Source organism: Rattus norvegicus, chromosome 15, assembly GCF_021556685.1.
Source record: "Rattus norvegicus strain SHRSP/BbbUtx chromosome 15, alternate assembly SHRSP_T2T, whole genome shotgun sequence".
In the NCBI taxonomy this organism is placed as follows: domain Eukaryota; kingdom Metazoa; phylum Chordata; class Mammalia; order Rodentia; family Muridae; genus Rattus; species Rattus norvegicus.
The window spans coordinates 35,797,984-35,930,159 of NC_141548.1; the positions used below are offsets into that span (position 1 = coordinate 35,797,984).

The following is a 132,176-nucleotide window of genomic DNA, read 5'->3' on the forward strand; positions in this document are numbered from 1 at the left end:
GCTCTCATAGAAGCAGGGGGAGGGGGAATGGAATAGCAGCTTTCTGGAGGGGAAACCGGGAAAGGGGATAACATTTAAAATGTAAGTAAAAAATAATATCCAATAAAAGAAAAAAAAAAGAATCTGGGGTTTCTGATTATTTGGGGCTGTTAGAGATCAGCACCACTGAGGTATAATCTGGGAAGTGTTTGCTCAGGGTCAGCACACAAAAGCTGTGGTCCAGACAGGGATTAAAGCTGCATCTCAAGCTTGGAGCACGATTCCAGTCTTCCACACAGCACGCTGGTTTTGTAGCCTGAGAGCTGCAGGACAGAGGTGTCTTTGAAGAGGCTTGGCATTGTGAGAGGCCTGGGAGCCATCATGTCTTCTCAGGTGCGTGGTTCCACGTATACAACTTCAAAGACTCATCTGTCCACAACTTTTGTATTTTGCAGCATGTGCATGACCCATTCTTGCTGCTTTCTAACCTAACTCTGAGCAGGATCACTTTGCATCACTTTTGTCTGGTTTTCTATTGTCTTTTCTTGTACTTTTGGCATTGTATCTAAGAAACCAGGAATTGTTTCTGTCGAGAAGCCTTCTGTTTTCTTCCATTGAGTGCATTGATGCACTTGGAGTGGACCTTTTTGTATATGGTAAAAGGTAAGGATTCAACCTCACTCTTTCCTGAGGATATCTAGTTTTCCTAGCACAATTTGTTGAAAAGACCCAAACAAACAGTCGTTTCTTAAGTTAATATTCTCGGTAGCCTTGTTGAAAATTATCTGACCATGTCTGTGAGGGGTCCCTACTGTAGGCTACTGGCCTTGCAGCTGTGTCCAACCTTTTGGTACTGAGATACCTCTCTGTCATGTCTTTCGTCCCAGTACTTGGGAGACAGAGGCGGGTGGGTCTCTGTGAATTCAATGGAGATGCTGAATTACATACTGAAGTCTAGGCCAGGCAGAGGAACATCGTTAACATCCTGTCTCAAGACAACCTAAGACCCAAACTACAACAAGACCAAAATGTCACAATGCTTTATGATTTCTGGACTGTTGTGACACTGTGTCCATGAAGACATGGACAAATGACTCAGCAGATAAAGGGCAGGGTCCTGGAGAGATGGCACAGGACCTGGGTTTGGTCCCAGCACCTACATACACTGTGTCTCACCGTCCACGGGTACACACAAGGCACACACATATGTGTAGGTAAGACACCTAGACACATCAAGTAAAATAAGTAAATCTGAAAAAAAAGACTGGATGACAGACCAGAGGAGTACCACCGCCCGAGTCTAGTTTGGTGAATCAATGGGTTTATTGGATGACTGCAGAAACATGGGGGTTATTTACAGGAACAGGGGCTTCCACACATACGTGTGCCCACCTGTATACAGAAACATATACATACTTTTCCACATAACATTATTTCAAATTTATTTTATTGCAAACAACTTTATAGTGCCATACTGAATGTTTCCCACAACCCAAGACACCTTACCTTATGAAACCTTGATATTATGATCAGTGTGTGTGTATCTGTGTGCACGAGTGGCTGGAGATTGAACTGTCTGCTGCTTGTTAGCAAAGTATGGTACATAGCTATGTCCTATGCTGGTTGAGCCCCCACACCTATGTATCTGGGAGAGGACACTATACTTATATTTCAAAAGCATGGAAATTTATAAAAGAAATAATTCTTTTTGTATCAATGTAAACACTTTATCCTGCTTCCAGACAGGACACTGTCACTTACATGTTATTTTCAAGGTAGAAACACCGAAGCAAGTGTTAACTTCAACTACTCCCTAGGCCACCATGGCTTCTGGGATCGATACCTGTCTTGGGAACGATGTCCCTTCCCTGGTGGACTTGTTTAGCCCTCCAGAAAGCACACTGCATTCTCATGTCCAAAGCACGCAGTGCCAGCCTTGGCCTTCGGCTTCCTAAAGCATCCCTTTGCATTCGGGCCTTTAACAGAGCAGTGCATGTTTTCATAGAAGAATACTTTGTCAATGAAAATTCACCAAGACATTACCGAGTCAGCGCTGGTGAGATGGCTTATCAGGTGAAGGCACTTGCCACCAAAGCTCATAACCTGAGTTCAATCTCTGGACTCCCATGGAGAACCGGCTCCCACAGGTTGGCCTCTGACTTCCTACTGTGGCACACAATTATTCACCTCCCCTCATCCCTCCAAAACCCCCAAGTCAGAAAATGAGTACATGGCGTCTTTATCCGCACGGCAACTCAATGAAGACTTATGGAAAACCAGCCAGTTCTTTGAGAACTATCCCGGCCCCGTGAGCTGTTACGTCTTTCAGAAAGGGCCCTTCCCGGCCTGTTTCCAGGCCTCCTTCACTCCCTTAATGCTTTCCTTCTTCACGCACTTCCAGTATTCTTGCACACTCTGCTGCTGCGACACCTGCCATCCGGAGAGAAAGATGAGCAGTCACTGCCGAGGCATGGCTGCATGTCCTGACAGTACTGTTTACTGCCTCCCCACACTTCTCTAAAGAAAGCTCAAGTCCTTTACACGCATAGGCCACATGCATGCCATGGAAGCCATAGTTATTAACTTCCCCCAGATACAGGTGCTGTGGGAATTCTTGTAGATGAGTGTTTCTAAGTTGTTATGAACACAAGCATCGATTACTCCTCTTTCCTGTCTCTCACCCAGCTCCCTACGACCTGTGTAGATGCCAATGCATCAACGTTCTGGGCTTGGCTTGTCCTCAGTCAGAGCCCAGCACATGACTATGAGCAGCCATGATGGGCGCTGAGAGTTCTGCGTGCTTTCTATTTAGTTCCCAATGTAGCTGTTGTTGGCAGAATCAATTAGTTTTCTTAGTTATATAGAGGCGGTATCTGAGGCACAGAAAAACAAAGAGGCCTTTCAAGATTCATTAGTTAATACATGGCAGAGCAGGATTTGAACCTGGAGATGGGTATTGAGTCCAAGGTCAGATCCAAAGTTAGACCCTAGGCTGATTTCTCAATTTAAGTTCAGATTTTTCTGTGTATATGGGTGCACATGAATATACAAGTTTGTGCATATGCATGTATGTCTAAAGTGTACATGCATGCATGTGTACAGTGACAAAGGTCAGAGGACAGCCTTGGGTGTCATTCACTGGCCAGCTGGTAACCCCACAGCCCCACTGTCTCTATCTGCCCAGAACTGAGAATCTAAGCACTTGCCACCAAGCACATGGCACCTTGCCTAGCATATCCATGGGATCTGGAGGTTGAACCCAGGGCCTTACTAACTGACGTAGCAAAGAAAACACTAACTACCATTCTTTGTACAAGAAAGTTCAGTGTTTTGGTTGTAGTTTATAATCTCTGTATTAACTTCCACTTAACATTTTACATTTCCTCTAATTCTAGGTTTAATATTCTTGTCATTAACATGTTAAAAAAATAGCTTAAAAGACAAAACAAAACTCAAGGTGTTTTACCCATAAACCTCGATGCATCCTGTTTTTCAGTACTCCAAGAAACTCCCCGTGGCTGAGGCATTCGTCCCCGTCCAGGTCAAAGATCTTGAAGACAGTGTCCAGAAGATTGTTGGAAAGCTCTTGTCCAGTCGCCACTTTCACAGCTCTCTTGAACTCCGCTAAAAAGCAAAACAAGAAACTGCCAATTAACCAGGTGACTTAGTTCAAGTGGATCTAATCCACACTTCCATTATTTGAGAAGTAAACACAAAAATACCCACATGAGTATACTCGAATCCTGAATTCGGCTAAGACACATCATGGAAGCAAAGAGAGTCATTTTACTTTACTCATGGTTGCCAGTAACATTGTCAACCCTACTCCCTTCGCCCCCTTGAGAATAAGAAAATAAAAGTAAATAAAGTAACTTTGGAGAAGTGAACTGAGAACCACCAAGAGGCATTCACTACCTTACTGCTACCACCACCTCACCACCACCATCCACCGAAGAGTGAACTATGACACACAACATAGATTAAACGATTCGTGTCTTACCCAGCCTCACAGGGCGATGAGCTAAACTGAACATCTGCATGGCGATAGCGAAGTCTTCCAAATGTGTTGTAAAATGGCAGAAGGACTTGAACTCATCCAAACTAATGCTCTAATAAAAATAAAAGGATTTGAAATGACAATTTTGCATATACATCATAACTGCATAACTGCATCATAACTGTCTTCTATCCTAAAGCTTGGCTGGTTGATAAATACTGAAGACACAGAATAAGAACTAGATTCTAGAGCTGAGGCAGGCCCATGTGCCTTCGTGGACCAGTCCAGTTCCCTTCCTCATTCTCATTTTGAAGATGAGAATCTTCTAGTCCCCTTGTAAGGAGGCTGAGGAGTAAAGTGAGGTCATGGCTGATGTCTAAGGGAGTCTACATTAGTGTTCATAGGTGTTCTGTGGACACGTGCACACACCCACAGAGCAGCAGTCACACAAGGACATAGGACACTGTGCGTAAGCTGAGAGGCATTTCACCAAAACCAATCTAACCCAGTCTTCCAGCACTTAGCAGAGGGAAGGCAGGTCTCTGTGCTTTGTGACTGTGGCCTGTTCAGCGGGCTACTCCTACTTACTCAGTGTGCAGCACTGACCAAGAGGGGCCTATGCTGAAACTTCAGCTCTGCCACCTACGAGGTGTGTGATCTGACCCTAACTCTCAGATAGGCAACTCTTAGGGTCCTTGTCCAAGGTCTATGGAGTAGAACAACTCCGATGTGAACCTTGGTTTATCTGATTTTATTATTTATGTACTTAAAACCAAACAAACCCAAGTTAAAAAGCTATTTTTTCCAGTAAAAAGAAATCAGAGAGAAAAATTTCCTCCAAGTGATGTTGCCCAGACTGATTTCAAACTCATCATCCCTCCCGCCTCAATCTCAGCAGAAGCTGGGTTACAGGTACACACCAGCCACACTGACAGTTCTTATCTGAAGGTAAATTCTTCTGAGTTTTGTCTCTGCAGCCTTAGCCTCTCCTCTGTGTCCACTCAGGCTGGCCTGCTCTCAGCCTCTGTGGGTCTTTGTGGAATAATCACAGATTTATTTGTAAACTGTAACAAATTAGAAAATATTCTTTTAAAAAAGATTATATATATCCCAGAAGAGGGCATCAGATCCCATTACAGATGGTTGTGAGCCACCACGTGGTTGCTGGGATTTGAACTCAGGACCTCTGGAAGGGCAGTCAGTGCTCTTAACCGCTGAGCCATCTCTCCAGCTCTAGTAATCTTTTTCATATGTGGGCGGTGTTGTCTGTGCACCACTTGCATGCCTGGTGTCCACAGAGACCAGAAGGCATCAGATGCTCTGGATGGTGTCCTAGACAGTTAGGAGCTAACCATGTGGGTGCAGGAGTCAAGCTGGTCCTCTGCATGAGCAGCCAGTGCTCTTAACCACTGAGCCATCTCTGCAGTCCCAACGAAAAACTGTACAGAATATGTATGTTCCAGGTAAAGACTGCCAGTGGTAGGAAGGGTAAGGAGCCTTCCTTCCTCCTCTGAGCCCTCTTCTAATCTCACTGCACAGGCACTGACAGTGTCTGTGTGGGTCCAGAAACATGGCTCCTACAAAAGCGGCTGTGCCCCACACCACACAAACTGCCCATCTCAACTCGGGAACAGCCTCGCCACACATTTCTTCACTTTGCTTCTTTTTCCCACAGTGAGTTTGTCAGCCTAGTTGGGAAACAAGGTGCGTTTGTTTGTGTATCATATCATGAGCTCAAAACAGGCATGGGGTACAACTCTTCTGATGTCCGCTTCTCTCTTTTCATCATGCTGAGGCTGAACTCAAGACCTTGTGGATGCTGGCCTCTTCTGTTAGGTAAAAATAGCATCCTGTTACCATTGACCTTGTACAACCTCAGAATGAGGTTTTACACTGTAATATGTGATTTCTCTCCTTGTGACTTTATATCCTGTCCTGGCAAGGGCTATCACTGCTGTGTTATAACACCACAACCAAAGCAACTTGGAGGGGAAAGGGCCTACACTTTCACGTCACTGCTCATCATAGAAGGAAGTAAGGACAGGAACTCCAGCAGGACAGGAACCTGGAGGCAGGAATGATGCAGAGGCCGTGGAGTGGTGCTGCTTACAGGCTTGCTCAGCCTGCCTTCTTTCTTATAGAACCCAGGACCACCAGCCCAGGGATGGCATTACTCAGAACGGGCTGGGTCCTTCTCCAGCAATCATTAATTAAGTAAGTGCCTACAGCCTGATCTTATGGAGACATTCTCTTATTTGAGGCTCCCTCCTCTCAGATGACTTTAGCTGTGTCAAGCTGATATAAAATCACCCAGCACAGGTCCTTTGCCCACAAATCTGGTGGGCTTGCTGTGGGAGACGACACTTCTTAAATATCTTGTCAACGGAGGCACAATTGCCTTTTTCATTTTTTGGTTCCTGAACATCTTTCCAAGGATGTATGTATCACGGGCAGCCTTGAATACAGTGTTTTCCCCAGACAGAGGACAATGCTTCCTGTTACAAACTGAACACAGTGCTTCCTTCTGCAGCAAAGGTCAGGATATCTTGCTTCCCAACTCTTCTGAAAGACTAATTGGTTGGGCTGTGTATGATCACACAGAAGCTTTCCTCTGGGACTCTCGGAGCTGCTATTATGGGCAAGAGGAAACTAAGCCCAAACAGGATGCTCCTGCTACTGCTGTACTCTGAGTATTAGGTTTTTGTTGTTGGTTTTTGGCTCTGATCCAATAACCTTGTATCTTCTGTAAGCATGCATTAAACTGTGCAGGGTAATTTGGAAACAGAAAAGGTTCCAGAGACTTTATAGTGATCCACACAATGGTTTGTAAAGCTCTCAGATACAGAATGGGAAGTCTGGATCCTCTGGGTTACATCCTAATTTGCCCCAGCTGTCAACCTGACACAGCCCAGAAGAAACATTTGTGTATGTGACATCTGAGTTCCTATTCTCCAATACTGGGAACAGCTCTAGGATTATCTTTTTATCTAAGCAAGGTTGTAAATTTTCCTTTTGAAATTTTTGTTTTTGAGACATTGTTTCTCTGTGTAACCCTGGCTGTTCTAGAATTTGCTCTGTAGACCAGACTGGCATTGAATTCAAGATCTATCTGCCTCTGGAGTTCTGGGATTAAAGAAATGCACCATCATTGTAAACACTTTTTAATCTTAAAATTAAATTCATTTGCAATTATGTATTTCTATTGCAATTATCAATGGTACTGCCTTTCTGGGAGTGGTGGAATATTGGAGGCTGAGGCAGGAGAATCAGGAATTCAAGGCCTGAGTGGACTACATCGTGAGACCTTGTCTCCAGAGGAGAAAAAGATCACTCATACTTTATTTTTTCCTTTTGTTAGAAATAGCTTTGAAAGGCTAGAGTTGGCCTAGTAGTTACTAATATTGGATTCCCAACACCTACATAGAACGGGTTGCATCCTCCTAAAACTGCACTCCCAAGGGATCTGACACCCTCCTCTGGCCTCTGTGAGCATTTGCACACATGTGATTCATACATATACGCACTCAGCACACATATGGACATATACATAAATAAATCAAAAACAAAGACAAAGAAAGGGGTTCGTAATTGAAAAAAAATAGAAAGTTTTTAAGACCTTATATAAACATACTTGTTCACACCAAAACCATTTTGCTTACATAAAATTACAAAGGGGGAAAAAGAAGGCAGTGTGGCAACATATGCCAGAGGTCCCAGCTACTTTGGGAAGCTGACTATGGTAGTATCTAATAAATATTTAAACAGATCCCGGGGGCATTCCTTGCTATCCACCCTGTTCTGGGTTCTTGAATGAAAGACACATACAGAGCCTTTATATTTTGATATGTCTAAAACAGCTCAATGGCTGGGTCATTTCCTAACCTCCATATGCTAATCCACCTCCTTCTGATAATCTCAAGTTATTATTTATTATTACTTTTTTTTTTTTGGTTCTTTTTTTCGGAGCTGGGGACCGAACCCAGGGCCTTGCGCTTCCTAGGTAAGCGCTCTACCACTGAGCTAAATCCCCAGCCCCTCAAGTTATTATTTATTAATTCCTATATTTCATCTTTTCTACTCTGGGCCCAGTTGGACAGCAGCTCCCTCCCTGACCCCATATGGGCTACTGCCTCTGTCTGCCTTGCCCAGCCACTGGCTGCCAGCATCTTTATTTAGCAGTCAGAATCAACTGGGGGCAGGATCCCTCAATGTCTTATGTATGTGTGCAGATTCCCATGCAAACAATTTTGGGAGCCAAATTAACCTAAGACTAGAAATAGCTACAGCTAAGGTCACTTGAGCTCCCAAGTATAAGATCAGTCCAAGCAATATGGCAAGGCACTTATTCAAAACAAACAAAAACAAAACAAACAAACACCACTTAAAATCCACACACAGTTTCTGGAACTGTTTGAGAAGGCTGAGGAGGTGTGGCTTACTGGAGGAGAGGTATTCTACACTTTGAGGTTTCAAAAGGCTGCCATTTCCAGTGTGTTCCGTTCCTCTGCTTCGCCTGCGGGTTAAGGCATGAGCTCTCAGCTGTTCCTGCCCTCATGCCTTTGCTTTGCTTTGCTGTCAGGAGCCATTATGCCTGCTTCTATGAAAGCCTGACTGTCAGGCAGAGTCAAGTCAGGCCAAAGTCTACTGGCAGATTTCCTGGACTGCTGAACAATGGAACAATAAGAGGGGACACACTTGAAGCTCAAGGCAAGCGGCTGAGTGTTCTGTTAATCTTGGAGGAAGGAACAGGGAGGAACAGGGAGGCCTCTGGATGGGTACAGATATCAATGTGTGTCAGCCATTGTCTCTGCTGGCTTATGACTTTGCGTCCCACGATACTGTAGTCTGTAAAGCCTAAGACAATTAGACTCCAGGCTGCCGCAGTATTGACTGGCAGCCCTCCCGATTTCTAACCTTTGTCTCTGAGTCTTCTTGTGTGTCTTTCCTATAATCCTCACCTGCCAGAGGACTGCCTGGCTTCGTACTAGCCAGACTTGTACACTTTGTCACCATGGACTCTAAGTCTCTGAAACCATAGGGCCAAGCTAAATGCTTTCCTTTATAAGTTGCCTTAGGCATGGTGTTTTATCACAGCAACAGAAATCAACAGAAATGTAAATAAGACACGTACAAAACCCAGGATTGCTAGCTGGCCATTATCATTTTGTATGATACACAAACACACACAGACACACAGACACACACACACACACGCCCTTCACTTAAAATGTATACACAGGATAGTCTGAGTTACTTTAGAAGTTAATTTACTTGGTTATATGAAATTTTTAGTTTGTTTCATTTCTATCGCATGTGTAAGAAAAAGCATACCAACCTCTCCTACTGACAACTTTTCTCTCACATTTTTCCAGTAAATGTCTTTATTTTCAGAGTTAGTGAAGAAAAGTAGCCACTCTGCAAAGTCTTCTTTTCTCATGAAATTCAAACCTTTAGAAAACTGAAGGAATTCCATTTCTTGAACTTCTGTTTGTAAATTTTCCATAAATCTAAATATTAAAATAAGAAATCGGTATAAGCAGCTAGTGGCATCCCATCCTGACATTATAAGTGGGTCTGCAAGCCTGCTCCTTCTTCTGCACCAAGTGGCTGGCCTCTGGCAGGCAGCAGAAGGAAGCATCAGGGCTGTGGGAGAGAGAAGCTGGCCAAGAACAGCTCCTGTCCATCTGTCCAGCGAGTTTGTGCAGACCACATCTGGCAACCAAAGCTGTAATCAGTGTAAGTAAATCATGCAAAATGTTGCTTTAGTAGAATCACAGAGAATAACATCTTGTGGAAAGCCTTTTTTCCAACGTAGCAATATTATCAGTAACTGGGAAAATTAAAATTCAGGAGCGGATACTACCTTTAGAATCTTACTAATTAATGGTTCCTACTGTTCTACAGACACCAATGTAGAAACAATGACTTTGAACCGCAAGCTTAGATCTACACATCATCTGTCTGTAGTCTCTGGGGCAACAGTGTGAATCTAGAGACTCAACATCCCCTCTGCTTTTTAAAAACAGAGACTCTAGTCCTCTGATCAAAGGCACAGCAATAGCTCTTGGGCAGGTCCAAGTTGAGCAGACATAGAGCTGACTTTGACTTTCTTGAACAAGAATCTACAAAGGTCACACCAGGGTTTATTACGCGAGTCATGTGGAAGCATTATGAGAATTCTAAGTTTTCATGTGCAACAATCTCCTTTAATTATATACATATATATTTAATTTTATTTTTGTGTGTTATATCACAATTTAAAATGGGTGGAATATATTCATGGATTTTCTCTAGTAGGAGAAAACCACAATTGTTACTAGCTTGCTTTAGGGTCTGTACTTTACCCATAAACTTCAGAAGTGCGGAGCGGGGAGTGGGCGGAAGCGTCCGTCTCTGTGAAGAGCCTGTTACCCACAACATTGACTGAGGGTACTGAGGCACAGATTTTTCTGATGCTGTTTCTTTCTGGTCAAAGCAGAATTTTGTCTAAAACTTGATGTATTTTGGGTTGAATTAATAATGGATAAAGATATTTTACTGATATTTTGCCTTTTGTTTGACTGTTTTATCATATTGTGTATTATGGTAATAGCAATTTTTTTAGGTATGGTGTATGTGCATGTGTGTTAGTCTGTGTTCCTGTGCATATATATATATGTGTGCATGTGTGTTAGTATATGAGTATGGGTGGGTTAGTATGTGTGTATGGGTGCATGTGTGTTAGTGTGTATGTATGCGGTGCATGTGTATTAGTTCATGTGTGGGGTGTGTGTGTTAGTGTGCATGTATGGGTACATGTCTCTCTGTGTATGGGTACATGTTGGTATGTATATAGGTACATGTGTGTTGGGGTGTGTATGGGAGTATGTGTGTGTCTGAAGGCTTGTGAAGGGTATAGGTTGAAGCTTGTTGTCTACCTCCATCACTTTTCTACCTCATTTTTGAGATAGCGTCTGTCTCTGCTGATCTGTGGGCTTGGTTGGCAGTAGGCTCCAGGATCCCTCTGTGTCTGCCTCCCCAGCACTGGAGTGACAGGATGTGCCGCCAGGTTTGCTTTTGCACATTGCAGGTGCTGGCGAGCAAACTCAGGCCCTCATGTTTATAGAGCAAAACACTTAGCCGACTGACCATCACCTCGGCCTGTCAACTGATTCATACTGGGATTATCAAGAGAATGCTTCATGTGTAAACGAGTATGTAGCAAATGAAGAGACCCTGCACAACAAGAAGCTGTGCTGTCCTTCCGAGACAGGAAAAAGGTGAGAAGTTGGTAGGCTGGCTGAGGAGTGGAGCAGGAGTAAAGAACTGTGCTGGGCGGCTAAAATGCTGGAGGAGAATTGGAAGAACCAGAGATCAGCTGAAGGGAATTGGTAGTATTTGGTGACCACCCGGACAGAGAATGAGATAAAAAAATCAGAGCCAATGCCTTATTCTGAATGGCACTGACTACAGCATGCTTCTGCTTACTGGGGCCAGTTCTCAGAGGGAAGACTACATCTATCTCCTCACACCCGACCTTCCTTGTGGTCAAGGCCTTTTTAAAGAAAACCACCTGGAGAACGCACGCAAACCTGAACACCTTCATGGGCTACAGGCCTCAGCTGCGCCGTTCTCTATCTACACGCCGCTTCTCCTCACGTGGGGTAAAACCAGCACGTACTCGCCTCCTCCCTGACAGAAGTGCTCAGTGCAATGCAGCTGGATGGGTACATGTACCACACAGCTTGCAAAAGGGACCACACTTTGCATTTGAGACACAGCCTGTCATACAACAGCACATATGTATATGTATTAGCAAATCTTAGCAAAGATGTAGTGAGCTGGGGGAGGCTCTGCCCAGAGGCCCGCTCTGCAGCCCACAGCACACTGGTCTGGAGTCTAATGCCTTTCAAGTCCATATTTTCTTGCTGTTCTGATCTTCTTCTTAGTAGCTGTTTTAAGACTGTGTTAAGAGAGTGCTGCAGGGAGGCCCTCTCGTGTGAAAGCTTTACCTGAGACATGGAGCTGTCTGCTTTCCAGGGAACTGCTCTGGTGCTTTCCCAGTATGGCTGATGGTATGTTTGCATTTACTGCTGGGTCTCTGCACACCACAGCTGAGTCCCCACATCTCAGATCAGTTTCAATGCAGAGTAAATCCAGCTGAGATCAGCCAGTGCTGGCCCCAGCAGAGCTGTACTCAGGGACACAGTGCATGGCCCTTGTTGGGCTGGTTTGTTCGGTATTAAGAACAAAGTGGCAGGGTGGTGGTGGTGGTGACACACACCTTTAATCGCAACACTCAGGCAGGAGGCAGAGGCAGGTTTCTGTGAGTTCAAGGCTAGCCTGGTCTACAGAAGGAGTTCTAGGACCGTCAGGGTACACAAAGAAACCCTGTCTCACCCCCCCCCCAAAAAAAAACCAAAGAAAAAAACAACAACAACCAATACACCAACCAACCAACACCAAAGTGAAACTGGGGCATGTCTCTTAGTTGCTAGTATCAAATTACCAAAAGGAATCATTACATTTTATAAATCAGACATTATATTTTAAAATAGGCTAGAATATTTTGATATTTTGATAATTTTTTGATATTTTATGTTTTATAGGTCAAGTTCTAAATGATAAATGGCTTAAAGTTCCCATAAATATTATCCAGGTTTACAGCACTGGTCCTCAAGCTTCCTGATGCTGTGCCCCCTTACTACAGTTCCTTGTGTTGTGGTGACCCCCAACCATAGAATTACTTTTGCTGATACTTCCTAACGCCGTTTCGCCACTGTTGTGAATGCAATGGAACTAGTCTTGGAGCTAGGCTGCAAAGGCTGTTGCAGGTTGAGGACGGCTGGATTGCAGGCTGCAGGTCTGGGGAGTAAGCACAGTTAGTTCCTTCCTTCCTTATGTAACAATTTCCCAAATAAACGTCTCCATGCTTACCTTCGAAATTCTTTATAATGAAGCTTTTTTTCTCCTCTTTTCCCAAAGAAACGCACTTGAAGGGTTGTGTTAAGGCCAGGCTCGTTCACTGTTGGTTCCTATAAAGAAAACAGACAAAAAGGAACCTGTGGGCGGGGCCTTGGGGAAAGAGTCACAAGTGTGTCCTATAGGACAAGATGGGAAAGAGGGCGGTCACTCTTTTTGCTTATTGCTTTTGTCTAACAGGACACCTTGCCTCTCTCCCCCTTCCACTTAATATCCTTTGTCATTAGGCCCCAGAAGGTACAGGCCTAACAGAAAAAACCCATAGCAAACATACTAAATGGGTAAAAAAAGAAAAAGTCTAGAAAGAGTCAAAGGCCCAACCCCTTTTCCTCATCCCCAACAGCTTGGATTACCGGTGTGCCTCACCTCATCTGGCTCTATGGAGTAAAGCCCCTTCTATGCGCCGTTAGTGCTGTTGACACAGATGCCCAGAGGCCTGCTCTGCAGCCCACAGCCCACTGGTCTGGAGTCTAATGTCTAGTGCTCCTTCCCTCTCTAACCTGGGCCTCCTGGCGTCTCTGCTGCCTTTCAGATGGGTTAGTACTGAGCTCTGTCAGGACCTCAGAAGACTTTTCTCCAGAACTTAGGCAAATGAAAGCCTGCAGGGAGCCCTCCAGGACCTCTTAGCAAAGGTCTGCATGTGCCCCGTGTCCACACAGATTCCAGCATCTGTGAAAGTGTCTTTATTCTCTCTTCTACTCAGTTTAAGTTTTAGACTCAAATTTCCAGCATGCTAAGGTTCTACAGATCTAGTGAAGCTAAGGGTGTCCGCCTCAGGATTACAGAGGCAACCAACTACATAGTGAAACAGTGAGAGGCCACATCAACCAAACAGCCAAATGTCCTCGAATTTACACTAAGGAAGGAACTGTTCTGTTCCCAGATCAGACAGGATCTACTGATGAGCTATTCAGTAGTAGCTACTATGCTTGTCCCAGCAATCTGAAATGCAACTCAACTTTATAAAAATATGATCATTACTAATTTTGAAGTCCTAAGCTGTCTATGTATTTAGACAGAATGTTATACTTTGATATTTCCTTCAGGATAATTTCTATTTTTGACATTTACCAAATATCAGACCAAATGCCAACGCATAAATAAGTTTATGGTAGCTAAAATACTTTTTATCAATTCTTGGAGAATTATTTTTCTTTTCTTCCCTACTCTCTAAGACAAGGTTTGTCTGTGTAACAGGCCAGGCTGGCCTCGAACTCTGTGACCCAGCTGTTTCAGCCTCCTCCTGAGGGCTGGGACTAAGGTGTCTGCTATCACCCTGGCTTCAGAATCTCACACCACGTATTTGATCCTGTTTGCCAACTCCTCTCCTCGACACCCTGGCCATTTTTTTCTAATTAGATTTAGATTTGTCGGTTTGGCTCCACGTCTGCGTAGAGTCCCTGGTTTCCGTTTACAAGTCTATTTCAGCGTTTGTTCTTTTTAGAGGAGGTCTCCTGTAGTGCGGTGGCCTCCTCGACGTGGGAGAGTACACTATGCCTGCTTTCTGTGGGGCTGCAGGCTGTTCTGGGAATGCTCTGGGAGTCCCACCACTGAGCTGCATTTTCAGTCTCCTTGCTCATTTTCCTTGTTTAAAGACCTGTTTATGTATATGGGTGTTCTGAATACATGTATGTCTGCACACCACAAGAGCACATTGACTCTCATAGGCCTATAGTTACAGTTGTGAGCCATCATGTGGGTGCTGGGAACTGAACTCAGGACTCTGGAAGAGCAGACAGTGCTTTTAACTACTGAGCTATCTCTCAAGTCCCTACTCCCACCCCTCCACCCCATCCCCCTGGAGGTTAAGGATCTCACCATAGCCCAAACTGGCCTTGAACTCACAAATCTACCTCAGAGTCCCGAGTTCTGAGATTTCTGGAGTACAAACAGGTATTTCTAAGTTTTTACGTCTTTTTCAAGGAATTTCTTATTCATGTATCAATGTATATGTGTCTTTGCGTATGTGTGGTGTCTGCATGTTTATACGTACATTTACATGTGCGGACGCAGATGTATTTGCCGTGCATGTGTGGAAGCCCAAGGCTGATGCAGGAAGGAAGTCCTTTTTCATTACTCTCCACTGTACTGAGGCAGGGTCTCTAACTGGGTCCTGAGCTGTCAGAACCCTTGTATCTGCAAAGCTTTGATCACTGAGGCCCCTCCAGGTACCCAGCATTTACATATGTTCAGTTCTCAGGTTTGCACACAAGTGCTTTAGGCACTGAGCCATTTCCCCAGCTCTTAATTATTGTTATTTTAACAGTGTGTGTGTGTGTGTGTGTGTGTAAGAACCCCAAGGATACTCCCATCTGCCTTCCTTGCTGGGATTACCAGCATGGTCTGCCGATTCTAGCCTCTATACGGGTTCTGGGGACCGAGTTCATGCCTTGGGCTTCCAATGCAAAGCTTTACCAAATGAGCAGTATCCCAGCCTGAACTAACTTAATTAAAATAAAAGCAACTTTGATATCAGGGATTAAATCCTCTTCCATGGACTGGAGAGATGGCTCAGAGGTTAAGAGCACTGGCAGCTCTTCCAGAGGTCCTGAGTTCAATTCCCAGCAACCATATGGTGGCTCACAACCACTATACTGGGATCTGATTCTCGATTCTGGCATGCAGGCAGAACCTGTATAGATAATAAATGATAAAAAACCCTCTTCCACTGTGCTGGGTAGTCACACAATGCTTCACATGCTGACTCAGGAGGGAGGTTGTTTTGGTTTTGCGCGGATCGCATTATCTAACCCTGGCTTGCCTAGAACTTGCTTTGTAGACCAGGCTGGCCTCAAACTCAGAGATCCACCTGCCTTTGCCTCCTCCTGAGTGCTCCTGACAGAGGCTGTGAGTTTTAGTAATGTACACAGTTTGATAGATAAGTTCTAAAGATGGAGTGATTCAGAAGTTTAAGAAAGACTCAAGATGGAGCTACAATTACTAGAATGCTGTCAGTTGAAATCTATTGGTATACACCACTGGTAGGACTAAAAATTCATTTGTGTCTCATAGAACATTCATTAATATTTGTCACAGTCTGATAACCTTGAATTTCTGGTATGTCATCCCTAAAATATAGTCATATGTAAATAAAACAGTGTAATCTTAGTATTATTCCTTGCAGCTTTATGAACTATGAAAAGGCAAATATATGTTAAATATTTCCCAAACAATGAATGACAGCATACATATTGTAGTCATATAACATGTACTCTGAAGCCATAATGAGAACGAGGTACTGGCTTAGTGTGTTAAGCACCTGCCACACAAGTGTGAGGATGTGAGTCTGGATCCCCAGAACCTACAGTCAGGAGCAGCAGCCCCTGTTTGTAATGTCAGTGACCAGTGTGGAGGTGGAAGTTGGAGACAGGAGATCCTAACCAAGGCCGGCAAGGATAGACGCCTGAAGTTGTATCTGACCTCTTCACGGTGCTGTGTGTGACATACCCTCCCCCCCAACTCCTGCTGCACAAAATAAGACTGTGGTCTTTAGATACACTGGGAAAATGAAAAATGGGGAACAACATATAGTATATTGTTGCTATATCAGAACAAAAATCAAACTGGGTGTGTGGCCGTGACACAGTTGTAACCCTTGCACTAGAGAGGCTGACAGGACTACTACAAGTTTAAGGCTGGCCTGAGCTAGAGTGAGGTCTTGTCTCAAAGAAAAACAAAGAAAGCAGACCTCCACATATCTATAGGAACAGCCCAGCATTCACAGCCCAGGGGCTGCGATGGGGTGGGGCACTGGCAGGGCAGCCCTGCACATCTGCATATGCCTGTGTAGCTTAGTAGGCATGTGCGAGGCACCAAGTTCTTCATAAGTCCCATCACGACCTGGACAGATGACAGCTAGTACCATCACTGTGTATTTGGAACTGTTTATTTCATACCTGGTATTCTATCTCATTAGTCTTCACTGTCTTGAAGCCATCTTGCTTACTTATGATCTTCTGCAGCTGAAAAGATTACAAACACAACTTTACAAGTCTGTTTAATGGAGTTTTCAAAATAACCCGAGAGCAGACGCTAGGCTGTAATTACAGGACATCTGCTAGTTGTCTGTGGGCTGACTGACCATGTAAGACTGTAGGAGGAAGAGATGGAAAGGCTACTATGGGCGGGGTCTGCTCAGCAGCAGCTCTTCCAACAGACGGGCTCTCAAGTCTGCGAGGCTTTGTGCCTCGTCTTCTTCTCAGTGGTTTTTACTCAGGCTCGTTCCTGACACCACTGCACACAAGGCTTTTCCACACATACCCTTCCTTTTAGTTGTAACACCTTGAAAGACACATTTTTGTTAATTATAAAACATATAACACTTTCTTAAAACTGAGTATGTTAAATAACCTACCTACCTTCCAGAGACATTTGTACCAGTCTTCAGATGGAAAGCAAATTAGAAGAAAAGGATTTAAAAAAAAAAATGAGATGTGCACAAAATCTCAAACTAAGCTTAAATCAATTAGGAAACAAAGTATCAGGACTTTCCCCCCATGATTTGTTAGTAATTTACAAACTGCTGACATTAAATCACAAAACATCAATCTATACTTGGTGCCTCCTCCTATGTATGTTCGGGCATGGCTCATGGTGGGTTCTCTGAATCTATCCCTTCAAGGTCAACATCCCTCCAGACTTAAGGAAAACAACTGAACCCTCTACATTGGTTTGGGGTCTACCATTAAAAACCCAATGGTAGTGCCGGGCTCAACACTCACATTGTCTATTCCTCCCTTGGCTCAACGCCTTCAATTCTTTCATGCAAGACTGAGCAAAACTGCACTAAGGGTTCTACCACAGACTGCCCAGGAAGCAGCCCGGGCCTCAGGCAGGAGCAGCACACACTAATGTGCTTAGCTTATCTACGCTTCACCGGGGTTTCCGGCTTGGCTACTCTTTACAGGGTGTCAGAAAAAAAATGCACACATTAAAATGCAGATCCTGGCCTCGACCACTTGATAACAGTTCTCTCAGTACTCAATCTGGTCTTCCTGAATGTCCCTGGAAGGAGTTCTAGTTTTTCCTCTAAATTAAGCCCACCTAGTGTTCAAGTGGAACTAGACAGTGCATATTGTTTTGTGTGTGCCTTTTTTCTTTCAGCAAGTTGTCTGGAGTCACCCCTGTGGCTTGTTTCTCTTCAGTGGTGAGTTGTGTCATGCTGTCTGACTACACTATTCAACTTTTTTTTTTTGGTTCTTTTTTTTGGAGCTGGGGACCGAACCCAGGGCCTTGCACTTCCTAGGTAAGCGCTCTACCACTGAGCTAAATACCCAGCCCCACTATTCAACTCTTTATCTGCCTGGTGGCCCTTGTCTGCTCTTTTGGCTACTATGAATCAAGCTGTCATGATCTCTTTTTGTATAGCCTAATTTAATGGACACTGGTTTAATTTTCCCTTGACTAGATATGCAGCAGGGTGATTAGACTGTTGAAATTTATTTAAAAACAAAACCAAAATGGTCAAAGTTTACTTTTCCAAAGTGAACTGAAGCCCTAGCTACCCTGGAACTTGCTCTGTAGACCAGGCTTGAATTCACAGAGATCCACCTGCCTCTGCTTCCCAACTGTGAGATTAAAGGCTTGCATGCTTGGCCCTCTGGAGCATTTGCTGTCATGGACCTCTTTAATAGCTGCTCTTCTCTTGGGAGTGTGGTATGATCACTTGGCTTTTGAACTTGCACTTCCTTAATGTAAGGGATACCTTTTCCCATGCTTACCACTCATTTATGTACTTTTATTCTTGTAAAATGTCAACTACAGTCTTACCATAAAAAAGTTACTAACCTGTAAAACTTCCTTATATATTTTACATATAGTTCCTTTGTTAGACAAGTGTCTGGAAATATTCTATTCCCAATTTCTTCCCTGTCTATTTATTTTCTCACCATGTATCTTGGGCTGGCCTTGGACCTGAGATCCTCTTGCCTCAGCCCCTGAAGCCTCAGTATAGAGATCTGTGTCCATATGCCTGGCTACAATCCCCATGGCGTTTGCTCTTTAGCACCGGTTTTTCATTGTGGTGAAGACAGATCATCGTGGCTCCTTTTGTGGGTACTGCCTAAACTGACCTAAAAGACTGCCTTGGGCTGGGGCTGAAATTCAGTGGTAGAGCATTTACCTATCATGGAGGAGACCTTGGGGTTGGCCAAACTGTGAGCAAAAACACAAGAATCACATCATACCACACCAAACCAATGACTCTGCCTCCTCTATATTCTGAAGGTATCATAATATTTTCAACCTGGAAGTTTAACTGTTTTTGTGTCTCGCTAATTTTTTATTCACATCAGTTAGTTGTTCTAGCACAATTTGTTAATTTAAAGTCTCTTGATTTGGAGCTTTAATGAAAATAAGTGAATGCAAAGAATGCACTCTTGTTATTTTCCACTGACTGACCTCCACACTAGTACCACAGAGCCACAGTGCACTGAGTCCTGACAGCAGCCACTTCCTCAACCAGCTCTGCTTCTGTTTCTCAAACTCATATGTTCCAGCTCTCTACTTTGACATATACGCTTAATTATTTTTTAATGTTTAAAATTAAGCCTTTTGGGGGGGGGGCTGTACTGGGGATCAGAACTCAAAGCTTTGTGGATGCTAGGTAATCTACACATATATTTCAAAGCCATTTTGTCAGTTTTTATAAAAACATCTGCTTGTCATTTGCAACTTGGTTTGTCTTGACACATCCAAACTCATCAACACTCTGTATCTCTACTTATTTATACCTTCTCCTGTTTTTATCAGCAACTCAGCAACACTTTCTTTGCTTTTTAGAGGTTTATTAACGAGTGTTTTGCCTATATGTTTGTATGTGTACCACAGGGCCACTTGGTGCCAACAGAGGTGAGAAGGGGCTGGATCCCCTGGAACTGGAGTCATGGATGGTGGTGAGCCATCGTGTGGTTGCTGGAACTGAACCCTAGTCCCCTGTAAGAGCAACGTGTGTTCTCAGTGCTTAATCAGCTTTCCAGAGCCTATGACAGCATTTGGAGTTTCGGGGCAAGGTTTCTGTTAAACTTATTAGTTCAACTATGTCTACTACAGGAAGGAATCGACAAGTTCTGCATACTAACCTAGTTTGGGCTCACTTTAACTGCACTTGTTTGAATGGGCTGTGCTTTTGTTGATGGTTCCTTTTCCTGTGGAGTTGTGTCAGCTGGAGATAAAAGCCAGATTTGACTTCTTCCGTTCTAACCTTTTCAAGTATGTTTTTACTTATTTTTCCCTTTTTGAATGGCTGCTATCACTGGAATTTCCAGCAAGATGCTGAACACAGAGTTAAAAACATACCTTTTTGCCTTGCTCTTGACTCTGTGAGGAAGGCCCTCAGGATGCCTCACCTCTCAAGCCAGACGCTCCTCAGTTTGCTTTTCAGTTCTTAGTGCTGCAGACTGAACTCAGAGTCTGATGCAGTTCAGCATGAGAGCTCCTGGGCTATCCCCCAGCCTCTCTGACTTTTGTAAATGCTCTTTACCAGAATGAAGACATCATTTTCCTACGTCTCTGACTTTTAGCGTGATTCATTTGGTTAAGCGCCTTGTGTATACTGACATGATTAGCTGGGCACGGTGGTGTATGCATTTGGATCTGGGGTATTTGGAGACGAAGGCAGAAGGACGGAGTTCATAGTCAGGCTGGGTGTTACATAAGAGCTGTCTCAAAAGCCAAAGGTCACCACAGAAAACAGACAGCACATGTACACATGCCCTCGTCTGCTCTGCCACCACAGCATATGCTGGACTCCATGAACCGATTTCTTACCTGCGGAACTCACTGGTATTTTCATCTCGACCTCATTCTGCACTTCACATAGGGGCTGGTTTGCCTTTTCTGGTGAAGTGCTTCTACATTTTGGCTCATGAGAATAGGACTAGAATTTACTTCTTGGCATGTCCTTCGCAGGTTTTAGTTACCAGAAGCCCCTGGGGCTTGCTGTCTTTTGTCTCGTGTTTCTGACGGTTTGCAGAAGTTTGGCACTACTTCCTTTTTAATCCCAGTGAATCCATGTGCCCTTGAATGTCTCTGTGGGAAGACTCTGGGAGAGTGATTTCTGGGCTTCTGATAGAGACTGTCCATAGTCAGACGCCAGGTCTCGTTAGTTTGTTTAAGAAATGAGTGCATTTCGTCTGAACACCCATGCTGCTGTCAGAGCACTCCACGCCCGCACCTCGATAGCTGCAGCACCCGTGGTACAAAGCATTGCTAATGTACCTTCCTCCACGTCCACATTACTTAGGAATACTGGTGGGAGTTTATCACGAGCTAAAGCACTTGCTCTCTTGTAGAGTCTACAGAGCAGTGGCTCTCAGCTTTCCTAATACTTCCTAATGCCGTGACCTTTAATACAATTCCTGAGGTTGTGGTTACCTCCAAGCATAAAATTATTTCCTTGCTACTTCATCACTAACAGTAGTGATTTTGCTACTGTTATGAATCATAATGTAAACATCTACTATGCAGGATATCTGATATGCAACCCCCAGGTTGAGAACCACTGTGAGAATTTAGAGTTGGTTTGAGGGTCCAAGTGGTTCTAAGGGATATGAACTCTCTTCTGGCCTTCATGGGTAGTTATACATGTGCCACACAGAAAATAAAAATAAACAATTCTCTCAGAAGTTACTGTGTAAGTAAGTAATTTTTTAAAAAAGATTTATTTATTTATTTTATGTATATGAGTACACTGTAGCTGTCTTCAGACACACCAGAAGAGGGCATCAGATCCCATTACAGATGGTTATGAGCTACCATGTAGTTGTTGGGATTGAACTCAGGACTCTGGAAGAACAGCCAGTGCTCTTAACCGCTGAGCCATCTTTCCAGCCCCAATAAGTAATTTTTAAAACACCATACAAAGGGTGTTTTGCCTGAGTGTATGAGTGTGCACTACTGTAGTCCTGCTGCTTATAGAGATACGAAGAAGGTGCTGGAGGTCTTGGAACTGTAGTTGTAGACTATTGTGAGCTGCTATGTGGGTGCTGGGTATTGGACCTGGGTCCAGTGTGAGACACACACACAGACACACACACACACACACACACACACACACACACACACACACACAGACACACACACACACACATACACACAGACACACGTGCACACAGACACACACACAAATGTGACTTTAAAGTGCTTATGTTCATCTTTGTTTTGGCATTTTCATTTGAGAATATGAACTTGAACACTCAGTCCAACTCAGATCCTCAGGCCAGAGGATCTTTCTTTCCCCCTGACTCTCTAACACAGCAGCACAGGACCTGGCTCATGATAACAAGCTGTATGTGCCTGCTTTATGAGAACAGCACTGCTGGACGTGCTGTAGAGCAGCAGTGAGGGACAGACAGCTCCCTGGCCATCACTGAACTTCCGCTCTAACAGGCGGAAGAGAGTAAACAAGTAGAGTAAAGGCAGGTACTGAGCTAACCATTGGAGCAGACGCAGGTGGCGTTGGGAGGCTTCCTCCGGGTAGCCCTCCTTGATGACACTCTTGTCTGAAGGAGCGGGGTAAGGACATCCAAGCTCACGGAAGAGCAAGGATTTGGGCACTGGGATGCTATGCCATCAAACAGATGGGTAACGCTAAAGTGAATAATCTGTCAAAGACCCATCAGCGCTCATTCACTGGGTACACATTCTGAAAGACCAAGGCTGTATTGTAGAATCAATGGTCTGAATCTCTGTTCATCCACACTTTCAATTTCAGCCTGGAAATGAGTTACCCAGAGTCATGTTTGCTTCTCTTTGCTTCCAGGACAGTTTACATTCGGGAATGGGAGAATCACTGAAAACCAAGGAGAATAAGCTCTCCCCAAGGCTTTCCCACTTAGTTAGCGGCAACTCTAGCAGGTGTATGTAGCTGGACAAACTCCTAAACTCCTATTTTAAGAGCTCAGCGGTTTCCAGCAGTGTGAAGACAGTTCGGGATGAAAGGACCACCTAGGAGCAGGTTCCCCCGTGAACAGACAGCTCATTAATCGACTGTCTAGAGGACTAGCCTTAAAACCCTGGCACTCAGCCTACAAGCAGATGCACCATCTATCAAGGTGAAGATTACACGGATTAACTATTACTGGCTTTGATCACTGTCCACACTGTTTATCACACCTGACAGAGAGCAATTCATGTGGATGGTGACTCTCACCAGCTCTCAGGCACTTCCTAACACAGTATTTTCATCTAGAGTTAATAAAACACAAACGTTTACAAATATCAAAGTCACAAACTGAGGCAATGTGAATTTTAGGACACTTTCAAAAGATATTACAGAAATGTATCTTATCACTGCACCATCACTCTTGGCTCTTTCAAGAATATATATGTATATATAATATCTATATATATGATACTATATACTTAGGTTTATTAATTCAAGGATCATGGAAGTAAAACAGATAAAATAATTAATATAAACAATAATTAATATAAATTTCTTCCTTGAAATATTTTCTTCAAAAATTGACATATATAGAAGTCTCCTTGTTATCAAGTTCCAATTCTGTGGCCAGCACCAAGAACCCTTTATAGATCTCTCTCTCTCTCTCTCTCTCTCTCTCTCTCTCTCTCTCTCTCTCTCTCTCCGCACGTGATGTCACAGACCAACCTTAGGTATTCTGCCAATAAATAGTCTTCACCGTCTTGAAGGCATCTTGAGCATCTATGATCTTCTGTAGCTGAAAAGATTCTATAGCTTTGTGCCTTTGTCTCAAGTTACCCCAAACATTACTGAAATGCAACTAACTCTTGAGTTTTGCAAGCCCGCTGGTGATACCTGCAGGGCTCTTGTTCAGTCTGTCTTAAAGAATTCTCCTTTAACTCCACTATAAAGCACAAAGTTTATCCAGGGCTTGGAGAATTGCACAAGTGTAAATTCTAACAGCTTGAAACCTGACAGGATAATGTTATACCTCACAGCCTCTCTACCTGAATGACTGTCCTAAGTCCATGTGGTGTTTCCTGGCTCTAAGGTAGATGAGGTAGCCAGACAGCAATGGTATCTTGTAAACTATAGCACTGACCCTCAGGTTCTCTGTGTGCAACTCTGTTTCCTACCTTAGGGTTAGTTCCTTCTTTAATTATCACATATCTCAGAAGGGTGCTTGTGAGATTGCTTGAAATACCAAAAGCAAGCTTGACAACTGCAGTTTGAACTACGGGATCCATACAGTGGAAGGAGAGAACGGACTCTGACACATGCTCCACGGGATGATATGCTCCATGTATACACATGCATGTACATATATGTACATACACACAAAAATAAAAACAATCTCAAAATAATTTCTTAAATTTATTGACAGTACTTTTACAATTCCTATTTATTCTCCAGTCTCCATTTCTCTTTAAAAATATTTAAAATAATTTTCTTACATATATGTATGAATGTTTTGTCTACAGGTATACATGTGAGCCATGTGTGTGCCTGTTGCCTGTGAAGGTCAGAAGTGGGTACAGCATTCCTTGGAACTGGAGTTACAAATGGTTGAGAGCTACCATTAGCTGGGTAGCTGAGCCTGGGTCCATCTGCTAAGCCATCTACCAGTGCACTTGCTTCTCCTTTGAAATGTCTCTGTAATTCCTACTGACTTCCACAACTTCAGATGTCTCCAGTCAGTCCCTATCTACTCAGTCGCTCTGTACAGTCTGCTGGTGAACATTCCCACTGTCCCTCCTTTCCTTCCCAGGTTTGCTTGCCTCTTTGGGGGGCTTTTTGGGGGCCTCTTTGGGGGGTCTTTGGGGGGCTTTTGGCTCTGGGACTCTGCTTATTGCTCTTGGCAAAAGAACTACTTCCATCCCTGGAAATGAGAACGAGGAAAACTTTCTCAAGGCTCTGAGCTATGAAAGCAGCTGCTGCTGATACATTGGCGCCTCGTTACTCAGGGTAGAACTGTACAGCTGGAAGTGAATCGTGAATCATAGTCTACGAGGATTCTACATCAAGGCTGCTTTCCAAGTATCTTTGTTGCCCTTTATTGTAAGACATCTGTTTTGGACAGGGTCTTGCCATTTAGCCCAGGCTACTGTGAACCCTGTGATCCTTCTGCCTTAGCCTCCTGACCGCAGTTTGCTAAACTTCAAAGAAAATGATACTGGGACCTGCAGAGGATACATACACTACATACATACTAAGGCAAGACAAGTAACAAGGAATTTCAATTAGTCTATCCAACTAAAAGCCTTCACTCTAGATCAAACATTTATACAGGTATTTTTGTTTACTGTCTGGGGTGTGTGTGTGTGTGTGTGTGTGTGTGTGTGTGTGTGTGTGTGTGTGTGTCTGTCTGTGTTCATGCAGAGGTGTCCTTTTCTATCACTCTCCCTGGTTTTTGTTAACCTGTCTGGCCAGCAAGCTCCTGAGATCCCTCCACACTGGTGTTAGACACACATGGCCACAGTGGGTGCTGGTGATCTGCACCCAGGGCCTCATGCGTAGGTAGCAAGTGCTCTGAGCCATCTCCCCAGCCTAGTGTCTTAATTTCTAAAAGTGATCCCCCCACTTACGCTTTGAAAATGAACAGATTCATCACTCATGGTGACTGCAGGTAAAAGAGTCTGTGTACCTGAGCCCCAAGCACCCATCCGCCACTCGACAGCCCACTCAGGTGTCACATCATCTACCCTGTCTCCTCATCGTCTGTTCTGGATCACAAGCCTACTTTTTGAGGGGTTCAATTGTTTTATAATTCATTCTCTATTTAGATCTTTTCTGCTCTTCCTCTGTTCCAAGGCTTTGCGGTAGTTTCTTGTATAAAACAAACCATTTTCAAAGCTATGGCATTGAACGATGTCAAAAAGATTTACTGGGTGAATTTTTATAGAGAACAACATACACCTTACACAGCCACATAACCACGGTGTATTCTGAAATATTTTCAGTCTTTCTTCTCTCTCCCTCCCTTTCCTCATGTAGGCAAACAACCCCTTATTCCTCTCAGGCTCCAGACAACCAATGGTCTGCTTTGTTTTAGTGTCAACATGGAGAACTGTATATACACAGAATCACACAGTTTATACTTTTTTTCATTTGGATCCATTCTTACTGTCATTGCTTATGTCATTGCTTAATTCTTTGTCCCTTTTTGTTGCTGAGTAAAATTATACTGTATACCTAACTTTTTTTTTTGTTTTTAAGATTTATTTTGGGGCTGGGGATTTAGCTCAGTGGTAGAGCGCTTACCTAGGAAGCGCAAGGCCCTGGGTTCGGTCCCCAGCTCCGAAAAAAAAAAAGAACCAAAGATTTATTTTATTCATAGATGGTTGTGAACCACCATGTGGTTGCTGGGAATTGAACTCAGGACCTCTGGAAGAGCAGTCAGTGCTCTTAACCATTGAGCCATCTCTCCAGCCCCCGCTATTTTTTTTTTTTAAAGATTTATTTATTTATTCCATGTATGTGAGTACACTGTCACCATCTTTGGACAGACCAGAAGAGGGCATCGGATCCCATTACAGATGGTTGTGAGCCACCATGTGGTTGCTGGGAATTGAACTCAGGTCTTTTGGAAGAACAGTCAGTGCTCTTAACCACTGAGCCATCTGTCCAGCCAACATTTTTTTTACCTGATTAGTTTTGGCAAACACTTTGGCTGCTCCCAGACTGGAGCTACCATGGACGAAGCTGCGATGCATAGTCATCTCCAGGTGCTGGCATACGTTTCTGTCTTCAAGTTATGTGCTGGAGGCTCTCACTACGGAGCCTTCACTGGGCAGGCGCTTGGTGTACAAACCAGGCTGACCTTCAGCTTACAGAGAGTCACTTGCCGGCTACTTTGAGACAGGGTCTCTTTGTGGCCCAGGCTGGCTGAGAGCTCACTCTGTAGCCTTGGCTGGTCTAGAACTCATGGTCCTCCTCCAACATTATCCAAGTGTTGGGATTACAAGCTTGAGCCAGCACACCCACCTATAGATCCTCTTTTCTTTGACTACAAATCTTGGAATAAAATCCCCCAGTCATATGCAATATGCAAGGCATGTATTTAACTTTGAAAGCAGATAAAAATTTGTTTTTCAACTCAGCATCCTCTTATTTCTTTTTCTTTTTCTTTTTTTTTTTTTGGAGCTGGGGACCGAACCCAGGGCCTTGCGCTTGCTAGGCAAGTGCTCTACCGCTGAGCTAAATCCCCAACTCCCTCTTATTTCTTAACACACACACACACACACACACACACACACACACACACACACACACACACTTTAAAGAGAGTGTTATTTGTTTCATATCTCAAGACTTTAAAAAAATTAGTCACAGCACTGGGAAGAGAAAGGCAGGTAGATCTCTGAGTTTGAGGCCAACCTGGTCTGCCTAGTGACTTCAGGACAGCAAGAGCTACATAAGGTCACCCTCTCTTGGAAAACAAAAACCAAAAGTCCACCAAAACCTAAACCCCCAAAACCTAACCAACCAACCAACCAAACAAACAAAATGCTACAAATCAGTCATCTGTGTCCACATTTCCCCATTAGTTTGCTAATGGTACCACCATCAACTAAGTTACGTGCTGCGTATCCACATACCCCTCTGCACTTGACTACAGAGCATACCCAACAGTTTACACTGAGGTATTTCTTTCATATCATTACTTACTTTTAAGGAACAGAATGGATTTCCTTGTTTGCAGATTTAGAAAATATATTACTAAACACTTCAGCTGTATTTACATCTTTTCAAATATTCACTGTATCCAGTTCCTAAAAAATTTGCACTAATTCATACTTTTTGGCTTTATTACTCTTCATGGAGGCTTACGTTTTTATTATTCTTTTTTGATATAAGACTAATTTAAAACATATGGTTAACATGCATTCTTTAAAGCATATGGTCTATGAATCCCTTTTTACTTTATAATTATACATTGAAGTCAAGAAAGCAAAATCATGAAAATGTAAATGCGCCACTCATTTCTCTTTTTAGAATCTTATGTTTTAGTCACTTGTTAATGTCCCCAAGACTGTATTTCAGAAAGTATTTTAAAAATGTATGCGTTTTACCTTATATACATGAGTGTTTTGCACGAGTGCAGGTTTGTGCACCGAGTGGGTCTGGTGCTGCTGTGGTCAAAAGCTGGAGTTACAGAGAGGTGTAAGCTGTTACAGGGATGCAGGAACTAAAGCCATGTCCTCTGGGAGAACTACAAGTGCTCTCAACTGCGGAGCCATTAGAACACAGTTCTGAAGTCCAAGCGCTTTGCTGTCGCATATGTAACAGTGAAGACGGTTTAGGTTGTGAAGGACGTGGACTATTACTACTCAAGCGCCAGGTGCTTCTTTTTTTTTTTTGGTTCTTTTTTTCGGAGCTGGGGACCGAACCCAGGGCCTTGCGCTTCCTAGGTAAGCGCTCTACCGCTGAGCTAAATCCCCAGCCCCACGCCAGGTGCTTCTTAACAATCCAACAAGCACGTGCTCACCTTAACAAACTCCTTTCTCTCAATCATCTCATTACCATCTGCATCCAGCATTTTAAAAGCAACATGGAACCCAGAGTGAGGCTCTGCAAGGAATGAACAAGGAACAACTATTAGTCATTGGGGAAAAGCTAAGTATTTGTAGCCAGAAAAACCTCCAAATTTAAAATAAATGACCAGAAACTATGTAAGCAAGAGCTGGACTGAGAAAAGAGGATCTGTTTTCGTTTTCTTTCTTTTCTTTTGTTTTTGAGATACAGTATGCACCACCACAGTGCAGCCACGAAGAAGGTCGTCTTTCAAACTGTACTTGATGTTGAAGCTCATGTGTCTTGGCATCTCCCATGAGTTGTGGCTGTGCTGCTTGCCCTTAACAACTAAGTGCTCTGAGAACTCGCTTCTTCGCCTCCACCTCCAGCTTCCTTCTGCTTTCACAGCACTCCTGCTATTTTCATAAATCATCATCATTGTTATTGTTGTTGTTGTTATTACTATTACTATTATTATTATTATTATTATTATTATTTTCATTACTTTCTTAGTTTTTTTAACTTTTAATTTTGCCATTTTTGGACATATTATAATAATGTATAGTGGCAGGCCCATATACCTTTAATAGAATATGTAAAATTTTACACATCTACAGAACACTTAGCAAGACTAAGATAAACACTGGCACAGAATTATGAACCATGAACAACAGACTGTATAATTTTCACTAATGCTGTGTTTTGTTTTAGAATGCAGCAAGGTATGCTGTGTTAAGTCACCAAGTCTACTTAGTATCATCCACATCTGGGAGTCCCTTGGTCTTTTCCTAGTTTTTACCACTAGAATACTTTTGAAGGACAGGAATATTGTCCAACTTCAAATAAAGTTGTTTTTGAAAAAATCCCTGAGAGGCCAAACATCCTTTAATCCCAGAGACAGAGGTACGTAGATCTTTGTGAACTCAAGAGAGTTCTAAGGCAGTCTGGGTCACTGTGAGACTTTCTCTCAACTAAACAACCCTCCCCCCCACCAAATAAAACAACAAAATATTCATTCATTCTCCTTCCCCCCTCTCTCTGAGAAGGCTTTCTCAGAGATCATTAACCATGATTTTTTTTTCTTTCCCATTTTATCAGATAATACTAGCCATGATCTCTCTCTGAGAAAACTAACCATGATTTCTCTCACCCTATCTGTCTCTGACACAAAGTTTCTGGGTATGGGAGAGAGGAGATCTCAGAACACAATCTAATTTAACATTATTTTGTTAAGGTTCCTGTGTGTGTGTGTGTGTGTGTGTGTGTGTGTGTGTGTGTGTGTGTATGTGTGTGAGCGCGTGTGTACGCACACGAGTGTCTCTGGTGTGTGCATTTGAGTCTGTCTGTGCGTGCACACATGGAAGCCAGTACTTTGGATGGCTTCCGTTACTGTGCTCCACCTTAGTGCCCACCCTCATAGACTCTGGAGCTTTTCCCACTCAGACTGCCTTCACCCCTCAGGCTTTTCCTGAGGAATTCATGCTCTCATGCTTGTATAGTAAGCACCTTACTTTAACCACTGAGCAACCTCACCAGCCCTATGACCAATGTTCTTAGTCATAAGGAGACAAATACCAAATTTCAAAAGTCCTGCTTGTTAAGGATCTGAATTTGGGGCTGGAGAGATGGCTCAGAGGTTAAGAGCACTGATTGCTCTTCCAGAGGTCCTGAGTTCAGTTCCCAGCAACCACATGGTGGCTCACAACCATCTGTAATGGGATCTGATGCCCTCTTCTGGTGGTCTGCAGGCAGCTACAGTGCGCTCACATACATAGATGCATCTTTTTTTACAAAGAGGATCGAATGCCATATCCCAGCTGTAAGTAGAAGTGTGTGATGTACTTACTTGTGAGGATCGTAAGCAAGAAAAGATACTCAGTATATGAAATTACCCCTGGAGGAAAGAACAGAACAAGTCAGGAGATGAATAGTACTGAAACATCACCTCTGTAAAAACAGATGTTTCTACTCTACATCTCTTTGGTGGAAACCATTGAATAACAAAATTGAAACACAGCCAGGGTTTAAAAAGAGGGAACCATACTTCATCATCAACTTTTAGGAGGTCACAACAGTGAATCTTCTGTGCCAGTCTGCCTGGGCCAAGGAGTGCACACTGTTTATGGGTGTGCCTAGGAGGGTTCTCCAGTTGAAATCAGCCTGTGAATGGGTATACAGCAGTATAGCAGACTGATCTCTCACACATGAGCATCAACTGGTCTGTCTAGCAAGATGCTGAGGAAAGTGGAGTTCTCCCTTCTCCCTTTCCTTACCTGCTAGGCATCTCACTCCGTCCTCTATCCTCTACCCTGACACTGGCCTTCCATTCCTGGCTCAATCAAGACTCCCTCTTCCCGAATGACTCTAGCTTGTGCCAAGTTGACAAAACACTATCCAGCACAGATGGGTAAGTGGCTTGAGCGCAAGCTGGTGAATAGGCTCTAGGGGTGTGGCTCCAGGCACTGGTTCAGGGACAAGTCATGGTTGAAGCTGGGCTACTATGAATAGTGCTGCATGATTTCTACTGAGAATGCTGGGTCACTGACTCTTTTGTGGGGAGGCTGTGTGTGGACTTGATGACTGGACAGTTATACTTAGAAATATGAGGCCATGGGCAAAGTGACTGGCGTTGACACAAGGCAGTATTCAGAGCCTGAGAGCCCATATTTAACTGCGGGGCTTGAAAAATGGGTACGGGGTATGTCTTAGCTCCAAACCAAGCTGGCTTTGGAACGAGCTCTATACTTGGTCCCTTAATAAACTTTCTTGACAGATAAAACCACACAGAATAATGACACTTACTTATATATTATTATGTTAGATAATGAAACTTAAGTTCATTGTCAACTCATCAGTCTTGTTTTGTCTTTCGGTCCCCACCTCTCACTGTGTATTTTGAAACAGAGCCTTCCTATCACAGCACTTCAAAGCCTCAGGAGTAGGTGCTCCACATGCTGGGTACGGACTTCCTGTCAATCACCAGCTCTTTATTTCCCTGCTTTTAGAGCAGGTTTTAGCGCTTTCTCAGAGAGAGGACCGTAGTAAGTCTTCAGACACTCTCTGAAGACTATTCAGCGTTTACATGAGGGGAGAATAAGTTCTATGTCTTTGTCATGTCTGGTTCCTGGCAGAAGTGCTCTAATGTTAGTTTGAGGATCAAAGCATTTCATCCCTTGGCAGGCTGAAAAAAAGTGGAAAATAGTGTTTTTCTATATTTCAAAGGAATAGAGCAAAGAAAGAAAAAAATGAAAGAAAAAAATCCCAACTTGTAGACTGTACTGGGCTTGGTGCCAAAGGAGATCTCTGTTCTTTAAACACAGGTAAATGTCCTCTAAGCATAGACAATTTCTGAAAAGAAAAATTCTAGTGTCTTCTTTTCAAACACGGACTTAAAAGTAAAAGATTTAAATAAACACTGTGGAGAAGGTATAACCATGAGCTTGTGCTCACGGTGCATTACAAGCACCAGAGAGCCAGCAGGGGCCAGCCTCTGCCTCAGAAAGCAGCTCTAAGAGCTCGCACCTGAGGGCGCTCAGGAAGGCTGTGCAGTACCCGTTTGTTACCCTGAATGGTAAACTGAATGCTGCTAAGTGGCAGTTTCAAAGCAGAATAAACATGGAATGATCCTCTCATTATTTGTCTATTTAATGTATGGGTGGTTTGCTTGCCTATGTCTTTGCACCATATGCATGAGTTACAGACAGGTGCGAACTGCCATGTGGGCACTGGGAATTGAACCTGGGTCCTCTGAAAGAACAGTTAGTGCTCTCAACTACCACACCATCTCCCCAGCCCAAGTTGGGAAATGTGTTTTTTTTTTTTTTCCCAAAAACATAGTGTTAAAATTTTAATAAAGACTCTGAAGAGGGCACTAGGAGAGATAAGGAACAGTTCTTACACTCCAGAAACATTCTGAAGTTGGAACCACACTCAGACACGAATATGTTCAGTTAACAGCATTTGAGGACCTTGTTTCCCAAGAAGGCTGGATTACCCCTCTCCATGGGGATTTATTCATATCTTACAACAACGTGTCTTCAATTCAGTGGTCAGAACATCCTTGAGGAAAGTGTGCTATGACAATCTAGCTGTTTAAAAATGCAGAATAATCATAACTCATAGTTTACTTTTCTTTGATATGCAGAGTGAATTATTTTTATCTCAAGAACATTTTACCTTTTGCTAGTTATGTTATAAATTCTGATAAAACTTACATGGGGTGAAATGGAGCAATGTAAATTGTTATTAACACTGACAATTTTATTAACATTGAGGTACAGGTGACTAAAACTGCTGTTGACTCTTCTTCCTTGGAAATTTATATTTTAATGGAAAACTAAAATCAACAAGCAAACAAAAATTCCTGTTAAATCCTTCCTCAAAGTTTTTCTGTTTGTTAAGCTCCATTATTAATTAGCTCGACTGACTTTGGAATCCCTGCTAAGGTACCGCTGTGGTACTGAGGGCTTTCGCAGAGAGGTGGATCTGAGAGGGATGGCCCTGTCCAAAGGCTGGGGGGTCCTGGACTGACAATGGAGAAAGCATGGATGCCAGAATTGATCTTTCTCTGCCTCCTCCTTGTCATAAATACAGGGAAATGTTGAGTCTGTCAACTTCAGAATACATACATTCCTGAAATCCCCAATATGAAACTGTAGACCATCATCTCTTAAAGCGCAAAGGCTTAGTCTGCTGTCTTGGTTTGGAGCAATTCAACAGAGCAGAGGTTCTCAACCTTTCATACAGTCCCTCATGGTGTGGTGACCTCCAACCACAGAATTATTTTGTTGTTACTGCATAACTGTAATTTGCTATTGTTATGAATCGTAACATAAATGTCTAACGTGCAGGATAGCTGCTATGGGACTCTTTTTTGTGAGGCACAGGTTGAGAAACCCTGTTATAGGGGTTACTGCAGTGTACAGACCATTGGGCCATTCAGTATATGTAATATCGTGAAATTCTGTGCTCTCTACTATATATTAACATACTGAGGGCGAACAGAAATCCACAAACCAGCTATTGATTCATATTACTAATACACAGAATTAGGTGTACACACACACACACACATGTATGTATGTATGTATGTATGTATGTATGTATGTATGTATGTATTCATTTGGAATAGACCCTGGAGATCAAACTCAGGACCTTCCCTGTTAGCCAGGGGCTCTATACCACTGAGCCATTCCCTAACCATTGATCCATCCCCTAGAGCTATTTTGAAGTTTCCTAAATGCTTATTTTTCAAACCAACCACTCTTTCCCCACCATGTTTGCTTTCCAATGTCACTGGCAGCTTTCTCTTGACTTCCTGTTTCTTTTTCATCTTTCTTCCTATCTGACTTCCTTCTCTACTGTCCTGTTTAGGATCCATAAATAATTAGTCAACCTTTTTCTAAGTAGTTAGTATTCTTAATGGCTTCCTCCAGGACTGTCCTCTACTTGCCAAACATACCGTTAGCTTCATTCACCTGCAGCCCTTTACTGCTCCAGGTGAGATGCAGGGGGTAATCAATGTTGCCCAGTGACTCTCTGCTTCATGGACTATGTCTCTACTTAAGGCTTCTCCAAATTCTTCTTCCAACCTCCTCTCTCTAGACATAAGCCCTTCTACTCTGCTTCGTCTAGGCGGTTCCCCAATACTCACTACTAATTTTGCAAACACAGTATGTCAGACGAGCATTACCTATCTGTTCTTCCCTCCTGGCATATCAGAAAACCTAGCAGTCGGTGGTGCGGCAGTCCTTTTAGCTTTCTAGAATCTCTTTCCATACTTTCCGGGACTTTGTCCTGCTTAAACCCCCAACCCCTTCCCTCTCCTCAATAAGAAATATGCTCACATCTCACCCTCAACTATCTGTCTTCACCTCGGCTTGCTCCTAACTCCTCCGCCTGTGTGCTGGCCGCTCAGCCAGGTTTCAAATACGTTCTCATGATGGCACCCATTTCTCAAAAATTTGCAACATGGCCACAGATCTCACTGCATACTAACCTATATCCCTGTAAGCATCAAGTACTCAGGACAAATGGGAGGCTAGTAGCTGCTTCACATGAGGGACAGAGAAGAGCCAGGATCAAATGCAGAAGACTGGGTTCCAGAGGGAGAAAGGGACCAGCATTAGACATCACAAAGGAGTGACAAGAGAGTTTGGAGAAGCCCGCTGTTCTGGTGGTGCAGCTCGAGTGTGTGGGGGTGGGGAGTACGAGCCTTTCTAAAAGGGAGCACAGGTGGCCACGGTGAGGAGCAACCCGCTCAGCACACAAGCTCACAGTCATAGGAAACCCCAATCCCATTTGGTTTGGGTTTTGGTGAGAAAGCACGGTCCTCAGTGCTGAGAAGTTCCATACTGTCATTCCTCATGACTTGGTGGACTGTAGCTGGGTGCCATCTTGACAGGGAACCTACTATTTAAAACTGATACCTCGGGGACTTGAGAATAAATCAAGGACTCTAAAATCAACTGACCACAGAGCCAGGGTGAGGTAGCCGTGAAGAATTTGCAGGTGTCTGGGAGCTGGGGTCAGGCACTGAGGATTATAGGAGGAAGACACGCTGCTCTTGGTGGCTAGGGCAGATCTCTTCCACTGAGAGTAACACGGAGTCTGATAGCCCTAAAGCTAGTGGGTAGGTCACCCTTCAGAGGGATGCATTTGCTAGAAGATCCTGTTGTAAAGACTCAGAATTCTGAAGCTATCGGGAACTATCTCTCACAGCTGCAGCCCTCCAGCAGGGTCACTTAGTGGGTTTGAAAGTAAAGGGACAAGCCTGTCCGTAAGGATCTCTGTGCTGTGTTTTTCTTCCCTTACTCCCTGCACATTTGGGAGATGCACTCAGGAATGAGGCTCTTGTAGATAACAACTCCTAAGTCTCCGGAGGATGGGAAAACCTGTCAGGCCCACAGTCTGCAAAGCTAACTGTGGCCAACAGAGGGCTCCTACACTCAAGTGAAGACTGCTCTGGCTGACTTCTGACCTGTGTCCAGTGCAGGCTCACAGCAGCGTGAACCATAGCAGGACACAAGTCTGCAAGTCCAACTGACAGTGCCCCTAATGTACCCCTGCAGGATCTAACCTAGAGTACTCAGAGACAGTGCCCCTAATGTACCCCTGCAGGATCTAACCTAGAGTACTCAGAGACAGTGCCCCTAATGTACCCCTGCAGGGCCTAACCCTAGAGTACAGAGAGACAGTGCTCCTAATGTACCCCTGCAGGACCTAACCCTAGAGTACTCAGAGACAGCGCTCCTAATGTACCCCTGCAGGACCTAACCCAGAGTACAGAGAGAGCTGCTCCTAATGTACCCCTGCAGGACCTAACCCTAGAGTACTCAGAGACAGTGCTCCCAATGTACCCCTGCAGGACCTAACCCTAGAGTACTCAGAGACAGTGCTCCTAATGTACCCCTGCAGGACCTAACCCTAGAGTACTCAGAGACAGTGCTCCCAATGTACCCCTGCAGGACCTAACCCTAGAGTACTCAGAGACAGCGCTCCCAATGTACCCCTGCAGGACCTAACCCTAGAGTACTCAGAGACAGTGCTCCTAATGTACCCCTGCAGGACCTAACCCTAGAGTACTCAGAGACAGTGCTCCCAATGTACCCCTGCAGGACCTAACCCTAGAGTACAGAGAGATCTGCTCCATTACTGTCATCTCGCCTTTCTTCATTTATACTATTTTTATTATTATTTTGCCTTTATCCCAGTATTTTTAAATTTTTTATGTGAATGAGTATTTTGTCTGCATATCTGAATACATGTGTACCACTTGCATGGCTGGGGCCCTCAGAGTCAGAAAAGAGTACTGGATCCCCTGGAACTGGAGTTATGGATAGGTGCTGGTTATCTCCAAAAGCAAATTAATTCTGAAGATTCTTTAATGGAGTTCAACCATCACAGATCAAATGAACTCAATAAGACAGTTACAGAGTACTCTATCCAACATTCTTTTGAGTTCTTCTCTAAAACAGATCATAATATAGGCCCAAAAGCAAGTCTTTTTTTTTTTTTTTCTTTTTGTTTTTTTCAGAGCTGGGGACCGAACCCAGGGCCTTGCGTTTGCAAAAGCAAGTCTTAATAAATATAGAAAGTGAAATAATTCCTGTATCTCCTCAGATCATAGTCAATAAAAGCAGTAATCAAGTTAAAGAACCCATTGAAACCAAACATGTATTTCTATATTGTACACTGCTGTCTTCTATTGTGTAATGCAGTTTTAGGTAACAAATCACTGGGTCACTGTAGAAACTGACAACTTCCACAAATCAAACAAAAGTAGAAGCACAACTTATCAGAGCCTTTGGGATACAAGTAAGATGTCTGTTGAGTTTATAGCTATGACTGCCGTGTTAAAAAACTACAGAGGGGCTGGCGTTGGAGAACCCTGTTATTGAGGTTGTAGTCCACCATGTGCGGAGAGCTCTCTGAGCTTTTAGCAAAATGTAGGACTCCCTTTCTCAGTGGGGCTTCCCTTTCTCTGCCTAACCTTCCTTGGAGAGAATATCTCTGAGCACAGTGACCTTATCTGAAGCATGACTCAGCACACGAGTCACAGTCTAGCTTTCTAGCCTTGTGATCATCATTAACTATGTTATGACCAATCATCCCTTCCCACACTTGCCCCTAAGAGCCCTTATACACCCTAACCCTGGAACAATAGACAGAGCTTTCTCAGGAAGCTGTCTCCGACTGTCATCATACTCACTCACCTGAACCCTGCTTGCTCCTTCTCCCTCTGACCTGGTGAGCCAGTGGCCACCAGGAGAAGGGAGACCCATAGGCTGGGGATGCCTCAGTTAGTAAAGTGCGTTCTTTGCAAGCACAAGGACTGGAGTTCATACACTATCGACCTCATAAAAATCCAGGCTGTAGGTGCATGCTGTAACTGCAGCACTGGGGTTTGGTGAAGAGGACCACAGGATACACAGACTAGTCTAGACTAATTGGTAAGATCCAGGCCAATGAGAAATCCTGTCTGAAAGGGGGTGGACAGTGTTCTTGAGGATGGCACTATGGGTTGTTTTCAGGCCTTCACATGGAACTGCACATATCAGCATATGCACATATACTGAAAAACAGTGATCTCATATTTGAGTAGCTTAAAGGCACATCTAAGTGTTAGAAAATCAAGAACAAGGCAAACCTCAAAGGAGAAGACAGAAAGAAAAATGAGGGCAGAAATTATGAATTAATGAATTAATGAATTGAACATTAAAAGAACAATACAAAGACTTAATGAAATAAAGACAGTAAGCTTTTAGAAAATGAACAAGACAGAAAAACTGTTAGTCAAATGAAAAGAGAGGGAGGATGCAATCAATCAAATGAGAGGCAAAAGTGGTGACATCGTAGCAGACCCCACTGGGGTGCAGAGGGTCATTTGAAGGACTACCTTGAACATGTATATTCAACCCCCCCAGAAAATCCCACAGAGGAGGACTCACAGACACAGGTACCCTACCAAAGTTAAATCAAGAGGGTATAATTATTTTAGACATGTCTACAATGAGCAATTAAAGTAGTAAGGGTCTCACACTAACACCATCAAGACCAGATTCCTTTTTTCATTCCACTAAACCTACTCAGGAAGAGGCAATGTTAATGTTCTTCAAACTGCTGCATAAAATAAAAAGGTAAGGAAACTACAAACTCATTGTAAGAAACTGGGATCAACCCTGATACCAAAACCACGTAAGAATACAGCAGCAACAGCAAACTGCAGACTGATTTTCCTGATAAACAGACACAAAAGTGCTCAGTAATTAGCAAATTAAATTTAGGAATGAACTAAGAAGCACAAGTAGTGTGGCCATGTTGGTTATGTTCCAGGATGCAAGGACGGTTTAGACATAATACGTAATACTGACGTAGGGACTGACGTCACACCACCGTTTCAGTCTGTACAGGAAAGGTGCATAGGCATTGCAAAGGCAAGGACTGCAGGGTTGGCCTGCGTGCCCGTCCTCTCTTCTTTAGCATTTCCTTCAGCCTCTGTGAAGCATTCCTTCATGGTTTCCCTCTGCTTTTCTGGCTGTTCTGCCTGGCCTCCTAATGGGCCTTCATCTTGTCTACTTCTTGGCATGGTGGTTATCACCTCAGGGTTTTCTGACCCTGGCTTACTCCTCACTTCACACACTTCCTCATTCCTTCTCTAGGACTTTACCACTGACGTTCTAGTAATTTATCTTTAATTGCTTAAAAAACTTATGAAAGTTATCTCTTACACCATGAATCATTTATTATGCCACGAAACACCTATTAAGTCATACGGCATAAATATCTTAGTTTAATCATTAACACTGCTTAGTTAAAGTATGTACACACACACACACACACACACACACACACACACACACAAAAAAAAATTTAACAATGACTGAAATTACCTTTATCGCCTAGGTCTCTAAAAAACGTTGATCCACAACGTGCTGTTTGGATTCCTGACAGTACATCCTCGATATCCTTTGAATACACAAATTAAAATCTTTCAATTTAAGTACACAAGACCATATTCCATGTCACCCCAAACAGACAAATAAAAGCCCCTGTAGGAGGAGGTGCTGACACTAAAGTCTGGTTCCCTAATTGGTTCTTTATTTGGTCAATAAAGGCGGCTGGGGATCAATTGCTGGGCGGAAGGGATAGGTGGGGCTTCTGGGTTCCAGGAGGAAAAGAGTGTAGGGTGTGGGGGTGTGTGTGGGGTGTGGGTGTGGGTGGGGGTGTTTCACTAGGTCTTGGAAGGAGAAGCTTGCAGCTATCATGTAAGATCTGGGGGAAGCTAGAACCAGTGGATAGCCAAGGAGGTGGGTGGAGGCTGGCTGGTGCAGGATAGCGGGTAAGTTTAGGGAAGGAGATTCTGTGCCTAGCAATTTTCCTAGTAGGCAAATTCCAAAGTAATAAAACTGGGTGTTTTCATACATGGAGCAAAGGTGGGTAGAGAGAGAGAAGCTGGGCTGGTGATGGTGACTTGGCGAAGAAGTTAAGTCAGAGGAACAAAAGAGAAACTGGGAGTGGGGCTGGCAGGAGCCCATCTCTGAGCTAAGCCAGCAGGGGTCACAGTGCAGGCCGCAGTCACACAAAGGGACACAAGTCCCCATGCTGCTTACCTTTTTTGCCAGCTTCTTGACTAGTGTTTTACCTGCAACAAAGGAGAGCCATGACTTAGTATTCACATTTCCCCCCAAAACTCAGGCTGCACTAAGGAAGAAAAACCCTTTCTAAAACAAACAGCTCAATTTAGGCTAGAAATAAAGTTGGCAGTTTTAGTCAACATCTTTAATGTAAAACCTGGAGACAAAGAGTTCTGAATCTGAGCACAAAGATACTATAGTTTCTACAAGATCAATTTCAGTCATACACTCTTGAATTCTTACAGTCTTTCTGCTTGTTTGTGGGCACTGGACATTGGTTTGTGCCGCATTAATTCCTGTCTTGTTTGTTAAAATCAGTTTTGGTTTTAATGATTCAAAGAAGTCCCATCCATGTTTTGGAGAACTATTCTGAACCTAAACACCCTCTCAGCTTACCATCTGTCAGCCTGGATTGAGAGGTGACCAAGACTGTTCATTCTGAGGGGACACTGCTCTTTATAATGTCTCATTAGATAGTAGAGATAGGAAGTTCTTTCAAGTTTTCAGACCCTTTCTCTCAGAACCTTTTTATCACCCCCCCTTCACCACCACCTTCACCACCATCATCATCTGTGTGTGTGCAGGCCTCTGCAGGCCACAGCGCCTGTAGGACAATGGACTTCTCCTTCCACCGTTTAGGAGGCAGGTCTCCCATGCTTCTGCTGAGACCAGCTGGCCTGCAAGTGTCTGGGCAGTTCCCCTGCCTCTGCCTCTCATGTGAATGTGGAAGTGCTGGGAGTGCAGATGTGCACCACTGCATCTGGCTCCTTACATGGGTTCCAGGGACTGAACTCACATCCTGAGGCTTGTGCAAAAGTGTTTTTACCTCCCAAGCCATCTTGCTGGCCCCTTAGCCTACTTTATCACTCACATGATTTCTTACTGTTCACTATAATCCGACAGCAATAATATTGCTTCTTTTTTTTTTTTTTTCGGAGCTGGGGACCGAGCCCAGGGCCTTGCGCTTGCTAGGCAAGTGCTCTACCACTGAGCCAAATCCCCAACCCCAATATTGCTTCTTTTGTTGGAATTTATTCTGATAAAAACTTCAAGCTACATCACAGACAGAATAATACTAAACAGTTATTTTTTCTCTTCAATCAATCATGAGCAGCAAATCATCTCATGAACTAAACTCCTTGTACAATCACATGCATGGACTGTGAAAATCCTAGTGTCACACTGAACAGGTGAGTGCTTTCAGATACACCGTTTTGCACTCTGTGGCTCTTAAGTCAGGCTATAAGCTGACCAGACGCAAATTCTATTACTTGCTCATGAAATGTCAAGATTAAAAAGTATTAATGAAAAGTTAATTGTGATTAATGATTTCTTAATTGCTTTGAGGAGATTTTTGTGATCTTTATTTTATAGCTGCAGTTCTCAACACTGACAGTACTTCAAAAGTCTTTGCTTGAATCCCATTCTAGAGATTCCCTATGGGGTTGGGGATTTAGCTCAGTGGTAGAGCGCTTGCCTAGCAAGCGCAAGGCCCTGGGTTCGGTCCCCAGCTCCGAAAACAAAAAAACAAAAAAACAAAAAAACAAAAAGAGATTCCCTATAATTGTCTGAAAGTAGGCTTTACATGGAACTTTTTAAAAGCACCGATTCTCTGCCTCTACCCTGTACTGTGCAGAAAGGGTTGAGAACCACAAAATTAGGATCACTAATTGGAGCTGAAGCAATGCTTGTTAATTAGTTTTTTCAAATTTTGTTATATTATTGGCTTTGTCATAACAAAGTTATTGTGTTACTATTACTACTGTTTAAAAAAGGAGGGCAATTTTTGAGTTGAACACAGAATTTTTGGTAGGCAGTATGCTTGGGTTATGCATCAATCACTAATTATTTTTGTATTGCATGTTGGCTTTGAGCCAAATAATTTATTCCTAGTTGTATATTTTTAACATTAACCCCCAAATTTGAAAAAGATAATAAATGTCAATGAGAGGAGAAAAACTAGAAATAGTAAGTGGTATGTACCTCACAATCAGTGGTGAATGTCACCGTGCAGTTGTAGAGAGTGCTGTGCTCAGTCCTGGGGGTTACAATGCTGCCATCCTGATCTTTCACTGGGTGTTGTGTGCCTGTGTGAAAGCCCTTGATGACTGGTGCCGTCCCAGGTGATATCAGCTAGGTAGGTGACTGTATGATTTAGAGCCGTATGTGTCTGTGAAGTGTGTAAACCATAGGAATCTAATGCTGACTACTTGCTCTAGGAAACGGTGTAACACACATATCTGTCTCCACTCCGGCTGTTTTGAGGCAGGTCATGTTATGTGGTCCTGGAGCTTGATCTGCAGTACAGGCGCACCTGAGACCAGCCACTCATCTGCCTTATTTCATGAGTTTGTGTGGCAACATGCCCAGGAGTATTTTAACTCTTTAATCTATCAGTTTAATTATGCATATAATTGTAGAGGCAGTTTATCACTTTTAATTAAAATTCAAAATATTAGGTTAAATGTTGATCATAATATACATTTGTCATAATGCTTTTCTTTTTTGTTTCTTGAGGGTAGTCTTGCTATGCATCTCAGGCTGGCCTCTTCCCTTGGCGTGTGCCGTCACACTTGGTCTCTCCTAATGGCTCTCCAAAGTTTATGCCACAGACTTCATTGCCATGCGTAGTTCCACTTTTAGACATCAAGGCTAGCCCTACCAGTTTCTGAAAGACATTGCACTCTATCAGAAGGCACGTGAGGTAGCAATGACTGAGAGTGTCAAGGTAGAAGAGGATCAAGAAGCTGAGGTGGCCTCTTATTGTGTCATGGTGACATCCTGTGTTTGGACTTTAAAAAAAAAATCATGTGCTTTAAAAAAATTAAGGCAATGTCAGCTTGCTTGCAGCTGAAAGTCGGGCTGCCTACAAGCTACCCCAGAAACATCCAATACCGGAGAAATGGCAGTGAACAACACCACAGGAGAGCGTGTCCACAAATGTGAGCACCGTGCTGCCAGAACTGCCGGCAGGCAGGCGGTGCAGCCCTCCTGCGGAAGGGTGAGTGCCTCAGTGAACTGCATAGGCCAGTGCTCTGCACGGGAGTGCGGAATTAGTAACTGAGTACAAAGTCAGAGGCCAGAGTGCTTTTTCCCAGACCCTGGACTTTTAGATACAGTATTATTCTCATTTTACATACAAAGCTAACAAGCAAGAGGACTTAGGCCATAATACTGGCACTGAAAAAATTATATTCTCAGTCAGGTTTTTCAAAACTCAGGTACTGAACAACTTGGTAGGGAGCCAAGTGAACAGAGTAGTGGGAACTGTGGACTCCTCCCAGAACTGATTCATCATGTAGCCTAAGTCTGTGAAGACAGTTTTGTTGTGAATAAAAGTTAAAATAGAAACCCTGTTTATTCCATATTAATTACAAAGTCTGTCAATTTGTAAAATAGGGATCTGATCATGAAGCCGGAGTGGGTGTTGTCTGTCAGACTGATCGGGTGGTTTATATGTCGGGAAGGAGCCGGTGTCTACCACATCACTCCGCATGGAGGTGGGACCTGGTTCCAGGCTCAGCTTTAGACACATGACAGAATTAACGTGGGAACTGAATGAAACGCTTAACTGTCAAAGAGGGGAGGCATGTTCTGAGCACTAAGTCAGTCTTGTGGGCTAATGCTCTTGCTGTCATCTTCCAAAACAGCACAAGCTGATGCTGAGAAGTGAGCTTTAAAAATGAACAATTAAAATGCCTTTCGGTTTCTCATTAAAATAAACACAAAAGTGAAACAGAAATCGTGTGTGTGGGTGTGTGTGTGTGTGTGTCTGTGACTCTCTCTGTGTGTGTGTCTCTCTCTGTGTGTCTGTGTGTCTGTGTGATTGTGTGTGTGTCTGTGTGTGTGTGTGTGTGTGTGTGTGTGTGTGTGATCACTGATTTTTGGTTCAGGTGGAGGTCAGCTCGGAGTCTTCACGGCTGATGTTTTTGAACAGTGACTTTAGCATCCTCCTGTGCTTTGACAACTTTCAAATTCCCATGTTCAACTGCGTTACAGTACAGAATCACCACGGCTGTCCAGACCAGAACAAAGGGACAGGAAACGTGCTCTGCACACACGATGTCATTTCATTCGGCCACAGAGAAGCTGTATGATTTGCAGGGAAATGGAAGGAACTAGACATCATATTAGGTCAATAGAGCAGTTTCAGAAAAACAAACACATTTTCTCTCACATGTAGAACCTTAATGAAGAGACCTAAAAGAAAGGGAGAGGAGACCATGTGGGAAGCTGAGAGGAGGATGGGGGCGAGCATGCTCCAGCCCCATGTCAGGCCGATATGGAAATGCATGCTGTCACTCACTACCCCGCACACCAAATACACTATGCTACACAGAAAGGGGACGATCATGTTCTTGGCACATCTTTATACCTCGAGCGTAAAATTTTGCTCTTAAAATCTAAAAATAGTGATTCCTGATAAATGTAATGAAATAAAACAATTTATTATTGAAAAGTTTATGAGAAAATTTCCAGTTAGCCAGGAAATAGAAATTAGATCTCTCGTTTTAACAGACAATTTGATAATAGTCTTAAGAAGTCTTTGTATTTATGTCTCATGATTACAAGTTCCGAAAATTACCTTAGAGTCAGTTAAGCAAAGACTTATATAAACTATACTCACTATGAAATTATTCATATTAGTAAAATAACTGTAGAAAAATTTAAATGCTCTAATTTAGGGAATCCATTAAATGATAGCATAATAATGAGACAATCAAAATATTTTCAGACAACATCAGTAAAAGGAAACTACTCACTAAGCATTGAACAGAGAATGTTAGGTTATAAAGTGCACAGTAGACAATGTGTGATACAGAATGTCTTACATCTGTAAGTAAAAGGGTGTGTTTTAAAGGGCAAACATATGGCATAAGAATTATATCTCTGTAAAGCACTTACAGGTTAAAAAGAAAAAAAAAGTGGTGTGCTAAAAGTGCCGTGACTAGTAGGCGGCAGTCATCAGTCTCCCCGACGGCATCCTCTGCTGTACAGACTGTAATGCTCTAGTTGTGGAAACGCACAGACTTCTTTTCATGCTTCCTAACTTCATCACCCCCACAACACTATTTTCTAATGATCTAGAAACAGTCAGGAGAGGCTTTGGCACTAACCAGCGACACAATGGGATTGACTCTTGTTACAGGATATATGATTATGGTTCACAGAAAACCCAACTATTAGCAAAAGGTAAGAACTTAAATAGGTACTTCGTGTGTCAGATGCAGTCAGCTGTGTCCTGTAGAGAAGTGGCTTGGGTGTGGCGCTAAAGCCTCCACAGATGAGACGCTGAGGGACGGAAGTCTTGCCTAGTCCAAGGCAAGCTGCTTGGGAGAGCTCCTGTGCTCTTTGCTCTATGACCCAAGGCACAGTCAGTTGGATGGCTCTGAGCTGCCTAACAGTAAAGTTAAAATGGTTCGGGTCTACTAGCTTGGCTTGTTGCTCCCTACCACGGTGACGAGGTTCAGGCTGCCTAGGATGTAGCGGAGGACCTAGAGACCTCTTTTATAGAAAGGGACCTTTGAGGTCTCTCAATTTTTTTTTTTTTTTTTTTTTTTTTGGTCACTCTCTTTGGGCCCTCTCTCTCTTGGCTTGGAAGAGCTTCACAGAGGAGCTCTGGGTATGAGAGAGGGATTTTTCTCTCTGGGCTTGCAGGAATTACGGAGAAGCAGCTGGCAGGACACAGGTAAAACAGTGTCCTAGAAAGGAGAGCAAAGGAGTGAGTGCTCTTGGGTTTGGAGGAGCTTCAAGAGAAAGGTAGACTAGCTCAGCAGAATACACAGATAGGAAGGGATTTCTACAGAGCTAGCAGCTTACTTGTTGAATCAGGCTTGCGATTCGATATTTTGCATATAGTTAAGGAAATAAATTTACCTTGCTGAGCTTCCAGGTTTTTACCACAGTGCCCTCCTCACATGTCATTATTGGTGTGAATATTAGATAAATTAAAAGGACAAGTATTATAGACTCCAGGTCTCTGTGACTCCCATGTACTACTCTTTGCCCTAGCAAAATGACACATGCCGTGGTAAGTCACCTCACACATGTTCAAATACTTCTCAAACTTAGCTAATCTTGATAAAAATACAGGAGCAGAAAGACTGGTACCCAGAGGGAAGGGAGTGATGGCCACTTCTGTGCCTCTAGCCCAGTCTCTTGAGTAATGGATACCTGGAGCTCCAAGGGCCTCACAAGAGGTGGAACACATTTTTGGTGGGTGGGAGTGGCATCATTTTCATTTTCTTTGAGATCCATCCACAATGACTGAAGTTCAGTTGCATTCACAGAGCTACAGACACCTGCTCGCTCTGCTGCAGAAAAGTTAGGGCAGAACACTCCACCATGGTGGTTTTCTAAACCAGCTTTGAGTAATCTGTTTTTCAGTTTGAACCCCTGATACAGGTTGAGCTGATCTTAGAAATGCTTCTTGTGTGTATCCTCCCTCGTCGTAAGATCTTTTAAAACCATAGAAAACAGTGAAAAACTCCTCTAAAGTCACTACTACAAAGAAACAAACAACAACAAGAGCCCTGGGCGGTTCAAATGTAACAAGTGTCAATATTTTTGCATTCCCCCTAACAGGAGCGAATGTAGGCAGAAGTTGCTACTCTTCTGAGTCTCCCACATGTTGGGCTCTCCATGCCCCACGTGTATATGACTGACTCTTTACTACTAGTATTCTCAACCTATCGAGGTGGGAACAGAGGCCCATGGGCTAGTGGTGGAGCCAATATTCAAAGTCAGGCATTGACGTACTCCTCCAGCATCCTGTGTGGGCTGCCTTTGGTTCTGGTGAGCCCTACAATCAGACTTCCCATCATTCCTCATTTGTACATGTATGACTTCCCTATCAATCATCCACCATCAATCATCAGAGCCTGTCTGTCTGTCATATACAGCAGCCCCCTCTTCTTTCACTTTAGCACAGGCTCTTGGTGATCCCAGCCCTGATTAGATCTGATTCTACCTAATCTACACCAGAACATGTATGTAGGGTTCAGTAGAGAAAAGTAGTCATAATCTTTCTGCAAGATTCATTTCAAATCCATTGTTAATACCCACAGGAATAACTTTGTTCTTAGTTTTTAAAAAGCACATTTTACTTCTATGTTTTACATGTATGAACACATGCAGGAAGGCTGGAGGACAGACAGCACTGAGGTCAGTTCTCTCCGCATAGCATGCAGGCTCAGGGGATCCAATGCAGGCAGTCAGGCTTGGTGGTTGGCACCTTTACCTGCTGAGCTATGTCACTGCCTCTACACGGAACTCTGTAAGGTCACTGGCAATCACAGCCTTTCTTATTCCATTATCTCTTACTATTGGGGCTACTTCTGTAAGCCCCCAACACTCCCCCCTTTCTTCCAACTTGTAACTGCTTTCTCACTCATGGAGAACAGAGAGAGATGGCGACGATCCTTTTCTGCTGTTATGGAGGGTCTTTCCAAGAGTCTGGTAGATTCCAGATCCCAATGTGCTCTTTCACCTGTGTTCCCTCAGGACCTCTGTTCTAGAAGAATCCTTCACTCTATCTCTCTGTGCCTCAATTGTCCCCGCAGCCCCAGGTTAAAGCTCTCCTCTGGGGTACACTTCCACCCCATCTCTCATATCACTTTTCTCCTTCTCTTTAGGCAATGACCTCAGTGCTCACTTCTCCTTTCTGTATCCCCACCTATGGACTTAGACTCCTGTGTTGACACCACTGCACTGAAGCGGTTCTTAGAAAAGCCACCAACACCCCTATGCTGCCAGCCAGTGATGAACTAACTCTTGGTTCTCATCTCACTTGCTTCTCAATGTACTTTTTGTGACCATTCCTTCTTCCTCAAAACCCTCATTTGAACTCACTCCTTTATCTACTAGTTCTGAGCTGCTGCTCTCTCTGCTCTGGGTTCCCACCTCTCCACCTCTAAACATTGAAGTAGCTTGGAGTTCAGTTCTCTGACTTGTCTTTTTATACATTTGAGATCTTCCAATAATCCCACACACTCTTATGTTGGTATCACTAATGTCCAAGTGTCATGGTGAACATGAGACTATCTGAAGGTTTTAAAAAGGGGACCTCAGAGATCAAGAACAATAGAGCACAAAAGGTGGGTGGAACCAGCTAAAGAGAGACGAGACGCATCCGTCCTGGCGCACAGGAGGAGGAGGGAAGAGCATCTAGCTAGGGCAGCATCAGAGGAATCTAAAGGATTCTTTGACCATCAGCCTTCATTCGATCAGTTAAAAATGGGTACAGTCTTATCATCAGGGAGAAGGAGGGGTGACAAGGGAGAGCTGAGAAGGTGAGGGCTTTGGGCAGGTGAAGGAAGCTGCAGAAGTGAACTGAGAGGTGACAGGTACGACCTGGAGGATCAGGCAAGCTAGCCTGTACAGTGTGTGCTTCCCAGCAGTTCAGGGAGACACAAAAGGGATAGTCACAAGCCCTAAGGCTACAGGGGAAAAGAAAAAGGGGACCTGGGATGACAGGACAGTGGACACTATACATTTTTATGAGGTTTCAGAATAAACATACTGGGTGGCAGGTAAAGTGGAGGATAATGAATTGTTGTCACAGATGCAGTTCTGAAATCTGAGACTGTGAAATTGGAACAATTCCAGGAAGTGGTGTGGGGTGTGAATGGTGAGGTTAACATCACTGAAAGGAGTGCAGCAGGAGATAATCCAGAAAGGGGAGATGGTGCCCAGGCTGGACCACTGTGCTGCAAGGAAGTGCACAGCGAGACCCAAGCTAGATACTGGGAACCAGATTTAGGGCGCTGCCAGGGTCTATTGGATCCCATGCAGAGATGGTTACATAAGTCCCATCAATTGCTATTAATACAATGTACTATTTACCAAAAGGCCAAAAGATAATGCCAGGTAAATGAGTTTAAAATCTAATAAATCTTAGATTGCTTCTTATCATTTCATTTATGCAGAGGGCATGGGTCAGTGGTTTGGCTTAGTTTTTCTTTGTTTTGCTGTTCATCATGATCTGTAGGAATGTAACCAAGATGATCTTATCCACGATGCAAAATGAGGATGAAGGACATCATATGCATAAAGGATGTATTATCTAGTCTGCAAAATTACTGAACTCTTGATTTGGCTCAGTGCCTTCCTATCATTTAACTGCATTCCGATGAATAATAAAAGTGGAAATGTCAGTCTTTAATTATAGTTTACTGTAGTTCTTTGAACATATTTTAGGAGCTATTTTGATGTCTTTTTCTGTTAAATCTGTTATCTGGTTGCAATTCACAAGCAATTTCTGTTGCTGATTTTGTCCAGTGATGCTCTCTGTTCTCGGCTCTCTGCAGTCCTTGCCTTTTGCTGTTCGGCTCTGGATATTTAGATAATGGATTGCAGAGAGCTAGGTACTAGCTCCTGCCCCACGGTGTTACTTCAGAGGATGTACTGTAGAGAATCGGGGTACTAGCTCCCTTTGTCACTCACTGCTTGTGAACATGCTTAGTGTCTGGCTGGAGTTCTTAGTAAGACCATGCCTCACCCTGCACTATAACACTAGCACTGGAGGTGATTCCTCAGCGAGGCCTGCTGCAAGCACAGTCACAGGGACCAGGTGGGTTTTGGAGTTCTGGAGTTCCTTTCTGACCCTGAAAGGTGCTGAGTGTAGACACTCTCACCTGATGACTGACGAGAACCCTGGACACACTGCTCTACAAAGTCACCTTTCCAATTTAGGCTCCCATGAAGGAGCAATTCCCATGAAGGTGATTAATATGTTAGGATGCATGGGGGCACTCCATTTTCCTCTTTCCTATGTAGCGAGCACACATAGGTTAGTCTGTTTTCTTCACTGACCCTATCTCTAACTCCCTTTTACCACAACCTAGACCTATTTATTTATTTATTTATTTGTTTATTTATTCATTTATTTTTGGAGACAGGATCTTGCTTGCTATGGAGTTCATCTGATCTCACACTAGCAATCCTCCAGCTCCTTCCTTCAGAGTGTTGGGATTACAAGCCTGTGCTAGTGCCTAGCTTACCGGCACCCGTTTCTGACGGTGCTTGACAGTCTCTACTTCATGTTCATGTTACAGTGACGGTCCTACCCCTGCAGACACCAGAAGCTACTTTTTTTTTTTTTAATTAACTTGAGTATTCCTTATATACATTTCGAGTGTTATTCCCTTTCCCGGTTTCCGGGCGAACATCCCCCTAACCCCTTCCCCTCCCCTTCCTTATGGTTGTTCCCCTCCCCATCCTCCCCCCATTGCCGCCCTCCCCCCATAGTCTAGTTCACTGGGGGTTCAGTCTTAGCAGGACCCAGGGCTTCCCCTTCCACTGGTGCTCTTACTAGGATATTCATTGCTACCTATGGGGTCAGAGTCCAGGGTCAGTCCATGTATAGTCTTTAGGTAGTGGCTTAGTCCCTGGAAGCTCTGGTTGCTTGGCATTGTTGTACTTTTGGGGTCTCGAGCCCCTTCAAGCTCTTCCAGTTCTTTCTCTGATTCCTTCAATAGGGGACCTATTCTCAGTTCAGTGGTTTGCTGCTGGCATTCGCCTCTGTATTTGTTGTATTCTGGCTGTGTCTCTCAGGAGCGATCTACATCCGGCTCCTGTCGGTATGCACTTCTTTGCTTCATCCATATTGTCTAATTGGGTGGCTGTATATGTATGGGCCACATGTGGGGCAGGCTCTGAATGGGTGTTCCTTCTGTCTCTGTTTTAATCTTTGCCTCTCTATTCCCTGCCACGGGTATTCTTATTCCCCTTTTAAAGAAGGAGTGAAGCATTCATATTTTGATCATCCGTCTTGAGTTTCATTTGTTCTAGGCATCTAGGGTAATTCAAGCATTTGGGCTAATAGCCACTTATCAATGAGTGCATACCATGTGTGTTTTTCTGTGATTGGGTTACCTCACTTAGGATGATATTTTCCAATTCCAACCATTTGCCTACGAATTTCATAAAGTCATTGTTTTTGATAGCTGAGTAATATTCCATTGGGTAGATGTACCACATTTTCTGTGTCCATTCCTCTGTTGAAGGGCATCTGGGTTCTTTCCAGCTTCTGGCTATTATAAATAAGGCTGCGATGAACATAGTGGAGCACGTGTCTTTTTTATATGTTGGGGCATCTTGTGGGTATATGCCCAAGAGAGCTATAGCTGGATCCTCAGGTAGTTCAATGTCCAATTTTCTGAGGAACTTCCAGACTGATTTCCAGAATGGTTGTACCAGTCTGCAATCCCACCAACAATGGAGGAGTGTTCCTCTTTCTCCACATCCTCGCCAGCATCTGCTGTCATCTGAGTTTTTGATCTTAGCCAATCGCACTGGTGTGAGGTGAAATCTCAGGGTTGTTTTGATTTGCATTTCCCTTATGACTAAAGATGTTGAACATTTCTTTAGGTGTTTCTCAGCCATTCGGCATTCCTCAGCTGTGAATTGTTTGTTTAGCTCTGAACCCCATTTTTTAATAGGATTATTTGTCTCCCTGCGGTCTAACTTCTTGAGTTCTTTGTATATTTTGGATATAAGGCCTCTATCTGTTGTAGGATTGGTAAAGATCTTTTCCCAATCTGTTGGTTGCCGTTTTGTCCTAACCACAGTGCCCTTTGCCTTACAGAAGCTTTGCAGTTTTATGAGATCCCATTTTTCGATTCTTGATCTTAGAGCATAAGCCATTGGTGTTTTGTTCAGGAAATTTTTTCCAGTGCCCATGTGTTCCAGATGCTTCCCTAGTTTTTCTTCTATTAGTTTGAGTGTATCAGGTTTGATGTGGAGGTCCTTGATCCACTTGGACTTAAGTTTTGTACAGGGTGATAAGCGTGGATCGATCTGCATTCTTCTACATGTTGACCTCCAGTTGAACCAGCACCATTTGCTGAAAATGCTATCTTTTTTCCATTGGATGGTTTTGGCTCCTTTGTCAAAAATCAAGTGCCCATAGGTGTGTGGGTTCATTTCTGGGTCTTCAATTCTGTTTCATTGGTCTATCTGTCTCTGTACCAATACCACGCAGTTTTTATCACTATTGCTCTGTAATACTGCTTGAGTTCAGGGATAGTGATTCCCCCTGACGTCCTTTTATTGTTGAGGATAGTTTTAGCTATCCTGGGTTTTTTGTTATTCCAGATGAATTTGCAAATTGTTCTGTCTAGCTCTTTGAAGAATTGGATTGGTATTTTGATGGGGATTGCATTGAATCTATAGATCGCTTTTGGTAAAATGGCCATTTTTACTATATTAATCCTGCCAATCCATGAGCATGGGAGATCTTTCCATCTTCTGAGGTCTTCTTCAATTTCTTTCTTCAGAGTCTTGAAGTTCTTATTGTACAAATCTTTTACTTGCTTGGTTAAAGTCACACCGAGGTACTTTATATTATTTGGGTCTATTATGAAGGGTGTCGTTTCCCTAATTTCTTTCTTGGCTTGTTTCTTTTTTGTGTAGAGGAAAGCTACTGATTTATTTGAGTTAATTTTATACCCAGCCACTTTGCTGAAGTTGTTTATCAGCTTTAGTAGTTCTCTGGTGGAACTTTTGGGATCACTTAAATATACTATCATATCATCTGCAAATAGTGATATTTTGACTTCTTCTTTTCCGATCTGTATCCCCTTGTTTTATCCATTCTCTCCAGTAGACATGTGGGCGATTTCCAGCTTTTCTGCTAACCTAACACTGCTGCTATAAACACTCTTTTGCATATATCCTATGGCATACCAGTAAGTGTTCCTATCAGGTATATATACCTAGGAATATAAAATTTGGTAAAAAATGTTGTTTAATTTTCCAAGGCAGTTAAAAGTTGTTTTCCAAAGTAGTTAGAATTTTCCATTTCGGGGCTGGAGAGATGGCTCAGTGGTTAAGAGCACCGACTGCTCTTCCAGAGGCCATGAGTTCAAATCCCAGCAACCACATGGTGGCTCACAACCATCTGTAATGGGATCCAATGCCCTTTTCTAGTGTGTCAGCAATAGGATGCTCATATACATTAAATAAATAAATATTAAAAAAAAAGAATTTTCCATTTCCAATTCCCACCAAGAATGTGTAAATATAAAAGTCCTGGATCCCTTCACCTCTGATCTGCAGTCTCCTCAACCTCTGGGTGGGACTGGCCAATGCACAAGTGTGAACTTTTCTCTCACCACAGTTACAAACAAGGGAAGTATTTATTTCCATTTGCTTTCTTTTTCTTCTGTGACTATCTATCCCTCCATTTTTAGTAGCTGTACAGAGGGAGATAGGGAGGAGGAGATGAAGAGGAAAGCTCTCTTCCCTGCTAGTCTTCTTGTGGCAGTTCTAGGGATGGAAGCTGGGGCCTCACGCCACCTAGGGAAGTCCCCTGCCACCCTTAGCCCTTTGCAGGCTCTTGGCTGGGTCTAATGAGTGTTAAAGAGAGGCTGTTTTATTAAACCGACGTGTGTGGAGAACCTCACCAGAAACTGAAGCCAGAAGAACAACCAGAGCCAGCTGCTTTGATATTTAGACAACAATCAATTTGTGAAGACAGACAGGACAAATGGATCTCCGGACGAAGGTAAATTCTAGGGACATCATTAAGAGATATTTGGGGATGGCGAATGGGGGAGCGGGGCCGGGTGGAGAGGGGAGAGAAGCTAATGGAAACTAAAGGTTACTTCAAAGAACTTGTTAATTGGGGCTGTGATGAATTACTGCCATCACCAGTCTGGTGATCAAGGCTGTCTTTCTGGCTTTGCTTTGTGAAGGATGTCCCTCTCAAAAGGATCTTTATGACTTGCTGCATGCAGGAAGACAGGCCAAATGGCCCTTTCTGAAGTGACAGTTTCTCCAGTGATGTCACTTTGCAGTAATTACCATGTCACTGGTATACCTGGAGATGACCCAGCCCTCACTCTCCCATGTTCACTACCCTCCTTTAAAACTGTGGCCTCCCTGTAAATATTAACTCTTGTCCAGCTTATGTGTTATAAATTCTGCCAGCTTTTTACCTTGTCAATACATTTCTTTAAGGCAAGGTTTGAGAATAAAGTTCTGTTTTAATATGGCTGAATCTCATTCGTTTAGAACTTATCTTGTTTAAGACATGTGTCTCTATCTCAGGGAAACACACTGACACACACACTGCCCTAAGGAGGAATGCTGTACATGTGCATCTCTGGAGACTCGGATGCCCTGGCATCAGCTACTGAGGGTGCATCAAGTAGGGTGCAGCTGAGCAGAACAGTACCCTCAGCAAGGTCTATCAACTAACTCTCATAAGAAATTAATCTTTTCTGAGAGGTAGGATTTTTTTTTAAAAAGATGTATTATTTTATGTTATGTGTGAGTATCCTGTCTGCATGTATATGTATGTACCACATGTGTGCTTGGTGCCTGTGGAAGTCAGAAGAGGGCACTGGATCCCTGGAATTACAGGGATTACAGAGAGTTGGTGAGCTGCCATGTGGGTGCTGGGACTTGAACCTGGGTCTTCTAAAAGCACATCAAATGCCCTTAACTGCTGAGCTATTTCTTCAACTGAGTTCAGTTCCCAGCACCAGTGCTGGGCAGCTCACAGCCACAGGGAATCTGCACTCAGGTGCACATACCCACACAGACATGTACACATAATTAACAATAAATATTTATGGTTTGTGTGTGCCCACTCATGCCTCGGCACGCATTTGGGAGAGGGGATAACCTCCCATGCCTTCATGGAATTGAATACCTGAGCACTCTTGCCTTCTGAGCCATGCTACCCCCCTCTTACGATGGTTTAAACTTAGGTTCTGATAGCTAACCAATTATTCTGTAAATATTCCTGACACAAGATCCTGGTAGATGCTGGGTGACTTCTGAGCTAATCAAGTCCTGACTGACCCACTGCCTCTACTTGCCTCCAGCTTTTAGATAAAGGTGATCCATGACCCCAGTACTGTTGTGACCTTGATGGACCTGAACTGCTGATTTTATACTTTTCACCATTTTTTCTTTTTCCTTTTTCTACTGTGAGGACAGGAGTGAGAATGTCCAAGTTGTGTTCATGTCAGAGGTTAAACTACTCTATTTTGGGTTTTTGAGGCTGGGTTTGAACTATATAACCCTATTTCCTGGAACTATGTAGATCACAAAGATCCCCCTGCCTCGCCTCCTGAGTATAGGGATTAAAGTATGGGATGCCACCACATCCTGCCCAAACTAAACTCCTGTACCAATGTAAGTCAACATTTTTGGAGTTTTGCCACATATTGCTAAATTTAACCTCCATTGAGCTAGATTAAAGTAATCTAAACATGTTATTACTTTATTTTCTAATTCTCAAATCTTCATTGTTCCCTGAAGATGAAGTCCACACAGCTCTGCCAAGCAGACATTCCTTGGGTGAGTGAGCCAGTCACTAAGATCTTTCGCACCACCCAGCCCTTGTTTGTTCTTCGGTGTGACCTCCGAGACTGTCCCAAGCTCTCTGTCTCCAGTGTCCCTGGGACACTCCATCATGTTCACACTGCTTTTGCCCTGCTCAGCTATTCCCTGTGCCCCCAATCCTGCTCTGACCACTTGCCTTGCCCTCATCAGCCTTCTGCGGTACTTAAATTACTTACAGTGTACCCAGCATTCCGTAGTGTCTGCATGACAGGCCTTATGGCACTGTGGTGCATACACATCTGTTGTACAGTGAGAAGGGCTGGTTCAGGTGATAAACCTGGGGGTTCCTGCCATCATGGGATAATTGTGTGTTTGCCATTTATAAAGTAATTATAATTTTTGGTTACATTGTTTCCTTTGGGATTTTTCTACTTATAGCAAAATAACACAGTAACATTATGGCTCTGATAAATGTTTCTCTTTAATAATTAATCTATTTTTCTTCTTAATTTAAAACCTCAATTCCACGAAAAACTAATATCTAATCAAAAAAAATTTTTAGGTATCTTAAAAACTCACTTTTTTTTTTCTCATTTAGAAAAATCCAGGGGGCTGGAGAGATGGGTCAGTGGTTAAGAGCACTGACTGCTCTTCCAGAGGTCCTGAGTTCAAATCCCAACAACCACATGGTGGCTCACAACCATCTGTAATGAGATCTAATGCTTTCTTCTGGTGTGTCTGAGGACAGCAACAGTGTACTCACATACATAAAATAAATAAATCTAAAAAAAAAATCCATACAAAATAACTACTTTTAAGCAGATACGCATGAAAGTTTTTGACTTTCACATCATAACAAGAAAATGCCCGATACAAGGAATAATGATAATTCATATGCAAAAAAGCTGTCGTGTTACAAGGAATAATGATAATTCATATGCAAAAAAGCTGTCGTGAATTTTGAAAAGTTTTCCACCCCATGTTTAAGCTTTAAAAGACAAAACAAAACAACATAAACAACATAACACTCACGATCCATTCGCTCAAACATCACTGAGAAGAGGAAGTCTCGGGGCGTCATGTAATACTCTCCGTCATGCTCCAGTGAGGAAAACTGCATGAACCGCTGTTTGCGGAGAGAAAGTTTCTCTATTGGTCCCAAGTCATTTTTCTAAAAGAAAAAGAAATAACAATTTAGGATTTTTTCAGCATATTTCCAAACCAAAGTACCACGAGAATTATCTTTAAAGAGTAAGTTAGAGCTGACAAGCGCCAAAGTTTACATTATTCATGGAACAAATATCAGCTACGTCCCTACGTTTTTAGGCACCAATTATGACTACTTGGAGCAAAGTTACTCTCGAGTGGGAGAATGACATTCACAAATACGTGAAGTCATGGAGACAGAGGGAACTGACACAGAGCACTGATGGGAGAAGGTGGTGGCAGGTCTCCTAACTAAGACAGGACCATCTTTTGAAGGGATGACACTCATAGAGGCCATGTAAGGGTTTAGTAAGTTGTGCTCTCCTAAGCAAGGTAGGAACAAGGAGGAGCAGAAAACCACTGCCACCACAGGGATAGCAGGAAGTAGCAGATGACCACAGCAGACAGATGTGGGAACTCGGGCATGCACAGCTGTGCTCTAACAATGGGCTCTGCTCATATAACTAAGAAAGGATGTGAACGGGTCAAACACTGCTGCTGCTGGGGTTTCCCAGGTTTTAGGACCAAGCTTTCCCAACAGCTGGACGACAGTGCTGACCTCTCTAACTAAGCTTTCTGCTCCACTAAAGGCATTCTCTACACAAGAATGGGCCTGTGGCTGCAGATTGTTGTTATGACAGTAGACGACAACACTGAAGCCGAGGTGGAGCTCTTCCACACGCCTCTATGAACCTCTAACTCACACAGAGCCGCGCTTCTGAAGAGACAGCTCTTAAGGAGGTGCCACTCTATAAAGCTGGATGGTTGATTGTGTTGTTTGCATCCATTTACATTTTGGCAAAATATCTTACTGTCTAGTGAACAACAACAAAAAGACAGAGGAAATAAGGATTCTTTTTACTAGTAATTTTGAGCTTGAAGCTTGCATAGAATTGTAGGTCACTTGCACACAGACAATTCTCTCCACCAGCAGATGGTTCGAAACTCTTCAATATCCTCTACCAATACCCTTCCAATTGAATTTGCTATGATAGCTTTCTGAATTTCTCTTACTCCCCAGAACAAACAAATCCGCTCTAGAGCAGAGCCTTTCAGTTTCCATCATCAGCACCAACACTCTCTATCCTCCGCAGTGGAGCTCTCTCTCCACTGCCTCTCCCTGAGGCCGAGTTCTTCACTATCTCTCGTCAACAGCACTTTTCCAGCTCCTTTATGAAGCGGCAGCTCCCACCTCACACCTTACTACCAACCCTCCCTTTCTTTATCGCTACTTTACCTTCTCTGAACTAAACTTAATTGAGCATGTGCCAATTTCAGAAAAACACTAGGAAGAGTGGGAATGCACATGACTGTGCAGGACTGTGTAGCAGAGAAAACCCGCAGCAATGAAGTCAGTCAGCGCATGGCACGGATACGTCAGGCTGTGAGCAGAAGTACCATCTCTAGTCCTTGGACTGCCCAGTCACAACCTATTTCAAAAAAGAAGGACTATAGGCCTGTGAAGGTCAACAAGCTTGTCTAGATTAATGCAGTAGGTACTGACGGCACAGGCCACATGCCACTAACCTCTCAGTGTCCAACAAGTTCCCATACTAGCTCCTAGGAGGAAAAGGAGTGCGATAGGAGGTCACGAGAGAGGGTAAATGCTAGATTCTAGAGACTCACAAAGAAAAGGATTGAATTAGCCATTCTCCAAGCCCCAGGCTGAATGCTGCCCATTTCCTAACTAGCATGTATTACTTTCCTGGTTGTACCAGAGTTGAGTAGAATGATCTGTAGAGATCGGTTTGCTGTTACACATTTAAGCAGAGGGGAAAGGACTTTGAAATGATCACTTTCCAAGTTAATGTACCAATACAGTTTTGTTTTGGATATTTTTGTATCAAACAGAGGCAGCCAGTGTGCACTGCACGTTTACGGCTGTTTTACATAAGCTGGACTGATGGCCAAGGTCACAGTTAGTACTTTAGTCCCTCACTTGCTAGGCTTTCCTTGCCTTACCTTACGTTCGTAACTATTTTGATCAGATCTCAGACCTACTACAAGGTGAAGTTCAATGGTCAAGAAAGCAACCCTCAGCCATTACTAAGAGAACAACGCTTCACTGTGTGATTTTTCTAAGGGTGTACTATTCCAACTCCCACGCTCTTTCTGCCTAGCTTTCAAGTGGACCACTGGGCCTGAAGTGACACTTTGGCCTGTCTCACTCTGACACATAGCAGATTAGCTGTGTATACAGGAGTACAGTTCTGTACAACCCAGAATGTCTTTATAAATTTATTAAACTTGTCCTTTAATAGTTTCATAAATGTGCAGTAAATAATGGTTACTCTCACCCCATTCTTTTTCTCATTGCCTTTTTTTTTTTTTTTTTTTGGGTACTTACTGAGTTTAACCAGTTTTATCTGTGTGACTAAGGGTTTCAAATTACCCAAATGAGCCTATGGGCTCACCTTTGGGCACATAATTGAAGACAATGACTGCTCCTCTCTAGAATTTACTAGTAGCCAAAAGTTCAGCTAGGTGGGGTTTGCCTGCATGAACCCTCTCTATCCATGACTGATGACAGGCTCGGTCTTGTACAGGCCAATAACAGCTAGCCTCTGCTGTCATGGAATCATATTTGCAATGGCTGTGTCATGCCCAAAAGACAGCATTTTGCAGCCTTTCCTGTTTTCTGACACTTCTTTCTTGTTCTCTGAGCCATGGGAGGGTGGTATAGATGCTCCATCAAAGACTGAGTGCTGAGTCATCCCTTATTCTATGGACCCCGTGCAGTCTCTGTACTCACCACAGTTCTTTCTCAAGAGAAGCCTCGCTGACTGGGTGTAGTATTTGTCTATCCATATAAATAAAACACTTAGAAGGCAGTTTGATGCCATGCTAATCTATGTAAGTAGCTGTAGTGAGTTCTCTAGGAACTTGTAGCCACGGGGTGTCTGTGACTATGTTCACAGTGCCAGGCATGAGTCCCCTCTTGTGGAGCGGGCCTCAAATCCAGTCAGAGGGCAAATGATTACCACCACAGTGGTTTGTGTAATTGTTACACCCGTGCGCATGTCTTGCCTGGCAAATTGGTATTGCAGCTTCCAGGGCTCACAGCATTGGTGCCTTCTCTCCTCCAGTGTGCATAGCTCCCTCAGGCACTGTGAAGGTTTCTGGCTCAGTTTCAGTTAATTTCACATTTTGCAACAAAGGTGTGTGATCTCCAGCAACAGAATGACCCAGGGATTTAAGACTTAAACGGGACCTAGAGAGCACCTAGCGCCAGCTTTGTGCAAATGCCAACATCGCAGCTTTTGCACTGCAGATCGTGTTTGGTTATACAGTGTACGGCACAGGACAAGTTGCCAAGTCATGCTCTAGTGCCTTGAACAAATCTGCAACAGGCTTTGGTGGGAATCCAAACTCTTCCCTTCCTGGTTCTTTCGTTTCTTCATTTTCTGTTTTTACAGGCTGGTCCCACATGCCCATGGTCTCTTTACCTAGTTTCTTTGTTTCTCTTCCTTCAAAGCATGAAGTGGCTGGCTGGCTGGCTGGCTGGCTGGCTGGCTGGCTGGCTGGCTGGCTGGCTGGCTGGCTGGCTGGCTTCCTTCCTTCCTTCCTTCCTTCCTTCCTTCCTTCCTTCCTTCCTTCCTTCCTTCCTTCCTTCCTTCCTTTTTTGTTATCATTGTTGATTTCAATACCATAAACTAATCTGCTTTGGGCACTGATTTCCTTTCTCTAGTTTCTGTCTTCTCTCCAATTGGTGTGCATTTGCGGCATACCAGACTTCATAAAGGAACTGGCTTACAGACTCAGAAAGTACAGTCAGAGCACCAGTCTGGACAGAAGAAGAGGTATATAACAAAGGTCAAAACGTCAAAATTGTAGCTGAGAAAACCAGATGCCTAGTGTAGTACTGTTATATAACAGTCGTAAATGTTCACAAATCCATGCTCAGGTATTTCAGAGCCTGCTGAATGGTGGTGTTCTGAGGCACATGACCAAAAGATACAGGAAGAAAAGGCACCATGTTGTAAAGATGAGACTTTCCCCTCTGTGTATATGTATATAAGCATGATTGTACATGCTTGCCAGAAAACCTCAGGAATTGTTCTTTAGGAGCTGTCTATCTTGGTCTTTGAGATAGGGTGCCTTATTGGTATGGGGATCACCAATTTGGCTGGGTAGAATGCTCAGTAAGCCTTAGGGATCACCTGTCTCTCCAGTGCTAGGATTTTAAGTTCATGCTATCACGCCCAGCTTCTAAAATGTGGGTTCTGGAACCTGAACTCAAGTCAAATCTTATACAGCATGCACTTTATCACCTGAGCTATCTTTAATAGCCACCATATATAAAAATACTAGGGCTTTTAAAGAAATGCAGAAGTAGGATGTCTCATACCAAAGTCTAGCACTTACACTTAATCCTCATATCTAATGAACTTGGTTGGTTATTTAGTTCTAAAAACAATAAATGCTTGTTTTATACTAAGCTTCAACAAACATGAACATCCACAGACTCATACTCATAGGAAGAGAAATGTGCCATGATGCACAAACCAAGTCTGTGTTCTAGCAAGTTCATCACTAATAAAAAGAGAAAAGTTATAAAAGCATTAAAGATAAAATTCTATTTTCTCGGGATATAAGAGAAGCAATATTAGTATTTTCTTATTTTATTTTTGTGATAATATAATTACATTTCTCCCTTCCCTTTCCTACCACCTGAACCCTCCCCATAGACCTCACTCCCTGGGTTCTCTGAAAGAAAGGGAAGACAGGACAAATGTCTTAGGTGCCCTGTCAGTGACCCTCAGGGCCAGAGTCTCAGAAGAAGTTCATCCTCAAGACACAAAAGTTAGCTGCAAAACCAAGAGCAAACAAAAACCAAGAACCACCTTATGAGCGGTTCCTCACTTCTTCATCGGTTGAAGTCTGCTTCTGCTGATGAAAAGGTCTGTCTTAAGCAAGGCCAGCATGGTGACATATGCCTGTGACCCAAGCTCTAGAAAGGCTGACACAAGACTATGAGCCTGTCTGAGGAACCATGGACAGGAAGCCAAGCAAGAAAGTGAATGCTCACAGTTGTTCATATACAAAGACAGGAATAGTACATTCAATTACAGACAGACAGACAGACACACACACACACACACACACACACACAGAGAGAGAGAGAGAGAGAGAGAGAGAGAGAGAGAGAGAGAGAGATATTGATTGATTCTCGAACCACATGGGGTAGTAAGTCCAGAGTTTCCTAGCCACACAAAGCTTACCATAATGGCTTTGATTTTCCAAAGTGGTAGGCAAGATTAGTGATAAACAGTTGGCACTCTATCTGCCTGTTTACTCTGGGTAGTTACCTGAGTCAGGCAGTGTGTGTGTGTGTGTGTGTGTGTGTGTGTGTGTGTGTGTGTGCACGCGCGCGCATGCACTCTCATGTGCAGTGATAAAAAGTAAATTCTTAGTATTAAGTCTGTAGTGATTATAACTGTCCCAGATTTCTAGTTTTGTGCTATTTTGAATTCAGGTAGTTATTCTGCATAAATTTCCAGCAAATATTCGATCTTCAAGAAGTTCCCGTAAGTGGGGACCTGGGAAGATGGGGGACAGAGCGATGCTGAGACACAGTGAGTTTTACAAGAAGGCAGACAAAGTCAGGGTGATGGCACATCCCATCTGTGGTTGGTAAGGAACCAGTGGAAAAATTTAATTGTTCAGACTTTATACAAAGTCTAACTCCATACTTTTTATTTTGATAAGGGTATGCCATGGTTGTAAATCCTTTTAAACTTCTAAATTCAATTAAAGGTGTGGAATACTAAAAAATTCTTACACACTAAGTTTGAACCATCTGTGAAGTATTTCTACTAATGTCATCTACCATGTACTCTATTTCAAGCTTCTGTAAATTTTTATCGGCATGATGCAGTTCATGTTGACTAAGCACAATGCATCTTTGAATGGATCATTCCACATGCTTTCTCGTTTGTTTGTTCTAATACACTGTGTATTTTACACTCAACAGCTATCTTCATACATCCATACATGAATTAACTTTCAGAAGCCACTTACATAGAAAATGCTGCTCAAAATGTAGGCAGATGATGTATCGCTTAAAAGCATTTAATGTAAATCTTTTATGAGAAAACTACCTTCTGACAAATGCAACCTGAAGATTCACTACAGGTCAGACCTCACACTTCACTGTGCTGTGTAAGTCAGCATTACAGTTTGACTCACTACACATCCAAAGTACTCTGTAGACTGTACGCTACGGACACCACCAGGGCTTTGTTTATATGACCTGCGAATGGTTAGAGCTAAGAGTGAAAACAGAGTGTCTTCTGGAGAGTACAAGCAGACAGAGCTCGACATTGCCATGAACACTGTTACACGTCAAATAAAACTACACCCAAGTTCACATGCCTTCATCTTCCCGATAATGTCAACACACACATCTTAAGAGCTCACTATTAGTTCATTCTTTGTCAGAATGAGGCACAAGGAAAAGAATCTATGTGAGCAAAAATTCAGTGTGCTGACACACCGATTTGGGATTTAAGAAATGGAGAAAAATGTGACCGAAATCATATTCCAAGATTAAATCAATTGCTTACAAAAATGGTAAGTATCACAGGGCAGACTCTTGTACCTTGCATGTAAATTGTGCTATTAAGGTTGCTGCCCATGCCTAAAGTCTCTGTAAGCACCAGGGCTGCTTCAGTACTGATGGCCCTGAGCAGCAAACGAAGGAAGCTGGAAGCTCCAGGTGTACTGGCCCCACTTCCTATCCACTTTGGCTTTTGTGTTTTCCTCTCACTTTACAGAAGAATACAGGAAATAAAATCTGAGGCCACTGGATCTAAACACTAGTTTTCAGGCTGGAGAGATGACTCAGCAGTTAAAAGCAAGGACTGCTCTTCCAGAGGTCCTGAGTTCAATTCCCAGCAACCACATGGTGGTTCACAACCATCTGTAATGGGATCCGATCGATGCCCTCCTCTGGTCTGTCTGAAGATAGCTACAGTACTCACAAACATAAAACAAACAAGCAAACAAACAAAAATCCCACTAGTTTTTTTTTCTTTTTTTTCTTTTTTTTGGAGCTGGGAACCGAACCCAGGGCCTTGCAGCTTGCTAGGCAAGCGCTCTACCACTGAGCCAAATCCCCAGCCCCCACTAGTTTTTTTCAACCCAAACAAAACAAAAAACAGTACAATGCACCTTCCTGAAGACTTTTACTTAGAGTAAAAAAATCATTTAAAAAATTTACTAATTCATGAGATCAGTAAGCAAAAGTTCTTAATCATTTCTTACTTACCAAAAAACCGAAAACCCCAAAGTTAAACAGCCATGCTAAAATTTAAGGTTTAAAATTTGCCTTAAAGGACTTTCTGGACAGTAAAGTCGTGTCTGAAACTGCAGGATGGACAACCCAGGCAGAACCAGCCTCTTCTTGCAGGGAGAACAGTGTGCCAGGCACAGGCTACTAACCGCAGGACTCTGAGGGACAGACGAAGGGGTGTCTGCTTCTGGTTGGTACTTCCCATTCCTACCTCATGTCCCCATCACTGTGCCCACCAAAGGTGCAAAGTCAGCCTTTTCCTCCCATGTCCTGTCCAGGGAAGGGCCAGCATCATCGTGGCCAGAATAACTGTGACCTAGGAACTATGAAGCTAAACTGGCAGGTACCCCGAAATGAGAGAACAAATGAAACAAAGGTACTCCCCACTGGATATAACCCCAACTCGAGCACAGGGAGAACTTCCAAGCACTTTAGGCCATAGGATCTGCCCCAGCTCAGTCAGCCACCTTCTAACCCTGCTACTGCTCATCACTACATGGCGGGTGGCGCTAGCACTGCTGAGCTCCTCACCTGATATGACGCAGACAGGTACTTAGATCAAGATGGACAGCATCAGGGAACAGTCACATCAGCTTTCAGCAAATAACAGAACTAGCTAGAATGTCTCTTTAAAATCTAAGATAAAGCCGAAACAAAATTCTGAGGGGGAAAGAATAAGGTAAAGGCAGCAAGAAACAGTGAAAACAACATTCCAAAAGAAACAGGAGATTCTGAAGTCAGTGAGGCAATGGATGTTAAGAGAGCACAGTTAAGATGCAGTCATACTGGAAAATGGATCTGGTCAAGCTAAGACAGAGAAAAAGACCACCATAAACAAACAGGAAAACATTTTTTTCTCACTGCCTTGTATGTGTGCATTCATGTTTCAATAAGTTTACATCTCATGGGAGACTGATCAATTTTAGTCTTTTTTTTTCTTTTTTTTTCGGAGCTGGGGACTGAACCCAGGGCCTTGCGCTTGCTAGGTAAGCGCTCTACCACTGAGCTAAATCCCCAGCCCCCAATTTTAGTCTTTTAAAATAGGCTTTCAAATGTGATATCCTTATTGCTAGACTCAGCCTTTTAAAGCTTGTTTAAACACACACACATGTATGCACATGTACGCACATGTACATACCCCTCAAAGAGCTATGGTACAGGCTTAGATAGAACTAGCTCTAAGATGATTCTTAAAATGGCCAGCAAGATGGTTGTGTAGGCAGAAATGCTTGCTGCCAACTCTTATGACCTGATTAGATCTGCAGAGCCTACACTGCAGAGGGAAAATGCTGTCTCCTACTAGCTGTCCTCTGGCCTCCATGAGTATGTCCCTCTCAAGTCCTATAAAACAAAATGTCACAAACAAACAAACAAACAAACAAACAAACAAACAAACAAACAAGTCAGAGCCATATTGTTCTTGCACTGTAATGTGGAGCACTGGTGGCGGCAGCAGCAGGTGTGGGCTGTGTCTGCACACCCAACCCGTCATGTATCAGCACTAAACTTATTTAACCTGGGAGACTGGAATTTTTTGTCTTCTTACTTAACCTGTTTGTTACAAACAGAACTATTCCAAAAGGAACGGATAAACACTAAACTTACCCTTTATCTGAACAAGATTTCATAAGGTGCTTCTACAAATCGACTCTGTTGGCCAGTGTATACAGTTACATATAAATAAGGGACTCCTGCAAGGCAGCTGCCTGGGGAGCCAGCTCCTAGGGAAGGAAGAGGGAGAAGAATGCAGGCTGAGATCAAAGGGCCGCTCAGGGCCTGCTGGAGGCTGTTACCCTAAACCTAGGGAGAATGTTCAGACTTTCTAGATGGAAGCTGGTGAGTGGGGGAGAAATTCTTCCCATTTACCCCCATGACTGCTCTGCAAACCTGCATCTAAGACTAAATATGTGGGAAAGAAGGAACAAAAGAGAGAGAGAGAGAGAGAGAGAGAGAGAGAGAGAGAGAGAGAGAGAGAGAGAAGAAGCTGGGATTTGGGGCTAAACTGCACATGTGAGAACCGTCCACATGGTTCTAGTTATATATAAAATGCTCCATGGATTTCAAGGATTACTTGTAATGCAGTAAAAAATGTGACAAAGGTATTAGGAGCAGTGAGTGATGGGAAATGGATAAAAGAGATCTTTGAAAGCTGAGGACTTCTGTTAAAACATTTCACTCATTTATTGCCTTTAAAGCAACAGGTGCTTCACCCTTCTGTCTCTACTTTTTATCCATGAAGTGACAAATTACAAAAAGTAAGTTCTCTGCTCTTTGTTGAACATTCTTTAGTCTTTGCTTTTCTCAAGAATAAAGTGGGAACAGAAAGGGCCTTTCTTAGTGTTACAGCTTTCAGAATGTCACACACACACACACACACACACACACACACACACACACATACACACACACACACACACACACACACACACAGAATTAGACAAAATACAGTAAGTAAGACCTATATTTGGGGCCTTTATTTTGGAATTGGCAATAATCTGGATGGGATAAGATTGCTCTGCCTCTGAACATTCTGTGCTGTGACCAAATGTCTTCTCTTAAAGAAAACTTTACGACTAGAAATTTTCACTCATTACACATTTTCTACTTTGTTCCGGATGAAGGAGATTTTATTGTATATGAAACAAAATACTCCAGACTAAATTAGAAATCTTCCCTGCATGAGTTATGTCTCATGGTGAACTCTACAGTGACAGAGCCTTGGCCAAGGAGACGGGGCTATTCTCAGAACCCTGGGCACTGGGAACGCCTCGCTGGTGCTTTGCTGCTGACTGTCTTCCAGCCTTCTCTTGAAGCAGAAGAGTGAGGATGGCTTTTCGTTGATAAGCACAGCAAGAAGAAATGGCGCCTGTGTGTATTATATGCTGTTATATTTTATTCCTATTGGTGTAACACACACATTCTCACGTACTTCATCCCCAACCCTGCAGAATGGACTTGTGTCGAGGGAAGAAGGGCGCTGATAAAAAACAGCCCAGCTTCTCTTTTACTGTTCTTTCCCCTATAAAACAGACTACTTAGCATAATATTCATTTTTCTATACTGCCTTCTAAGAGCCACATTGTAACTTCTGTGATCTAAACAAAAAGTTTAACTTAGAACTCAAGTGAACACACACACACACACACACACACACACACACACACACACACACACTACTTAAGTTAAAATCTCAACATGACTCTAAAATATTACCAGTGTCACTCACTCCAATTTAATTAAGTAACATTTTCCTTAAGAAATAGTTGAGTTACTTTGGTTCCTTCCCTAAATAGTAGAAGGTAAACACTCACGTGTGAACTCTTCCTACAATCTCTAACAGCAACCTTATTTAACAAGCACATCTGTGACAAAGCATCAAGCAGACACAAGGTTCTCTGCTTCCTGGTGAGTGAGTGCTGCTGAACAGAGGAAAGCAGCAGCAGCAGCAGCAGCAGTTACCCAGTGTGTGTACCAGAAGAGTAACAGTTATGCTCCAATCACTATTTTTGCAGGTAATTAATCATGGTATTTTGGTTTTGTTTTTTATAATAAGATATGCACTGGATTAGTGTATTTAAAGATTTTTGCAATTAGATTTACGCATAAAGCTAGTTGGTATCAGGCATCTGTCTGAGGTGTGAGCCCTTCTCCCTAGGCAGCTAAGGAGCCGCTGAGCGGTTAAGAAGGAACTTTTGTGAGAGAGATTTTGATCTAATGGACAAACCACAGGCATCATGCAAAAGCTCTTGGAAAGTAAAGCTTTAGGGGAGCTGGGAATGCTGTGGGGGCTGAGTCAGGAACAGAAGCTGCAGGCAGGGACCACAGCACTCAGCATAATGTGTCCCGCAGTATGCGACACAGTTCAGAGCCAGAAGAGCTGGATTAAAGGATTCCCTCGCTCCTCCCACCCCTTCCTGGAACAGCTGCAGTCTGTGGCCATGGCTCGTCCTGAGATTATTTGCCACGTGTTCCCCATGCTCCCACATTCTCAGTACTCCTTCATACCCCTCATCCTGACCCTTGGCAAATGGCTGTTGGCTTCATTTTCTCCCTCAGCTTAGAGGAAAACACAGTGAGGTGGCTTTTTAGAGTTCACTGCTGATTAGTGACAGCGATCTCTCAGTCCCCATACCTAACTCCATAAAAACCTAAAATTATTAAAACAACAACAAACCTGGCAGTATGCTGACTGCATATAAATGAGAATGTATTCAAAACAAAATAAGAGTAGAAGTTCTAAAGCACTTTCAGGTAAATGGCAAGATTATGAAAGCTTAAATGTATTCAGTCGTAAGTTTCACTAAAGAAGTACACACATGAAGAAAAAGAAAGAAAACAAAGGGACGGATTTGTAATTTAATCAAAGACAAAACCCACGTTCTCACTGATCGTGTGCCCCTTAATGAGCTGACTTCTGTGAGAAGCAAACCTGTAACCCACACTGTTGGTCGCAGTTCTGGCTGCTGCGATCAGGACTGTCTGATAACTGATCTGGATCGCTGGCTGGCGTGTCCTTGGCTAATACCTATTCTGCTGCCTTTGATCGACTTCAGTGATCCTTTCTAGAAGACACACCAACCATTTATTTGTTTTTGACTGTAATGAAACAAGCGACAAAGCTAGGCATACAATTCAGTCTGTGGTTCCTTGTCCTTCCCCGCACTGGGTAACTTCCTTGTTTGAATTTACCTCCTCCAAGAGTCCCTCCTGGGTAAGCACCGGGGATGGGTGTCCTCCTTGTGAGGGCATTTTTTATCAGTGCTCCAGTGCTCAGTGTTGGAACTGTCTGCCTTCACTGGATTCTCCCAGAACAGGAAATGCCTGGTTTCTCCTGTCCCCCACTACCCAGTACACAGTTAACACTGTTTATGCTTTGAAGATCCATACCACGAACCAGTGGATCTTTGTGAACTGTAACCAGTTCAATTGAAGGTGTGCTATTAACAATAACTAAGAAAAAGTTTAGTCTTAGAACCAATATACTAAAGTCTGTTTTATGTATATATCTCAACATTAATAATGTACTAAAAGTTTTAGACACCTTGTGCACTCTGCCACGTGGAATTTTACTAAATAACTACACTACACACATGAAGAGAAATAAAGACCCTTTGTAATAATTTTATTACGAACACAAATTATGCATACTTATTACTGTAGATTTTCAAATGCTTTCATAAAAGAAAAAGAAGAAAGGAAGCCATGGACAGGTGGTGGCTGTGCTGACTACACCAGAGGGTACTGCCTTGGTTCTGCTTAGCACAGAGGCCAGGAAACGACCCTCTCAGAAACAGAACACTCTGAACCTGGATCACACCAGCTGTCTCACTCTCCTGTAAATCTCAATGAATAATCTGATAGATTTCAGGCCTGCTCCCACGGGTAGTTTAGGTCTTAATGGACTTTCCCACTGCTTCATCTTTGGGTCCTCGGCAGCCTGAAATACAACATTTCTGAAACAGTTACCTGCAGGAAGTGAGCAGATAGATGAGCCAATGGGCAGGCAGCAACACCAGCAAGGGCACATGAACCACAGGCTATACGTGCGCAACACAGATGATAGCAAGTCACAGGGCTCTATACGTGTGCAACACAGATAGCAAGTCACAGAGCTCCATACGTGTGCAACACAGATAGCAAGTCACAGGGCTTTACAGCACTCGGACGGATTAATTTCTTGTTCAAAGACTTCTCAGGACCCTCTGTGCACAAATGTGGTAAAATCACCTCAGCCCAGGGTTTGCCAACACTCCCTTTCTACCTTTCCATCACTCTTTCAACAGAGCTCATGATGACATATGCATGCTTTTAGTAATTTGAAGATACTGTGATAAGGATTGTTTTAAAACTCCATAATAGAATTTGCTGTATAATCCCTGAAAAGATTTTTTTTTTTTTTTGGATTTAAGCAAAACAAAAGTAAAGCTGCTAATCAAGTGAACCCGCGTCCTCTAACAGTGCGACAGTGTTCAGTCTCTGCAGCCTTCATGAGTGGGGTCACACGGGCAAAACCTGACAGAGAAGCTGAGTGGACACGCTCGCTCACACCTCCTTCTCTAGTACTTGGGACACTGAGTAGTTGGTTAGCAATGAATTCCAGACCAACCTGGGCTACAGTGAAATCCTGTTTCAAACCAAAGTAACCCCAAACCACACACACATATACAGAGCAAAACGAAACAAAACAAACCTGCCAGTGAGTCAAGAACCAAGTTTGGGGAGCTGGTCACATGCAGTCAGGGGCCTGTGCCAAAAGAGGCTCTTCAGAGGTATGTCAGTTAAATGGAAACCAGAACAAACCCCCAATACTTGAAAATATAAGATAATTTTTAAGAAACCTACCTACCTACCTTCCTTCCTTCCTTCCTTCCTTCCTTCCTTCCTTCCTTCCTTCCTTCCTTCCTTTTTGGGGACAAGGTTTCTCTGTGTAACAGCTCTGACCATCCTGGAATTCGATTTATAGTCCCAGGCTGGCCTTGAACTCACAGAGACCTTCCTGTCTCTGTCTCTGCTTCCCAAGGGCTGGGAGGTGTGCCAGCATGTGCCACAACTGCCTGGCTTAAAAAACAAAACAAAACAAAACAAACAAAACTATATATTTTTTAACAGTTTATTTTTGATGACATGCATGTGTGTTTACGTGTGTGTGTGTGTGTGTGTGTGTGTGTGTGTGTGTGTGTGTAGCACATGTAACTTGAGTACAGGTGTAGGTCCCTAAAATCTTAGGTAAGAAACAAAGCCAGTGAAGTGGAAAGATAGTTCAGCAGTTACGAGCTCTTACTGCTTCATATATACAGATCCTGTCTCAAAAAACCAACACTTAGAAGAAGCAAAACCAAACATGTAAGTTGTTACAGACTGAAAGGGTAGAGTGTGGACAGAGCCAACTTTTGGTCATCTTTCTCTTATTTTTTTCCTCATTAACTTATTACTTACACTTGTGTTTGAGTGAGAGTGTGAAGGTCAAGGATCAACTACTGGAGTCATGTTTCCCTGCCATAGTTCCTGGCTCAGTGTTTGAACTCTTGCTCTTGCCAGCCTAGTTTTTCTCTTAAAATGCACTGGTAGTTCTTCTACCCTGCACCGGTGATAGTGAAGAGAATAATGTGAGCTTGGGGAGAGAGGGGCAGAAATTTGCAGCTTTCAGTGAGCCTGAAGCTCCGAAATGGTTCAGGTGCCAGATCTGTCCAAGCTGCGAGTTCCTTGCTAGTGACACAGCAAAGAGTAACTGAATTTTTGAAAACTTAAGTGGATTTTGGAACTTTGTTTAAAATTAGTTTCTAAACTATTTTTATTTTATGTTTACTGCTGTTTTGCCTGCACGCATGTCTCTGTGAGAGTGTGTCAGGTCCCCTGGAATGGGAGTGACAGAGGCTGTGAGCTGGCATGTGGATGCTGGAAAATGAACCCAGGTCCTCTGGAGAGTAATCAATGCTCTTAATCACCGAGGGAAGAGGAAAGGTCACAGAGCACATGATCTCAGTGACCCCACCTGTGTACTTGGAGCAGAGAAACCATTCTCTCATACAGTCAGGAGGATATGTGAAGACTTTCAAATGCTAAGAATCAGGAAGGCAGAGAGATGGATCCTAACCAGTGAAAGCATAGGCCCCTGACCTTGCTTTCAAGGTATGGCAAAATGTCCAGATTTCTCATCCTTTTTCAGAGACGGCGGTGGAGACAGATGCAAAGCAAAGCTCATGGCAGTCTTACATGAGGACCTGCATAATTCTGACTTGTTTTCACTCTGTTGTTTCCTTGGAATCACCCAAAGCCCTGTGGATGCTGTCCTCACTGCTTTACACACAAGCAGATGCCAGAATAAGCGAGGTAAATACGGCTTTACCAGAGAAGCACTGAGAGGAATGCAGACAAGGGCTGGGAGAGCAGGAGCGCAGGGAAAGGTTCTTCTCCAAACAGGCCTGAGGACTTCACTCTGCTGTGTGCAGTGCCGGCAACCACCATAATTACTGCTTTCAGGGCTAACAGCTTTATTTTTATAATAGGTCTGAGAGTGTGTGAGTGTGTGTGAGTGAGTGTATGTGTGTGTGAGTGTGTGTGTGAGTGTGTGTGTGTGAGTGAGTGTGAGTGTGTGTGAGTGAGAGTGTGTGTGTGAGTGAGAGTGTGTGTGTGTGTGTGTGTGTGTGTGTGTGTGCAGAGCCACATGCTGCTCAAGTTGACCTTGAACCTGGTGTGTAATGAAGAATGACCTTGAACTACTGGTCTGTTTCTCAAGTGTTTCGAGTACAGGGCTACATTAGTATCCTTGGTTTTCTTCTACAACAATGGGCAATAATTCATTAGTTGTCATCTTTCTTAATCTTTTGACTATTTGTGAAGTTTCTGAAAAAAAAAAAAAAAAAGCAAACACACTTTCCACATGATTTCATGGACTGACTCATCAGAACATGGTCCAGTCTGCATACAGTAACACACTTGAGGTTCAAGGTTTCTGCTCTGAAGCAGTAGGATATATCTTTGCTCCTTCCTGGTTCTTACAGTCTTGTAAGGTTTTAAATAAATTTAAAGAGACCTTTCTACTCAAGGTACAGTTCCTAAACTTTACGAGTAACTAGTCTTTTCAAGTCATGGGAGGAGGCAGAATTTTTTATTTCTTTTTTTATTCCCCCTAAATTTTCTATAATATATACACATATTCCAATAAAAGAAAAAATGTAAGTAATTTTTAAGGAAAAAAACCCAAAATCTCTAGATCTTTTCCTAACATATTTCAAGAAATTTCACTAATTATAATATTATTTTAGTGTTCCAAGAAATAACTGCCACGGCTGTAACATAAATGTACCTAATCACTGCAATGATCAAACCTACTGACAAAATACAAAGTCTTCATTTAAAAAGAAAAAAGCTCGAGTGTTGAATATGATGTTTCTATCACTGAGAAGATAGGAGTAAACAGTAAAGAGTTTCTGAGAGAGTGTCTTTTGGGAACATACTATTCTGATTGTTTTTGTCACCGCACTCCATGTTGTTTATGTTCTTTTCTCCATGCACTGGAACTGGAGTTACAGGCTGAGCTGTGGGTGCTGAGAACCAAGCCCAGACCCCGTGTAAGGGCAGTGGGTGCTCTTGACTGCTGACCCTCTCTCTAGCCTCTTGACCGTTGATCCCAGTGGTTTGTGGCCAAACTCCAATGCTTTCTTCTTACTTTTTCTGGTTGCCACTAAACCACCTTCTACACCCAGCACCTCTGCAGCTCTACCAGAAGGGCTAAGGATGCTGGCTCAGCTCACCATGTGGTGCTATCAGACGAGCCTTCAGGCACTCAGCTGGTTACTGCTTTTCCTTGGTAGTACAGCAGCTACAGCTCCACCTCTGGGGCACCCACTAAGCCACATACAGACAGAGAATGATGCGATAACACCCAATAGCAGTACACCAATCAGACTTCAATCCTCGAGTAATTCCCAGCATCCCACAAACTCCACGGCTGTGAGTTTAAACACGACAGACATGCCTTCCTAGGGATCTGCTTTTGATTTAAATGGGTTTCTTAATTAGGTGATTATGGCTAAATGAAACTGAAAAAGCCTTTGTTTTAAAAATACAAAGATGAGATTTAACCTCTTGATATCTACTCTGCATAAACAAACCACAGAAAGCAACTCACGTACAGCTTCTTGTACATAATCCCAGAGTAGACAGGCAAGCTTTAGGTTGTGCCTGGCATACCTGGAGCAATGTGTTGACATACACCTGTTCTTTCCACTTATATTTACCTAACTTAAAAGGTGATTTTCATTTCCCAGGTATATAGCAGCTAAGAGGTTGAGGACGAAGATAGCTGGCATCTTAGGCATGACACCCCTAGTATGTAACATATGGAGCATATAATGTGGATAAAGTAGGACCGGATAAGGCCTTCTAGTGATCCCAACCTTACTCTACCTATCACACACTCATGGAACTTTCATAGATGGAAACAAACACTTTTGTATCACCAGATACAAAAATATCACTAAAATATGATTCACAAAATATTCAAGTTATACTGAAATCCAGAAACATTAATAATGTTATATATGGAATTGGGTTACTCCTATTATAACAAGCACATGACCCTTAAGCTCCTACACTGTTACCATTAGTGGTTCCGGCTATGTTTATGCACTGGAAGCCCTTACACACACATTTATCCACATTATATGGAGCATATATGGAAGACTGTGTTACAGCACAAGCAAAAGTAGCTTCTTACTTGGGCTCAGTGAAACCAACTGAGTTGCGACAGGAAAGGGGACGTCTTCTGCTTCTATGTTAGCATTCGCTTTGCCTTTCTCCTTGGCCCTGCAGGAAATTTCCCCCACATGGTACAGTAAGACAAACAAGTCTTGCTCTATAATGACAAAGGGAAGACAGGCTTTTGTTCACGCAGGACAAATAATTATGCCAAATCACAGATTACCTCTAATTACAGGAGTCGCTGTGCCACCTTTCTTTTCATTTTCTAGCCATTTACCCACTGTGATTTTTTGACTTTCATTTGGGCTTATTAACATCAAAGGTTGTCAGTATTTATCTGTTTCCAGACATTCTAACCTGAGGCAGTAAGATAAAAACAAAAACTTCTCTGCACTCTTGTTAGAAAGATTTATATTTTCGTTGGCCTTATAATGTTTCATGGTTATCGAGCTTCCATATGCTGCTGCAAATCTTATTACCAGTGACACAGTAATGTAAATGAACCCAAGCACACTCCAGCACAGCGCAGCAAGTCTCAGTTTATGCACTGTTAGTGGCTTAACCATCTTCTTACTCCTTTGCACAGAAGTACACACCACAAATATAAGCTCTCCTTCACTTTTGTCCTGGACTCTGCTGAGCTGCACGTCTGTGGCCACTGACCTTGTGCTTTTTGGTTAGACAAGCATTCTGCTCCAGTAGAGACTGGAGACTGTCACAGGAAGGACCACCGTATTTATCAGAGGAACAGGACAGTAAACTCCAGTCACAGGATCAGTTATGCGTCTACGTGAAGTATATAACAAGCCTGCTTCTCTCACCTTGCTGAGATAAACCGAATGTATGGCTCACTTGAAGCACAACCCAGGATCTCACAGCATTAACCCTCTTGGCCTGTCTTTCTCCTGTTACCATTTCCTCTCCCTTAGGAACCTGTACCCAGCAACAGCCCTTTTCTAAGTCACTGCAGATCCTTCCAGGATCAAGTCAGCATAAGCGACATCTAAACTTAGTAGAAGGAAAGGGCAGCATCAGCACCAGTGGGAGGAGGCTAACTATTGTTTCCCGAGATACACAGGGATGTTTGGTTTATGACAAGAGGAAATTGGACTCTTTAGCTTAATGTCCAATGAAGACTTACAGTAGCTCCCCATAGAACTTGACTAATCAGAATGTAATACTTTTTAATCTATAGTGAAGAAACCTGACAAATGCTACCTCACCACAGGATGAGTATTACCAGTGGACAGCGAGCTACGTCCTGTACCACCTGATCTGAGGTGCTGTAAGGACTGTGCGGTTCAGTGGAATTCCTGACAAAAGTACATAAACCACAAGAAAACAGTGACCAATCCTAAGGGACATTCTACCAAGCATTAGCCACCACTCAGTGACAGGAGAAAATGCTTTAAGAACAGAGGAGGACTAAAGCTAGAAGGTGGTGGGGGGCTCATATCTTTAAGCCCTGCACTCTTGAAACAAAGGCAGGAGAATCTCCTGAGTTCAAGGCCAACCTAGTCTACAAAGAGAGTTCCAGGACAGCCAGGGCTACACAAACAAATCCTGTCTCGAAAAAACAAACAAAAAATTAAGAATTCAAGCTTCCTACTAGTACTGCAGCCCATCTTGATGCCACTAAAATGCTCAATCATAGTAAAGAATGAGTAATACTAAAAGCTAAAATACATGTCTGAAGACGTGAGTCATAGAGGTGGCTGTAGGGCATGGATGCAAAGGTCATACTAGTGCATCATTTCTAAGGGATGCTGACATACTGGGTAACTGTCTTATGCCTGCCAGATATTTACAAAGATCCACCTTAAAAGTGTTTGTTGCAGGACGTAAGAGGGCAATTGCACATGAACTCCCAGTAACTGCTACAGTGTGCACAAGAACCATGCAAGCTCAAGCCAGGCCAAATCCCTGAAGAGACAGGGAAAGAGGAATGGAGGGAGCTATTGGTTCTGGTTGTTGCTGGAAGAAGGAGAGTGAGTCAGCTTTCTTTCCCATTTTTGTTTTTTTGTTTTTAGACAGACTCTCTTTACATAACCCTGCCTGTCTGGAACTACGAAGACCAGCCTGTCCTAGAACTCAGAGAAGCCTCTGCCTTCTATGTGCCACCATGCCTGTTGACAGTTAAGTTTTCTGTAATGGTGTGACACCTTGTCTATCAACTACACTCCAATACAGGTCCCATAGCTCAGCCATTGCTATCTGAAGCAGAGCGGTTGAGACTTCCTGTCTTATCGACCTTCATTAAGATTGAGCCTGTTGAGTTCTCTCATGGGAAAGGGAGATCGCCTGACTCTGCCCTGGGACTCCAGCCACTCCCTCCTACCTAAACCTCACACGCTAGCGTTCGTGTCTCGGCTGCACCTGGTCTTGGGAGAAGCTTAGAGTATAATAACCAAGGCAGGACTTTTCAGCAATATAACCACTCTGCCGTAACCAGTGCGTCTGCAACGGAGCAAAACAAATTTACTAGGTCATTAGGGTAGACTGAGGGAGCTCTTCCTTTGGTTATCTGTGCTTCATCTAGGGTGAATAGACGCTTGTTCACATCTCTCCTTAAGTTCACATATTAAATCCTTTGAGTTTCCCTGTCCCCTGAAACTCGGTGGAACTGTCTTCATTCAGTCACTCTTCTCGGGTCTGCTCCATGACACTGAGCCTGGAACTTCGGAATTCCACTCCTTTGCCAGCTGGAAAAACTTTATCCTGTCAACAGAGGACAATGCACTGACACTGAAAGACACCAGAAATAGAAAGGCATCTGTTCCTATGTCCCAGTCTATCTTATTTATTCAGAGATGGAGCCCAAAGGCCCACATCAAAGGTCCAGGCCACTTCCCATGAGTAGGTACAATGGCTTTGGCTGCATCTTCAGGAAAACATCCTTCGCTTCCTGGCATTTCCAGACAGCTCTGCAGTGCAGCTTCTACAGCAATTCCAGAGACCCTGAGTTACACCCAGTTCAACACGCAGTGACCATGAAATGCTATGACTGTGCAGGTCAGTCAGCCCAGTCACCCTGTCTGACATGGCAGACTCCTGTTGGTAGAATCTATCCATAAGTGCTGCAAAGAGGCTGACTTTCAGCTTTATGTGTCCCAACCTTACTGCCTCAGTGTCCAGTCTTCCTTGCCTAGAGGTAGATAGCTGTGCTTTGGCCCTGCTGCTTTTCTGGGTTTCTTGAGGGTACTGCAAAGATACAGACGTTCTATAACCTTCAGCTGAGGTGAGCAGTGGCACACAAATATAAGCATTCAACAAAAAATTAGACAAAAAACCCATTTATTGATTGTGCTATGTGTGTATGTGTGTGTGTCTGTGGAGGTCAGAGAATAACTTGTAGGAACTGGTTTTCTTCTTTCACCACGTAGGTCTCAGGGCTTGAGCTCAGGTTAGGCTTGGTAAATGTTCCTTTACCCAGAGCCATCTTAACAGTACCCAGCATTTAACCTTTACGTGACGCGAAAATACACTATTCAGTTGGCTTTTGCTATACGCCAGGGCTATTCAAATGAAAAGGCGCACGGTGTGGTGGAGGACTTGCTGAAGGAGGCAGAGGCAGGAGGAACACGAGTTCAAGGCCAATCTCGGCTATACATGGGCTGGGGAGATGGCTCAGCGGTTAAGAGCACTGACTGCTCTTCTAGAGGTCCTGAGTTCAAATCCCAGCAACCACATGGTGGCTCACAACCATCTGTAATGGGATCCGATGCCCTCTTCTGGTGTGTCTGAGGACAGCTGCAGTGAATGCACATACATAAAATAAATACTTTAAAAATTAAAAAGTAATCTAATTGGTCTGAGGTTTCTCAGAGGAAGCCCTTCAATTTAGTTGGAGTGAAATCAATGATTTTACTTAAATTCTTTAGTTTATATTTGCTATACTAAATGTGATAGCAAAAGACAAAGCCTTGCTGTATAAAGATACATAAATGCCAATAATATAATAGTAAAATCCAATTTTCTATGGATAGGTAAAAGAGGTGAATTTTAGACTTTTGAGAAATTACATAATTTTAGAAGTAAAGCCTTATCAATTTATTTGGTCATTCAGTTAAGTATTTGTAGCATTTTTATTCTAGCCATAATACACCGTGGACAGCAGAAGAAAGGGTACCGCCTCCTCCTCACCTCTCTCTAGTGGGAACACGGCAAGTGTCTAGGGTTTCAGGAGTGTAAGGGAGTTTATCTGAGACACTGGGGAATTGCTCTATGCTGCTGTCTGGACTACACCAATGAATTTATGTAATAAGGGATGTGGACTGACCCTTACTTAGGATATAGAAGTGCAGCGATGTCCACCAAACAACTCGACCACTTAAATAGCAGAAGACTCTTTTCATTGAAAAGCAAAAGAATACACCTGAAGTGATGCCATGGAAACATTGATTATCTAATATTCTATATAACCTGACAAAATTTAGAAGCAACTCATTTACTGAAGAACCTAAAGAAATTCCACTACAAAGTTCCGGCCGGAGGCAGCAGTGTCCCCAACTGCACTCATTACATGCTCTGAAACAACACAACCACGCTTACATAAGACCAGGCGGGTCAGACTCTGGACAGCTTCCCCTGTGATCAGTCTCTGGATTAAGGTGCCACCATTTCCTAATTACTGTGAGAGCTCTAACTCGTTTTTAGTTCACTCACGTCTCTAAGGTCTTGATTCTCTTCCCACAGAGGCAACCAAACAGTATGGAGCTTGAGAAGACGGTGGGCACAATAAGAATTGCAGAAGGACACTGAGATGCTGTAAACACTTATAATTGAAGTTATAGAGGTATGTAAAATAGGTACACTAAACCATCTATTGACAATAAACTATCAAACTGTCTTATGACAACTTTTTTATACATTATTTTTACTATTTATTAAAGAGGGAAACACACTTTTGGGTAGGGGTGGGAAGATGGCTCGGTTGTTAGAAGTGCGTGCAGTAAGCAAGAGGACCACAGAGTCCATGCAAATGCCATAAATCCCAGGTCAGTTGGGTGGTGCCTGTCTGTACTCCCAGTTTAGAAAGGCAGATGGGTTTCTCAGAGCAATCTGGCTAGCAAGACCAGACAGAATCTGCAAGCTCTAGGTTTGACTGAGAGGCCCTGCCTCAAAGAATAAGGTGCAAGAGCGACTGAGGAAGACTTCTGACATCACCTCAGACCTCCACATGCACGCCCATGAACACACGCACACATATATGCACACTGCACATGCAGAGAAAAAAGAATTTAAAACAATGGACCTTCAAGATGGCTCGGTGGGTAAGGAAGCTACTCAGACTCAAGCCTGGAGCTCTGGTCCCTAGATTCACACGGTGAAGGAAACAGACCACAACAGGCCTCCATACATGCAGAGCAGTTAGACCCACACATATGAACAAATAAACAGAATAAAAATTTAAAAAGTACTTAATAAGATAGATGGGCTCTTAAATCTTGGCTGGAGAGCTGGCCCTGCTGGGTGTAGTGTGTTTTTAATGTTTTTCTGAAGTTGACTGATACTTTGCTCTTTTAGTTATCAATGCAAGCACACAATATATGTAAAGACACATGAGTATTTATGGGTGCTTCAGAAATTGTTGAAAATTATGTCCTAATTCCAAGCACGATTCAAGTAATGACTTTCTAAGATCAATAACTTAAATCAAATACTTAAACACAATACAATGAGAGACATAATAATTTGATACACACTGAGAAATGGTGGTAGAAATTGTTGTTGTTTTGGTTCTTAAAATCACTATGTTTCTGTAAGAGCAGAGATCTTTGTATGTGTAGTGAAAAAACACTGCAATTCATTAAAGACAACTGTCTGGAATCAAAGCCAAAGTGTTCAGACAGTGTTTAGAACAAGGTTCCAGTGAAGTCACATACTGAAAACCAGTGAGTGCTGCTACAAACACCTGCCATTTGTGTGTTTTATGTTTAATTGTCTCACCCCCCAGGTGCTTAGAAACCGTCTATTTGTGGCCTTTTCTTTCCTTTTCTTCCTCTCTTCTTCCTTCCTTTTCTTTTCTTTTTTTTAAACAATCCCACATCCAGTTATGGTCTCATATGCAAGCCTGTATGAGGGCGCCACCCACAGCTGAGCAGCTGGTCTAGTGTGCCTTGTTTGTACTATTAATTAGAGAAGTTTAGACCTCTGGGTACTGGAAACAAAGTAACCTCTTCTACCTGAGATGCCTCCTGTGGGGTTGGGGGTGAGGGTGGAGGTAGGGGTGGTGTGCGTGTCCAAGAACTCCTGCAATGGCTTCCTATAGTCCTTCAGATAAAAAGTCCTGCTTATATGGCTCAGGTGATTTAATGACATTTCAGGTCACTGCACACACCAGTCTCACAGCTCCTGCTTTTGCTGAGTTAAACTTTCTTGTAGATCTCTGAGCAGATATTCCAATTACCTATACTCCTTTTCTGCCAAGTGATTGCCAAGCAGTTCCAGGATGACCATTTCTTTGTCATCCCTTCAGGAAACTGGGAGTGTGCTGGGTGCTCTTCTAAGACCCTCCAACGGTGGGTAGCCAGCTTTATAACAGTGCATTAAAACTGCCCTCTGCTGTCAGACTTCAGTCTGTCTTCCTAACTCATTCCTTGGCAACGGCCCTGGTACACAGGATTTCAATAATTACGAAGGAAAGAAAGAAGGGTTACAATCTGTCAGCTGCTTTATGACCTGGATGTCTACTGTTGACCTGCACAAACCATGTGACAAGCTGTTGGTCACAAGGGAAACAGAGAAGAGTGGTACACCATTAACACAAGTTCTCCATTTTCACTGGAAAAATCATTTATTGTGATGAATGTAAACGAAGAAAGTCCCAGATGCCAGGGACCCAAGAGGTTTCCAGGACCCAACAAGGAGGTCTATAGCCAAAACACCCAACAAAGGGAAGATATAACCCCTAGAGACCATATCCAGTGGATAGGCACCATCCCCAGTTGAGGGATGGGGCCACCCACCAACCTCAAAAGTATTAATCCTGTCAAAAGGAAATGCAGGGACAAGGATTAGAGCAGAAACTGAAGGAAAGGCCATCCAGAGACTGCCCCACCTGGGGATTCATCCCATCTGCTGACACCAAACCCAGACACTGTTGCTGATACCAAGAAGTGCTTACTGACAGGAACCCGGTAAAGCTGTCCCCTGAGAGGCTCTGCCAGAGCTGGACCAATACAGATGCAAATATACACAGTCAAACATTGGACTGAGCTCGGAGACCCCATTGGGGAAGTTAGGGCAAGGATTGTAGGAGCTGAAGGGGTTTGCAACCCCATAGGAAGAACAACATCAATCAGCCAGACTCCCCAAAGCTCCCAGGGACTAAACCACCAACCAAAGAGTACACAGTGAGTACCCATGGCTCCAGCTGGATATGTAGCAGAGGACTTGCCTGGGATCACTAGGATGGGAGCCCCTTGGTCCTGTGGAGGCTTGATGACCCCGTATAGGTGAATGATAGGCTACTGAGGCAGGAGTGGGTGGGTGGGTGGGGAGCACCCTCAAAGAGGCAGGGGGAAAGGAAGAGAGGATGGGGGGCTTGTAGAGGGGAAACTGGGAAGGGGGATAACACTTAAAATGTAAATAAATAGAAATAAAAAAGTAGAAAAGTTAACTTTAGATGTTTCTACTTAAAGAAAGAAAGTGAAGGCTATTCCCATGATTATACTAGGTCCACATACGCAGTAACATACACATAAAATAAAGCTGTGACCAAATGGTTGAGGAGCATTAATAGGTCCCCCTTTAGGAAAATACATTCAAATTATTGCTCTAGAGGGGAGTTTTCAAAACACAGCAACACTGCATGCACTAGTTTTCAGCCACTGTAAAGGAAGGAATGTTCACCGTAGGCGCAAAAGCATAAAAACCCAGGTTTTCAATTAGTCCAAAGAGCAGACCAAGCCGACTGCTGTTAACAGAACTTATAAAAACTGATTCTGTGTTTCTTTAGTTAGGTGGAAGTTTACAAAGCTGCAGAGAATGAGAAAGCTAAGTTAGGGAAAGACAATAAACACTAGTGTGAAGGATAAGCTCAAGTTAGTGATTTAAAGGGAAAATAGGCTAAAGGGAGCCAGAAAACAAACAAAACCAGGGAAAAATCTTAAAATTCAAAGGAGGCGAAGTGAAATCAGCTTATAACTGCTGAGGGCTTGTGGGAGGGAATTGAACTTAGTTCCTGGACAGTGAGTGTGTGTCATGGGCTGAAGTTTTTTGAGTTAATGACAGGTCACGGAGTGTGACTAAGGTGGCTCTGTATTACAAAGTTTTAAACTGGAGGGGTGGGATGTCGGTCAGTAGTGGAGCACTTGCCTACTGTATTGGAAACTCAGCACCAGCACCACCCCGGAAAAGTCAATTTATTATCCTAGGTAGTTTCTGATGTTAAAGTAAAATACCACCCGGGGGACTAACCTAAGGTTCTGAATAGGATAGAATTCAATATGCAACAAGAAAAACTGATAATGAACAATAAATTTGTCTGGCATAGGATTAACAAAAATGTCGGGGCTGGAGAGATGGCTCGGTGGATAAGGACGCTTGCTGCTCTTATAGTAAGGGGCCCAGGTTCAGTTCCCAGCACTCATGTGGTCCCTTAGGATTACCTGTAACTCTAGTTCCAGGGGCCCAATGCAGTCTTATGTAAATTGGGCACCAAGTTTGTATTCAATGTATACACATACATGCAGGCAAAATATTCATATATATAAATGAAAATAAATCGTAGAAAAAGTTAACAGAAAGTCTATATTGCATGAGAAGTTTTTTCCAACTCTAATCAGATGTGGTGTGAGGTTGGAGTCAATGTTTGTATAAACTGTTATATCTCAATAATAACATTTACCAACCTTTAATCTGTAAGGTATGCTTTTTTGTTTTAATTTATTTTAATGTTTGAGTTTTTCCACTAGAACTAACAAGGAAAATAAAATACTGCTTTTAATTAAAAACAAAACAAAACTAAAAACCTAAACACTGAAATACTTCTCTGTCTATAAAAATCTTAGGGAGTATTTTCAAACTTCCAATGTTTTACCAGACAGTATTTATCTGAAAGTAGGGTACTTAACATTTGCATCCTAACAGCTCAGGTTTAGGAAAACTTGTTTTGCTGAGTAGGCGGGGTCCACTAAAACATTAAGGTTTCGACTTATGTAACAGTAGTCATTAGAGCTGATAAAATCTGCAACTAACAACTGTTTAACTTTTACAGTTGATATTTTCTAGGCTAGGGGGTGTGGATCTCACAGTAGGACGAAGGACGACTCCACCCTTTCCAACAAAGAAGCGACCAGGGAACCCTTTGGCAATAAAGGTTAACAAAGGTGCCTCCAGGGGAAACACGGGGTGCCCAGCACCCGCAGATCTCAAGGCCCCTTCTCCACCAGGTGGGCAGAGGCGTGCCCCGAGTCACGCCCACACGCGTCGCCAGAGAGACCTCCCGCCACTCTGCTCCCAGGTCCTCCGGGCTCCCGCCAGCGGCCTGGGGTCTCCCGTGCCTCCACCTCCCTCCCAGGGGCGTCTAGGGCGGGGCGGGGCTGAGCCGTACCTGCACCAACCCCGTAAGGGTGCTCTCGCGCGCGGCTGCTTTCACGCGTCCGTGATGCCATGCTGCTCCTGCGCCTGCCAGGGCCACGCCGGCCACAGCCGCTGCCAGAGGGCCGCGACTCGGCACAGCTCGTCCGCCCGCCGCAAGCCCGCGCCGCAGCCTTTCGCCCCAGGCCGCCAGCCGAGCGCTTCTTCCCGCAGCCGCCGCCATCTTTGCGGAAGCGCCCGAACGCCGCGCCCCGCCTCCACCTTTGGTGGCCGGAGGACGCGATAGAGTTGAGTTCTCGCGAGAGCTCATCAACCTCCACCATGTTCTGCGCGTGTGTTGCTAGGTGTGGCTGCTTTCTCGACGTTCAAGGGTGGTTTTTGAGGTGACCCTCGGCTCAGGTGACAGGTTCCAAGGCAAAGGACATGAATTAGCTGGTAAACTGTTTAAACAGGTCAGGGCACCACTGTGGCCTGAGAAAGGGGCTGTAGGCATGGCTCAGTGCTCCAAAGTGCTTGCTGCCCTTCCAGAGGACCACAGTCGGATTCGGGAAACTTAAGGCCACTCATAACTCCAGCTCCAGAGGATCCAGCGCCCTCTTCTGGCCTCTAACATCACCTCCATGAAATTAAAATAAAAGAAGGGTAATAGGTACTGGGTGGAATATATCAGACAAATTAGATTAAGAATAGGGAATTAGTCAGAAGAGTGATGATAAGTGTGGGGTCAAATTAGATTTAGCATGACTCTTTGGTCGGTAGATTTAAACACAGCACCTCTGGCTCTCCCTCGGGAAAGCCTATGTCAGTCTTAAGTGGGCACTTTTAGAGCTGGGAAGGAAAACACTTTTACCAATAATCCACAAAGGGTGCTAAGTATAATCACGGTGGGCATGGTGCAACAGTAGAATTCCATCCTCAAAGAGGCTTGGGTAAGGGGCTGAAAAGTTCTGCATTTTTAACAATACTATAGTTGCCCTATACGTGCCTGGCTATATTGAGTTGCTTGAGACAGTTGGTTCAGTGGACAAAGGCACCTCATGCCAAGCCTGACTGCCTGAGCTGGAAGTCAGAGAAGAGACTCGTAAGAGTTGTTTTCTGACCTCTGATCTGTGCAGTGAGTTCCAGGCCACCCATGGGTAGATAGTGGAATCCTGGGTCAAGAGGGAAAAAAGGAAATAAAGATTATGTGTACACATTCACCCTTACAGAACTCCACTTTTACAGCTAAGTGAGCTTTACATTTATTTATTAAGACTTATTTTTTATGAATATGCATTTGTGTGTGTGTATAATGTTACATAAGGGTGGGTGCCCTCAGAGTCCAGAAGAGGGTGTTTGAACCCCTGTAGCTGGAGGTAGAGGCCATTGTGATCAACCTGATATGGGTGCTGGGTATGGAACTTTGGTCTTCTGGGTAGAGCGGAAAGCACTCTTAACTGGTGAGCTGTCTATTCAGCCCCCAACTTTTGGTGTTTAATTGAGGGAAAATGTACACAATGCTAGCATTTTAACATCATTTAGGTGTGAAGGTCAGTGTTGTTAAGTCCTATGCATGTTAATTATGCCACAACCATTATTTACCTTGGGATTTTTTTTTAATCTTGCAAATCTGGCAAACACTTTTCAAGGGACTGTCCCCGTTTGTCTGCTCCTCCTGAGCTCCTGGTCTTTCGTTCTCTTAAATAATGTTTGATCCAGACTTCTGACAATGATTTTCCTCAGATCTCCCAGACAAAGCCGCTGTACTGTAAACAATAGCTATTCACTGTACGTTCCCTTTAAATTTTGTTCTTAACAAAACTTTGACTGATCCCACCTGGGACTAATAGTAGGCGCACACCTGCTCCATGCCCCATGTCACCAGGGCCCCACTTGTCTTCTCTATGGCAGATGTGGAACAGGACCTCAGGGCTGGTTGTTCTTTTGGTGGTAGAAAGGATTTCATCCCAGCAGGAAAGTTGGCTTCGTTCTGAAGCCTGGGATCCTCAATTCTTCCTCACCCCTGCTGAGTAAACTTAATTATCTCCTTGTTCAACCTCTGAACTCGCTTCAGTCATTAGAACCTTTATTTGGGTGTGTAGCAGTTTGATGGCCACGTCAAAGGTGCCAGAACTCCTGATGTACCGCAATGGCCATTTTGAAGGGTTAATGGAATAGAAATAAAAACAGCAGTGAAAGCTGCCATACCAGATCTCATTTGACAAGTTAAAGGAGCTACTTGGCTTCTTGTCACCCATGCTGTCTTTGCTTGCTTCATCCCAGTCAGTATGCTCTTTCTCCCAGGTGCCTCAACCTTTCCCACTCGCCTTCCTAGCAGGGAAGTAAGCAGACCTGTGAGCCAGCCTGACTGTTGGTGTTCCGGCCCTGTCGGTCACATCACTGTGATTTAGGGCACCGAGGCTCAGTTTCCCATCTGTAAACAGCCCTCTCAGTTTCAGATGGGAAATGAAATGGGATGACTTACAGGAAGTGATTAGCCAGATGCCTGGCACATGGTGCACTCTCGACAGATGGGAATTTGTCCCAAGATCTGGCTTACTCTTGCTCCGCGATCACAAATGAGCTTGACTACATGCCCATGATTCCAGTCACTAACCCATATTAACCCGAGACTTGCTGCCCTTTCACAGCTCACCTGGTGTGCTTCCTCAGGTTCATCCTCAGGTTCATCACACTGCTGCTAGACTTAACTAGTTCTTGACATGCATCCTGCTGTTCCGGATTGCTGATGCATGGCTCGTTTCTGACTCTTGGCAATTCAGTGAATTTCTAGGACATGTTGGGACACAATGGATATCTTATCTTATAGTGTAGTCTCACTTTCCAGAAACCTCTTCATCTGCTTCAAGCTGTCTAATTTGCATAGCTCCACCACCTACTTAGTGGAGTCAATATCTACTACTCAGCCATGGCCCCAAGCCGAAGATAGGTGCACACTCTTGTTGCTTCACTCAACATATTTAAAACGTTGTTCCCCCCACATTTTGATAGCCTCATAGTTGAGAATGTCTTCGTTTCTTTGTGTTCCCGGCACGTAATAAACTGTCCAGCACACAGTAGACATCCAGTCAACAGACATATGGGGGATGGATATAAATGGCACATGAGATGTCGGGGCACCCATTCTGAGTCTGGGGTGACATGCAGGCAGTCTATTACCCTTTTGCTCTTATTTTTTCAAAGCAAAGGCCCAGTTAGATTTGCGGATTTTACTTTAAGGTGGGAATCTTTGACCTTGCTTGGAAAACTGCTTTGTAATTAGATTGTTTTCATATTGCAGGTCCAGCCCCCTAAAGCTCCCAGTTAAGAATTAGTATATTCAAACTTTTCTTTTGCAGAGGAAACAAAGTCTTTTAATAAACCCGATCTCTAGCCGGCTCTCCATCCATTCTAAGTATGAAACTGTCCCTGGCAGCTGCTGACTATATTGGTCTTTTGGGGCCCTGGCTTTGTTCATTTCTTCATTCCCAGCTGTAGAAAAAGCCCTGAGCTGGGGTGTATTTTCAACCATGCAGTTTATAAACCAATCCCCAAATAAGGAACTGCTGCTTCTTCAGCTCTAACACACAATCTGCTTTAAAATGATAATCGGAGAGAAACAGAGTAGTACCGCGGATGGTTTCAAGATATTGTTCTTAACTCACTTACTCGGGACTCTTTCTCTGGAGGAGGGACAAAAGTGTTATGGCAGAAAAGACTATCTTGGGGACCCTTTGCCCCCACCACTGGTAAGACTGGGTAGATTCTTCAGTAGTGCCAGATGGACCTTTACCGTTGGGCTGCAAGCAGAAGAAGGGTGAGGGGTAAAATGTAGAGATGACCACATACAATGTGTGTTTATGAGGCTTGCATTAGAAGGGCTGGAATTGACCTAAGTGGCTGGGGTAGGGGGAGAGGATGCAACAGTTTCCAGAGTGTGCTACTTAAAAGTTTGATAGATCGGGGGCCTGGAGAGATCGCTCAGCGATTAAGAGCGCTGGATGCTCTTGCAAAAGACCCGGGTTCAGGGCTGGAGAGATGGCTCAGCGGTTAAGAGCACTGACTGCTCTTCCAGAGGTCCTGAGTTCAATTCCCAGCAACCACATGGTGGCTCACAGCCATCTGTAATGGGATCTGATGCCCTCTTCTGGTGTGTCTGAATTTACAGTGTACTCATATACATAAAATAAATAAATATATCTTAAAAAAAAAAAAAGAGCCGAGTTCAATTTGCAGCACCTGCATAATGGTTCACACATTTCTATAATGTCAGTCCTTCTGGCCTCTGCAGGCATGGCCTCCGTGTGGTACCCAGACACACCTGCAGGCAAAACACCCATACACAAAAATACACCCCCCAAAATTAAAAATATGACACATTCCCAAAGGCAATCTCACTGACTGAGTCTCCTGGATACTGGTATTACAGACTTGTGCCATCATGCTCAATGCCATTATTAGCTTAAATGACCATGGTTGTACATGTGGCCTCTCAAGTCCACAGTGTTTTCATACTGCACATGGCCTATCAGAAACAGTTGTCAGTCCCTTGACCTTACGCACGTTGGACTGGCTTCATGTCCATCCCCTGCATTCTTACCTGCCCTGAAGCTGACCTTTACAGCTCACACTTTTCACCCCATGCCTGTCTATTGCCTGCCCAGGCCACTTTGGCTTTTCTCACCAATGGCTTTCTGTAGATTATCTTCCTAACTCCTGACAGCTGCTCATGTAACTTCCTACGAATTGCTGGTCTTGAACAGAGAGATCAACCAGTTCTTCTAACTGAGGAGGGCATTATACTTCTGTAACATCTTAATAGAAACTGTGAACTCAAGTGTTGCTTTGATCTTAGCATGCTCAGGATAAATAAAGATCGTGATCGGATTCTGCCAGGCTGTTTACTGTTACATTACAGAAGAATGTGCATTAAGATTGATTATCTTTGGTGGAGGAGAAAAATACGGGGGATTCTTAAAAGATAAGTTAAAGAGGTTGGGCTCAGTCCAATGTTAATGGAGAAACCAGTCCTTGAACGGACGTTATAAAGAACCATTGCTTAGAATAGTTGGAGGCTGAACTATGTTTATGGTAGATAATTGGGTGGTGGAGGGTATGATTCACTCCCAGAGAGAGGCCCTAGATGAGTCAAAAGGATTGCTAATTATGTCTTCTGTGCAGTTTGGGGCATGGGTAAAAATATCTGGGGATCATGATTGATACCAGCATGTGTAGAAATAGGTCAAGATGACATCTTACTGACAGCAAGACAGCCCTGCCGAGAGGAGCCTTTTCTGTGTCTTTCAGGTCCTCCCCTGGTTCTCATTCCACTCCCATCACCCCAGCTTACACTCTCATTACCTCGTGCTGTGATGATTGCGAGCGTCTCTTAACGCATGCCTTTGCTTCCAGTCTTTCTCTCCTCCCCAGCATTCCATAGATGGACGCCAGCTCAATCTCCCTAAAACATTTCTTTCAGCATGCATCCATTAGCCGTGTGCTTTAACCTCCTAGGCCTCCATCTCCTTGTCAGAAAGTGAGAAGATGGGTTTCAGTTTATTTTTCCAGTTGGAAAATTTGTGTTCTGTGCTACTCCAAAGGGCTCTTTGTTTTTCATTTGACAAGTTGTATTGAGTGTGAAATATGTGCCAGGCATGGTACCATGCCCCGGGGGTGAAAAGAGAATTCAGGCTGAGCTCCCTCTGTGGTGCCCAGGCCTCTCACAGTGGGCTGCGCCTTCTGTGCTCAAGACTTTTAAAATACATCACCGCCCTCTATGTGTGTTTATTTCTTAAGTCTACACATTTATAACTTAAAGTTTAAAATACACACAAAAAGTTTAAGTTTGGGTGCTGAGGAGAAGACTGTATTGGGAAGTGCCTGCTGAGTGATCTTGAGGACTTGAGTTTGGTGCCCAGAACCTATCGTTTCACTGTGGCATGCGACCATATCAACACGTCAAGCTTCAGGGGTCAGATCTCTGAAGCCCATTGGCCAGCAAGCCTAGCCAATAAGTGACCTCTGGGTTTAGTGAGACACCCTGTCTCCAAGGGTAAGGTGCATAGGAACTGAGAAACACACTTTAGTCTCCATACTCATGAGCATACATATATACATTCCCATATGCACACACGTGCACACTCACATGAACATATATACCACACACACATTAAAAGATTAAAAATTTTAATCTTGATAGAAAGATGAAATCATTTTTACAAAATAAAATTTAAATTTTATTCTGAGGTTCAACAAATGTTTCCTTTGTCTAAAAATGTTAATACTATTTAGTGAAATGAAATAGGCTTGAGGTTTTTTTTAGTATGTTTGTGTATCGTTTGTGCATGTTTATGTGTGTAAGTCCAGGTGTGTTCATGCCACAGTGCATATGTGTTGGAGATCAGAGGAAAACTTAAAGTTGTAGGTTTTTACCTTGTTATGTCAGGTATGGTGGTTTGAATGAGTATGGCTCCTGTATTTGAATAATTGGTCCCTAGTTTGTGGAACTATTTGGGAAGGATTGGGGGTGTGGCCTTGTTGGAGGAGGTGAGTCACTGTAGGTAGGCTTTGAGGTTCCATAGGCTTGTGCCATTCCTAGTGTCCTTGTTCTCTGCCTCCTGCTTGTGGATCAAGATGTGAACTCTTCTCTGTTCCTGCTGCCATGTGTGTGCTCCACCAACATGGACTCATCACCTTTTGAAACCAAAAGCCCAGTTATTTGCTTTCTTTCATAGGTTGCCTTGGTCAGGTAGAAAAGTAACTAAGAGACCAGGCTAGCTGATCAAGAACCTTCTAAAGACTCTCCCGTCTCTGCCTCCCATCTCACTGTAGGAGTGCTGGGATTACAGATACATGGAATGGTGTATCAGGTTGCATACCTGCAGCAAGTGCTATAAAACTGAGCCATCTTCTAAGCCCAGCTTGGAAGTTTTTGGTTTAGGCTTTCTGTAATGAAGACACAAATTCTGATATGATGCTCAATTAATTTAATTGCTTTTGAATCACTGTCATAGCTCAAGGAAGCATTACACAGAAATATATTAGATCAAAAGGAAGGGGTGACTATTGTTAGTTTAAGTAGCAAATTCGTGATATTGTGTCTTTTCAGCCTCTTACATAGGAATGAAATCTAAATATGAACAAAATTAGAGACAGTAAGGTGTTGAGTGTCTGTGTATAATACCTCTGGCCTCCTCTATCAACTGCCAACTCATTGCTGATGTTGTTTTGCCTTCTTTTTCTTGGATTAGATTATATGTACACAATTGTCAAGCTCGCTGTATTCATTATTTACTTGTTGCAGCAAAATATCCAACAAAAGCAATTCAAGGGATGGTTTCATTTGCCTCCTGGTTTGAGGATGAGGAGGTCCTGGGGGCAGGAGCCTGAGGCAGCTTGTCACGTTGCACTAGCAACCAGAAAGCAGGAGAGGAGTGCTGCTGCTTGGCTTGCTTTCTCCTTTTATGTAGTCCTGGGCCCCACCTTGGAATGGTGCTGCCACAGCCACAGTGGCTCTTCCTGCCTCAATTTCCGAATCTACACAATCCCTCAGGCGTGCCCAGAGGCTCATCTCCTAGGTGATTAAAGATCCCGCTCAGTTGGCGATAGTAACCCTCACACTCACTTAACCTTACCTTTTCTGAGGTCTCCTGTAGGTGGCCTGAACTACTTTTGTAGCTGAGGATGACCTTGATCTTGGGGTCCTTATTCTTCCACCTCTCAAGTGCTTGGACCATGGGCACGTGCCTCCTTGTCAGGTTTATGAAGTACTGAGGATAAAACCCAGGGCCTCATGCATGCCAGGCAAGCAATTTTATCACTGAGCCACACTCCCAGCTTCATATAATCGTTGACATATTTCATCAGATTAAAAGATGAAGTCTCAGAAGGAAATATCTACATGGCATTTCTTTCCTTTATGTTTCTTTTTTTTTTTTTTTTCTTTTTCCTTTTTCTTTTTTTCGGAGCTGGGGACCGAACCCAGGGCCTTGCGCTTCCTAGGCAAGCGCTCTACCACTGAGCTAAATCCCCAACCCCTCCTTTATGTTTCTTAATAGCACTTTGTAATTCAGTGGGCACATACAACTTCTTTTGGGAAAAAATTGTATAAATTGTATTAAATGCTAGGAAGGTGAAGAGACACCAAAGGCTAGAAGTGCATTTGGGGGCTGGAAGTTAAGAACATTCGCTACTCCTACAGGGACCCCGGTTTGGTTCTCAAAATCCACCAGGTGACTCTCAACCTACACGATTCAGTTCAGAGACCCAGTGCTGTCTCTGACCTCTCCTCCTCTCCCCTCCCCACCATTCCTCCCCCTTCTTTCCTCTCCTCTCCCCTCCTTTCCTCTCCTCTCCCCTCCTTTCCTCCCCTCCTCTCCTCTTCCCTTCCTTCCTCTCCTTCCCTTCCCTTTCTCCCCTCCCCTCCTCTCCCTTTCCCTCCCTCCCTCCCCTCCCCTCCTCCCATTATGTCATCTCTCCTTTTTCCGTGTCTCTCTTCTTCTCTCCTTCCTTCCCTTTCTGGTTTCCTTCTTAAAGACTGTCTTGTACTGCAGTGAGCTCAGCATAATCCCTGACTTTTATATCATAGATGCTTGATGCTAATATTAAGCCACCTTACCCTGGCTGTGAAAAGCAAAAATACTTCCGGGTTTTTTGCAGAATGGCTCTCAGGGATAGAGCCATTGCCCTTGAATGCTGGATCCTTGAGGGCACGGACCTTTGTGTTTTCTGTGCGCCCCCAGTCCTTGGCTCATATAACAATGCCGGCTCATAGTAGGCACTCAAGGACTCTTTCTCAGATAAGTGAGCAAACAGATGACAAGCAGATAAGATCATCTTCCTCATTCTTATTATGACAAGCAAAGGCAAGAGATTGAAGCTTTGTCTTTGTGATTCAGTCACAGACTTGGGGAGATGGTGACATTGTGAGTTCATCACAGGTGTGTAACACAGCTCAGCTGAGACATTTACTTTTCAGATAAATGTCTTGAAAAGAATCTTTTTAAAAGAATGACTTCATCTGGCTAGTTGACTCTGTCAGGAACTTGACTGACTGTAGCTGAGAAAATGCATCTGTAGAGGTTTGTCTTTATGATATGGAGGGTTCATCTTGGATTCTTGTCATGGCTTCATTGCATTTATAGCTAATAATTTAAAGAATAATATATGTTAAGGATTAGGTTCATTGTAAATAGCAGATGAAGGTGTCTTCTTTCTCTCTGTGTGTCTCTCTCTGTCTCTCTGTCTCTGTCTCTCTCTGTCTCTGTCTCTCTCTGTCTCTGTCTCTCTCTGTCTCTCTCCGTCTCTCTCTCTCTGTCTCTCTCTCTGTCTCTCTGTCTCTCTGTCTCTCTCTCTCTCCGTCTCTCTCTCTCCGTCTCTCTCTCTCTGTCTCTCTCTGTCTCTCTGTCTCTCTCTGTCTCTCTGTCTCTCTCGCTCTCTGTCTCTCTCTCTCTGTCTCTCTCTCTCTCCGTCTCTCTCTCTCTGTCTCTCTCTCCGTCTCTCTCTCTGTCTCTCTCTCTCTGTCTCTCTGTCTCTCTTTCTCTCTCTGTCTCTCTGTCTCTCTCTCCGTCTCTCTCTCTCTGTCTCTCTGTCTCTCTCTGTCTCTCTGTCTCTCTTTCTCTCTCTCTGTCTCTCTCTGTCTCTCTGTCTGTCTCTCTGTCTCTCTCTGTCTCTCTCCCTCTCTCTCTCTCTCTCTCTCTCTCTCTCTCTCTCTCTCTGTCTCTGTCTCCCCCGCCTCTCTCTTTTCCTTTGAGGAGTGGTTGAGACATGGCTTTGCTATGCATCCTGACTGGCCTTGAACTCTTTGTCTTCCTGCCTCAGCCTCTTGTCTACATGCCTTAGCTTTTTGTCAACATGGACAAGACTTATTTGTGAAGAGGAACTCTCAATTAAGAAAAATGCCTCCGTAAGATTTGCCTGTTAACAAGTCTGTACAGCATTTTTTTCTTTTTCTTTTTTAAGATTTATTTTTTATTCCCCTTTCATACAGATTACAGCTCCCTCCTGCCTCCCTTCCCACTCTCGCCCTTACAAATCTCATCCTCCCATTGTTCCCTCCCCTTCTTCTCAGAGAAGGGGAGCCCCTTCTTGGGTGCCACCCCACCCTGGGACATCCAGTCTTAGCAGGACTAGGCACATCCTCTCTCACTGAGACCCTACCAGGACGTCCAGGTAGGGGTAAGGGGATCCAATGGCAGGGAGCAGAGATTTAGACAGACCCTCTCCAATTGTTAGGGGACCCCCATGAAGACCAAGCTGCACATCTGGTACATATGTGTAGGGGGTCTAGGCCCAGCTCCTGCATGCTCCCTGGTTGGTGGTCCAGGCTCTGTGAGCCCCTATGTTCCCGCTTAGTTGAATCTCTGTGTCTTGTGGTGTCTTTGACCCCTTCAAGTTGCTCACTTCTTATCCCCACCTCTTCCAAAAGACTCCTTGGGCTCTGCCAGATGTTTGGCTGTGGTCTCTGCATCTGCCTCCATCTGATGCTGTATGAAGCCTCTCAGGAGACACTTGTGCTAGGTTCCTGTTTGTAAGCGTACTGATATCAGCAATAGTGTCAGGGTTGGCTGTATAGCCTTTTCTTGATTAGGGATTGACGTTGGAGGGCCCAGCTCATTGTAAGTGGTGCCACCTCTGGGTAAGTGTCCTGAATGGCGTAAGAAAGCAGGCCAAAGCAAGCCACTGGGAGAAGACCAGTGACTAGCATCTTTCAGGCCTCTGCTTCACCTCCTGCCTCCAGACGCCTACCTATGACTCCTGCCCTAACTCTCTTCCATGGTGAACTAAGATATGGAAGTGTAAGTGAATAAACTCTTCCTTCTCTATGGTGTTTTACCACAGCATAAAAACCCTGACACTTATTGTAACTAGATCATATTGTATCCCATGTAACAGCCGAGAGGAGAACTTTCTTTTAGTTCTAGTAGAAATAAAGGTTTCATACCTGAGTCTTTTGTTACATGGTAAGCTTTTCTGTATTTCAGTTAAGAGGACATATGTACATATTGCATTGTTTTGTCAGAAACAATAATTTCTAAAAAAATTAGATTTATTTTATTTTATTTGTGAGTGTTTTACCTGTATGTATGTCTGCACACCACATGCATGCTGAGTGTCGTTGGAGGTCAGAAGTGCTGGATTCCATGGTCCGAGAGTTATGGATGTTTGCGAGCTACCATGTGGGCACAGGAGCCAAAACTAGATTCTCTGCAGGAGCAATGCGCGTTCTTAACCTTGGAGACATCTCTCCAGCCCCTTCTTTAAAGTTTTGTTTAAAATTTGATTAGATTATTCACTTTATTTTATGCGTGAGTGTTTTTGCCAGAAACACTTTTTAAAAGACAAGTTCCTACTCTGTTGTCCGTACTGGGCTCTAACTCCTGCACTCAAGCGATTCTCTAGTCTCAGCCTTGCAGCAGCTGCAACTGTGGGATGCACTACTATGTGTGGCTATAAACAAGCTACAAGAAGATTGTGGTTTTTACCTAAATGTAGATATCGAGAAATATAATTATTAATCATTTAGGCAGGAAACAATTACAATTAGTGCTCTCTGTCCTGGTTCTGAATCCACACAGACATTTCCAACTGTAAGTGTAAAGTATTCGAGGGGTGGGGAAATGGCTCGTTCAATAAATCACATTCAGTATGAGGACCTGAGTTTGGGTCCCTAATACCTGTGTAGAAAGCCAGCCGTGGAGGCACAGGCTTGAAATCCTAGGGCAAGGGAGACAGACTCACTCCTGGGGCATCCAGCTTCTGCTATTAGTATGCCCAGGGTCACTGAGAGACCTTGTGCCAAAAGCCAAGGTGGAGAGTGATTAAGGAAGACACCTGGTGTTGACTTGTGGCCTCCACATGCATGTACACACATTTCCACGCACACATGCAATACACACATACATATGCGACCACACACTACAAGAAAATATTTGAAAAAAATGTGTCTCAATGAACGTGTACAGACTTTTGGGGGATATTCTTAACAATACAATCTCTCTCTCTCTCTCTCTCTCTCTCTCATTCACACACACACACACACAGAGCATTGTGTCAAGTATTATAAATAATTTTTAGATAATTTAAAGTATATAGGAGAATTGTGCAGATTTTATGAAAGTAGTGTGTCATTTTATACAGAAGACTTGAGTAGCTTTGGAATTTGGTACCCAGGGTGAAATGAAGACCTGGAGCCACTCCTCTGTGGATGGTTGTAGAGTGTTTATAAATTTCATTGAAAGTCTTATGATGAATTCAAAATAGAAAAACACCAGTGAAATGGCAAGAAGACCTAAAAAATAAATATAAGAATTATTTGTTTTGAGTCTGAAGAGATGGCTTAGTGGGCAAGCTTGCTTGCTGTGCAAGCTCAAGGACCTTGGTTAGAATCTGTAGCACCCACTTAAAAGTTGGGCATATCTGTAACCCCAGCATCGGGAGATGGACTGACAGCTGGATCTTAGGAGCTCACCGGCCGGCCAGCCTTGCCGAAGCAGTCACCTGACATCCTCCTCTAGCCTGTGCCTGCATACACAGAGCACACGCCTACACATCACATCATGTATCACACAGAGAGACGGAACTACTTATTTTTCGCTAATGCAGAAACCAAAATTATCAAGGCTTCAGAAAAAGGTTACACATTCTGCATTGCAGTTTTCTTAAGAAATGATGGCAATGATGAATTATACCTTGTCATAAGTGCAGATAAAAGTGTGGCATTAGCTCAACCTGAAGCTTGCCTGTCATAGAGGCAAGCTGTATGTCCTATGTGCCACTAGTCCAGAATGGACTATTTATCTGCATACTCCCATGGGTACCTGTGACAGGCCTTGGGATAGACTTTCAATAATCACTGGGCCTGGCCCTGATTAGCTAAACACCTCAATGGGATGGATCCAACCTGAGAAAGATACAGTGAGTTTGTCAGCCCTGATATTATGGGGGACTAGTCAGAAAAACATAGATGACCAAGTATATCTATATGAGTGATATTATAAATGAAAAGGTGAGTGTTCGCTTGAGTCTGTATAAGATTTCTTTTGTCTATGGTAAAATGAGATGCCTGGGAGGATGCAGGAAGAAAATGCCACTAATCCATAGAGTTATTCAAAGTAGATTGGGTAGTGTAGATCTGAGGCATTCTTGGGGGGGGGGGCTTTGTTAAAATGTCACAATGTTTCCTGTTTGTTGGAGCTTTAGCAAAGTTTTAAGTTCTTTTATTTTTAGCAGGTGTGAGACTCTTCCTAAACTTGCACTTTCCAAATGTTTTATTCAGAGATCAAAATTTCAAATTTCAGATTGGGTTAAATACATTTTATAACTCATCCCACAGCTGTTGGAGCTGTAACGGAGTAAGATGAGAACGGCTTTGTAGGGCCTGTGTCTCCACAGAGCAGTTCTGAAAATGAAACCAAATCTTCATGCTCCGCTTGACATGGGGATTTTAAGACATTTTTACAGGCTCCACTGTAGTTGCCATGTGAAACACTAAAAGCATATTAGGATACAAGCAAATTCATGGTCAAAACGGAACTTCTTCCAATAGTTTGTTCAGTAAATAATTGGTAATACAAATTGTGTCTTGTCATTCCCTTTTGTGGATTTCATATTTGTGCTTTAACCAAAGAATACATGTTCTTGTCCAAAGTGTCCCCACTCTTAAATGCAGCCAGGTCTGGCTGGTAGAGCTTTGACGGTACGGGGACGCATGTTTGCCGTAAGCAGGGATGGGTGGGAGCAAGCTCTTAAACGGGAATCAGATTTTCTCTAAGACATGTTTGGTTTTTAAAGTCTACTAAGTCCTCAGAATGTTGAAAGACTGGAAAATTCTCAGGTGTCCCTCATAAGGGCAAATCTGCTCTTGATTTCTACAAAGCAGTGGCTGTGTGAAGTCTCTGAAGGCAGGCAGACAGGAAGAAAGCTGGCGAATGGGGGGCGAGAGACCCGGGGCTAGGTTCCCAGGGCCGAGAAAAGGCAAGCATCGTATTCATGGCAGACAGAGGAAGAAAGCTCAACAGAAATGTGAGCCCAGGACCCATCCTTTGGCCCTAGATGGGAGGTGGATTGCTTAGTGGAATTATGTTTCCTTCCTCACTCCATCCCCTTCCTCATTCCTGGGACAGCTTTATTAGCCACTCTCCACAGAGTCTACAGACAAGTAAGTCTCTTCAGAAAGTGGTGACTCGCTCGCTGTCCCTGGGCCACCAGGCTATGAGGGCTTAGGTTTGTTTCCAGTCACGACAGCTAACTATCAGTTTCATGTTAATTCCGGAAGCTATGAGAGCTTTTCCTCTATGCTTGAGACGGCTTAGTCCACCACTGTAATCTGAGGACACAGCAAAGATACAGTAGCTAAAAGCTAAAAGCTACTGTATCCTCTGACATCCTGAGCAGTAGTTTTAGGGGTTAAGTGGCTAATTCTAATGTTAAGCTCTTTAAAACAATTTTTAAAAAAATTCTTATGGTCATACCTTTGTGAAATTCTAAACAGCCTTACTTTGGTAGAAACAGGTGGAAAACACCCACTTGATATATTTAGATGACTAGCAATATAGAAAGTAAAAACAAAACAGCTAAAAAACAAAATCAGTGACTTGCCCAAAGCCCTATCAATTGTAGCAGATGGGAAAAGTAGAAAATGCAAGGTTTTCAATCTCAATGTCTCCCCACAATACTATAGAATTTCTCAAATCTAAACCGCTGGAGAACCGGAAAATCACTTTGCTCTGCTAATGAGGTAGCCTAAGGTTATGGACTCCTCTCCTTGAATGCCTTCCCAGAGAACCAGAGTCCAACGGAAAGGTTTCGGGGACCCTTAATGAAAGCAGTGTACGCGGGAGGAGGTCCTGAAAGGGGAGGAAAGGCAGGGAAACCTGTAAAGCCAAAAACCAATCAACCAAACAACCAGGCTCACAGAGTCTCTGTCCACTGAAGCTTTTATTGAGGTCGGAGTGAAAATTGCATTGTGCTTAGGAGGAGGTGAGCCTGGGCACAAACCTGCCTTCTGCCTCCTTTGGCCAAGCAAAGGAATTCCCAATGGTCTTAACTTTATAGACCCTCTGTTTTGTGCGGCTCCCAAACTCAAGACAGGCTTTTGACATGGGAAGTAGCTAACTTGAGTTTAATATTGTAAGTTTACTTTTTTTTGTTAGCTTTGACCCAGGAAAACATAGCTAACTATATTTTCTATGATAAATTTACCCTTTATACCTGTGGCCAGCTTAGGACCCCAAACTGTGTTTCTGATTCATTTTCTCACCAAGCAGTGATATGCAATTTGAGGACTTCTTCCTAAAATGTTAGCATGTGAAGATTTCGAGTTGCCTCTTCTCCTGCTTCCTCTAATTCCTTAGCATCTAGCCTACCCTAACAAATAATTAGGTAATTGATGAGCTTTCTGCAAAAAAAAAAATCTAAATATGCCATAAACTATAATACTGGTCAACAACCAGTCTATTATATCTCTCACTGAAGTCAGTGTGGACAACTCTGTTTAGATTAGTGCTTTTCAACACTATGTGTAAACACAAGACCTGGGAAACGTGTTCAAAGGCAAGGTCAGGGTTGGTAGGGACTATGTAGGGGTCTAGTTCTAAGATTTCCCAAGAGCCCTTGCTGTGACTCACTGAGAAGCACATTACCACATAAGGCAAGTTCCCAGACTGAGATAGAATAGTCTTTCCGTCCTAGGAAAGGCACAGAATCGTCTAAGAAGCCTAGAGTTTGGGAGCTAGAGAGACTGCTCAGCAGTTAAGGACACTTGCAGTTTTTGCAGAGGACTGGCATTCAGTTTCTAGTACCCACATGACATATCATCCTCTTTGGTCTTCAAGATCACCAGATACACAACAGAGTCAAAACACTCAAACATACAAAAAACAAAAAAGAGCAAGTCTTTTACAAAAAAGGAGAAGCTCCCACTTTGCACCAGGACACAAAATAAATAAGCAAAAGTTAGACAGCAAACACATATCTCCTGAATATCTAATTTTAACATCACCAGTCAGAGGACCGTGTTACAATGTAGAAAACCAGTGTGTACACAGCGGCTGTTAGGAGATGCTGAATGACTGACATACATGTTACTTGAACTATAAAAATCCTAGTGGAGCTAAATTCACTCATGTGATGAAGTTTCTCTTTAGTGACAGAGTATCTAAATGGCTGAATCTGGAGTCCTTTTTGACTTCACCCATTTCCAAAATGTTTGTTACACCACAGTCTGAACAGGGACAAGCACTCTTCTTTTCTCTCTCAATGGCCGGGAGAGTGTGCTAGTTTTAGGGCTGATGGAGAGGGTGTGTACATGTATGTTTATGAGCTGTCTGGTTAGAAGGCAGAAGAAGGTAGATGTGGTGAAATGGTTCTTAAAATCATCAGACACTGGCTCGTCTGATGGAGTAGGTACCAGCTGTGAACAACTGTTTAACTCTCAGTTAATTAAGCCAAAAGTTTAAACCAAGTTCTGCAGTTACAGTCAACTGTATTTCAAGTAAGTACATGTCTGGACAGCTAGAGTACTCTGCCATTTCAGAAGTTCAATTGTGCAGTGGCACTCAAAGAACACAGAGGAAATGGGAGCTTGGTTCTGTGCTGCCTAGAGGTCCGGGCGTGTGGAGTCAGGCAGCAGCTGCTGCTAGGATTGCATTTAAAGGGAGGGAAAGGGGTGTGGGAGGCTGGTGCAGCTGGGGTGGAGTGGGGCTTTGGGTGCTGGGGAAGGAGAGAGTCCCATGGTTTTTCAGGGGTGGGCGTGGACATGGCCAGCATCTCAATAGAACTTTTCCACAATTGCTCCTGCTCTCTGCAAGAGACAACGTATAGGTGCTGACGAGGAACTGTGGCACTGAGGAAAGATGAAGCATTCTTCGCTTGCATCATGACCAATTCTTTTGCCTCACTACACGTTTTATGAGCCACGAGTGTATGGTCTATTACTTCTCAGATCTACCCTGCAATTCGTCCCTTCTGTTTACCCGGCTGCACAGCTCTCCCCGCAGTGCCTCAGCACGGTGCTATGCCCATTTTATACTAGGCTCACTGCTCTTGCAGTTTGGGGCTCCCCTGTGGCTCGTGAGTTTCTCAGCTCAGACCAGGAAAGCTCCATCTTCTGGGGGACAGGATTAGACGTTCCGCTTTTATGTCCTATGTTATTTTCTAATTCTTCCATTCCCATGTATTCATCCAGCAAGTATTTATTAAACACCTACTGGATGCCAAGAGTTGGCTAACTCCCCTGTTTTCTTCTCCTCAGAGGCAACTTCTTTGTTCTGGTTGAGATTTCAAATCTTAATAAAGTGAAATTGCCCGGCCAGAACTTAATGTTACAAAATGTTTTCTAAGTAGTGCAGTCCACATTGTTTAGTGACACGAGCCAAACAGACTGGCTTCTGTCTTGAGAAAGGAGAACTTTCGTGGCTTTCTTCTTGCTCCAAGGCCTCTGATTACTCAATATTCTTAGTCCTTGTATCAGTTCCGCAGGGGTACTGTGCAAATGCCCACAAACTGGATGGCTTGAAATGGCAGAAGTGCTTTCTCTCACAGGTGTGGGGCTTGAATTAAGCACCAGCAAAGCCATGCCTGTTCTGAAGACTCTGGGGAGAATCCCTCCTTGCTTCCTCTAGCTTCTGAGGTGGGCTGGGGTGGGGAAGAGCTGATGTCCCTGTCCCATGGCTTACAGCTGCATTGTGTCCCTGTTTCCATTGTCACACTGCTGCCTGGTGTGGAGTGCTGTAATCATCCCCATTTTCTTATAAAGACACTGTGGGACTGGGTCCCACTTTAGTCCAGTATGACCTCATGTTCAGTTAATTACACCTGAACATTCATTGCTATCTGATCTATTTTCACACAGGGCCACATTCATTGGTATCTGGGGGGGTCATTATTCAAACATTATTTTGTGGAGCATAATTTGACCAACAATAATCCCCCTCCAATCTAGTTCATAGCCTGGGGCTCTGCTCATGCTAGGCAAGCTCTTTGCCATTGAACTAGAGTTCCCGCTAGATAATGTGTATATCCGTACAGGCCACTGACTAGCCATGACTCCAGGAGTAAGAAAGTGAAACTGCGGCCAGAGGTTGCTGTTCAGTAAAGGAAGAGCCAGCAGCATCCCCACTCTTGGTCCTTCCCACAAGGAGGCAGATGGGATGAATTGAGAGGAAGATCAAAGGCCAGCAGGGGGCCTGAGGGCAGAGTGAGGTGCCAGTCAGACACCCCGGAGGTTATCAATCACCTCCAGCCCTTTTAACTTGCTCCTGGACCTTTCATTTTTCTTGATCCCCTCTTTCCTGCCACTTGCTTCTCCTCTGTCTCCTCTGTCATCCTCATCCTCTGAGCCCCAAAGCAAGGAAGAAATATATTAATGTGATCAAAGGACTTCCAGGGGACATCGGCACACTCCCATCAGGTTCGCAGCACTTTATGAAATGTTATGTTCATGATCAGGACAACCTCCGTGCAGCACTGAGTACTAGCTGAGGAGCAGGGCCTGCAAAGTCTCTTCTGTTCAATGTCCTCATCCTTCCGTCCTGTCTCATCCATTTCAGAGGACACAGTAGAACGGCCAACATGTGACTAGTGGCAAGGAGGCACACAGCAAATGAGGAGAGCAGGGACACATCCCAGCGGGCTAAAGAGTTTTCTCACACACCAGGTTAACCCATTCTGATTTCAAGGAAACATTTGGTCATTCCTGCTACAGATGTTTATAAGGCGCCCACCAGGAATGAAGGGTCTTGCTAGAATATGTGGAAATGATTCAGACTCACAGTCCTTGCCCTCGAGAAGTTTATAATTTTAGGGGAAGAAACACTATGCAAGTAGCTGCATGTGCTACAAAAGTCCCAGAAGTCTGCAGTGTTTGGGGAGGACGGTGATGGGAGAGTCACTAGTGGAGGTACAATGTTTGGGGGGGACGGTTGTGATGGGAGAGTCACTAGCAGATGTACAAGTGTTTGCTTAGGAATGAGAACTGTTCACTAGCGGCTTTCCTGTGAAGGACTCACCTGCCACCCAGTTACTTCAGCCAAGGCGTTGTCATTTGATACAGTTGGACACATTAGGGAAGAACCCCACATGGGCAAGTATAGGGAGTGTGGTGGAAATGAGGCTGAAAAGCTCATGAACCCAAGAATAATAGGGTTCACTTTCAGATTCTGGGGGGGTTAGGGTGTCGAGGTGGAGGTAGACTCCAGAGAATCTGGCAGGTGAGAGATTGTTGCTGATGGGAAACAAGGAGCAGCTAAAATCTTGGTGTCATCATGACAAGGGCAGGGCAGACCAAGGGGAGTCAGGTAGGGCGATGAGATGAAGTACAGAATGGGGCTTGTGGTGTCTACAGTCCAGCATGGAGTAGAAGTACATGTGTGGGATTGGAGGGCAGGCAGGCAGGCCTAGGTTATTGAGCTCCAAGGTGAAGATTATTAACCATGGGGTGGATGTGAAAGAGAAAGGGATGCTCAGCCCTTTCTATAAATAGAAATTCCATATTATCCACGTCTAAAGCTACAGAGCCTTTACATTACATTAGGCGCTCTGTCCTCTAAAGGCAACTGAGGGGACTTGAATATCCACAAGTTTTAGAATTCAAGGATTGGCAGATGTGTGTGTTCTGGAAGCAATCCTCTGTGGATATGGAGGGACACCTAGGTTGGTTGGTTGGAAGAATTCTCGTTGCTAGTCTAAGAGAGCTGCAGAGATGGCTCAGTTGTTAGGAGAGCCTACTGATCTTCCAGAGAACTGGAGTTTGGGTCCTATCACCTTCATCTGGCTGCTCACAAGCATCGAAACTCCAACTTCAGGAGGTCCAGGTACTCTCCTGAAGGTCCAGGTACTCTCTCTTCCGGAGGTCCCTGCGTTCACGTGCACACACAGACACATAGATACACACTAAAAATTAAATAAATCTTTTTAAAATTAAAGATGATTTTCCTAACAGTTATAGATGGACTAATAGTAATGTCCTCAAGATGGCTCAGCTGGTAAAGTGCCTGCCCAAGAAGGCTGGCAATCTGAGTTCTAGTCCCGAGTTCAAAAGATGTGGATGGATAATATAGACCCCAGCACCCTCCCCACCAAATTTTACTAATGACCAGTAATGGAATCCTTTAGAGCAGTGGTTCTCATCCTATAGTTCTCAACCCCTTTGAGGGTCAAATGACCCTTTCACAGGAGTCACCCAAGACCATCGGAAAACACAGATATTTACTTGGTGATTCATTACATTAGCAAAATTATAGTTATGAAGTAGCAATGAAATCATTTTATGGTTTGGGGTCACCACAGCATGAGGAACTGTATTAAAGGGTTGTAGTGTTAGGAAGGCTGAGAGCCACTGCGTTAGAGGCAGTAAGCTTCCTGCTTTAATTTGGGCTGAAGGTGGCTGAAAGCTAATGCTGTAGATGGGGAGAGAAGATGGGGAGAGATGCCCCTTCCCCGGTTTCCTTCAATTTTCACCCCGGCAGCAGGCTTGGTTCTTGACTCCCCTGTGATGCAGGTGGGACGAACAGTCAAGGTTTGTTCTGTGACACCCAGCATGATGAAAGCAGAGACACCCAGAGGAGGGGGCAGGTGGGTCAAGTGCAACAGCCAAAGGCCGCCGTTAGTATCCGGACCTCTAAGACCAGGGCAACCATGTCTGCTCCCGTGGCTATCTCTGGGGTGGTCTGAGGTGGTCTCCTTTCTGGAATAGGTGGAGGCTTTCTTAGAAGCAGTTCTTAGCCAAAATTTAATTTGCTGAAATTCCACACATTAGATATTAGAGCTGAGAGGTCTACTAGGGAAAGGGGCAAAGACAGTTAGCTAGTGTGCATCAGGGGGTCCCCTGGGGAATTTTGCTTTTCTCCCAGAGTCTTGTCTTTCCTCTTATCTGGTCAGCTTGGATCTCTGATACCCAGCTGAGTACTCTTATTTAACTTCCTCAGTCTTCCCAACCTCTCTGGTTTAACTCCGCATCCATTTTAACCCTAACATTTGTTTTCACCTGTAATGGGAAAGTTGTGTGAGCTCCTAATGTTCTCAGAGCCCCGAGTTTGAGACCACGGCAGGCATTGCTTTAGAGATTAGGCACATGTGTGCAAACACACACACACACACACACACACACACATGCACATACATGCGGAGATACACACACATACATTCTACACACACAAGACTATAAATTAGACTGACATTGGTTTTAAGACTTTCACATGGGGCTGGGGATTTAGCTCAGTGGTAGAGCGCTTACCTAGGAAGTGCAAGGCCCTGGGTTCGGTCCCCAGCTCCGAAAAAAAGAACCAAAAAAAAAAAAAAAAGACTTTCACATGATAATCACAATTTTGTTTTAATCTACTCTAAAATTAATACTATAGGAAAATATGCACATACATACATACAAACAGGTATACAGTATACGTGTTTTGATTTATGCAGGTACTTTGGAATTATTGCCACAATGAAGCTACTTACTCCACACAACACCTCCCATTGTGTATGTGAAAATTAAGATTTACTCTTAGCTAATTTCAAATGTGGAGCATGGTGCTGTAAACTGTACTCACTGTGTAACCCACTATTATGTATAAGTTAGCAGTTCTGAACCAGTGGGTTAAGACTCTATTGGGAGTTTCAAACAACTGTGAGCCACCATGTGGTTGCCGGGAATTGAACTCAGGACCTCTGGAAGAACAGTCAGTGCTCCTAACCACTGAGCCATCTCTCCAGTCCTCAAAGGACTTTTTTTACAGGGGTCACCTTAAGACCATCTGCATGTAAGATATTTATATTATGATTCATGACGGTAGCAAAATTACAGTTAGGAAGTGGCAACACAAATAACTTTGTGGTGGGGGTTAACACAACAAGAGGAGGTGTATTAGGGGTCACAGCATTAGGAAGGTTGAGAACCATTGGTGTAACTTGTTTATCATAACTGAAACTTAGTACTCTTTGACCAACATCTTTCCATTTCTCCCATTTCCTAGGTGCCACAGCCACTGCTGGCTGCCTCAGATCCTGTGAGCCTGTTTTGTTTTAGATCCCACACAATGATGAGACTTGGAAGTACTTTGTGCAGAGGATTGCTCTGGTCCTCTGGTCCCAGGGTCATCTGTTGCCGACGTTCTGAGAACAGGGGACCTAAAGGATCTTAAGAGATGCCAAGAAACCTCAGTGCTGCTCCTCTTCCCCTGTGATTCCCGTTTTCCAGACACATCACACTTCGGGCTTTTGGGTGGGGAAAATAGAAACGGATATAGTGTTTGAATATTGAGCGCAATCATGGAGAGACGTTCTACGAAGAAATTGGAGCTTTAAAATTTTATTGCAAGCGAATTCAAGAATTTTTAAAGGCAAACGTATGAAGCTATGTTTGTGTTACCATACTTGAAGACTTGGAATCAACATAAAATGCATTAATTAATAGTTTCATTTTCAACTGAACCACAAAGACACAGAGCGTGCACACACCAGTGGGTACCACAGAATGTTCCCACATGTGGACACATGCATCTTTATGTCTTTGTGCTCTGAGATAGGGGTTCCACAGTCAGTCCTGACTATTCTTTAACCCACTGCACAGCTAAGGATGACCTTGAACTCTTGATCCCACTGCCTGGATTACAAACGTGCATCTCCACAGCCGGCTCTACACCTTAAACTTTGAAAACTTTGAATTGACAAAAGTGACGATTTGCCTTTATTTTTGTTACAATTCATTATTTAACTTAACATTTCAAAATTTGAATGTCCATCTCTGTGTTTGGAATATGTCTTTGTCTTTATGCTCACCTATTTTTTTTTTTTTTGGTTCTTTTTTTTTCGGAGCTGGGGACTGAACCCAGGGCCTTGCACTTCCTAGGTAAGCGCTCTACCACTGAGCTAAATCCCCAGCCCCGCTCACCTATTTTTTAAAAATTATTTATATTTTCTGTGCATTGGTGTTTTGCCTGCATGTATGTCTGTGTGAGGGCGTGAGGTCTTGGAGTTACAGACAGTTGTGAGCTGCCATGTGGGTGCTGGGAATTGAACCTGTGTCCTCTGAAAGAGCAGTGGATGCTCTTAACAGCAGAAGCATCTCTCTAGACCCCTACACTCACTCCTTTTTTTCATAAGATCAGTCCAATGGAGTAGCACAAAAATGAAAATGGTCTTTGTAAATAATAAATAGAATTGAAGGAAAAGTGCAACTTCTTGGTTTGCTTTCCTGCCATGGTGCTCGGACCATAGTTAAAATAAAATGGTAGTTCTACCTTAAAGCCAACACCAGTCCAATTTGTAGTTGGAAGTCACAGCCATGGCAGCTTTTCAACAACAGGTGGAGCTAGTACACAGCACCTCAGCCTATGGCTTCATCAGCAGTGCTCCCAGGTGGCAGGGAGGTGGCAGAGACTCAAGATGCTTGGGCTCAGAGCACTCCTTCTGAGGCAGACATGTGCTGGAAGCCATGTGGCATGAAGGCTGTTCTGGGGCAAGAAGACGCTTCGGTCCTTGTGCTTACACTCACTCCTGACTACACGACACAGCGTGCTGCAGTAAAGGAACGCTAGGTTGTGCCTGTGCCATCCACTGCGGTCCCCTGGCACAAGGAGACCTGGAAATGTGGGGAAGGGGTAGGATGAGTGCTGGGATGATAATTGAAGGTTGAGCATTTGAAACATCAAGAAAAAGTGCCTGACACTTTCTGTTTATTTCTTTCTAAGATGTGTAAAAGGTGAGGTGTTCACACAGATGTCTAAGAAAATGTCCTCTGGGGAGAACAACACCCATAAAGATGGAGGATGGATGCTATTACCATAGGACACTGGTTGTCGCTCGCAGCTCCGAGTCTGCAAAGCTTGCACAGGTGGAAAGTTACTCTCATTAAATTCTATTTCAGGAGCATTGCAAATTGTGTGTTTGTCCCCAGATTGCTGCCAATTATGATCAAACAAAGACTTCTTTCTAAATAAGCCAAGTTTAATTTTATACTACCGTATAACATTCTAATTGCCATTAAGTGTTCTCTTTAAACTGAAAATCTTTATTAGAAGAGCAGAAGGCTGGGGGGATGGCTCAGTGGGTAAGGCATGTGCTGTGTAAGCATGAGGAGCTGAGTTCAGATCTTCAGGACCCACACAAAGCGGAGTACACCTTACTGAGAGACGGGCGACGGACACAGGCGAATAGCCCAGAGTTGGCCAGCACGCTAGCCTACTGTACATCAAAGCACAGCTGGAAACCTTGTCTCAAAGAAGATGGAAAGCGAGTACCAGTACCCAACACTGTCCTGACCTCCGTATGTGCACCTACATGTACACACATGCATATGTCCGGGCTCACGGATGAACAAAAGAGGAAGAGCTCAGTTAATGGATCAATTAATATAGCTGCATCTCCTTTACCTTGTTTACAAAATGTAAAAGACAGAATGCTAGAACCGTGCCTTGACTGTTTTACAACATTTAAAGAATCATAAACACTTCTATTATGACTATTTTATTATTTTAAAGGTAATCCTTTTAAATTTTGTCTACTTTTGACTCTTTCCTAATGTCAAACATCTATCTATTGGAGGCTGGACTATAAGTTAAATGTTTCTGGAGTAACATTATATTCCTTTGAACACACACACACTCACACACACACACACACACACACACACACACACACACACACACACACACACACGGATATATTTTCTGATGAAATTTATGGTTATCTGTCCTCCTCCTCCTCTTCTTTCAAGATCGAGATCCAAACCCAGGGTTTCAAGCATTCTAGGAAAATGTTCACCAATTGAGCTATAATTCCACTTCGTTACCCACTTCTGCTTGCCCACTGAAGCTATGAATGTATGCAAAATGCTGTTTTTTTTAAATCAGGAACTTAAAATTAGTAATTCCCCTTAGCAATTTAATAGGCTTAGCAATGGCTTAATTCCTATTGATGATACAAAGTGTGTTGGAAGAGAAAGCATTAAAAAAATTGCTTCAAGAAACACATACAATTCACATAAAATACAGTGGTTTAAAGGACTAGGTCAAATTCTACTTCTTTTGTAAAACCTCTCTCACCACCTGAGTCATCCAGTTTAAGGAACCTTGACAATTACGTCTTTGTATATGTCCAGAAGACCTGAGGTTACTTGAAGTCACATTGTCTTCTTGTGTATTTTGCTGATACATTTTGCTCTGTTTCCTTTTTCCCTTTCACTAGTTTCCTCTAGTCTTCTAGTAGCAGATTTTTATTGGTCTTGATTCTATGTGGGTTCTATCCACTTGAAATCCCTTCTAGTCTTGGAGAGAGCTGTGTTTGTCGTTCACCTTTCTGCTGCCAGATTAGTCCCATGGTTTTCTTCCAAAGCTTTAGTGTGGAGTTCACCTGCTGATGGATTTTTTTTTGCCCCAACTTTCTTAATTTTTTTTTTTACATAGGTTTACATTCCTAGGTAATAAGAAAGGAATGAAGATAAATGTACACATGTAGTAGTTTCTGTAACTTGGACTAAAAAGGGATATGGTTATTTTGGTTAAAAATTTAAAACATTAAGTTGATTAGTGGTTCTTAAAATTTGGTCTTCAGACTCCCACCACCAACAGCATCACCTAGGGGTGAGTTATAAATGCAGAACTGGGGCTGGGGATTTAGCTCAGTGGTAGAGCGCTTACCTAGGAAGCGCAAGGCCCTGGGTTCGGTCCCCAGCTCCAAAAAAAAAAAAAAATGCAGAACTGTAGGCATTTCTTGTACCCACGGAACAAGAAGCTTTTGGGGGGATAGAACCAGCCAGTCCACATTTTACTCTATCCAGATGATTCTGTGCAAAATAAAGCTTGGCTGAGCTGCCTAACAAACTATGCTCACCAGGGCAAAAGTGGCATGACAGTTAGAGGGGTAACAAGCCACTTTCTGCTTGGATACATGGCCAGTCAACAGGAGGAATTTCATGCCTGGAACTCTAAACCTGGTCAAAAGCCGACAATTGGAGAGATCACCGGCCTTGGGAAGGGCATATTGTTGTTACATGAAATAGTCATGTTGTCAAACTGCCTTCTAGATAAAGATTTATTCCTGTAGATTTGTGTTGCTCTCAACTTTTGTCAGAGGTGCTTGTTTTTGTAGTGGGCAGCAGTTAATACAGAGACCCATACGTGGTCAAAGTGTCAAGTCTAATTAACTGTGAATGCCAGCTGTGGATGAATCCTGTCGTCCAAAGTTCAGAGGCCGTAATGGAAGAGTGGGCAGAAGGAATGTAGGATCCAATAAGGAAAGAAAGCTGTGAAATGCTGACATCTGGATACAACATGGCTGGTGGACACACCAACTCATACTCCTTGTGGTTTACATGCACAAGACCTGTACAAGATCAAGCCAGGCAAAGTTCCAGCACGAATGGGGGAGGGGATCCTAAGGCCCCACCCTTGTTGGAGGAGTTATTGACCATTGATGATTGCTGAGGGAGGGAGTGTCACTAGGTTACCTATGCCCCAGTGGATGAAACCACACCCATGTGCATATGGGAAGCAGTAATTGGATTCAGGTTTATTAATAACAACCAAACAAGAAGACGTCAAGTTGAGAGGGAGGTGGGATGGGGGAACTCTACAGAGAGCTGGAGGGAGGTATGGTGGATGGATATGACCAAATGCATTCTATAGATATATGCAATCTTCAACAAATAAGTAAAAATATAACCATGCTACAGATGCAATAAAATTAGAAAGATAAGGGTTATGAGTTGCCAGCCTAGAAAACTGGACACTGTCCTTCGACACAGTTTCCTTTATTTCCTCCTTGCTTTTATGCTAATTTATAGCCTTTTGTTTAATGTTTCCCTCTTACAACGATTATTTTTTCTCTTACTAACTTCTCTAATATAAAGTTATATTTTAATTTTCATTTTCTCCCTTTTTCTTTGAGGTAAAATTGGGTTTTAAGTCAGAAGAGTGAAGAGACAGTCAAGTGGGAGAAATTTCTTTTTGACAGCTATGGTCTGGCAGGGAATTACTATCTACAATCTATAAAGAACTAAGAAAGTTAAAGGCGTGAAAAGTTAAAGTTTTCATTTCTATTTATTTTCCTATTTTCTATCTTTCTATTCTACTTACCAGCTAGTCTTTTAGTTGTCACTTTCTTGCCCCTCCCTCTGAGTGTTGAATGATTTCCTCAGATCAGACTTCCAACTTGTTGATTCTGCTTTTACCTGTGCTTTCTGATTTTTAATCTTTGGCTTTTGATGTAACAATTGCTGCTTTTCATTTATAGATTGCGTATTTTACTTTTGATAATTTCCTACTGATGGTATTTTTTTTTATGATTCAGTTTATACACCATACGTGAGTATTTTGTAGTTTGTAGGTAGAACTTTTAAATATCTGAAAATTTTAAGTGTCCAGTTCTGCTTGTTTCTGCTGACTCTTACTCATGGTGATTTGCTTCTTTATTTTGTACGTTTGGATCAGACCCTCGGATTTGGTTGATCTTAATGTCTGGAAAGCCTACAGAACTATTAACTAATGATGTTTGCTTATAGAGGCAGTCATAGTTTTCACTGGACTTCTGTAGTCTCTGGTGAAGTTGCCTTATAGCTTAACACCCACTCCTTAGTCACAGCGAGATTGATCTCAGCATCTGTCTCCAGAGTGGTATCTTCCCTCCTCACCCACACAGCTCACTCGTTATTTCTCCTCCTTGTATGTTTCCATCATGAAACATCAGTATAGGCTAAGTCCCATAGTTTTAATCTAAGTGGTTTAAACATAGTAAAAGTTGGATGGATTCTCGATCTGCGTGAGGCCTTTCGGTAGGCCACAGTACCTACATGCACTGACTAGGCTGTCTTACTCTAGCATGTCAATCTTAAGGCAAACACACAATTTTTTTTTTTTTTTTTGCTTTTGGCAAAATGGCCATTTTTTAAAAATCTTTATTAACTTGGGTATTTCTTATTTACATTTCGATATTTCGATTGTTATTCCCTTTCCCGGTTTCCGGGCCAACATCCCCCTAACCCCCTCCCCCTCCCCTTCTCTATCGGTGTTCCCCTCCCCACCCTCCCCCCATTACCGCCCTCCCCCCAACAATCACGTTCACTGGGGGTTCAGTCTTGGCAGGACCAAGGGCTTCCCCTTCCACTGGTGCTCTTACTAGGCTATTCATTGCCACCTATGAGGTTGGAGCCCAGGGTCAGTCCATGTATAGCCTTTGGGTAGTGGCTTAGTCCCTGGAAGCTCTGGTTGGTTGGCATTGTGGTTCATATGGGGTCTCAGGCCCCTTCAAGCTCTTTCAGTCCTTTCTCTGATTCCTTCAATGGGGGTCCCGTTCTCAGTTCAGTGGTTTAATGATGGCATTCACCTATGTATTTGCTGTATTCTGGCTGCAAACACACAATCTTTACTCTCTCCACTCAGTGTGACCCTTGTCATCCTGTTTGCTACTGGTCAGGAGTAGTTCTTGACCTCTTCAGCTGGAAAGCTAAGAAGTGCAGCCTTCTACATTCCCAGGAAGAAGAGCAGAAGCAGGTTTTGGTGAGTCCTAGTAATGTTCAACCCGCCTAACCACCGAAAGCCCAGTGCAAATGCTCCCACTATCTAGTGAGCTCTGCGGCAACAGAAATTTCCAGATAACTTACTAATATTATACTGGGTTTCAAGAAGCAACAGATGTCACAAATGCTGCTTTGGGTCTTTAAAACTTAAGTGACTAATTATCATGAGCTGTCAGGAGGAAGGAGATAATACTTAACTGTTTTAGAACATACTTTCTTTAAGTTTGATAGAAGGGAATGGAGTGGATATGAGTTACATAGATACCCCGTTGCAGTGCATAGAGACATGAGGGAAGTTATTTGAAAGAAGTACTATCAGAGAAATGGGGAAAGATAGCAATACCCACTGTCATTCACTAATTGCCCTTCGAAACAGTTAAACCTCCTCAGATTCGTCTCTGATAAGTATCCTAGTGATGCTTGCATGAAATTATTGACTCTGGATGATTTAGGATCTATAACAGTGGAATTTGCTCTCCTAAGTTCTGATTAAAATGATTATTAGTTTTTGCTTCTTTTATTGGTTTTGAAATTTCAGTTACATTTATTTGTTATTGTGTGTTCATGCACACTTGTGGTGGTCATTGGACAACTTATGGGAGTCTGTTCTCTCCCTCCATTGCCTGAGTCCTGGGCATCAAATGCAGCTTGTAGAGCTTAGCAGCTAGCACAACTACCTACATACGTACGTACCTACCTACCTACCTACCTACCCACCCATCTACCTATGTACCTACCTACCTACCTATGTACCTACCTACCCACCCACCTACCTACCTACCTACCTATGTACCTACCTACCTACCCACCTACCTACCTACCCACCCACCTACCTACCTACCTACCTATGTACCTACCTACCTACCCACCTACCTACCTACCTACCTACCTACCTACCTATGTATCTACCTACCTACCTACCTACTTACCTACCCATCTACCCATGTACCTACCTACTTACCTACCTACCTACTCATCTCCTACCTACCTACTTACCTACCCATCTACTATGTACTTACCTACTTACCTACCTACCTACTTACCTACCTACCTACCTACCTACCTACCTACCTACCCATCTACCCATCTACCTACCTATCTACCTACCTTTGTACCTACCTACCTACTTACCTACCTACCTACCCATCTCCTACCTACTTACCTACCTACCTACTGAGTCACCTCACCAGCTCAAGGTTATGAGAGTCAACCAATTGTTCTACTCCAGACCATAGTGAAGTTTCTGTTGAATGTGAGTTACAGGGGCATGAATAGCTGTTACCTGTGTAGCTGGAAGGAACAGGTTCCGTAGGAAGGAGTCTCTTACGTCACAACACTATTAAGGAAACAAATATAGAATTACTAGTGTTTAAATCTATTTTCAGGATTTTAAATTATATGTTGCATGAAAACCTTAAACTTGAAGAGGCTTATTGAACCTCTCATTTCTCTGTCTGAACAGCTGCCAGTGGCTGATGATTGTAATTAGTGTTATTATTGTTAATAATAATAATTAATAGGAAAGCCTGTTTTAAAATGTGATGCTTTTAAAAATAATATTGAAGATGACAGAGCCTATATCATTTTTTCCCCTCAATAAAGTTTCAGGTTGTAAAAACACATCATAATTATTATTCCCTACAAAACACAACTTAGTTTAACTGGGATCATTTCCTCTAGTCAAGATAGTTAAAGAAAATAGCTCTGAAAAAAAATACATTCAAATCTTTGAGAGAAGTGTTACCTAAGTAGAGGGTGGTTATTGTTATTCTAACACTTGCATTAGTAACAAGCAAGGAAGCCTGCTCGCCCGTCATGCACCTCAATCTTTGCGTTCTCTAGAATGTTCATTTTATTTTCAAATGACTATTTAATTGACCTCAAAAATTTAAAATACATTTTTGGTGATAAATTTTGGCATAGGATCCTGCAAAGTCCTGAAATACTGACCAAGAAAAAGAAAGGTTTTCTCCCTTAGCACTTAACTACAAAAATAGAATAGCTAACTTAAGTGATGCCATGCATTTGCCCAGCACTGCTACTGCATAGTGTGTGCCATGCACGTTCCCAGCACTGCTACTGCATAGTGTGTGCCATGCACATGCCCAGCACTGCTTCTGTATGCACTCGCCCAGTACTAATAGCACAGACAGAGTACAATGTGCAGGACTCACTCAGTCTCCCCAACATTCATGACATAAAGTCATCTTGTTTAACTACAGGAGTAAGTGGCATTCAAATCACACACACACACACACACACACACACACACACACACACACACACACTCACACACACATTCACCCATACACACACTCACACACACACTCACACACTCACACACTCTCACACACATACATTCTCACACACATTCACTCACACACTCTCACACACATACATTCTCACACACATTCACTCACACACAGTCACACACACTCACACACACACTCACACATACACACACATTCACTCACACATATACTCGCACACACACACACTCTCACACACACTCTCTCACACACACTCACACACTCTCTCACACACACTCACACACTCTCTCACACACACTCATACTCACACACATTCACTCACACTCACACACTCACACACACACTCACACTCTCTCTCACACACATTCACACACACACACACACACACACACACACACCCCACATGTGTTGCCGTGCATGCTCATACTTGAGCATACCAGCACTGGCTTATGTGTGCATTGTGTATTTGTGTGTCGTTGGGGTGGAAATCTAAGCGTCATTCATACTAGGCAGTTACTCTTCCTCGAACTCTAACCCCAGCCTCAGGTGGCTTCTTGATCCCAGTGTTGCTGCCTCTCAGGGAGGCAGTCACTGAGCCATATTTTAATATGTTTCTGTTAAAAAGCCAGACCCCCACCCCAGACTCAACTAATGCATTTTCAGTGAAATAAGATAAATAATTTGAATTTGTTTTTCAACTCAATTCCTTTCTAGGAAAAAAATCTTTATAATTGTAGGTCTGAGAGAAACCTTTAAAGTTGCTTGCTAACTCTGCTTTTAGAAACGAAATAAAACAAATTTAGATACTTGGATTGGATCCAGCAGGAGAATTGCGTGAAGTATTTTCTTCTAAAGATTTTACTTTTTAAATAAATGTATTTTTATTTAAATGTTTATATGTATGTGTGTTTGGCCTGCATGTAAGTCTGTGTAGCACATGACTGTGGGGGCTTTATGAGAATGTTGGAGTCCCTGAAATTGGAGTTACAAATGGTCACAGGCCTCCATGTAGGTGCTGGGAATAGAATCCAAGTTCCTTGAAAGAAAAGCAAGTGCTCATAACCACTGAGCCATTTCTCTAGCTACCCCACCCCCAAAGCACCAACTTGTTATTGGGCTTTAATAATTCTTTTCTATCAAACAGTCTAATAACAAACAAATCTTGCCACACAAGGTTATTAATGAAGCCTTGCTAACTTCTTACCAAGTCATCACAAAACCACTTTATCTCTCTGCTTTCTTTTTTCATACACACCCCACCCCCATTCTCTCCCTTGTCTTCTTTCCTCCCTCTCTCCTCCTCTCCCACTTTTTGTAGTTCTGGGAATGGTACCGAATGTCTCATTCATGCTGTCCACATGTTCGATCCCTAAGTCCCAGTCCCAGTCTCAGTTTTCTTTTTTAAACGAGCCTTTATTTATTATTATTATTATTATGTGTGTGTGTGTGTGTGTGTGTGTGTGTGTGTGTATGTCCCTGCCGTCACATGTGCTTCAGTGCATGGTGGGGGTCAAAGGAGACCTTTAGGGAGTCAGTTCTGCCCCAACACCACCATACTCAGGGTTCCAACTCAGGTCACTAGACTTGCCCAGCAAGCATTTTTATCCATGGAACCTTCTCACTAACTCTTCCTTCTTACTTTTTATTTTGAGACAGGGTTTCTGCTAAGTTATCCAGGCTGCTTTTAGCTTACTCTGTAACCCAGGCTGGCCTTGAGCTTGTGATTCTCTTGCCTCAGCCTCCCTAGTAGCTGATATCATATGTCAGTGCCACCAGATCTGACTTATTCTTTTCTCTTTCTCTTTTCTGTTGCATTGGTTTTTTTTCTTTTAATAGATCAATTCTTGTATGAGGTGGATTCGGCTTCCTCCAATTGAAGGTAATCAGAAGATGAGTATATCATTTCTGATTGAGAATAAAAAATAATAATGTAAAAATAGGTACCCTGGGAAAATGTTTTACCTTTTCCACTTTCTAGTAGAGGTCAGAAGCTGGTGAATCCTACAGCATGTAGCCAACATTCCGATGGCATTATAATATTTTGGGGTCCTGTTTGCACTCCACACCTCTGTGCCAACATCTACGACAGTGGTTTTGCATCTGTGCAACAGGCTGTGCAGTGACCGGTGCTCACCCCAGCGAAGGCTGGTGCTAGGATTTGATAGTATCTTTAGCAACAGCAACAACAAGGACTCATGGGAAACGGTCTCCCTCGATCATGGGAATGGTGGCATTGCTGATGGGGGATCCAACATTCCCTAGAGTTTTTATCACTCAGAGGACAGTGGAAAGGCCAAGTTGCTTGGTAGCAGAGGACGGAAGAAAAGGGGAGAGGATGAGGCGCTTGCTTGAGGCAATGGTGAACCAGACAGCCACTGAATCCTGACTTGTGATTTCTCATTTGCATGAAGTGGGGTGGCTTGCCCAAGGGTTCACCCCCTGTGGTCGGTTTTGACTTCATGTTGTTCTCTAATTCCTGCGTGCTGCTGAGCTGAGCAAGCTGCACTTCCCAAGTTTCCAGGTCACATGGCTTCTTCTGTGTCGGATGGGTCGGAAATTGCCAGGAAGAAAGGAGACAGGGTCTTTCCCTTCCCTCCCTCCCTTCCTCCCTACCTCTCCCTCTCTTGCTCTTTCTTGCTCTTTCCCTTTCTCCTTCCCCGTCCTCTCTCCCCTCCTTATGCCTTCCATCTCTCTTCCCCCACCCTCCTTCCCATCTCCTTCCACCCTGCCCAGCCTTGCCCTTCTCTATCACCAAGACCACAGTCCACCATAGCTTCTCCCATGATTCCTTGCTGGACCCCGGCTCCAGGAATGCTGCCTGCCTTTCAGTTTTGGGTAGTGGCGGATTGTTGTTGTTGCTAACCCTTAGGTCACTCCATGCTACTCTTTACGGTTTCTATCACCAAGGGATGCATTTTGTTTTTCAAGGTATGTCTCTGGTTTTCCGATTGGGTCTTGCATCTATTCCACGTTTGACTCAAAAGTTGATATGGCGAAAACAAAACAAAACAAAACAAAACAAAACAAAATCCAACCTAGCCTAACCAGCCAACCAACCAAACACCCCCAAAACAAAAACAAAACAAAACAAAAAACCAAAAACAACTTAAGCCCAAGAACTCTCACTTGTCATGTGATTTCTTTTTTAAAGTGAAGGATTCTTTCTTTCTTTCTTTCTTTCTTTCTTTCTTTCTTTCTCTCCAAGGATTGTTTGAGGATTTATGGAGTCATAGAGGAGAATTCTTTGTAGTTGGAGGTATGCGTTTTAGTACCCATTCCTGTCACTTATGGAATCATGGGTGGCCCATGCTTGTCAAAGCTCCCTCTGCATGCAGAATCTCCTGCCTGGGGGGTGGGGGGGAGGGGGCTTAGACGCCATTGCTAAGCTCTCACTGATTGTGGCTTCGAGCATTTGGTGTGTTCTGGAAAACCCAAAATTTCAGACGTTTTCCAGTGGTTTCTGAATGTAGTCTGCTGCTTCCAAAGTGTGGTTCTCAGACCAAAAGCCTCAACATGGCTTGGTAGCATGGGAGAGGTGCAAGCCCTTAGGATTCCAGGACCAGTGACTCAGAGTCCCCATGGTGGATCCCAGAAGACAGCCTTTAACAGCCTGATGCCTCCTGAAGCTTGGGTGAAGATGAACTGGGCAAACAGCCGCTCGGTGCCAACGAGGTTGGGTTGCTGGCAAAAGGGTTTTGCCTTTACCACCTCTTGCTCTGCGCTGCTCCGATGTACACATCAATACCTGTGTGTCTGTCTCGGTTGTGACTTCTGGCAAGCCATATGAGGGGGTAGAGTCAACACATAGGAGCCTGCCTCGTATGTCGGAAACTGTAAGATAGCACAGCTGAAAGGATGGTCCACATCCTCACGGCAGAGATTTAAACAAAGTTCAGAGCTGAGGAAATCAATTCAACACACCCGACTAAATGTGGAGTTCTTGCCCTGGCATGTCTTCAAGGCATAAGAACAGGAGTATGGCTGCTCTGAGGATCACCGTGGTCATAGACCTACTTTCCCATAAGCTAACACTCATGTAGTGTGGAGAAGGGCAAGAATTAATTTATCACATGTGGGCGAATAAGTCTATGATGGTCTTAGTATCTTCCCAAATGGGCAGGCCCTAAGGGAGCCTCTCTGCAACCCACAGCAGTCTCCCTCAGGATGTTTCTGCAATGGTAACCTGCAGATGGGCCTGCTTAGCTAGCCCAAGAACAGTGACTTTGGAGAAAGGACCTCTGACTGTAGGCTGACAGAAACTATTACGGTATTTTTCAAGGAAGCTATGTACTTACTAGAGCAACAGTGGCTTTAAACAAGAATCACAAGATTTGGGATGCTGGAGAGGGTAAATTAGGTTGAGTAGTACCCGCTCTCTCCACACGAGGGAGCCTAGATTCCTCGTTAATGTTTTCTATCTTGAGAATGCAATTTGTATTTTCAGCTTGCCACAAATTAAACATGAGTGACTTCTGTTTTATCATTTCAGGGTTCATTTCATGTAGTTTTGATGGTTCCATGATGTTCCAAACAGTTACGTCTTTTTCTTTTGGGATTTGGGGATGCCAGGTTAAGGTACTAGAAAAACATGGGCCATGTTTCTGCTAACAGTATCCTTTTATGAGCCTGATGCTATTTGGATTATCTGCAAAAACATCTTCTTCATTAGTGCCTATGAACAAGATCTGTCAGTGAAATCGTCTCTAAAGTATGCCTCTGCATATTTGAAAGAGTATTTACATAACACAGACAACAACTCGTTGATTCATTTAAAGTCGTGAAACAATTGTGTGGTATATTTTCTTATTACGGCTCTTTTGGAGACCTTGCTGGCAACAAGTTGGGACCTGAGTGGCTTGGCTCCTTTTCAGATGGCATTTGGGCGTAAGAAAGGGGCTGTCTGCCCCAGAGGAGGGCCTGTGTGGGATTGGGAGTCGGTATGCTACAGCTAAGAGCGGGTGAAGCAAGTGGAAACTCCCCAAAACTGTGGTGTGGAATTTCAAAATGATAATGAGCCAGGCAAGGGGAGCAAAGAAAAGGAGAAACTTTACTGACATCGGGTTAAAGTATCAACAGTCGGGCTCTGAGGCCAGGGCTCTGTGATGCTTCAGGGTGCAGTGCACTGACACACAAAGCAGTGGTTTTCTTGTTTTTTTGTTTTTGGTTTGTGTGTGTGTGTGTGTGTGTGTGTGTGTGTGTGTGTTTTGTTTTGTTTTTTTGCTTTTGTAGAAATTTCCCCCTTTTCCCACCATAACTCTCTCCCACCATAACTTTTTCTTGCCAAGTAAGTGTGTCTCGGGCTGAGGGGACATGCGGGTTAGTTTTTCAATTCTGTCTGTTTTCCTGCAGACAGTAGAGGTAGTAGATTCTGGGAGGATGGCTCAGTTGGTGAGGACACAGGCACGAGGGTGCAAGTTCTGATTGTCAGTGTGCACAAGAAAATCCGGGCAGGGTGGTGTGTGCCTGAGATCTCAGGGTGGAGACGGAAGATTTTCTACAGCTCACTGGCCAGCCGATCTGGCAGAACTGGTGAACTCCAGATTCACTGAGGCACTTTGTTTTAATAAAGACACTTGACAGTGGCTTCTGGCTATTAAATGCACATGAGCACATACACATTGAATAAGTACACAAACACACACACACACACGTAAATGCATAAAGAAAGGAAAATTAGAGATATTAGCACTTCTAAAACCATTGATTTTTTTTGCCTTGCCTTGCTGCAAAATCTGTTCCTCATCAGAGGGACAGGGATTGGGGATGGGAAAACACAACAGAACAGTGTTCTAGGCTACCCTCTTATGCAAAGTGTGAACATTTTCTCCAAGACACATGCTTAAATGCTCAGTCTTTAAATTAACATGACCCCATGTCCACATGACTGACCATGTCACCCAATCTTGCTGTGAGAAGATGTCAGGGCCTGGTTTATTTACGTCTGTAGCTGTCATCAGCAGAGATCACGAAGGAGAGGGATGTGTGAAGTCTCAAGAGTTCCCAGGGTGCTCTACGTTGGGTCATTATCCCCGGGTAATTGGCGTTGAAAGGGTAGGACCTCTAACGAGCTGCTTCTGTCCCTAATGGCCGGGAGTCTGGAAATTAGCACAGTGCCTGCTGTTCTACATGAGTGACCTGGCCTCTGGAGCGTCCTAGTCCCTCCAGGAAGGTTCTGTGACCACCTCATGGTCACTGCAGTAATGGCAACAATTACAGAATGGTCCTTTCAGTGAGACCCGTGTGCATCAGTTAGGGACTAATCTCATTTGAGCAACAACAGGCCCGTCAGTAATGTCCATGGAGTGGTCAGCACCTCAGCGTGGTGGGCTGGATGAGGCTTGCACATCTCGTGGAAGGAGAAAGATGCAGAGGGAGATGTGATGCTGTGCCTGGCTGCAGAAACGAGGTTTGGGATGGCAAGTGGATAAGTATCTAAGCAGGCAGCCCAGGACAGCCATGGTCCTTTCGAGCTTCTGACTTGACCTTTACAGTCTACAAAGACTTGAGGAGAAACACAAAGGGACAAAAGGCAGGAGAGCATGGGAGAGCTGCGAATCCACGGGAAGGTTGGTGAGTAAGACTTAAACACAATTCTTGGGTCTGGAGTTGTATCTCAGTGTTAAGAGTGTTTGCCCAGCACTCGCAATGCCCCAGATTCCATTCCCAGCACTACAAAAATAAAACAAGACTAAAGATATCATGGGGGAAGGGATGGATAGGGCAATGACCTTGATCTGACCATTGAACATGGCATGCATGTCTCTAAGTGTCACACTGTATCCTTTGACTATGCGCGATTATTATGATCCAATTTAAAATAAAATACTTAAAAAAATAATAACCAGTCTATTATCACAGTTCTCAACACACATGCAGCAATGTGGGTGTGGTTAGTCCTTACCTGGGAAACCTCCATATTTTAAAGGTACAGGAGAACTCCTGGCGACTCATTCAGGATGACTTGACTTTGTTTCATGTGTTAGAATGACCAGTCCTGTCCACTCATGACAATAGTGACTGCACCCCAGAAGGGCATGCCTCAGGTGACCCACGTGCAAAGATTGAGGGTCTCTCTTAGGGATGTGTGTACACAGGGTAAGTCCCGGAGAGAGAGGCCTCTTGATCCTCCTGGACCTTGACATGTCACTTACCTCATCCTAGGCTTGATACTGAGAATAGTTTCGTACTATTTATCCTCCAGAATTATTTCCTTAGCGACATGGTTAACTTATTTTTCACTGAATTTAACACACTACTGAATTTGGCGTCATATGGACGCATAGACTATCTATCTTCTGTGGAAAGACAGGGGTGGTGAATGAATTGCAAAGCATTTATTTGTGTTTCGCTATGTGTGTGTATGTGTGCATGTGCGTGCATGTGCGCGTGCATGTGTGCGTGCATGTGTGTGTGCGTGTGTGTGTGCGCGTGTGCGTGTGTGTGCGTGTATTTTCTTCCTGTGCTAGGATTGATCCAAGGGTCTTTTGCATACCAAGTAAGTGTTCTACTACTGAGTACCTGGGCATGCAAAAATATTACTGAGTATAAAACTACCTAAGGAAACACAAGCTGGGAAAATTAGGTGGATTCAAAAATAAACTAAGTTTTCAATTTATTTTATTTTATTTTTTAGTTTTGGTGTTTCATACTGTATTTACATCATTTCCACTCTCCTCCCCTCCTCTTTAGCTCCTCCCTAACTCACTTCCAGATTCATTCTCTCTTCTTCTATCATTATTATTGCCTCACAAACCTCCTTAGATGACCTGGTGCTATTCAAACGTACGAGTGGCTAGGGCTGACCAATTAGGATTGGACAGTGTATCAGGGGGCTCATCCCTGAAGAAGACTGATTCTCTGTCAGCATCCATTGATTGCCTGTAGCCTGTGAGTGAGGGGTGGGGATCCATGTGAATTTCCCTCCATGCATGTTGGCTTATCAACTGATGTTGTCACTGTGCAAGCCTGGTTTACATAGCCGTATTGCTGAGATTTAACGGGGGCAGCAGTCTTGCTGTATGCAGGAGATGCTATATCGCGGCAGGCATCCTGAGCCTCTGGCTCTTACAGTCGTGTTACTCCCTCTGTGATGCTCTCAGAGCCGTAGGTGTTGGGGTTGCAATGGGGGCGTATGGGATATGGCTATTTATTCTCTTCATCCCAGCCGGTTGTGAATCTCTATAAGAGCCTCCGTGTGCTACAAAGAAAAGCTTCCTCGATGAGGCCAGACTGAGTCTTGCTTACCATGACAGTGCTTTTCTTTGAGAGCACTTGGTTAACTGATTTAGAGTTGGAAGAAGGGTTGGGGATTTGGCTCAGTGGTAGAGCGCTTGCCTAGCAAGCGCAAGGCCCTGGGTTCGGTCCCCAGCTCCGAAAAAAGAAAAGAAAAGAAAAGAAAAGAAAAATTGCTAGAGTTAGAAGAAGAAACAAGAAAAGGTGTTTGGAGTTCGTTTAATGGTTCGTGTTGATTTACAGTCCTAGGAGAGTAAAGATTAAAGATGGAAGGTGAAGAAACAGATGCACCTAGTCACCTCCATTTGTTCTGGGTTCTCCACAGTGCACGGGATCCAACCTAGGGTATTTACGAGGTCAGCACTCCGCCACCGAGCTGCATCCCCAATGCTGTCCCGAGTGTTAAAGAGAGCTCTAGCTGTCATTTGTAGTGTTAGGCGTTTGTCTCAGCTAAGGTATGCAGACACAGAAATTGCTTGTAAAATATAATTTCGCTAGAAAATGATCCCTTATTCGGTCAAAATGAGGAGCCAGTGCTGAATTCAGCTCACAAATGACCAATTTAATGTATATTATTAGTGCATGAAAATAATTGTAGGTGCAAAAGGGAGTCTCCCTTTTCAGCAGCTGCCTTAGGTATGCTGGGCTAACAGTGCCCAGTCAAGTTGGGTCCTGTAACATTTGTCCTCTGCTTTGGCTGCCCTCACTGAGGAAAGGAAACCATCAGGTTTGCCTCTCTCTCTCTCTCTCTCTCTCTCTCTCTCTCTCTCTCCTTTAATTTTTAATTAATTATTTTATTTATTTACATATCAAATGCTTTCCCCCTCCCAGTCCTTCATCCCAGAGGTGTTCCCCCCCAACCGCCCCCTCCCCCCTGACAGGGTGCTCCCCTACACCAGGCATCCTGTAGATGCCTATGTAGAAACTCCCTAGGGCATCAAGTTTCTACAGGATTAGGGGAATCCTCTCCCACTGAGGCCAGACAAGGAAGTCCTCTGCTACATACGTACCAGGGGCCACTGACCAGCCCATGCATGCTCTTTGGTTGGTGGCTTAGTTTCTGGGAGCTCCCAGGAGTCTGGGTTAGTTGACACAGTTGTTCTTCCTATGGGATTGTCATTCCCTTTGGCTTTTTCAATCCTTCCTCAACTCTCCCACTGGGTTCTCAGTCCAACGGTTGGCTTTAAGTATCTGCATCTGACTCAGTCAGCTGCTGGTAGGGCCTCTCAGAGGGCAGCCATGCTAGGGTCCTGTCTGGAAGCACAACATAGCAGCAGTAATAGTGCCAGGGTTTGGTACCCACCCATGGGGTGGATCCCAAGTTGGGCTAGCCACTGAGTCACCTCTCCTTCTGTCTCTGCTCCATTTTTGTCTCCCTGCATTTTTGTATTTTATTTTTGACAGGAACAATTCTGGGTCAAAAAATTTGAAGGTGGGTTTGTGACTCCACCCCTGCCCTGGGGGCCCAGTCTATCTACTGGAAGTAGTCTCTTCAGTTCCATCTCCCCACTGTTGTGCATCTGCTAAGGCCACATCCACTGGGTCCTAGGAGCCTCTCACATCCCAGGTTTCTGGAACTTTCTAGAGGTTCCCCTGACTCCTACCCCAGGAAGCTGCATATTTCCAATCATTCTCCTGGCCCTCTGGGCTTCTCTCCTGATTCCTCCCTCCCCCATGTTCCACTGTTCCTTCTACATGGGATTGAAGCATCCTCACTCGGGCCTTCCTTCTTGTTAAACTTCTTGTGCTCTGTGGATGGTTTCATGATTTTCCTGTACTTCCTGGCTGCTACCCACTGGTCAGTGAGTACAGACCATGCGTGTCCTTTTGGATCCGGGTTACCTCACTCGAGGTGGTATTTTCTAGTTCCATCCATTTGCCTGCAAAATTTATAATGTCCTTGTTTTTAATAGCTGAATAGTATTCCACTGTGTAAGTGATCCACATTTTCTGGACTCATGTTTTTGGCTGAGGGACATCTGGGTTGTTTCCAGCTTCTGGCTATTATGAATAAGGCTGCTATGAACATAGTGGAGCACGTGTCCTTGTGGTATGGTGGAGCTTCTTTTGGGTATATGCCCAGGAACAGTATAGCTGGGTCTTTAGGTAAAACTATTTTGAATTTTCTGAAGAACTACCAGACTGATTTCCAAAATGGTTATACCAGCTTACAATCCCACCAGCAACGGAGGGGTGTTTCTCTTTCTCCACATCCTCGCCAGCATATGCTGTCACCTGAGGTTGTGATCTTGGCCATTCTGACTGGTGTGAGGTGGAATCTTAAGGTCTTTTTGGTTTGCATATCCCTGATGACTAATGGTGTTGAACATTTCTTAAAGTGCTTTTCGGCCATTCGAGATTCCTCTGCTAATTTCCTGTTTAGCTCTGTACTCCATTTTTAAATTGTGTTATTTAGCTCTTTGGAGTCTAACTTGCCTCACCTTGTTTCTAAGGAGAGCTTTCTCCTGACTGTGTGTTACTCTTGTGGCTTCATTTAGAGATAGCACGTGGTTCACACGGTATCGATTCCAGGTGTCAAATGCGGGTTGTGATTTCCTCTCATTCGCTGTGTATACCTTTAAGACCAGTTGCCTAAGAGTTGGGAAATGCTTGCCTGGGGCATTGCATTGTATGTGTGTAACTTTCTTCCTAACTTGAATGGGAGTTTGCTTAAGGTAGTCCAGGATGACTTTGGTGATACATCCACCACAGATAGATACAGGGAGCCAACTCTGTCCTAGGTTAAGAAGCAAACTGAGGGGCACAGAGTTGGCTCAGGGGTTAAGAGCACTGGCTGCTCTTTCAGAGGACCCGGGCTCTGTTTGCAGCACCCACAGGGTGGCTCACAACTGTCAGTAACACACTTCCGTGGAGTCTGATACCCTTTACTGGCCTCCTAGGACCCTGCATGCACATGGCACACCTACATCACCTGCAGGCGAAACATTCATACACAGAATATAAATAAAAGTAGATATTTTAAAAAAGAAACAAATTGCCTACTTTGGAATCTTAAATAGAAACTTTTGGAAAAATACAAGAAAACTCTATGGATTTGGCAAAAAAACAAAACAAAACAAAAAAACAAAAAAACAAAACCAACCCACCTCCACTCAGGAACTAGAATTGATCTGAAGTTAATGGCACCAGGGTGAAGTGAAGTGACTCGCTATGGTCCCTCGGAAACTTCAGCATCTGAGTTGGGTGGTGACTCCTGGCAGCCACAATCTATGAGGACATTGAGCCAGTTACCGGGACAAACAAATAGCCAGCAGTTTCTATACCCCCATCAGGAGATATGAAAAGCAGAGAGTATACATTTTTTAATTTAGTGCATTTTTTTGTACTCAATAAATGTATAATAATAATAACCATCACATTTTTATTAGACACTGCACATTTATGAGCAAGCTTGGTGGTCTCTTTGGGCCTCTGCCAAGGTCTAATGGAGCCTTCCTAGTTGTTCAGATTTCTCTTCTAGGTTTCTCTCATTTTTGCATAACTTAAAGAACAATGGCAAATTTACTAAGAATCCAGGGCAAAGGGAAGAGGTGACATTTATCTTATCTGAGAGTCAATCTACCCTAGTTCGTATCTCCAAGCCAAGGACATTTTTTCTGAAGATCTCAGTGCTGTATAACAAAGTCGAGCAGACGATAACCACTCACAAAGAAAAAATAAAAACATTAGCTTAGCCTGTAGTTCAAAAAGTGGTTCCTGATCCAAGGCTCAACAGTCATTGACTTATGAAGCCAACGAGTCCGCTGACTCATCAATAATAGCCCCGCTGGGAATTGGCACAAAAAACGGTGCCTAGCTTTTTAGAAACCAGAAATGAAGTGTGGTTGAAAGCAGAATTATTGCCATAACATCAAGGCCCATGAATATAAAACGTCTTCAGAGTGAGAAAAATTTGGAAAGCAGCCACACAGATTGCTGTATAGAACTTGACATTTTTCTCCGTGTACTCCAGCAGAAAGCTGAGAGGTGCTATTGTACATCCGGATAACTATCAAAATTATGATTTTTTTTTGGCTCTTTACCTTAATTGGTACGCTTGTCAGGTAATCTGCTGATTTGTGGCATTAAACAGTGAGAGAAAGACGTTCGTTCAGTCTATCAACAAATCCTCATGAGCACTTAACATGGACCAGCTCCCCTTCTGGAGACTTGGCTGTGTCAGTGAGCAGGACAAAGCTTCTCCATCTTGGCAGCATTGCACCTTGGTTATGTTGGGGAGCATCCTGCTGAGGGTAACGTCACAGGAAATCCGTAGTACAGTTAAGGTGAAAAGGTGAAGAAAACGGAAGCGCAGCGACGAGATCTGTCCTTTTGCTTGCAATGAGCCCCATTGGTGACACTCACACAGTTAAAGAGTTCCTTCCTACCCATGAGCAGAAAGCACAAAATAAACCAAGCCAAACATGAAGGGGAGGGTCCTAAACGTAAACAAGTGGCAGGTGACGGTGGGAATTAGAGCACAACGTTGATGGAAGAAAAAGCAGTCTTCCTGAAAAATGGCGGAGAACTGAAATTCAGGGTTAATACTTCTTCCATCCTTACTGTTCTCATGGCCATGACAAAACTCGTGACAAACACAGCTTAAGGGTAGAAGGGTTTGTTTCGGCTCCCACTCGAAGGGTACTGTTCACCGTGGCAGGGCAGTCAAGGCAGCAGGTGGTCACGTGGTATCCGCAGAGAGCAATGGAGATGGGTGCTGGATTGCTTTTCCCTGTGTACGGTCTACTGCGTATGATTTAACCTTTTATCTTTCAACCTTAACTGGACTGCGGATTTCCTGTGACGTTACACTCAGCAGGATCCTCCCCAGCATGACTGAAGTGTAATGCGCCAATGAGCTTTGTCCTGCTCACTGATAGGATGGGTCTTCCCATCAGAGCCAACCGCACCTAGAACAGCCCTCACTGACATATCCAGAAATCTGCCTTCATGGTGATAAATCCTGTCAAGCTGATAATCAATATTGTCCATCAATGTGCCTTATACCTGAAATTCTGAGAGGTAGAAATGTAATGGATATTGTAGTATTTTCTTGTATATAAGGTATCTTGGCAGTGATACCCAAGTATAAACACTAAAACATCTATGTTTCATCTGTCTGTCTGTCTGTCTGTCTGTCTGTCTGTCTATCTATCTATCTATCTATCTATCTATCTATCTATCTATCTGTATATTGCACAAATATCTTGCAGTTAATTTAAAAACTGCATTTCAAATAATCTTATGCAGAAAATAATGTTTCACAGTATAAGATTTCATACTCTGGCATCATATTGGGGGTCAGAACAGTTCAGATTTTGGAACACCTTGGATTTTAGATTTTAGATTAGGGATGCTCACTGCTCCCCACTATTAACATATTATTTACTGTATATCATTCTCTTGTGTGATTATGGAGTTTGAGGAGTCTGAAGATTTACATGGGGGGTAGTGATTCATGGGAGTTGATGTCACAGTTTCAGCAGAAGCTGAGGAGGACTAGGATTTTCAGATCTGAGTCCCAAGGCAGGAGACCAACGTCAACTGAGAGACTGGCAGCCAGGCAGAGGGAGCTCTTCCTTCCTCAGCTTTTGTTCTGTCTAGGCCTTCCTTCCATCGATGAAGCCCACCCACGTAAGGGAGGACAATCTGTTTTCTTCTGAACACCAATTAAAATGTCAATCTTATCCAGAAACACCCTTACAACACACGCAGGCAAAGTGTCTGACCAAATATCTGGGCACTTCACAGCTTAGTCAAATTAATACGTAAAATTAATCATCACAGTCATGGAGAGTATCTCTAAAACATGAAGCAGCTGTAAACATATTTAACATACGTAAGTAGTAAATCATTGTCTTAGTGAGACACATGTAGAAGACACATGTAGAAGAGCATATAGCCTTGGGTATCCAGGAAACAAACGTGTTTACCTGACTTGGAGGTCAGGGTGGGGCTTATACAGAAGTAATTTTTTTGTTGTCTGATGTTAATTGATTTAACATTCATTCGTGATGCTGCCTCAAAACTTCTTGGTGTGTTGCCCATTCGCATGTGCACTCACATGATGTGGGCACCTACTAACGATAGTTTTCAAATACATAGCCAATGTATTTTTCCAGAAGACATGCTCTTGAACGTTTAAAGCTATTTTATTTCTTAAGTTAGGCAGGTATTGAGAGCAGCCAAGTTGGTTAGGGACAAAGCTGGTGAAAGAGGCAGTGTAGCCTCACACCAGGGCTCAGCGAAGCCAGTCCACCCACCTGACTCCACACTTCTCTAGTTTGCTGAGAGATTGACACTTGTCATACAGTGTGAGCAAGCTGAGGGCAGTGACTGCATTTCAGGCAGCATCAGGACCCCTGGATGAGCACTGACGAGGCGCTCAGCCTCTGGGGTTATCTTTCTGTCTGAGCTGAGTATTAGAAACATATAAAAGAAGTCTCCATATGCAGAATGATGTCATGATCAGTCTTCCTTGTCAGGTTGACTGATTTAGAATCACCACAGCTGTAGATCTCTGGTGTGTCTATGAGGGTGTTTTTGGAAAGGTTCAGTTGAGCACGGAAGACCTGAGTGTGAGCATAGCACTGCTTTTACCTCCTGTGCTTCTGATTGTTGGAGTGTTTTCCAATAAGTTTGTGTTGGTCTTTTAAAGAATAGTTTGTGTGTGTGTGTGTGTGTGTGTGTGTGTGTGTGTGTGTGTGTGTGTGTGTGTATTAATTGAAAAGAAAGGGTGGGAGGAGCCTCTTTCTATTATAAGAACTGTTTTGGTTCAAATAACCAAGGGAAAATGGTAAATACAAATAAAAAAGCATCTTAAACATCTGTTGTGCTTTTAATATTTAATTCATTGCAGAGACTTATGTGTTTGAACACTTGGACTCCAGCTAGTTTTGGAAGGTTGTGGAACCTTTAGGAGGAGGAGCCATGACAGAGGAAGTGGGTCACTGCAAACAGGCATTAAAGTTGTATAGAGTGGCCCCACTTCCTGTCTGCTCCCTGCTTCTGTTCTGACAAGGTGTGGAAAGTTAAGAGGCTCAGCTGCAAACTCCCACCATCTGCTTGTGTACCTTTCTTTCCACGATGACCTATAGCCCCTCAAAGTATGAGCTGAGATAAAACATTCTCCTTTTATGTTGCTTCTTTGTTCCAACTACGTTGCAGTATTTGGTCATGGCAAAAGGGGGAAAAAAAGTAACTAATCCAGACAAGTAACACTGTGGAATGGGGCTATTGCTGCGGTAAACCTGGTCATGTGGTTCATAGACCTTTGGACTCCTTTGCCAGAGGAATGCAGAAGAGTTTGTGCGGTAAGCTTAAGTTCTAGAATGACATAAACAGAGCCTGGAGGTCACTCTGGTGGGAGTTTGGAAGACAATGCTGAGTAAATATGGATAGTAGTTTGTGGTGGTTTGAATATCCTTGACCCAGGGAGTGGCACTATTAGGAGGTGTGGCCTTGTTGGTATAGGTGTAGCCCTTGTTGGAGGAAGTGTGTCTTCTGTTTGCCTTCAGAACTCTCAGCTCCTTCAGTCCCATGCCTGCCTTGAATGTTGCTGAAGGGGGAATCCTCCTTAACGAAGACACCCAGAGAACTTTAGGATCAACTTCAAAGGCACACAGGGCCTTTTGCAGCTGTTCCACAGGGCTCCCAAGACCCCTCGAGTTGTCAAGAGAACCTGTCAATATAGACTATAGGGCACTGGTTTTTCAGTCATGAAAGACTGAAGAATGAAGGGATCAGGGAGATTTGCACCAAAGTTCCAGAGAGATATGGAAGACAGGTAATGTCTGGCAAGACCAGATTTCCCCAAAAGAGGCCTTCACATATCATTTCTCAAAGATGGGAAGTTGTAATGTAGGTCCCAGAATTTTGGAGATGCCTGGATTGCTAGGCATTTACTGAGGAAAGCTGCAGGCTACAGAGTAGAGCTATCCCAAGAAAATGTCTACTTGTGTTGCAACTGGAAAAAGCAGTGGAGTGGGGATATCTCAGGCTGCAGAGCCCAGAGGATTCCACAGATGCTTCAGATGCTGAACTTAGAGCTACAGACATTGGTATTTGCTCTGCTGGGTTCTAGTCTTGCTTTGGCCCAGTGTTTCCTTGCTATGTCTTCATTCTTCCCTTTTGGGATAGAAATGTTTACTTTGCAGAGCTGTATAATTCATACTTAGAACCAGGGTTTGCCATCCATCTATCTGTCTGTTTGTTTGCTTATTTAACTTTAATCAGGGATTCATGGTTAAGAAATTGCCTTGAACTTCAGAAGAGACTTTAGACTTTTTAACAGTGTTGGAACCGGTAAAAGCCATGAGAACTTTTGAAACTGGATTGAATACAACTTGTACTATAAGGTGTCTATGAACCTATGGTGGCCAGGGGTGGAATGTTGTTGTTTGAGTGTGAAAGGTCCTTTGTAGAGTCATGTGTTTAAACATGGGTTTCCTAGAGCCCAGTGCTACTTTGTGTCCACATTCTGCTTCAAGACTGTAGCTACAATGTGACCAGCCACTTCATACTTCTGTCACCAAGTCTTCCCTACCATGGTGGACTATATTTATTCCTAAACAGTGAGGGCAAATAAACTCTTCCTTAAAGACATTTTGTCATGTTAGAAGAAAAATAACAAGTACATTTATTTAATATTTAGAACTGTGAATTTATTTACTATTTATTCAGTGTTGGCTTACGAAAGCAAAGCACTTCTCATAGGTGAGCCGGACTCTTCTTAGTGGGAAAATCACATGTTCTGGGACTCTTCATTGTATTCAGCTTGTAATATGACCACAACTACTCTTTCAATGGAAAACATTTAATTGGGGCAGGTTTACAGTTCAAATGTTTAATCCGTTACTCTCATGGCAGGAAACAGACAGGCAGACATAGTGCTAAAGGGCTAGCTGAGAGTTCTACATCTGGATCTGCAGGTAGCAGGAGGTGACAGTGACATATTGGCCAGGCTTGAGCTTCTGAAACCTCAAAGCCAACCCTCTAGTGACACACCTCTTCCAACAAAGCCACAATTATTCCAACAAGGCCACACTTACTCCAACAAGACCATACCTACTCCAACAAGGCCACTCCTCCTTATAGCACCACACCCTATGGGCTTATTTGGGCCATTTTTATTCAAACCACTATAGGGAGTAAGGGACAGTTTTCCCAAAGAGTTTCTCTGGCATTATGTCCAATTCAGAAGGACTTCACTTTGCTTAGCATTAAAGTTCTTAATCTATTTGACCTCATTGTCCTCTGGAGTTGGGGTTCTGGCTATGTTTTTCACAGGTCGTGGTGAAGTAGCTGAGTGAATGGGAAGCCACCTATAGTTGACTTAAACCAATGGTCACTGGGGAAGGTAGGTTGACCCTGCGCCAGTCTGCAATGTATCTTCGAGAAGGAGATCTGGTTAGCAGATAATTCAAGCTCAGCTAAATGAGTGAATCCCTGGGTTAAGAAGAGAGGATAAAGCCTACTTGGGCAGTGAAATAATGACATGATTTGTATAACCATCACCCAAAACATCATTAATAAACAAAAAACTAAGGCTACAGTTTCAGAGGCAAAGTTTCCATGATTATTTTCTCTGGTCTGACTTAAAATTAAGTTTTGGATCAAATAAAGTCTTACTAATGCCGTTTTTCAAGTTAATCACTATGCAAAAACACGCAATATTAATTTGTATTTGACTAATGTCAACTAGACATTGTCTACAGTGTCAACTAGAGAAAGTGTTAGGAACCTTCTCTAGTTCTCTATAAATTATACATGTTCTTGTGAGCTGTGGTTACCCCATTGTGCTGGGGAATATATATTTTAAGTTTTTTTAAGATTCTTATTTATTTTTATTTTATGTATGTGTTTGTGTGTGCCTGGTACCCACAGAGACCAGGAGGTGTTATATCCCTTGGAACTGGAGTTACAGATGCTTGTAAACTATCTTGTGGGTGCTTGGAACTGAATCTGGGTCCTCCGGAAGAGTAACCAGGGTAACCTTGAAGGCTTCTCTCTAGACCTAGAATGTCAACTGTAAATAAGGATTATGAGTGGAGCTCAGTGAATATCCAGGGTTTTTGGTCCATGGGCAAGTGGTTCAGGGGGTAGCAGCTTATTTACTTGCTAGCTAGATATGGGGAG

General features: G+C 43.5%; 1 protein-coding gene across 3 annotated transcripts; it reads right to left on the reverse strand.

Moving 5' to 3' along the window:
* Nucleotides 1-1,278: 1,278 nt before the first annotated feature.
* Micu2 (mitochondrial calcium uptake 2) lies at nucleotides 1,279-83,294 on the reverse strand. Of its 3 annotated transcripts, NM_134396.2 has the most exons (12): nucleotides 83,065-83,285; nucleotides 55,838-55,976; nucleotides 39,485-39,516; nucleotides 38,765-38,840; nucleotides 30,220-30,267; nucleotides 28,348-28,430; nucleotides 16,834-16,899; nucleotides 12,893-12,990; nucleotides 9,312-9,483; nucleotides 3,980-4,088; nucleotides 3,446-3,603; nucleotides 1,279-2,409 (listed from the first exon to the last, which is right to left on the reverse strand). In NM_134396.2, exons 1-12 carry the CDS (start codon nucleotides 83,272-83,274, stop codon nucleotides 2,305-2,307), a joined length of 1,296 nt encoding a protein of 431 aa, NP_599223.2. In that variant the 5' UTR covers nucleotides 83,275-83,285; the 3' UTR covers nucleotides 1,279-2,304. The 3 variants fall into 3 exon arrangements, with proteins under 3 accessions (NP_599223.2, XP_087441048.1, XP_087441049.1); XM_087584922.1 differs by lacking the exon at nucleotides 30,220-30,267 and having other exon boundaries at nucleotides 1,281-2,409; nucleotides 83,065-83,294; XM_087584923.1 differs by lacking the exon at nucleotides 30,220-30,267 and having other exon boundaries at nucleotides 1,281-2,409; nucleotides 28,348-28,454; nucleotides 38,735-38,840; nucleotides 83,065-83,294.
* Between the last annotated feature and the right edge of the window lie 48,882 nt (nucleotides 83,295-132,176).

Excerpts from the sequence above, each read along its gene's own strand:
- Micu2 (NM_134396.2), bottom strand. The coding sequence starts at position 83,274 with ATGGCGGCGGCTGCGGGAAGAAGCGCTCGGCTGGCGGCCTGGGGCGAA. Across the intron at positions 16,900-28,347 it reads AGAGAAAGGAGTTTGTTAAG|CTGCAGAAGATCATAAGTAA; the intron begins GTGAGCACGTGC and ends TAATCTTTTCAG. Across the intron at positions 9,484-12,892 it reads CATTATAAAGAATTTCGAAG|ATTTATGGAAAATTTACAAA; the intron begins GTAAGCATGGAG and ends TTTAATATTTAG.